At 34.4% G+C, this 129,395-nt stretch overlaps 1 protein-coding gene and 1 long non-coding RNA gene across 5 annotated transcripts; one reads left to right on the forward strand and one right to left on the reverse strand.

Annotated features, from left to right (window-relative positions):
* Positions 1–883: 883 nt before the first annotated feature.
* Positions 884–71,067, reverse strand: LOC143250685 (uncharacterized). Its single transcript, XR_013028306.1, has 4 exons — positions 70,651–71,067; positions 62,726–62,881; positions 9,523–9,647; positions 884–3,534 (listed from the first exon to the last, which is right to left on the reverse strand). It is a non-coding gene; the product is annotated as an uncharacterized LOC143250685 (long non-coding RNA).
* LOC143250684 (transcription cofactor vestigial-like protein 2) lies at positions 70,886–118,706 on the forward strand. Of its 4 annotated transcripts, none has more exons than XR_013028304.1 (5): positions 70,886–71,306; positions 71,780–72,095; positions 96,452–96,955; positions 98,283–98,383; positions 117,169–118,706. XR_013028304.1 is itself a non-coding variant. In XM_076501583.1 (5 exons), exons 1-4 carry the CDS (start codon positions 71,121–71,123, stop codon positions 98,354–98,356), a joined length of 1,062 nt encoding a protein of 353 aa, XP_076357698.1. In that variant the 3' UTR covers positions 98,357–98,383; positions 117,169–118,706. The 4 variants fall into 4 exon arrangements, 3 of the variants coding, with proteins under 3 accessions (XP_076357700.1, XP_076357698.1, XP_076357699.1); XM_076501583.1 differs by having other exon boundaries at positions 71,121–71,306; positions 96,452–96,937; XM_076501585.1 differs by lacking the exon at positions 98,283–98,383 and having other exon boundaries at positions 71,064–71,306.
* The last annotated feature ends 10,689 nt before the right edge of the window (positions 118,707–129,395 follow it).

Below are 129,395 nucleotides of genomic sequence, written 5' to 3' on the forward strand. Positions count from 1 at the left end.
TCGACAGCATCTAGAATGTTGAATAATTGCACTTGTTTCTCAGAAAGAAACACGTGACGTACAACGTGCGGTAATGATAGAGGTGGTGTAGAAAGGTGGGGCGCAGTAAGCTTTTGCACTTAATTTTTAATATCTGTAATGATTTGTAAGATGTGCTGTATTTATTCAGGAAAGCTATCTGTCAGTGTGTGTCGAAAAGAAGTTTTGACAGAATTTCATGGTAAATGCCAAGTTTTGAGCTTAAACCGTCTTCATATGAAAGTTGTCTTTAAGTTATTTCAATGAAAGATGCTTTCATAATATATTAACTAGAATTAGTTATGCCATTTTTGTACGGGGTTTCACAGTTTTAAGTTAACCCTGATTAGAACGAAAGTACAGTTTTTAAGATAATTCTGAGGAGGACAGAAGCACTACCTATTGTCCAACCCATTTCATGCAATCTATGGTCTGGTTTATTAATTTTAAAACGTAAAGTTTGAAAACTTGTAAAATAAGGAAAATAGCAATAATAATACCAAATCAAAATTTAACGCTAAACTGCAAGTGAAAAGTACTACTACCTTTAAATAGACAACTTTCGACTCAGCAAGGATAACATTTTGATTTCGTGGCATTGTACACAAAATCCATTGTCAATGATATCATTGTTAACAAAAACATATAAAATATTTAATCGAAATCTTTAAACACGTGTGTGAAGTTTCATCTCATGTTTGTTTGTTAAATACAATGTATTAAGTATATTCTGTACCTCTCGCAGGTATCGAAACCCTATATTTAGAGTTGTAAGTGCTCACACTTGCCGCTACATACCAATGATTCATGTCGTGTAGCTAGCCAAAACTAAAGTGTGAAAAGTAAGGACAACAAAGAGAGAAGAACCATTTTTCAACATTAATCACACAGATCCAGTTCAACATCAATCACACACATCCAGTTCAACATTAATCACACAGATCCAGTTCAACATCAATCACACACATCCAGTTCAACATTAATCACACACATCCAGCTTAATGCTTGGATTGCATATTTTCTTGACTGTATTATTCTGAGTTAATTTAAAGTATTTCTTTTTTAAAATCCTAAAAACATTGCGTTCCTTGATAAAAAAAAAACTGAAATAAATGACAGATTTGAACAAGGATAAGCTACGTCATTTTTACTGAAATATTTTAACAACATACAAGTTGAAAAATTACTCTTCGTAGTCAACAGAATGATACCCGCAACAAGTTAACAAACTTTTAAAATAACAGAAGTACACCCGTAGCATGTTAACAATCTACGAAAATAATAACAATGTACCTGGAACATGTTAATATTTTTCTAAAACATCAGAAGTACGCTCAGAACGTGTTAACAAACTTTTGAAACAATATAACTTCAATGAGTGGTAATGTCTTTAGAACAGTTTTATTATACCTGTTGTGGTTAGCATGTCAGTCTCTTGGAAGGTTCAAGATTTGGAGCATAACAACACTGGACCCATTTGGCACTTTCTGCTGTGAGTTCGTTATAAAAGACATCTAAGCCCCTTATTCGGTTTAAATAGTCGGACAAATTCCTTGCGGTAGGGGCGCTGCTAACTGGCTTATCTTCTTCTGGTCGGTATATGGTTACCGATCCTTTTGAAAATACCAATACCTGAAAATCCCTTTAAACAACATAACTTCAACCAGCAAGGAATACCTCGAAATGCTTAAAACTCATTCCAACAATGGAATTTTAGTAATTAAGGTATATATATATTTTTAAAAGCTCTTGCTATAATCTTAATCAATTATAACATATTTTCGAAAATCATGAGTTTTATCGGTAGTAGTACATCCAGAAAATATTTAGAGCCATTTCCAACAACGTCAGTTTAGTCAAATGACATATCTATTCGGAAACATAATAATGTTATTTTCCTCGCGTCATATATATTGCTATACACAACAATGTTCATTTATTCAAATAACATACATTCCTACACGCAAACAATGCTATTTTTTCACATGACACACATTCTTACACACAACAATGTTACTTTATTCAAGTAGTATATATTACTACAACAATAATGGTTCATTCAAGTGACATATATTGGAACAGATAACAATGTTATTTCACTTACCTAACACATACTCATACAAACAACAAGTTTAATTTATTATAGTAACGTATAATGTCACGTCAGTTTGAATTACATTCGAAACAACAATTGTTAAGGGGTGAACGCCCTCTATTTTTAAGCTTGCAAAACATGATTATAATTATTTCTAGTCTAAACATTTTAAAACTCCTTTCTACATTCTATCTGCACTTATTAGAAATAAACCTGTAATATTTACAAACATTATTTCAGACGGTAAAGTACGAGCAACAAACAGATGTTGAATAGTGTGTTTAAATATCAGATTATTTGTGAATGTTTTGTTATAATCCATTTCACTTACTGATTTTAATTGAACCGCATTCTTATAAAATACATCAAATCAAGGTTACAAGGCAGAATGCAAATTAATACAAAATTATAAAATGACCAAAATTAACATATTATGTGCAACATAATAAAATCTATCGTCAGATTAAATCCAGAGCGAATTTTACATAATAAATTAGAGACCTCTTACGGTGTTATCATTTTTTACAGTTTTTACATCAATATTTATTTTTCCAAAATTAAACGTTTTACTTATATTCTTGTTATCAATATTTTTTGTGCATTTTATATGATGTGGTTTTATCTATATCTATTTAATACCTATTTTTCCCCATACTAAGTTGTGTGTTACGCTGAACGCTTTACCCAGTTATAGATATCTAAAGGATCCGTTATATGTATATTACATTTGAACTACTTATTGTATCTGTGCCATTAGTGAAAATTAAAAGCTTAACGCGTATTCATGTGGGTTTTTTGTGCGCGTGTGAACGAGATTCTAACACAGTTTCTGAAGTAAGAATATTATTAGACCATTAAAACAATCTGAATCATAACAAAAAAACTCCTGTTTCCTTTAATATAATATATTATAATCCCCCTTTCAATAGCTGACCCTAATCCTAACCTATTAACTAATAACACGTGGTCTTGTGATACTAATGTTAAAAACAAACAACAAAACTTGAATTTAAACAGTAATTCATCAAAAGCGGTTCTTTTGACTACACACACACACTTCAGCCATCCTGACGCCTGTAGTTTGGCACGAAAAATATTTCACCACCAATTAAATCACAGTAGGTAGTAATCGCAACATCAAGTATCTGGTCGTTTTGTTTTTTATTTGCCGTCTATTTTTACCTGTACCCTGATGTCGAGGATAGTTTGCTTTCCTTTGCCCGATGAAGAAGCTGAACTTGACAATGACATTCTGCTCCGTAATCTTCTAATGGTTGATTTTATCTCGGATTCGAACCGGAGATTTCTAGGAGATGTCATCTCAATGCTAATACGGAACTCAAACTATTCACTCAACGACAGCCTTTTTAATCCTGTCCTGAGGCTGACTCTCTCGCATCTACTCTCGCGCCATCTGTTGGCTATAAATGGAAAGGGAAAATATTCAGAATTATCATGACTTTAGAGAGACAGTCTTATTGTGCGACTTAAAGAAAAGACCAAAATGAGGTTAAATAGAGCTAAGGTAAAGTTAACCAGTTCTGTATTTTATCCAACAGATTATTTAATTTTGGGTTTGAAATATCAAATGGGGATCACATGTTAGAAATTACATTGGTTAAAAATCTACATCCAATAAAAGTTATTTTAAATGTTTCATAGGGATTACAAAGTTAAAACGTTCAATGCCACAGAACTGCTTGCTTCGTTCTTTTTATTACATCACGAAGATACTTGACTATCAGTTTCTTTAAAGTATCAAATAGTTTTACATTGCAACATGTTTTCCGTGATTCAATCAAACCCTCAACGGTTTCTGACCACTAAATCTATCTTTGATCTGAATCACTTATCAAAAACTCAAGAATGTTACATTTATACTAAATTTGATAAAATAACTGGAGAAACGCTAGATATGAAGAGAGTTTTAGCAATGCTTGTTTGTTTGTTTTTGAATTTCGTACAAAACTACACGAGGGCTATCTGTGCTAGCCGTCCGTAATTTAGTGGTGTAAGACTAGAGGGAAGGCAGCTAGTCATCATCACCCACCGCCAACTCTTGGGCTACTCTTTTACCAACGAATAGTGGGATTGACCGTAACATTATAACGACCTTACGGCTGGGAGGGCAAACATACTTGGTGGGACCGGGATTCGAAGCCGCGCCCCTCGGATTACGAGTCGCACGCCTTAACACGCTTGGCCCTGCCGGGCCATTTTAGCAATGCAAAAAAATAAATAATGTTTCATAGACAACTGGTGATATGTTTCACCAAACACAATTAAATAGTCTGAAAAGAGGCTTAAATAATATGTAGTGACTTATACTGCAACATTCTGTTCGATTAATTGGAATTATTAGATAGAAATTAGCATGTAATGATGTAATATTCCAGGGTGTTTTTCCGAATAAAAACAACACATTTTTCTGTTAGTTATTACGATTTTTGAAACCCAAGCTCGTATAAACTATATGATATAAAGGAAACAAAAATTATGAAGCTAGTACATTTAATATGAACATGCTAGCCTTCAGGTTTGAACTTAAACCTTGAACTGTTTTTTATTGTACATGATTCACATGTTTGTTTATTTGTTTTCGAATTTCACGCAAAGCTATACGAGGGGCCATCTCCTCTAGACGTCCCTAATTTAGCAGTGTAAGGCTAAATGGAAGACAGCTAGTCATCATCACCCACTGTCAACTCTTAGGCTACTTTTTACTAACAAATAGTAAGACTGACCGTCACATTATAACGTCCCCACAGCTGAAATTACGAGTTTGATTAATGTGTTACAATTTATATCTCCCCCCGCTAGCACAGCGGTATGTCTCCGGATATACAACGCTAAAATCAGGGGTTCGATTCCCCTCGGTGGGCTGAGCAGATAGCCCGATGTGGCTTTGCTATAAGAAAAACACACATACAATTTATATCCATTGTTATCAAGTTCAATGACGAATTTCAAATTAACCCAAATACGTAAGTGAATAATTTTCACATATCCTTTTGTATTGACTGTTTTTGTTGCTTTTCTGATATCAAATTCATTGGACAAAAAGGTTTCCACATATTTTTTTTCGACTTTACTCCTATTCTATATTCAAGGTTGGTCAGTGCTTTTTTTCCTATATTTATTGTTCATCGACAACTTTGTTAAGAATCTGGAAATGTTTCATTTAAATAGGCGAGTGCATGTGATAGTAGGCACGTGATGTGTTGCTCGACTTTCTGTTACACGTTCCAAATACCGCCTATTTAATCGTCAAAGGTGCTACCACATACAGTCTTCCACGCAACAACGGCTTTATAACACGAACAAGGAAAAGTGTAAGTCACTTCCTGACATAAAAAAAAAATCGGCTATCGTTGTCCAAATTCCTTATAAAGGAAATGGCATACTTCATAGGGAAAAACAAAATTTTATTGGCAAAATGTGTGTTTATGCTCTTGAATGATTTTTCTAAATAAAGAAACAACAATAAACTTTAATACGATCACATACTACAAAGAGAGGATAAGCTGGTAAAATACACTTTGGTCAACGATTAGTTTTTTTTAATGTTACAGTCCATTGATGGATTGCTAAGTCTTACACAGAAGGCGTTTTTATTTGTTAGACCAAATGTCTCAAATATATGGATTGCTTAAGTCTTACATAAAAGGTGTTTCTGGTAGGCCGATTGTTTCAAGTATGAGCACTTTCAGTTACAATTTTGTTAATTATTTTAATTACATTGTTTAAAAAAATATTTCATCTGAATATAGAACTGATAACTAGTTTGACTTTACTAATTTTATTAAATATGCCAACTTTGAAAATTATGCTTTTGTGGCCGTCTTTGGTACTAACTCACTATGCAATAACGTTCCTCTTTAAGAAACCGTTGATTTAATTTGTGAAATTGTATGTACTTGTTTCTAAGGGTAAAGCTGCACGATACACTATCTAAGCCGTGCTGACCACGGGTATTGAAACCTGATTCTTGGTGTCATCTGGAAGAGTTTGGTTCTTATGAATTTGCCAATAGTATAAACATGTCTTAGGAAACTACTGCGCTTTGTAACCAAATAATCTTTGTTTTATCACTTCAGTAGTCACTTTTATAAACATACAAATTGTCTTGAATGGGGATTTCCCGCCCTTCAAACTTATCACATATTTTTATGTCACGTAATGAAACACTGGTTTCAAAACTGTCCACCAACTTTTAAGCTTTTATCTTATTATCGAGTCTCCTGAACAGGTACCATAAATGATTAATTACCTGATTAATAAACATAATTAAAAACATTTTTTGTTATGAATTCGAAAACGATTACAATCTTTGTCCTTTTCAAATTCTGGTTCTCAAGTTGAATGTTACTACAGATAAGTCTTTACTATATTTCAATTTCTAGACCTTGATTATTCATTATTTCGATATTTTTTCTATTGTTATATCCAAGGCTTATAATATATCTAGTTTTTCTAAACTGTTCCATTATTAAATATCAAATACCAGAGGTCAAATACCAGAGGTATTATTTGTGAAATACTGTTCTGGCTCTGTCATTGATTAAAAAACGTGAAGAAAATTAACATATCTTTAATTCAGCCTCTGCTACACAGCAAGCTTTAGCTCTGACTTTAAAACCTTGTTACATAACTTTAATAATGTCATTTTAAGACAAATTTTCAATACTTCACATGATAAGTTCGTTGTAGGTGGCGTTTTCGCCATATGGACTTGCACAAGTCAAACAACTAAAATATACAGACAATAAATGAGAATACATTTGAGATAGCTTGCTTTTAAATGTAAACAAACTTTTAATTTTTTAAATGGTTTGAAAACACTGCTTGTAGTGAAACTTTATGGCATCTTTAGGCCAAGCCTTTTTAATAAAAACCATGTGTTTATGAAAAACAAACAAAGAAAACTGTATTTGGAACAAGTAACACAAAACATCGCACATCTATTGGCTCATATATGGGATTCATCTGTTTGAATGGAAAAAATTCAAATTCTTAACAGATTTATAAATGGACATGAACTGCACACGAAATGAGTTCTCACATACTTGAACTTAGGCTTGAACTAAATTCAAAGATTAATATTATATAAAACTAATTGGACTTTGATAATGGACCTAAAAGAAAAAGAAGATGCAATGAAAGACAAAAAAAGAAGCCGCCTGGCATGGCCTAGCGCGTTAAGGCGTGCGCTTCGTAATCTGAGGGTCGCGGGTTCGCGCCCGAGTCGCGCCAAACATGCTCTCCCTCCCAGCTGTGGGGGCGTTATAATGTGGCGGTCAATCCCGTTATTCTTTGGTAAAAGAGTAGCCCAAGAGTTGGCGGTGGGTGGTGATGACTAGCTGCCTTCCCTCTAGTCTTACACTGCTAAATTAGGGAAGGCTAGTGCCCTCGTGTAGCTTTGAGCGAAATTCCAAAACAAACAAACAAACAAAACAATCAGCATCATAGATAATTAAATTTTCATAAATACTTATATTCTATGTCATTAACCTACACATTAACAACATGGTTTTGCAGAATAGTATGTTTGTTACAATTTACATATCCTACAGTTTCAGACATCTATTAAGTGCCTGTTAATATCTTAATACTAATTAATTTCATACTGTGTAATAACAATAAGCTGACGAATGTATTAATTCACACTTGGTTGTGAACTTGCTTGTCCCACAATCTTAGATTTAGCAGATCAAACTTGGCAGACGGACTTGGAGTGGCCTGAGGGGTGTCCTTATCTATACGATGTTCCCCTCCTACCAAGAAAATAACAAGCGGCTAAAACGTACCCAGAATCCACCAAAGCACAATAGGGGCATCTAAATTTATGTTCCTGGCCCTTTTGTCACCCAGAGAACTCTTTAAAACTGTGTTTATAACCACACTGAAGTGATAGTGCGAACGAAAGGTACTACTTACCAGTGCACTAACGGGACTTGTTTTCTGGTACTGGTACCTCTTAGGCTAGCTGTAGTAGTAATTAAAGAACGTGTAATAGTATTAATTAGTGATGGTGGCTCAGGAGATGAAATTTCAGTTTATTTGAACCAGAATTCTGATTGCAGTTAGCACTTTCAAGTTTCTAATATTGTATGTAAATCTATAGTAATTAAGACATCCCTTTTTAAGAAAGAAAACAACTATCACTTCAAAACTTCCAAATCCTACACTTGGTCTTTCAAGTTCAGCCGAACTGAGGATTTCCAATTCAACCTTACATCACACATTGTAAAAACAAAAAGAAACTTATCATATCAAAGATTTCGACCTATTTCAATAATAATCTTCCAATGCCGATTGTTCTAACAAAATTAACATGTTTTAGGGAGAGAAACAAGATGCACTTGGAAATTTTCGATTCCCTCTACCATGTCTTCTATGGTGAAGTGTGTTAAACATTCTGTAAAACTATAACTGTAAATTCTGTGATAAAACCGATAAAAAACTTATGGCATTTTCGCATTTTATTTGTTCTTAGAGCAAAACCACATTAGGATATCTACTGTGTTTATCGCGAGGAAACGAACTCCGGATTTAGTTAGAATTAGAAGTCTGTAGACCAATCGCTGTCCAACCAGAAAACAATGTCGTATTTGACACACAAAAATCAAGTGATAATTTCCTGTTCTGTTAAGAAAATAGGCTAGTATTATTTCTATAGATTTACGGATTTTTATTTTGTAGTAAAATTGTAATATTCATTAATCGAAATTTACTTATTTCCTATATAACTGCCCCCAGTGGCTCAGCGATATATCTGCGGACGTGCAACGCTAAAAACCGGGTTTCGATACCAGTGTTGGACAGAGCACAGGTAGCCCATTGTGTAGGTTTGTGCTTAATTCTAAAACAACAACCTATATAATTGTTCACTCCAGTATTATATTAGCATACTTTTTATTTTTTATTAATCCGTAATCAATAATAGTTTTTTTCTCATATTATCATTTCAAATGTACACAGTCTTCAAAATGTCAAAAGGAAAAAATGATTTTCTTGAATCTATCGCGATTTTAGAAAAATCTAAAGGGAACTCTGTAAAGAAATTTAGTTTTTGTGTTCAATTATAGTTGTTTCTATAACAACCATTGTATTTATATGACTTTGATAAATGATTTTTCCTCGCAATAGAACAAACAAATGAATAATAGTGATTTGATTTTCTTTTTAGAATTTCTTCTCATTCTCCTTGGTATTTTTCTACTAGAAAAGTTACGCATTAAATACTAACTTACGCATGCGAAACTTTAGCAAAATAAAGAAGCACTGTTCTGTTTCAAAGAAGGATTAAAAAGAACCGTTCAAAACGTGGCATAAAAGGAGAATAAAACATTTTATATTGACACGACGAAGGAAAACTGACTTTGGAATGAACAAAAACGCTGTGTTACCGTTTATAGAATTATCTGGTAAATCCACGATGTTAACCGGTAGAGGGCAGTAGAGACATTAACTTGCAATTCCCGACAGCTGGTCACCGCAGGGTCACAGACAGCGACGTTCCAGGCTATGGGTACTAATAAAAACGATTGTGTATTAGTTCTGAGTAGAACGAAAGAAAGATATGGGTAGTTGCTTAAATTATTTTTGTTGGCTTCTAACTTGTTTTGGATCAGAAAATTATACATTAAAAAAAACAACGTGTCTTTGCAAAATAACGACAGTGCTTAACATGTAACAGAACGTTTGTGAAGCATATGGTCTACTCAAAGAAATGCCAAAGTGAATCTTATTTTAGACATAGAGAGAAAGAGACATATTAAATGGCGCGAAGATTCATAAGCAAAAATTTAGGAGGATTAAGTAATAAATACTACGACAAAACGTTTTAGAGTTCATATAAAATAAAAAGTAGAGTTCACGATGTATAAATAAATTACCCAGACTTATTGGAAATGGTATATTTAGGAGACAAAACACAACATTCTGGCTTATCAAACTCGATATGTTTAAAATTTGAAACCGTTTACTCAACCTTATTGGACCTGATGTAATTAGAATACCAAACCATTACTCAGCCTTATTGAATCTGATGTAATTAGAATACCAAATCATAACTCAGCCTTATTGAATCTGATGTAATTAGAATACCAAACCATTACTCAGCCTTATTGAATCTGATGTAATTAGAATACCAAACCATAACTCAGCCTTATTGAATCTGATGTAATTAGAATACCAAACCATTACTCAGCCTTATTGAATCTGATGTAATTAGAATACCAAACCATAACTCAGCCTTATTAGACCTAATATAATTAGAATACGAAATCGTTTACCTAGCCTTATTAGTCCTGATATAATTAGAATACGAATCTATTTACTCAGTCTTATCAGACATGATATAATTCGAATGCGAAACCGTTTACTCAGCTTTATCAGGCATGATATAATTAGAATGCGAAACCGTTTGCTCAGCCTTATTGGGCCTACTATAATTAAAATACGAAACCGTTTACTCAGCCCTATCAAACTTGATATAATTAGAATGCGAAACCGTTTACTCAGCCTTATTGAACGCAATATGTTTAGATCATGTAGTAGAGAAGTATCCGGACTTATCAGACAGTTTATTTAAAACTTATATAATAAAATTCAGCAACACAGCTTTAAGTGAGTATATGAAAAGTTTTGTTTGCTTATAAGTCTGGTGGTTAGGGCGTTCGACTCGCAATCGGTGAGACGCAAGATTGAAATTCGACGCTGCCCGAAGATATCTGCCCTTTCATCCGTCGAGGAAGTTACAATGTGACAGTCAATCCACTAACTATTACTTGAGTTAACGGTGGGTGTTTTTAACCAGCTGTCTTCCTTCTAGTCTGTCATTTAAAAATTAGATAACTCCCGAGAAGTTTGGCATGAAATTCATAAAGCAAATAAAAATATATTTTTGTTATTATCATTCGTTTATTTAAAGTTAAAAACGAAGCAACACAACGGGCTACCAATGCTGTACCCGTCACGGGTATTTAAACACAGATTCTGACATCGTAGTTCGCAGACGTATTGCTATTCCGCTGGAAGGGGCTTTACATTTTTTTATATCTTACAAACAGTAACCAATTATGTTGCTTTGTATGGGAAGAAACAACATGGAACTCTTCCATCTATCCATAGGAAATTGCAAACCTCCAAAAATTATTTTATATAAATTAAGTACTCGAACTTATCAGGTACGAAATATATATTTATTTATGTAAACTTATTATTCGGACTTATCGGGTTATATAAACCAATTAATTACTCTGGCTTATAGAACACGAGATTTTGTTATATAAGTTAAGTACTTGGTCTTGTTATGCACGTATTATATTAATAATTTATATAAACTGTAAGAACTCTGACAGCTACAACTCTTTATATTTCTATGCAAACAAGCACTAATGCTCAATCGTATTGAAAACAATAAATTAAGAACATATACACTAAATATTCAGGTTTATCGGGTATGATAGATTTAAAACGTGTAAACTAACTATTCAGAATTATTCGTGTGTTTTTTTTAGAATTTCGCGCAAAGCTACACGAGAGCTATCTGTGCTAGCCGTCCCTCATTTAGTAGTATAAGACTATAGGGAGGCAGCTAGTCATCACCATCCACCGCCAACTCTTGGGCTACTCTTTTACTAACAAATAGTGGGATTGACCGTCACATTATAATGATCATGTTTGGTGCGACGGGGATCCGAACCCGCGACCCTCAGATTACGAGTTGAACGCCTTAACCCACCTGGCCATGCCGGGCCAGAGGTATTGGACAAAATATTTAAAATCACGTAAACCGCAATGTTCTGACTTATCGAACACGACATCTTTAGGACCTATAAGTTACTTAAATTACTATTTTAACTTAGTTTCGGTTACTATTTATTTCTTTTCGGTTTAACTTAATTTAGCTGTAATTCTAGATTAGAAAAATCAACGAAAACAGTTGAACACTTTTCCAATATTTATTCACGTATTTATATTTGTGTGCTTTTCCAATATTTATTCCCGTATTTATATTTGTGTGCTTTTCCAATATTTATTCCCGTATTTATATTTGTGTGCTTTGGTATCAATTATCCATTTAAAAGGCTTCGGAGCCTCTACCCAATTTGCAATGGTGAAAATTTGTGGTACAAAAAAAAACAAAAAAACGCTGCATTTATCTGTTGTTGTTGTTTACTGATTTTCCTAGTTTAAGCTGCTTCTCTGAATTTTAAATGCAAGTTAACAAACAACATGAAGGGAATGCCAATTTTGCACACTGATCTAATTGTAGACATCAATTACCCGGATGTAAGTAATACTACAAACATAATTACATTCTCGAACAGAAAGCGCCACAACCACATAACTTTGGCAAAAAAAAAAAGGATACCAGAATGATAAATATGCTGACTTCCTTAGCTATCTCTTCTCTTGCTCTTTGAAGACATAATTAGTTTTCATACGAGCAGCTTGAACTTCGGTTTAGTAAACTAACAAATGCTTGAGAAAGTACAGTAAAGCAACGAAGCCTACATTATGGCGTCGTACTAGTTTTCTAATTATTCGTTCATTCCCTTCGTCATTACTCAAGAGATGAGTGGCATTGCGGTAGAAATAGATGGCGAAGAGAACTTAATAAAGGACTGGAATTTGTGATGTCCTTCCGTAAAGGTTTCGTAGGTTACAGAAGGAAATCTGTCATTAAGGATTATTCAAATTAATAATAGCGCTTTCCTTAAGGCTACGATACCACATTAGACTTTGGAAATACGGAAAGGAATGACCTAGAAACTTGTAACAAGTAATCATTTACGAGTGAATGGTTTCTAAATTAATAACACGCGAAAATCACCATCATAAGAACAAATGTTTTAATGAAATTATTTTGTAAGAATCCATGAGGTCGATACCAGCTTTTAAATGGCGGTTTCCTTCTTAGTTCCAATTCAATTAACGCAGTTACAATAATATTTATTGTGTTTCTTTATTATTATTATTTATATAGGTAGGAAATACTCATATTTAGTAAATTTGCGCAATGTGGGTTAGTTTGTTTTGAATTTCGTTCAAAGCTACGCGAGGGCTATATGCGCTAGCCGTCCCTAATTTAGCAGTGTAAGACTAGAGGGAAGGAAGCTAGTCATCACCACCCACCGCCAACTCTTGAGCTATCCAATGAAGAGTGGGATTTACCGTCACATTATAACGCCCCCATGGCTGAAAGAGCGAGCATATTTGGTATGACGGGGATTCGAACCCGCGACTTTCGGATTACTAGTTGAGTGCCTCAACTACCTGGCCGTTTGCGCAATGTGAACCCATTTTCTAATTAAAAATTCAAATGGAAATATAAAAGGTTTTAATAAAAACTGGCTGTTGGATATATAAAGATAAACTTCTATATATATCGTTAGATTATATATAAATACAATAATAGTAATGTTGGCAAAAATACTAGAGTTACAAAAATTATGCAGATACCATTGCTGGCATAATGCTTCTTTTTATTTTTTAACCCTGAAAAGAAATAATAAAAGTCTTAAAGGCACTTAACAATCCAAGTTTCTTTCCAAAAGCCAACAATTATGTATTCAAGACAGTAAGCAATATCTTTCTATATGTACATAACCATAAAACTGCGCCGATGTAGGTGGTCCCTAAACACTAAGAGTTTGTTTTAATACTGCTATCTCTCCAATACGCATCACGGCAGAACATTCCGAGACACAAAAGGCCCCCTGGCGGCTGGATAAGCCACTACAACTTTAGAATACGCGATAGACTTGGCAACAATAGCAGTTGTGGTTGTGGTTCACTTGTTAACCCTGACGTCTAAACGTTAAACATTTAAACATCTTGTTAACGTTTCGTATATTTCTGATAATAGAAATACGAGTCACCTATTTTACAACTGACTCAGGATGTTTATTTTATATCTTAAAACGAAAAATCAACAAGCTACTAAATGTATTTCCATCCATTAACATTAGTTATTCAGTTTAATAAACACGTATTCACCTATTTATATCCGACAGCACCTAACCTGCTTTTACACAGTGAACGTAGTTTTAGCATATCTATAAATCTTTTGAAAGTCGAATAACCGAGTATTAAAACTTTATTTTATGTACATCAGAAATTTAATTTAAACAATAAGCAGATTCGACCTGCGGTTTATCTCAATAAAAGCAAATGATACTATGGTATCATAGTGAACTCGCATTTCACCACTTCTACATTTCAATATAGATTCAGAACCTTTGTACACGCCTTTTTTGAATAAAGATATATACATAAGAACGTATGTGTAAGTGTAGTTAGTATCGTGGTAAAAGTAATTCCTGGACGTTTTACGAATGTATCTATCTATGTACGTAAACATATACAAGTATATCCTCATGAAGGTGATTCTCGAAAAACATTTGTAAATTAACCCTGACCTACTTGCTTAAAAGCTCTTCTTATGACATGAACTCCACCATTAAACAATTGGATCTCTTAATTATGACCTCTTTTTACTTATCACACAAAACTGTCTTAAGTTTCAAACGCTTTCAGAGAAAGACATTCGTTTATTATTGAAGAAGTGGCATAGCTTTACCGTAAAAAAACAGAACGATTTATTCAAATTGAAAATACTTAATGTAATTTCTTTAACAAGGTAGACTGTGTACGATTAAAACAATAATAGCTGACATTCGAGTGTAAAATTTTCCATTACTGGTTGGAGTCAAAGCCAATCATCGAATGTGGTCATTCTTTCATTCGTGGAACGTTATAGTGTGTGGTAAATCCCATAATTTGTTGGTAACGGATAGCCCGGGTGTTGATAATGACTATCTGCAATCCCTCTGGTGTATCACTTCAAAATTAGCAACGGTCAGCGCAGATAACTCTCTACAAGAAATTCAGCAAAAACAAAACAAAATCATGACTGTCAAAAATTTCAGGACTTGTATAGAAATAATAACAGATCCAATAAAGGTCTTACGAACAAATGATTCGTTGACAGTACTATTGAGGTCAAAATTAAACGAGTTCTGTAATATACATATGAATATCATATTACTTTGTATACACATATAATAAAAATACAAAATCTTATATAATTTGTAACGAGCAGACAGCACTTTTCAGTTCATTCAATTTCTGTTGAAGTTTATTATGATAAATAAACTTTCTCTTATGTTTTTCATCTTCTCCATTTATCTTTATGGGGATTTTAAATCGTTTTCTACTGATATGATAATAACGTATTCAATTGGTATCAGCAATTATCAATTAAAAACACACACAAAAACGTCATTAAATTGAGTCTGAAGTTTACAATTAAAAGTCTGAGTAATCTGTACGCGACTAAACGTTTTTCTTCTCTTTCAGCTTTGCTAATTGAAGTGAATTTATTTGTTTCTTTAGAAACCATTGACTCCTTTTCTTGGGAATATAAATCTCGAAGTAACTGATGTATAGAAGCGTTCAAGGTTGTATAAATATTCTCAAAGAAATTATGCTAGAAGCAATAAGCATACTCGCCACCAATTCTGGAGATTTTTATGTAATTGGTTTCCTGATACCTTTATGAGAACAGCAATAGATATAAGTTTATAAAATAATGCACTACTTATTCTGGAGATCAACACCCATTGTTGTGGACGTTGTTATACGTATCTGGTAGAGCATTGTACACCAATAACTCAACAGCATAGGTTACTAATCCATCCACAATTAGATTAAGGATACGTTAATCGATAAACAACCCTATATTTGTTGCACACTCTTGTAATAATAATATACTGTTTGAAGCAACATTTACGTTGTGAAATATAAGCTTAATCTAAGTGTTTAAAGGTTCCTTCTCTACCAAAAAGCGTTTCATATCGTTACAAATAACCATCCACTGACGTTATTTAATAGATTTAGGTTGTATGGCACTTGCTTTCAACTGTGGCTCGTCTGGTATGTGAACTATGCACATTAATGAACGTCTTTAATTCAACAGTGTTTTAAAGGTGGTATTAAGTAGTTTTCTTTATCTTATGAACGTAAGATGTTCTTTATATGGAATCCTCTTATGTCAAGAGAACTCAGTTGATGGTCTAGAAGGAACGATGCTTAAAGCTAATTTTGGGGTGATGTGTATAGACTGTATGTAATAGAACGTTTGTGTTTTAGTACCTGCCTATTTAGAATCCAAATCATCGTGGGTGGTCCTGAAAGCTACGGGTGTTCATCTTCTAACGTGCTGTTCCTTCTCGATCTTGTGTCGAATCTCGCGACGTCCGACGTGTGAACCTCGCACGTGACACTCATAGAAACGATCTAATTGAAACGCAAGTCTCTAGTTGCTATGTGATTTCTTCTCTCGTCATGAAACTTTTGAGATATCTGACCACGACTTGAAGCTGATAACGTCACTACGAGAAAGGACGAAAACCTAGAAACCAGGAGACTGTTGCGACAGAAACCAGATCGTGTTTAATGGACGTCACAGAGATTTAGTGCAACAAAAGGACACCCCTGTTTGACTAATTGCCTATGCCACTGGAGAATACGCATGCTCAGTTATCCAAGATTCGATTACTGAATAGTTGGGCATGTATTTGTTCTAACATTAGACATTATCAAGAAAACTTTTCATCCAGGAATATCTCAAAAGTATTTCAAATCTATCAACCGCGGCTTCTTTGTTGTTACTTAGACTCTTATTTTTCTTTTGTCGAAATTTTAACATTTCATAAATTTACTTGACGTTAAAATAAATATTATTCTGAATCCATTAAGAAACAGTTTATCAAAACGCGAATATTTTGACAGCACATATTTTATTTACTTAGATTTCTTCCTGTACTTAAAAAAAAAAATAAAATGCAAAACTTATTAAAACAACAGAGAGGTCTTACGGAGTATAATATTTGTGATTAGTCACTGTTCTTCTGAACTGTTAACGTACAACAATATCTATATCACCACTGTTCTACTAAGCCAAAATAACTTGTGTATATTCACCATTTTTCTGAATTATAAACTCAAACAATGTGTTTGTATTCATCATTCTTCTGAACTATTAATTCACAGAAATGTTTATATGATCGATATTCTTTGAACTATAAACTCAAACAATGTGTTTGTATTCATCATTCTTTTGAACTATTAACTGAAACAACGTTCATATGATCGACATTTTTCTGATCCATTAACTCAAAGAAATGTGTATATGGTCATCATAATGCTAACCTTTGTATTGAATGTGAACGCTTTTGAGAAAAACAAACTTTGCTCACGTTTTAGCCTACCTACTCACTTCTTGTTGTAGTTTGTATATCGTTTATTTACCTGTGTAGGCTTTACAGTAAATATTAATAACATTATCCTGAAAAGAAAAGGATTAAACATGTAATTTTATATATAATGTGAGATATAATTTTGAACAAATATTCGCGTATTATTAACAGGAGAATAACAAAAAGACAGTTGACCCTTTTCCCAAGAAAGGCTACAGAGATTTTAAAAACAAGGTTTATAATAAACTATCTTAAAGGCTGTTTCTTGAGGTAGATTTCAAGAGCTAGATGTCAGTATTCACAAACACAGAGCTACTACCAAAACTACTTCAACGCCGTTCCAAGTTACAATAACGTAGAAGTTTAAATATCCTAAAGATATATTCTTTCTTTGTAATCAGATACCACGCACAGCAGCAATTGATTCAAGATCAACTCCAGAATACGTTCCAATACCATGTATATGTTTATTAGTAATAAAGTATTAGAGTAACCTTTTAAGGTTTCACTTTTATGGCGTTTAGTCCCATGTTTACTGACAACGGAATTCTTCAGAGTCAACGTTCTTGTTTCCCACCTCATGACCTCCAGGCGAATTTGGTTTTGTGTAAGGTCTGGGACTTAGTCTGACATCACTGTCGTTTGTTTACTTATATCATTGTTGTTTGTCTAGTTAACTTGATATCAGCGTTATATGTTTTCCAATTATTCATCGATCAGTGATTAATCATACTATAGCACCACTGTGTTGGTCGTACTTTTGTAGAGATCTGCAGTGTAGTCTATGTCTCAGTTTTGTTTTGCTGTTTTTTACGTGCTATTGTTTTTCGCTTTTGTAATAAAAGTGCTGTCTTTACACTCTAGTTTATTTAGAAGTTAAATTAATAAATTAAAATATTTATTTCAGGAAAGCTAAGAAGCAGAATAGAGCAACTGGTATATGATCAAGCTAATTCTAATTAGAACACTATCTTTAGAAAAAGTGTTATAGTGCATCACATGAAAGTTGTTAAAAATGACTTTCCAACTTTACATCAGATAAGTAGTTCCTCTTTAAATATCAAAAATCATAATCCTTAGAGTTCTGTTTCTCAAGCCCCACCCAGTGGCTCAGCGGTACGTCTGCGGACTTACAATACTAAAAACCGGGTTTCGATACCCATGGTGGGCAGAGCACAGATAGCCCATTGTGTAGCTTTGTGCTTAATTCAAAACAATAACAACTGTTTCTCAAAAAATAAAATAGTGATTTTAAATATAATGGAATGTAACTACCATGTATAGGAAAACACGACGAAGATGTTCTATTTTCTTTGTTTCTTTTTCTTTTATATGAAATGATTAGTGCAAAAAGAATGTTCATTAGTTGTTTCTTATATTGTTTCTAAAATGTTACGTCGGAATACAATAATAAAATGGTGCAATAAATGTTCGTATTCAGTTATGGCATTAACATCATTTGCGTTTTTAAATTGCTTAACTCTCCATATGTAAAATGTGAAATAGATTTATGTTTAGTAGAAGTATCGCAATGGGGGGAGCAGTCGATATTGAATCACCTCAAACTGTATGAACGCTATATCTTTATATTTTTAGCACACGTGTGAGAATGTGTGATAACTCGGAATAGTTCACGTTTCTTATGCAGAATAAACGTTAGAATTTAAACACTAAAAGCTTGAAGCGTACAAAGCACAAGAATGCGAATACGAGTTCATATCCTTTTATAACAGTACTCATAAAAATTTAATGAGAGTATCTGCAAATAAACTTTGCTTTGATGTCACAAAGTGAGATTAGAAAACAGTCAAAGTCCGGTCTTTGTCTGGTATGGAAAACTCAAGAAAAAACAACAAAAAAACATTATATCCTCTACCCAACGGCTTGAATTCCTTGAGTAAACCACTATTTCGTGGCTTTGTTTTGTCTACAAAATATTTCTTAATGAGCTATAAAGAGGTTTAAGGAGCCGTGTTCAAAAGATGTAGGTATACTTCATTCGTGGTTTATAGGAAATGCATTTGTCACGGACATAAAACAGTAAGGGTTGACGCGAAAAGGGTTTTAAAGACATAATCGGGAATTTTTGGGGTTAGACCTCCCACTATGTATAGTTGATAAAACGTCATGAAGTCTTTCCTATGTTTCATGTTTCGTACTATCACTGAAAATAACTTACGAAATTCGAAAGAGTTATGATGGCAATGATCAATAGCAGTGACTCCAAACTGTATTAGAAACTACTTAATTAATTAGGACAAAATCGTGCAAGTCCTACAATATACTCGAACTGGAAAAATAAAAAGAAAGAAACTTACCTTTGGTTCTCCTTGAATTCTTTAACATGACCCTTTAAGTTTTAAACAACTATTCGGTGTAATAATAATTCAGTGCAATTTACAGTGTTTCAGTGTGCTTAACCTTTCAACTTCATTGAATTGTCGTCAAGATATGGTCAATTACAACATATAACACTCCAAAGCAGTAGAAAAGAAAAGACAAACTAAATGGGCAAAATAACATATTCTTATATAAGCAAACGCAGTCGACAACGTGAATAGTAGATATATATATACATATATATATATATAGGTAGGTGTTAAACACAGGTAAATTACAATACTTTTTATACTACGCCTAATAATCAATCCATTTAACCATTGGACTTTTTTGACGTCTGTTTGAAACCGTAGTCAATATCGAATACACAATACTTCAACATTTCTGTAAATCCACCATCCATTGTGTTTTGTGTTTTTAGTTGTTTGTCTTTTGATGATGTATCGAAAAAGTGTTTATTCTTATAACAATGCTGAACGATTGACTATTTTCGCTGTACCCACAGCGGGTATCGAATCCTGTGGTTTACTGTTATAAGTCCACAGACTTACCGTTGAGCCACCATGTGGTTCAGCAATGAGGTTTATTAACCGTCTCTAACTCAGCTTTAAATAAAGCAGGTTTACTTTGTTCGGGGTATTTCCTTAAGTCTGAGTTTTATTATAACGCATGGACTTTATTATTTATTTATCTTGTTTAAAGGTTTGTTAGTGCTTGAAACAAAGTAATCATATGAATCAGCAGTCTTACGTTTCCTTTCCATTCATTCAACAACGTAGGCGTTCTTCTGAAAACAAAAGAAACCATTTTCACAATGGAAAGCGCTAATACTCATTCGTCCTCATGTCATACAATATAAAAGAGCCACAATTCAGGGAAGAAGCAATCTGCATGCAGATTGTTAAGTAATGAAGCACACTAGTAATAAAAACAAACTATAGCTAGAAGTAATCAGAGAATAAAATTGCTAATATTTCGATTTGGCACTCGGAAAAAAAGAAAGATGTCCGTTATTTTTACAAAATGGCGTATCATACTTTTTTAACCGACTGCTTCGTTCTGCTTTAATAGGAAAACCAAATCAATAAATGTATATTAATCAACTTTACGATATTTAGAAATTGAATAAAGTAAAAAAAAAAAAGGTTAATTATACAAAAGAAACCCGCTAACCAATGTGCTATTGAAAAGCCCACTTTCTGAAAGTTCTCGGATTATCGGGTTTCCTGTTTTCTGTGTTAATCGGATGTCAACACCCGTATGTGAAGAAAGCCGGCAGCGGAAACATTTGTTATTATGTGTTATTGTTTAGAGTTAATATATAAAAGCATATTCAAACAGAATAAATACAAGATGTTTATTCAATGTATGTATGTTTGAACAGTAATTTCGCGCAAAACATATGTATATGTTTTCTTAGGTGGTTAGCGCGCTCGACTCGCAATCTGCGAGTCGCGGATTCGAATCCACATCCTACCAAACGTGCTCGCCAGTTCAGTCGTGGGGGCGTTACTATTCACTAGTAAAAAGAAGCCCAACAGTAGGCGGAGGGTAGTGATGACTAGCTGCTTTTCCTCTCGTCTTTTACTGTTTCATTAGGGAAGGCTCTCACAGACAACCATCCTGTATCTTTGCGGAAAATTCAAACCAAATATAAGATTTTAACATATTGTTGAAACGTTCAACAATGTTTTCAAAGGAATGGTACTTTGAATAATAATGTATTTATCAATCTTCAAATAATAGATTTTGGCATCTAATAGACCGTATTCAGTGGCTTAAAACTGTTTTGTCTTACTTTTTTACACTTAAATGATACTTACGAAAAGCTACAATGATAAAAAAGCTGAAACTAAACGCTTGCCTTATATATACTTATTTAGGTATTTGTTTTCAGAGTGAAAGCTGTAATGGAAAATAAGTAATTAGTGTACGAAAAACTGCGAAAACAATAGAAGATTTCTCAACGATAATTTGACTATTTCTTAAACTTATTAACGTTATGTGTAGATAGGCCCGGCATGACCAGGTTGGTTAAGGCGTTCGATTCATAATCTGAGGGGGAATCGAATCCCCCTCGCATAAAACATGCTCGTCCTTTCAGCGGTGGCGGCGTTATAATGTGACGGTCAATCCCACTATTCGTTGGTAAAAAAGTAGCCCAAGAGTTGGCGGTGGGTGGTGATGACGAGCCGCTTTCCCTCTAGTCTTACACAGCTAAATTAGAGATGCCTCGCCAGATAGCCCTCCTGTGCGACAATCCAAAAGAAACAAACAATACGTGCAGATAAATTGATATTATTTTAAATAACGCGACTGATAATCAAAAATCACGATATTTTTGCTCCTAGATTAGCTATCACAAAAGTCGAGAAGTTCTAGGCTATGAGAAAGTTAATTGAAACTGCATACAGAAATAAGAACAGCGTATTTTGACTTTTTTATAACAAGGGTTAACTGGAATAAATCTTAGTTATTAAAATACAAAATTCTTCTTGTAAAGAAAAAAAATGTTGGCTATGGAAAAACAATAATATAGGGATATATTTGAAGAAACCAAATGAGATAATTGTTTGGCAATTGTAAAAAAATGGTCTGTATTTTTATATTCTGTTTGTCACGCTATCAGAAAATATTTTTTAATTCTTACATAAATGGGCGGAGCCAAAATATTGGCCACACCTCTATTATTATAAATGGTTCAGTCGACGATAAACTGAAAAAACAAGCCAATCGCGATGTCCGTCATAGGTGAAGAGAATACTTATATTCCAAAATAATGAAGTATAGTAGATTTAGAAACAGCAAGAAGTTTATAAACATGCTATGTAAAATCATAATACATGAGAAAAATAAATGCATATCCTATTTATATTAAAGTGTAAACATGATTTGTTCCCCCTTTTCTAAATAGCGAAGCATATTTGTAAAGGTTACAACTTCGTATTCTTATGCACTCGAACCTACGGGGAAATTTATGATTTATACTGCTAGTGTAGAGAATATAAAACCACCGCAGTGTTTTGCAATCACCTTTAAATGAGTTCAAGGAAGTGAAAACTGATTAAAATAAAACGTAAAGTTTTTAATTTGTGTTTTTACATTAGGGTCGGGGAACGATCTGTTATGTGTTAGAAATACTGACAGAACGCTGTGATGAGATATAAGTCATACTATTGCTACGTAACCAAATAATAAAATGTCTATTACTCACGAGTGAGACAGATCGACAAACTTAGTTTAATGGCATACAGTAATTTATAATATCAGAAGCTAACGTAGAAAAACCATCAAAAGCAAGCGAACACGAGAAACTTCTGATACTTTAAACATAACATGATTTTTCTATTATCTCAGATATTTCCACATGAATATGAGGTTTCAACTGTTTGAATATACTTTTAGGTCACAAAGATACACAAAATGAGGCTAAAGTTTATTCCTTTGTCTTCATGTACCGACGTATATCCTTCAGCATAAACGTGTTTTTAAACAGTCTACTTCGTTAAGACTGCTTTCGGACACTACTTTTATCAAGGCGTTCTTAAAAAAATCTAATGTTGTGTTGATTTTGTGAATTTGAATATCATAAGAAGCAGTTTCGGTGTACCCGATAACCCGGAATTTCTTCAGAATTTGTGTTGATATAGTAATTTAGAAAATCATGAGAATCGGTTTCGTTGTACCCAATAACCCGGAATTTCTTCAGAATTTGTGTTCATATAGTAACTTAGAAAAACATGAGAAGCGGTTTCGATAATACCCGGTATCCTATCCCGGAGTTTCTTCAGGTTTTATATAATAGCAAGAAACGTTTCAACAGTGAATAAAAATAAGATGTTATTCTAAAACCGGTCTCTCTTCTACAAAAAGACACTAAATTATAAAACTCACATTGCTATAAAGTAGATATAGTATGACACTAGGTTATCCATATGGGCTTCGACTTTCTCTTGCATTGATAGTGTGAAGGATGGCTGACATTTATGTGTCTAAGTTAGAGATGTAATGCATGCTTGGCAACGGTTGTACATCTGTCGCTGTGACAGGCGACGGTAGAGGATTGAAATGTTAACGGATGTAAACTGATCCTATCCATTCCTAAAATTGTGTCTATGATAAACTCGTATGTATCGTGTACCATATTTCAATGTGAGCGAATAAAGCCTAAACAAAAAATCCCGCCTTTCGGAGTTTCCTATCTTTACACGTTGTTTTAGATTAACGTTGCGACCTCTGCAAAATAAAACATGAAACAATCTTAATTTTTTTTCATTATAATTCGTTGGCTTAAATAATAAACTTCAGGTTATTCGTTAGTTAACAAGATAGTAAACAACAGGAACTTTTAGATAACCGAAACTATAATGATTATCGTGACATCGCATAAACTACTTTAAGATACACAAGGAAGAAAAAGAAAAATATTCTCAATCTTAAGTATGTATATCTAAACAAATGGATGAATAGATAGCCAGATAGACCACGTTTTGTTTTTAAGACTTAAATACACGTATAGACTTTAGCTGTTTAGCTGTGGTTTTCCGAGACAATCACACGTGCAACTATAGAATTTCAATGTTTGCTCTCAGAAACGAATGCTAATTGCTTTCATTTCCAGGGCTGATAAGTGGCGCTGGCAGAAGTTTACTGTTGCAACAGTTGCTTGGTAATGGTCCTCCGGTGATGGTGGCGACGGATCCAGAGAAAGAAAGAGGCAGTGCATCATTTTTATGAGAGTACTTAAAAAGAAACTCTTCTGGAGGAAAACCATTCAGTGAAGCCGAACGGATGAGCCACTGGAATACCATACGTTATTGCAGTACCACATTCTCCATAAATCCCATAAGACCGTGAGATTTCCCGTCATTTTAATTGCGCAAGCGACATTTTCAATGTTCTTATCATTCCTTCCTTTAGTTAGCTACATTCTCAAGCTGAGAGATCTAGAAATAGCCATTATTTGAAGTTTAGAAAGACACATTGCTGTAGGGTTGCTTATTTGGCTCGTGCACCGTCTTTTATCCGACACAAGCAAGACAAATATTTTGTTTCTCGTGAAGTTCTTTCATCTCGAGCGAAACCTACTAAAAGTTGTCATTGAAATGTTTTGTAGATGCAACATGTGCAGTAACTTTAGCAACGGTAGCCGGAGTGGTAGTTATCAAAATGTTTATGATATAACATTAACCATTTGGTAATATATACACGCACTAACTAAAAACAATGGGCTAAATAGTTCTTAAAAATTCTTTGGTTTAGTTTGAATTTTTAGCTTACAATAATGAAGGTACTTTAATTCTTAAACTTTACTCATTACTTATTCCAAGATGACTGCCGAGTGAGGGTAAATCGAGTAAACAATTGTAACTTTTAAAAATGTTTTAAACAGTTTTCTAATGAAGAGCAAAACGGATCACCACATTAAATTATGTTTTCAGATGTAATTTACGAACATTTTAAGAGGATTTATACGGGAACTGGGTTGACACTCTCTGACGTATCGTATTGTGGAGCTTACATCCTGTTACCGCTAGAAAAAAAAATCGTTGTCCAACATATGAGGCTGAGAACTTGTAATAAGAGTAACCATCAAATTCAACTATTCTGTCTGACAAGAGTTGTCTGAGTGGTGTTGACTAGTAGCTAGTTTCCTTCCCTCTAGTTTATTACTTCAAAATTAGAGAATGCTAGTGCAGATAACCCTCGTATAACTTTTCAAGACCCCATAAAAAACCGAAAAAAGACAAACAAGGCATAAAGATGTTAAACACAATAAACATTGCTTAGGCCAAGTAATGGGTTTTTTAATTACACCTATCAAAACAGGTAATAGTTCCTTATATATTTTCATTAAAAGTGAGAACGTGCATATTTGGAAAATGTGTAAAAACAAAATTCAAAATTAAAATTATTGGCTCAAAAACTGGAGAACTTAAGATGTTGTTCAGTTAACAGTGGATCTTGTGTTAGGTTATGAATCAGTTATAATTATCCATCTATCTATCTGTACTGAGAGTAGTGTTACGAAGCTGAAATTTGTGCTATGAATGTCGTATACAAAACTAACCTTGTAATACAAATGCTATCGCTGTTTAAACTGTCGTAAAAATTACAACTAATGTTTTAATACGAGACTAGTTATAAAATCAAAGGTTTTAGAATAATATACTACTATATAAGAACTCAGAAGGTAAGATAGACGCTGAAGATATGATGAAATATTAATCTTGAGATATAATAATTTATCGTTTGATGTAGAAACTAATCTGATAAAATAAAAGTTTTGTGTGATTGTAAATTAACTTTATAATACATATTTTATTAATGTCACATATAAACTAACTTTATGATATAAACATTAATAGTATCATTAACAACCTAACTTAATGCTATAGTTATCAGTGATATGGTGTAAAACTAACGTTATGACACAGGCATTAATAATATAGTGTATCAAACTTTATGATAAAGTAAACATTGATGCGGTTTCTAAATTAAGTTATCTTGTAGACGTAAGCGATATAGCATTTTAACTTGTTTTTGATAAACAATCAGCATAGAAAGGGTATTTAGTTTTGATAATGACACTAATGCTGAAATGTAGAAATTAACGGCACATTAAGAAACTATATTTCATGAACATATATTCAAGTATAAAACAATTATCTCTCTAAAGGAAAAATATTGCATACTAGAAAAATATATATCAACATCATAATACAGCAATGACACTGCAATAAGAACTTTGGATCATTAAAATTATGTTGTAACATTATGAATAATGTTATAGTATGAAACTTGTGATAAGGTTATAGTATGAAACTTGTGATAAGGTTATAGTATGAAACTTGTGTTACAACATCAAAATTGTACCAACGTATACATGATATAAACTGATAGTGAGTTTTTATTATTAAAACAGACACTGGGAACTCCCAATCCTTTCCATTCTTAACTGATGTGTAAGGTTCCATTTCTAAAAAATTCATCCATATTTCAACTTGAAATTAGAAATAATAATTGGAATGGACTTTTTCCTTCATTTATATTATTTGACTTTTAAAAAAATCGTGATTTCCTTAGATATTTTAATGTGATCCAAACAAATCTTTAAAGAAAATCAGTTTAGAAAAGCATTTCTTAAATTACGAAAAAATAAAACAAATCAACGATCTTTTTTAGTAATAAGGAAATCCATAATTGTTATATTTGTTAATTTTCGCCACGGATCCATAATGGACTACCTCTGAAAAAACGCTCAGAGCTGTCATAAGAAGAATGTAGTAGTTGAAATGAACCTTGGTTGCGATATTAGGCCCGGCTCGTAATTTGAGGATTGCGGGCTCGAAACCCGTCACACCAAAAATGCACGCCCTTTCAACCGTGTGGACGTTATAAAGTGACGGTCATTCCCACTATTTGCTGGTAAAAAAGTAGCCCAATATTTGGCGGTGAGTGGTGATGACTATCTGCTTTCCTTCTAATTTTTGCGCGAAATTAAAGAAAACAACAACAAACAAACTTGGATACATACCACATCCATTTCATGATGGCGTGTGTAAGCTCAACAGTCCATCACTTCAACAAAATAAAAAAATCCTAAAACATCATAAAATATAATTTATTAAACCACCGCACTGTTGTCTCTGTGTCATTTCATCTAAATATAGGTTTAGTACGACAAAAGGCCCAATATGCTATAAATTTATAGTAATCGGCCACGTGTTATAGCTTTTCCTGGATGCTTCAATAGTTCAGATTAACTGATTTATGGTAGTCGTCGACCAGCCACCAACTTTCGTCTTCTGCCTCAGTCTCTAACGCTCAGAGTCTTGTATTAGTACAGCCAGGAAATCTTTTGTATAGCAGAATCATCTTATGCATATATTAGGTGCTCATAGGCGAAAAGAGAGTGGGTAATACAAGTACGTAGGTGCAAAATGGGTTAGTTGGGAAATATCACTAACAACTTAACAACTTCAATCTCCCACTATCACAGTGCATATATATAGCGTGTGTGTGTGTTGAAAATATAAGTAATTAGTATTAAGAATATAACGTACTTTTTATAACTACAACTATGCTGATCTGAAAGGAAAGGAAATAGCGTGTCGCGATCTCTCTCATGTTTTCGTACTTTTTCAAAACCAAAATATAAAATAGTTTCGTCCTCAGGCAGTCTAAAGTTGATGTTTATTTTCATTTTAGCAACTGCGGTATTTTCGTCACGTCATTATCGCTTCTAACGAGCTGCGGAATAATGAAATACTGAAAAACAGGGGTGACAAGATAGACGTATGTAAATAAAAAGAAAAAAATACTTTTTCTATGATGGTGGGTTTGCTTTTGTTTGTTTTTGAATTTCGCGCAAAGCTACACGAGAGCTATCTTCGCTAGCCGTCCCTAATTTAGCAGTGTAAAACTAGAGGGAAGGCAGCTAGTCATCACCACCCACCGCCAACTCTTGGGCTACTCTTTTTACCCCGAATAGTGGGATTGATCGTCACATTATAACGCCCCCACGGCTGAAAGGGCGAACATGTTTAGTGCGACGGGGGATTCGAACCCATGACCCTCAGATTACGAGTCGAACGCCTTAACGCGCTTGGCCACGCCGGGCCGCTTTTTCAGTGAAAAATACTGTTTAGTTTAGCAAATACTGAATAATGTAATTTATATGCAAAAACGGCTCGTTTGGGCGCTTTCGACCTTCTTCGGTCATCGTCAGGTTCATGACCGAAGAAGGTCGAAACGTTGTTCGCTCTTTAATGTAAAGTGTTTTCTCAGCCCAAACGAGCCGTTTTTGCATATAAATTTCTCAACAAGTGGGTTTCTCGTCATCACTGATTATTGAATAATGTAATATTTTGTTTCCATGAAGAATATGTAAAACGTATCATATTATACAATTCTGAAATTAACCTTGTTTAATTGGAATGTGTGTGTTTTATTATAACAAACCCACTTCGGGGTATCTGCTGTGTTCACCGAGGAGAATCGAATCCCTGATTTTAATGTTGTAAATCCGAAGACTTAACGCTGTCCCAGCGGGGGAGATTATGGTGGGAAAACTACGCTATAACATATTTTAAAAAGTTATATTTTAACATTTGGCAGTTTCTAGGGGATCTGTGGCTTACCTGGCACGTAACACAAATACACACTTAAACAAATTCACCATAAGCATAGTAGCAAATTTGCATAAATACCAAATCACTAGGAAACATATATATGCATATGTTATTAACGAACAAAAGTTATTACAAAATAGACTCCCTGTTGAAGCTAAGCGAGCTTTCTAATTCTTGTGTACCGTTTTCTTTCATTTTTTTCAATTAACTTATTTACAAAAATCAAAATTAATTTTTCATCGACACCTGTAAATAAATTTTCTATTTTTACTGTTGGGTCATAAATGCGAGTTGTTAAATATATCGTAAAACCTTTATGACACATAAACATAACAAGTTTTACGTTTGTGTATATAATGTAATAAGCCTACATAAAACACGTAATCTTGTAAAATCAGCGTTTCGAAAACTGACAAGCGGATACACAATAATGATAAAAGCTAAAAAAGGATTCCTGACATTAAAAGGTGTCTAAGAACATTTTGTATAATTAACCTGTTAAACAATGCTGTTATATATATCAGGAATACGTATTTCAAAGATATGTTGCCTAGAATTACAACACTATCTAACAAGGATACCTAACACAATGTATTACTTACGTAATAATACTCCTGAAAGCTACAAGTATTAACTACTTGCTCACTTTTAAAAATATATCTTACAACGTTTCTTGTAATTACAAATTAACTTCATAACGGTCCATATAATACCAAGGTATATAATAAAGCTATTACATATTATATAGTATCCAAATATATGGGCTGTATTTTCAACAGTATTCAAGAACGTTGGTATTTATTACGACTGTAACTAAAATGTTCGTGGTATTTACTAACAACATTGTGTGTTACAAACTTACTTAACCATGTTGTCAATAGCTACAGGAGTATTTAACAACATTCCTGTGTATTATAAATGTATCTAACAATTTTGTACGCAATTACAAGAGTATTTAAGAACGTTACTGTACATTACATGTGTTTTCTGGAATTGCTAACTATTCAACAATTTTGTTGTGCGTCACAAAGGTATAGAATATTATTGCTGAGAATTAGAGTATTTCACAATGTTGCTAAGTGTCATATCTAACAATGTTGTTATGTGTCACACAGGTATTTAACAATGTTTCTGAAAATTACAAATGTATTTAGCAACGCATTACAAATATTTAATAGGGTTGCTAAGAATTGTGAAGAAATTCACCACTTTCAGTCTTAAATACAATAATGTCAAAATTTCTTGCTAGGAAACCTTTATCCTTTTCGAAAAAGGTTGCAAGGAAATATAAATGGATTTGTTCTGAAATGCTTCCGTGGTAAGAGGAATATTTTGTGTATTATTACGCATCATTTACTTCTGGTATATTATGAGCATGTTGTCGTAATCTTTCGTAACAAAGTTAAACCACATTTCTCATATTGTGCCTGTACAAATGAGGTTTGGAAAATGGATTTAACCTGTGTTTCATACATCACTTCTGTATAGATTTTCTAGCCGGTGGTGAGTTCTAGGGACTGTTTTAACAAATGTTATTTTAACTAAAAACCTGTGCTGCAAAAACAGTTGAACAACTTAATTTGTGAATACATTTAGTTTGTTTGTTTGTTTTGAATTTCGCACAAAGCTACTCAAGGGCTATCTGTGCTAGCCGTCCCTAATATAATATCCGTCCCCGGATATAAAAACTGAGTAACATTATAAAAATATATATATGTATGTACATTTATAAGGCTATCCTTACGTCATAAATTCAACGGTTATATTTGTATGATACACAAACTTGGATTTCCACAACAATAGTGACGTATCACATCTTCGCCTATCAGAGAATGGTTTAAAGGCCTTTTCCTAACCAGTTAATGACTTTAGGGTATTCATATTGTTCTCAATAAATATATAAAACGTTGTTACATTTCCAGTAACACTTTGAAAGAGACAACAAATTGGTTCAGGTTGTTCGCATGAGCAAAATTTCTTTACTGTATAGGTTGATGTCCAAAATCCCGAAAAACAAAACTTCAGTAATGAGCACGACTAATTTTCAGCTTCATATTTATAATAATACTCTCGACAGCAAGCAGTTCTATCATGAATTTAATCAGGTTCCCAAAGCTATTATTGTATGTATAAGAGCTACAGCTTCCTTGTATTTCTGTTACTGATGGTACAGCATAATGTCCTAAACCTTATATTTTTATTACTATAGGTATAGCATTGTAATCTAACATTACATTTTCCCCAAGGGTTTTGAAAGAGATTAAGGATTAGAAATGTGAGCTTTTACCTGGTAATAGTGAGCAGGTGCCAAAAGATTGGAAATTGGCTAATGTAACTCCTCTTTTCAAGGGAGATGATAAAACTATTGTCCCAGAAATTGTAGGCTTATTAGTCATACACTATTTGTAAGAAAAGGCTTTGAAAGTCTGATCAAATTTGCCACGCAAAGTCATTTATCAAAGTTTTGAATTTTATTAGCTAGTCCATAATTATTTTTTTTCTAAAACAAAATCTTCCCATACAAATCTTTTCGCATTACTTGAATAAGCTACTGCTTATGTTAAGGATAGAGGTTTGGTGTATCCGGATTCAACAATGTGCTGTATAAGATGCTTGTAAAGATTCATATCTGTGGGTGTGAAGGATAAATTAGCAAATTAGATAGAAGAATGGCTAAAAGGAAGAGAACAGAGGCTTGTTACAAATAGAGTTCAGTCAAACTGTATTAATGTTACAAGTGAGGTACCTCAGGGCTCAATCTTAGGACATTTGCCCTTTTTAATTTACATCAATGGCGTAGATGAAGAAATGATTAATAAATTAATTAAATGTTAAGATACTATTAAGGACTTGGATGTTGCTGGCTGTGAAGAAAATGCTGCCACTTTACAAAAGGATTTGAATCATTTAGTGAGTTGGGCAAATAAATGATAAATGAGTTTTAATTATGACAAATATAAGAAAATGCACGTGGGTTATTATAATTTTAATTATGAGTATAATTTGGATGGAAATAACCTTAACAATGTTATGAAATAAAGGGATCTTGGTATAATGGTTGATGATTTACTTAAGTCATCCAAACAGAGTGCTGTTGATAGTGGTAGTACAAATAGGAATTTAGGTTACAGAAATACTGAATATAAATCTAACGAGATTATAATTTCATTGTATAGGTCACTATTTAGGTCACATTTGGAACATTACCTTGAGTCTTACCTTAAGAAGAACATCGAATTATTGGAAAGGGTTCAGCAGAAGGCTACTAGAATGATATCTTACATGGAAAGGTTGTCATACGAGGAGATGGTTAAGATATTTAAACTTGTTTTATCTTGAAGGAAAAAAAGAGTTAGAGAGAATTTCATTGAGATGTTTAAAACTGTTGTAGAAATGGATAAAGTTCATGCATCATATTATTAACAGTGAGAAAAGTAGGACTGGGGTTTGACAGGGTAGGAATCATTTTCAACTAAGACAGTTTTATTTTTCTAAAGGGGAATGTGGATTTTGGAATGGGTTACCTTCAGAGGTTGTAGAGACAGTAAATAAGTGAATGAAAGATAAATCTTGATAATTATATGAATGATAAGGGCTGGCTTTAAGATTTTTTAAATTTATTTAACATTAGTTTTTGTTTTGTTTAGAGAATAGGACAGCCGAGATGGGCCAGCAGGTCCCATGTTGTCCGAAACGTTATATTGTGTAAATTGGTTTCTGATTTTGCTATCAGATACGAAACTATGTTTTCTCTAAACTTGAGGTTTTTAAAATATGCTTTAAACAGTAATATAGAGCGGAACCTGTAACAAAGAACACATGTGTATAATTTCAAACAAGAACAATTTCTTTTATTATAATTTTATAATTTTTGTGCTACCTAAATTCTATTGTTACATTAGCCTATATTATGGTTATTTTTATGTGTGCTCATTATGGAAATAATTGCTTCATCTATTTTTGTGATCTCGAAATATAAAGTTGATTCCTGTGGTTAATCATGTCAAATTTTAGCAAATAAATATTCACCAATGGTGTTGAAGATATGAGCAATAACATTTGACTTCTCAACGAGTTTAACGATGGGTATAATTACTCCTCAATCACTCCATATGTCTATCACTCCAGCCTGAGAAAATCGTATATGTTATTATGGATACAACAGCATATACGGTAAATTGTCAGAAAAGTGATGGAAGTCACATTGTGCTAGACTAGAACTAAGTGCAAATTGGGAAGGACTTTTATAGCTTCTGAATGAAAGTTGTCACACGACTAGTAATATATCTGGTATTAAAGTTTTATAATACATTTTGTATGTAGAAAGTATAAATAAGCGACGTAGTGCAATGTTGTAATGTATCTTTCGGCAGATAATTGGCGAGTACACAATGTTTCACTCTCAGTTGTCCCTTCCTTGTCGTTTTACTCGCTAATGTTATGCAAACGCCACAACTGTTGCCGCTAACAGCGAACAGATATTTATGTATCATTTTATTGCGGTTTTATGATAGCCATAATAAAAGAAAATATTTGGTTGTATTATCGATAAATGCAATGCTAAACAATGGGCTGCCTATGCTCTGACCACGACGAGTATCGAAACCCGAATATCAACATCTTAAGTCTTTATACTTACCACCGAGCCACTAAAGAGCTTTGAGAAAGAAATATACTTCTCTTTTCTTTCTTTTTTTTGCACTATGAGCTGTTTATAATTCCAGTCTGTGTACTGCAGTTATCCTGGCTTGAAAACTAAAGCTATTGACGAACTTATTATTGTGGTCATTACAGTTTCAAGCATTTGATAGTCATTGCTTTTCGTCAAAAGTAACTACAAAAGATATGTTATATTTGTAGATTCTATTTAAAAAAATATCCGATGTAATATCCTTATTATATCCTCTCTTACTAAAGACCAGGTAGTTAAGGCACTCAACTCGTAATCCGAGGGTCGTGGGTTCGAATCTCTGTCACACCAACCATGTTCGCCCTTTTAGCCGTAGGAACGTTGGCAGTGCGTGGTGATAACTAGCTGCCTCCCCTCTAGTTTTACATTGCTAAATTAAGGACGGCTAGCGCAGATAGCCCTCGTGTAGCTTTGCGCGAAATTCAAACCAAACTTATCAAAAAACCCTTTGTGGTTTTGCAATGTAAAAATGAACAATGAATCCTAAAGTATCACTCAACAAACACACACGTGTATATACCTTACAATCAGACAAAGACAACTGAAAATTGCAGGACAACTTCCAGCTGTTTTGGTTCTTCTCTTGTGGCAAGCAATCATACCCAGATGGAACTGTTTATGTCTTGTAGACAAAAGATGACAAATCGTCAGAGCTAGCTGTAAATGAAAGAGTGAAATCAGTCCTTTTAATTTACGACTTAAAACAGTTGGTTCATGGATTAAGAAAGCCTGAGATGTGATCCTATTAGACTTACATTTAGTTTTCTTCAATCATATATTCCAAGAGTTGTAAGAGATGGTTCTGGTATTTTGGAGGTTAGTAATATAATAATCTTGTAAAGTTGTTGTTGTTGTTTTGAAATTTCGCACAAAGCTACTCGAGGGCTATCTGTGCTAGCCGTCCCTAATTTTGCAGTGTAAGACCAGAGGGAAGGCAGCTAGTCATCACCACCCACCGCAAACTCCTGGGCTACTCTTTTACCAACGAATAGTAGGATTGACCGTAACATTATACACCCCCACGGCTGGGAGGGCGAGCATGTTTAGCGCGACGCGAGCGCGAACCCGCGACCCTCGGATTACGAGTCGCACGCCTTACGCGCTTGGCCATGCTAGGCCTTTCTTGTAAACCAATGAAGGTAACTTTACACTTAATTAAAGTTGTTTTATATATTAATAGATTGATTGTTAAGAATTAAACACAAGGCTACACAATAGGCTATCTGTGCCCTGCCCACCACTGGTATTAAAACCCAATTTCTAATCGTGAGGGTCCTCAGATATGCCGCTGTGCCACTGGGTGGCTTATATATATTAGTAACATTAGCGATCTGATAGATTTGTAGACGTAATTTTAATGCTTCATAAACTATTGACTTTATTAACCTAGAGAACTGATTATTAATTCCAAACTAGAAAATGAAAAATGTCATTATAGCCAGTCACTTAAAGCATGATAACTATCATACCAAATTTGAAAAAAAAATGTTTCTTAGCTTTATGAAAGCAAACAATAACACCGAAACCTTCACAAACCATAGATTATTAAAGTGAGTAATACAAAAGGAATTAACATTAACTTAATTAATTATTCAAATCAGTAAATTGGCTGAAATATAACGTTTTAAAATTTTCTACACTGGTTCAGCAGGTCAATAAAACAACCAATATATAAATTATCGACTCTAAACTCATTAACCTTATAGGTTAGTAAAGGCAGCGATTTATGAAATATTGAAGCCACATCTACAAATATGTGACGGCGCTAACGTTACTACTGTATAAAATATTAAAACTATCTTAATTAAGCCAACAGGCTGATAGATTAATATGTGATACATTAAAACAACTTATATCAATTGTATTAAATGCCAAAGTCGACTTCCTTGATTTGCAAGGTTAGTAATGTAGTAACTTATAAACTACTAAACAATTAACAATGTTTCTTTGCGATGTGTGTTTTGATAGCACTCTTAGAAATCGTATTTTCCCATTTCTTCAACATTTTTATTTCTCTGCTCTTTTCCATCTGGTAAAAATGAAACAAATAAACTCTCTAACCCAGTAATTAGTTTCAGATTTTCTCTCGTCTTTCTTTAATATTTTACTTAATCGAAATATGTAAACGGTGTTAACGCTCACAAACAAGTCGTGAAGAAACTACATCGCAGTCACTGAGATATAAGACATAAGGAATGTAAACTATTTCACAGTAACTTCTTGGAATATTACACGAATAACGGGCTGCGCTTGGATTTCTATGGTTATCTGTATAGCCTATTTTAATCTTGTATTAAAATCATATTTTGGTAAACTGCCCCTCAGTGGCACAGTGGTATGTCTGTGAACTCACACCGCTAGAAATCGGGCTTCGATACCCAGTGGTTAGGAGAGTACAGAAGCCTATTGTGTCGTTTTGTGCTTAATTCCAAGGAAGTCAAACGTAAGTAAACAATGACTGAAACTAATATAACTTTTTGAGTTATGTAGATGTACTGTAACTTTACAACGTTAAAATCAGGGGTTCGATTCCCCTCGGCGGACTCAGCAAATAGCCAGATGTGACTTTACTGTAAGATAACACACACACACGTATATTTGTAAACAGACAAACGTGTAAAGCTGGATTAGAACTAACAAGGTTATTTAGCGATTATAATCTTTGGATTTAAAGAAATACATAGCTGTAGACCCAAAACTGAGAATAAATGATTTACTTTCAAAATTTACCAAAGGACGAGTTTTCTAAAGGCAAATCACATGTTAAAAGGACAATATTTCGAAATATTACTTCCTCTATTCAACTCAGTTTTACCATAGCTACACACCGTTGCTCAACTTACAGTGATCAGATCAGTCTTATAACCACACATTTTAATGAATATTCTACATACCCTTCTGCATACGTAGATGTCGTCTTCGAAGACACTGCTTAAGCATACAAAAGAAACGAAAATTCATTGGAGCTATATCAAGTGACTTAACTATCTGTTAATCCAACTTTTAATGAAAACAACTATTTACTATAAAATACATTTGGAACTTTGTGAACTTATGAGCCTTCGTCTATTTCAACTACTTGTTTATTACCTGCACTAGAAGACAGGTATATTCATCTTCACGTCAATGATTTGTTGTGTGGGAAAGGCTTCTTTCTTTTTCTTCGAAATTCTTTCCTTCGTTGCTTCAAATTGATTCGTTGGTTTAAGGTGTTGTTTTAAAAACCCTTTGTTCTACTTAGATCTGCTATGCCAATAATTTCGCTTCTTTTAATATCACTGGTAACTTCCTTCTCTAAAGCATTGTGCACTTAGGACCTACTTTCTCTAATATTTTTACTATGCGAGTATTCTTCCGCTGAAAATTTCTGTGAAGTAATCCTTCAGTACTGCACTATCGAATGATCGGGAAATCGCATAAACGAAATATGTAGGTATTACACACATTGCCCGTGGCGCCACGTCTCCCAACTGTGACGACACACCATTAAGGACATGCAGAATAATTATCCTGAAATCCAATTAACCCTTCACTTATCCATCAGTGAAAATTAGATGCAAAATGAAAGAAAGACGTTATGGAACTCAGGTACTACTTTCAAGTTTTCTGAAAGTTTGTTGCTTTCAGTTTTAAATTTCTCTAACCTAATAGCCCATGTATCCAAACTTTATTTTCAAAACTGTTTCCCTTTCTTTTACAGAATTGCAAGTAATATAGAATAACGTGGAGGTGCGACAGCTTAGTGCTCGGAAAGATTCTTTTAAATTTTTTTCTATGCTGGCAAAAGCGACTGCAGTTACATTAGAAAAGTGTAGAAGATATTTAAACAACGTGGTGAACTGCTTTAAAATTATTTTTTTTATAAATATGAAAAATGTATGCAATCTAGAACATGTGGTGACTTGTCATTGTTAATCACATTTTTAGTGATTAATATATTTATATAAATCCTGTTATTAATGTATTAATTTTAATTGTACTATTACTAACTGCCTATAGGATCGTGCTTATAGGTTTCTGCTTTACTTTTTTTTCCTCCATGCTTAAAGTTTCATTCATTTGGTTTCAGTTTCAGTTATCAAGTATTCATCAGAAACACGGATAATAATATTTATTTTACGATGAACTCATATTACAATAAAAGTTTATACTTCCCACAAACTGATACTAATTGTTCAATATTCATTCCTACTTACGATCAATAATTTATTGTTATTATTTGGTTTGTTTTCACTTTTCACCGACCTTTCAGAGACTATACAATCCACCAACATGTCCAGGATTTAAAAAATATTAATCGAATTGTAAATTTAAAAGAACAGTAAATTAAGGCATAATACGCAAAGGTATGTTTCAATTACACATTACTTGTGGTATAGATTTAATAAATTATCTAACTGATATCACCTCATTTTAATTCAAAGTCACGTTAAAAAACACAAGAAAACGTTGAAATAATAAAATAATCAAGAGACCTAAGAAGTTAGACAGAAACTGATAGTGTACGAAACAAAATAATTAAGTAGCATTAAGATAGTACGATTCGCGTGTTTAATGGTACTTTAGGGTCATAAAAATCGAATAAATATATCTCGCACGGATAAGGTTATCTTTCACGTATAAGACATTGCAATAAAAGTAGAAATGGAATAAATTCGCGTGTTTAATGGTACTTTAGAGTAATATACAAAAAAATCGAATAAATATATCTCTCACGGATAAGGTTATCTTTCACATATAAGACGTTGCAATAAATGTAGAAACGGAATACTTAGAAGTAACAATACATAAAACTTTAAGCAAGAAGCAAGAAACATCAGAATTTTAATTTTTTTAACTTCTTTTATCCAAATCTTTCAGAATGTGTTTCTTTATTTTCCACGTTCACCTACCCTTGTCTCTGACTTCAAGCATATCAGTTGACCAGCTTGTTTGTTCTGAATTTCACGCAAAGGTACATGAAGGCTATCTCTGCCAGCCATCCCTAACTTAGCAGTGTGAGACGAGAGAGAAGGCGACTAATCATCATCACCCACCTACAGCACTTAGGATACTCTTTCACCACAGCGTAGTTGAAGTTTTAACACTCCCACAGTTAAAAGGGATGACCATGCTTGGTGTGACGGGGATTCGAACCGGCGACCACCAGGCCATCATAGGCCGACTAAGCAGTTGCTTTTATGAAAATTATATATTGCATATTCTACTACCAAAAGATTATCTCTTGCGCTTACTTAATATCTCTTCTAATTGGTTAAGGGTGCATAACGCTTCACCCATATAATTGACAGGACAGAATATTTGATACACAACTCCATCTAGCGTTACTGGAAGTATGGGTAATGGATAGTAAACAAGTAATGCTAAGTAGGACGTTATTGGTCCAAATACTAGCTTGATAATAATATTTGGTAAAGAACGTAATGACTGATTGAGGCAGCTCCTGCCAATATGCACGTGCAATTGTTATCATATAGTGTGTTAGCAAGCTTCTGACATGCTTTGTTTTAATTGTTATTACTAACTTTAATAGGTTTTTATTTAAGATAATGCTTCGGTAGAAGAAACTCTACTGGATTGGAACCTTGGAATAGATATCTGCCTTCTGAGGTGAAAACGATGTTTTGAACTGTTAGGGTGTAGGTCTTCAGTGATGACGGTTTTTCTTTTAGGCTGTGAGTTCACTCTATGTTTATCTGCAGCATTTTAAGAGATGTATTTAAACAAAGTCTGATTAATGGTGTGTTAAATCTTTATTATCCATAATTTCTAATCAAAGAAACTTACTTACATAAACAAGGGCTAAACATTAATGCAGTAGATAATGTAAAACACTTAATATACAGGTCTAACTAAAAGTATGCTATGCCATAAGCCAAAACTTGTAATGAGTAGAATTCATAGTTTCATCAGTTGAATACTCTTGGTATTGTTGACATGTTAGGACATAATCCCAATAATATTGCACTAGATTCTGCCAAGTTAGGCTATATTAGTTAGTTATAAATATATATATGACAAGCTAATAACGCAAAATCATCTCCCCAATAATACATTGAAAGAAAATAGATGATGGATTTTATAATCGCCAGATCTTTGTAAAATTTCTATCTAAACCTTTAGAGATAAAATTGAATAACTCTCAAAGAAATGTACAATCGACCGACAGTTACACAAATACGTTGAAATAAACTTTATAGGTTTATTTCAAATGGATGTTGCTTCAAATTTGTGTTTTATTAAGCAATGCTACCATCAACTTTCTCTACTGGCTTATATAACTATGCAACTTTAAAACAAGCTTTTATAGACCATGTTTGATCATTGTGTTTTGAAGCAAGGATTACATTAATTCTCTGTTACGGTCATGGCGTTTCATCACCTATATTGCACATAACAGATTCACCTATATGGATTTCATGCAAATATCACATTGGAGCTATTTACTACTATGGGTATACTTTGCAAATGAAAACATTTTGTGTAAACTAGGTTCGTTTGCCAATTTGTTATGAGATTTCTTGTTTCATGACACCCAATATTTCCTGTGTTTCCAGCTCTTACGATTATCAAACATAAAAGAGTAGAGGACTAAAACGAAGAAATACTGAATACCTGTACGTACGTGTTCGCAGACTATTTAAGCACACATATTAACATTTGTACAGTATCAGTACACATGTAGGCCTAACCTCATACTTTACTTATGTGTACGATCAGGAAACTGGTTATATCTCTCACTGCGAATATAATTCTTTCCAGACTACTGTCTGATATTTTCTTATCGAAAGAATATATATATATATCAACCTAAACATATGAAAAAATATAGAATAAATACCATAATTTCAAATGTGTTCATTTACGAGAGAAGAAGAATTTGGTTTGAATAATCAGATCAATTAATTAATTAATTAGATATTGTAGTTTGCATCGTAGTTTAATTCGATTGTTTCTCACATGCGACGGTTTTCGTTTTCATTCCATTTGTTTGTTTTAAATTTAAGAACAAAGATACACAATGGGCTATCTGTGCTCTGTCCACCACGGGTATCGAAACCCGGGATTTTTAGCTATGTGAGTCCGCAGACTTATCGCTGTGACACTGAATGGCCATTCCATTTGTCTGACCATCATTGGCGGCGTGTCGTATGTCTGTGTAATTGGGTGGAACACAGATAGCCCATTGTGTAGCTTTACATTTAATTCAACAACAACAGCAACAACCTATTTGTCTGAAGTTTTCTATATGCGAATAAATTTTTCGATTTATCTATTTAAATATAAATTTATTTATAATAATGTTTCGTAATACAGAATGCAGAACAGCATGACCAGGTGATTAAGCCGCACGACTCGTAAACTGAAGGTCGTAGGTTCGAATCCCCGTCACACCAAACATGCTCGCCCTTCCAGCCGTGGGGGCGTTATATTGTGACGATCAGGCTCGCTATTCGTTGGTAAGAAGAGTAGTCCTAGAGTTGGCGATGGGCGATATAACTAGATACCTTCCCTCTAGTCTTACGCGGATAAATTAGGTACGGCTAGCGCAGGTAGCTCTCGTGTAGCTCTACGCAAAATTAAGAAAATAAAAATTCAGAAAGCGTGAAGATATACCGCATTACAGTAGTAACGTGATAACACTAATACTGAACATTTCATATAGCAAGCATACAACTCAAGATCACCTTTCTTCAACTGTACCTTTTAAGGAGAGAACAATAAAGATTTAATTATACAAATAAATTGTTATTAGATATTAGGTTTTAAAATATATATAGTTCACTTAAAAAACAAACGTTTTACTTCGGAGGACACGTATTTCTCTTTATGGCAATTTATCAGGAAGTGATATAACTGGCATGGCCAGGTGGTTAAGGCACTTGACTCGTAATCCGAAGGTTTCGGGTTCGAATCCCCCGTCACACCAAACATGTTTGCCCTGTCAGCCGAGAGAAACGTTATAACGTGACGATCAGGCTCACTATTCGTGGTAAAAAGAGTAGCCCAAGAGTTGGCAGTGGGTGGTAATGACTAACTGCCTTCCTTTTAGTCTTACATTGCTAAATTAGGGACGGCTAGCGCAGATAGCTCTCGTGTATCTTTGCGCGAAATTCAAACTGATGTAACTATTTTTAACTTATTCGTCCATATAATTAAGTGTTTCTTTCCTACTCAACCCTTTTCTAACTGATAATACTGGCGAAGTTTGAAATTTAATGGTCATCACAAAAGAATAAATAAATGTAACAAACATTTTCTTGTTGTGTTAAGATGAGAAGTCAATGTCTTATTGTTCAATACTGAGTTTAGGAACAGCAAGTCTTTAAACTCTGAAGTTTTGATTGCCATTAAACCTAACAAAATTATTAGCAGGCAATATTTACAATCTTCTTAAAGCACAAAAATCGAAGAAACAACAACCACGTTTTACGTTTAATATTTATATAAAATAAACTGTTTGATAATTCATACCAGTTCACTTTTTTTTGTAGAAAAGAAAAAGTATTTTGCGAAATGTTTTGTTAGAATGATGGTATGATTAAACATCAATCTAAACACAAGACCGGCATGGCCAGGTGGTTAAGGCGCTTGACTAGTAATCTGAGAATCACAGGTTCGAATCCCTACCAAACTAAACATGCTATCCCTTTCATCTGTAGGGGTGTTATAATGTGATGGTTAATCCAACTATTTGTTGGTAAAAGAGTAGCCAAAGAGTTGGTAGTGGGTGGTAATGACTAGGTGCCTTGCCTCTGTTCTTACACTGCCAAATTAGGGACGGCGAGCGCAGATAACGCTCGTGTACCTTTGCGCGAAATTAAAAAATCAAACAGTACGAACACTTTCCAAGTAGCATTCCAGTAATATGCTTTATTTTTGAATAAATAATTAATTAATAAATCAGAATTGATTTAACTCTTGCAGGATAATCGCACAAAGTCTGGAAAATTCACATTTACGATATTACTACGAGTTAGGGAAACTAATTTACATCTCTTATTCAAGATTTTGAAAACTGACACTGTTTCTAATTCTTCAGTATTTTGAAGTAATTATCAACTGTTTGTTTCCAATGTAAATTAAAAACAAAGTAAAACGACAAATAATTACTTAAAAGTCATTGCTTATGTAAATATCAGATATTTCGCTAGCCTTTTCTATCAGGCTAACAAAGACGCTTGTATTAATACAAAAATCACGTGCGTTATTCTCTACAGATAATCAGGGTGTACAGAACTACCTGGCATAGTCTCTCTTTCTCCGACGAATATGTCTCTTTTCAACTATTCAGAGCGTAACACAGTCGAAAACTGGCGAATAACTAGAACTGAAATTTCTTATATTCGTTCGTCATCATCTTTCTTCATCAGGCTTAGCGCCGACCTAGTCCTAGCTAAAACTGTAATTTTATTATCATTTCATAGTGGAAAATATTTTTCACGATCTTTGACTACCTATTTTATTATTATTCTATGCAAAATGTATAAAGCTTTCGAATATTTCATGACTTAGTTACCCGCTTATCCCACCTTATAAAAAAATAAACAAACAAGTATTAAGAATATAATATCGCTATATAAAAAACTATTATGTACGGCTGGCTACCGAACTTGAAAAAAGGATTGATTTGGTTTGTTTTGAATTTCGCGCAAAGCTACACAAGAGCCATCTGCGCTAGCCGTTCTCAATTAGCAGTGTAAGGCTAGAGGGAAGGCAGCTAGTTATTACCACCCGCCGCCAAATCTTGGGCTACTCTTGTACTAACGAACAGTGGGATGGACGGTAACATTATAACGCTTCCACGGCTGAAAGATTGAGCATGTTTAGTGTGACGGGAATTTGAACCCGCGATCCTCGAATTACGAGTCGAGTGCCTAAACCATTTGGTCATGTCGGGCCTGAAAAAAAGAAACCAAACAAGATTGGGATAGAAGTGGACATGTCACTTGATTGGCTAATGATCACAAAACAGATAAGTTCACTAGACTTTATATGCAGAATGAAATCCCAACAGCACTGAGTTCCTCAGAGTTTCCAATCACAATATGTTACCCTATACTAAAATAGTCGTAAAAGTAGCATTCTAAAGTTAACTAAGGGAAAAAAATATAACAATGAAACTTGAGGTTCTGTGTAAGTGTTTTCCTTATAGCCACGTCAGGCTATCTGCTGAGTCCGCCGAAGGGAATTGAACCCATGATTTTAGGGTTGAATCCGTAGACTTACCGCTGTACCAGCGGGGGGCCCAAAGGTTCTCTTCAAACACCAACTTTCGATACACAAATTGAGGAAGTCATTACTGGAGAGATTTTATTCTACATTTAAAAGTTGCGACGGCCTAATCTGCTGTGTGATTATTAGCCGGACCAAGTGATATCTCAACTTCTATCTCTGTTTCTTTGGTTCTTTTTTTCAAGTTCAATAACCTACTCTACATTATTTGTTTATTAGTTTTAGCTTTTCCTTATACATTTAAATTATAGGTATGGTTAAAAAAGACAAAAAGTGGCTATTAAAACACAAGAAAACAACACAGTTAATAATAAAAAATCATTATTTCGTATAACAAGCAATGACGTCAAACAAGTGACTACACATAAACATACACAATCGGGCTATCTGCTGAGTCTACTACATCTGTTGGAAGGGAAAGAACAACATTGAGCTTTGGTATCTAAGAAATAACTCCAGCTTGACAGAATAGCAAATATTGCAAGACGAGCGCTACTAACATAATAAATTAAGAAATAAAAAGATCTTCCCTAAAGAAATGTGGCAACAACAGTGCTATGAAATAACGCTGCTTTTGTGATAAAGTACAAAATCCAACAAAGCACTCTGAATACTAACAACAACAACACTTTAAAATGAAGCAATAATGCCTACAACAAAAAAACAAACAAACATAGTTTTGTTTAATAAGTTAATGCGTTAACTTGTATTATCACATAGAACAGTTATTGTATTACTAGCTCTAATATTACTATAGTTTAATAAATTAATAAGTTAACGCATTTTTAGCAGCGGGGAACAGCTCATAAAACGCTCTGAGATTTTCTTTTTTATGTGTGTGTGTGAAGTACAATTTTTTAGCTCATAGCTTTGTCATCTCTTAACCGATTTGAAATATGATTACAGCTTTGGGCCCAGAAGGTCAAACCCATTAGATTGATGTATTCGATCACGTCCAAGGTCTCATATATTAATTTAGTATAATCCTGTCTAAAAGAATTTTAATTTCAGATTAGACTGGTAGAGATTCCGAAGAGTATACGCGTGTCCCACTCTTGGTATTACTGGCACACAAAATATAGCTAATAAGAAGGAAAATCAAGTCTCATAGAAAAATTAATTCTGAACATGTCTCAAAAATTTCAAGTGGCGCGGCTATTGAGGATTCCATCTTCTTTCGCACGAAACAATTATTGTACTATTAACTCTCAGATAAAATGAGATACTAGGCTGAGATAAAAAAAGTTTTTATTATGATCTGATGATTACAGATTTTATTTTCAGTCTATATCGTTAAAGCTTATGCTAATTATACGACAGATCGTGATATACAACAATCCGCAACTAGGAAAACACATCTTTAGAACGTAAACATAATCACCGTAAAATCTATTAAATCAACAAATAATTTTGAAATAAAACGTTACAACAACAGACAATCGAACTACCCACTTTAACCAAATAGAAAAGCAACACTTCGAAACCAAACAGTATTCAACAGTTCTATGAATTTTAACAAAAAAACAGGATAGTATCGCTGCTAGATAGATCTTAAAACTTACGTAACAAACTACGAAATACAAAAAACAGTGGGAGGACACAGTGTAAAATAAATATAAGGATTGGTTTCTATTGAAACGAACTTCGCGCAAAGCGACACGAGAGTTATCTGCGCTAGCCGTCCCTAATTTAGCAGTGTAATACCAGAGGGAAGGCATCTAGTTATTATCACCCATCGCCAACTCTTGGGCTATTCTTTTACCAAAAAATAGTGGGATTGAACGTTTTATTATAACACTCCCACGGCTTAAAGGGCGAGTATGTTTGGTATGGGGGGCATTCGAACCGCCGACCGTCAGCTTAGAAGTAGAGTGCCTTAACCACCTAGACAAGCCGAGCCAGATACGAGAACTGAACATTACTTCTTTAAGAAATCAGGAGATCCAAGAAATGTTTATTATAAAGTGAAAAGTCACACAAATACTAGAAAGGAAACATTAAACATATATATATATATTTAATAATAAAATACAGCCAACTACTTTGATATTGAAGATAATCAATTATAATATGTAGGGTGTATGTGTTTTTCTTATAGCAAAGCCACAGCGGGCTATGTGCTGAGCCCACTGCGGGGAATCGAATCCCTGATGTTAGCGTTGTAAATCCGGACACTTACCCCTGTACTAGCGGGGGGCATACTATGTAAAAAAAACTATATGTTTACAAGTACTATGAAACTATAAAACACAAAAGTGTACTTTGTTTGCAAACGTCAAACAACAATAAAACACATTCAGCTATTTTAATTATTTACAATAATAATTATATAAAATGAAACTTATCTACATTCCATGTCAACTAACTTAGGTAATGTACAACAGATTTTTCTAGAATAATATTAATATTTAGTGCGGTATTGGTAGCCACGACTTTAACGAGATATACCATAACTATTTTCTATTATTAAAACTTTAGTTAGTTTAATGATGAACTTGTACACTCCATAACTATCATTATAATTTTTTACCCTTGTTTCTGTTTGCAACAAGAACAAATAAACTATTTGAAGCCATAACGCGAACGTAAACAGAAAAACAAAAACAAAAAATAACGAACACAAGTAAAATTTAAAGAAGGCCTAACATGACATATTTAGCAGAGCGTTATTCCCGCCGTGCTTAGATTTGAACTAAATTAAGATAATTTTTTCAACCATTCAAGTTTCCTCACGTTCTTTCGCTGAAACAGTTTTGTTCTGTTCAAGTTCACTCTGATTGTGAATGTTAAGGTACATTTGTTGGAGAGATAAATACACTTGTTATTTTATTATTCTCAAGATTAAATTTATGAAGATGATACGCTCCAAATGTATGTTTTGTTTGATTTACTCAACAATTAGGAGCTAGCGGCACAGGGTTAAGACTACAAGTCTAGCTAGGCTCACGTGACTTCAGCGCTGACTTTACAGAAACTATTAGGCTTCGTTAGCTCATCGCGCCGATCATCTCGTGCTTATTTGAAACATGTCAGGGGGAAAAGCACAAGTTATACTTGTAGACTGTGCCAAAAAATCATTCACCGCTTGTTCAACACGAGTAAACACTCCAGATAGCCCGCCATCGGCGAGAAATCCACTAATTGGAAGCCTTCTTCTGTGTAGTCGAGCTGCTGGAGTACTAGATGTTAAAATACATATAAGTCGCCCCGTGGTGATGCTTACGTCAGTGGCACCGGTTAGAAGACGAGGCCTTTACGGCGACACTAGCATTTTAGACTCGCTAGTTAAGTTTGGCCTAAGTATACGTGATAACGATCGGTGACATTGTAACTTGAAGTGAACGTCCAAGTTTAGAAGTTATTGTGGAGAAATAATTTGTCTTTAGGCAGCGAAATAGCTGGGAAGGAAGAACAATTGTGTCGGTGTTCAAAGAATCAACACTGTCTTAATTCACATGCCGCTCAGTTGCGTGTTTCGTGTCTGTTTCTCACAGAACACATGGAAAGATGTGTACTGTATATTCTTGGTTATCAGTTTCTTTTTGAAAATCGAGACTGTTGCAAGATGCACTTTGAAATAATGATACATACCCGATTCATTGCTAGTATCACATGTTGTAGAAGGAAATGAACAAAGGCGAGACGGTATCTGTTGACCAGCATGAGAGATGTCTTCAGTGGTAAAGACATTCTCTAATTTAGGGACACTTGTTCCTTTGAGTTAGTGTTGTATTGTGAACTTACTGTGACCATCGGATTAATATTCACCACCACGTATATACACACAATACTAATCAATTCACTGTTCTGTCCACTAGCTCATTTATCCACTTATTATTTCGTTCAATCCTATCTTCTATCTTTTGCTCTTTTTGTTCTCTCTGCTCGTGTAATAAAAGTTATTCTCTAGCACACACATATATATAAATGTTTGTGCTATTTATGTCGTCTCTCTCCATCTTTTCTCTCTTTGCTTATCGATGATGCACAAATTATATTTGAGATATAACTTTTCACGTTATCTTAATATTACAATATAGCAAGTAACTATATCAATAACTTGCTGAGGATTTTCGTTCTACGTACAAATAAAATTGACGTTATTTTCTCTAAATCTATTGAAGTTATTGAACTTTCGTTGTGCATTAATAGCTACTAAGCCTAATATTGATTAACAGTAATACCCTAATTTCTAATAGCCAGTTACTGATTAAATTATACTAAAATACAAAACTCATACAGGGTATGAAAGGGTAGATTAAGTCTCTAACGGCGAGGACATAAATTACAGATATAATAATAAATTAAGGGCTAGCATGGTTGAATTACACGTACCAGATTCCTTTCATAAAGATATGAAGTACAAGTAGAAGCGCATAAAGGTAAAAATCCTTGTTTGTAACTGAGACAATTATACGAGTCTAACAAATGAGATACTGAGTATATAAAGAGAACGATTCCAGTTTAATATTTCTGAACAATTTTAACCACGCCCACACATTCCTGTTTTCTCTTTCTCTTATATCTTTATAAAAAAGGACATCAGTATCTATAATAGAGTGTAGAACGAAAACAAAAGCTTTGGTATGTCATTGTCAACACAATACTCTATTTGGTAAAATTAACGAGGGTTACGTAAAGAATTCCAGAACAGTTAAGTCTGACAAAAATCTCGTAATTTTCCGAAACACCGAAAAATATGTTGAATATAATGCACAATATTATTAAACTAGAACATCTAGTTATCATCTGTTCACTTATCTACATACATCTATTTAAACAACTATTTTTAAATATGTATATATTTAACAACTCAATGTTTATTTTAGTTTATACAAGACTTGCATTACTTTTTAATTATTTTTCTATAAACTTGTTATTTTTGTGACATGGATTTGTTTGCAATCAAGCCATTTGTGTTCTGCCATAACGGGTTTCGATATCCGATTTCTACCACCGTATGTCCTAAGACATACCGTCGTGCCACTGTGTAGGGAGGATAGTGACATAGATTAAAGCGACTTGAGAAAGTGTTCGTGTGTGCGTGCGTCTGTTTTTTTTTTTTTTTTATACTATTTCAAGTAATTTTGGAAATACGTTTGAAAGCATTCATTATAAATAATTCCCAAAAGAAATACTGAGACCTAACGAAAACCCCTTTCTGTCTGCTTAGTGAAGGCACGGTTCTCATTTAGAATACATTGAAAACACTTGGCTTGGATAATCCATCTTGTTTGTTTTACCCCAGACTGACATTCCGACGATGTTGTTAAATAATAAAACAGGATAATAATAAAAGCCTGGCAGATTGTCCGAAAGACAGTCTTAAGCTGCCACGAAAGATAAAGAATGACTGGCCAGGATTAAAATAACTTCCTGACTGCCTTTTTCTTCTAGCATCTTGCGCTAACTTTGAATGGTCTCTCCATCAAATGTGATCCTACGAGAAAGTCGATTTACTGACAGCACCGTGAAGAATGGTTACTTTCTAGCTACTTCCAGTTGTTGATAGTCCAATACCGCACAGAATATCCTTTTGATAATCAGCGCCATTTTGCGATTACCTCAAGAACACCCATTTCACAATTTTGCGTTCTCCATAAGAGGCATAGTTGAAAATGACAATCATAATAAAGAATTTAAAAATATCTCCTTTCTTTTCTAGGCTCAGAAGTAATAAAAGAAGGTTTATACACCAAAACAATAGATCGTAGAATCGTTAGGAAAAATGCACACGACTAGTTTATTTTCTCACAATGTTATACAGTCATGTGAAGAACAAGTAGCTGAAAATTATCAAAATGATTAAACTTTATTGCCTTTTATACGATAGATAGATAGATAGATAGATAGATAGATAGATAGATAGATAAAATTAATCTTAGCCAAACTTATCATTTTCAACAGTCTTATTATTCTAGATTAAACAACTTTCAACAAACTTATTTGCCTAGATTAAATCTATTTCAACAATCTACCTATTCCAGATTAAATCCATCTAAGCCAAACTTAGTTTCCTGGACTGAGCCAATTTCAACTAAACTTACTATCATGTGTGGATTAAACCGACCTTCAGCCAAATTTCCTGTACGATATTGAATTAAATCAATTTCAACCGTGCATCAAAAAGACCCCAGCCACACTCACAATCCTGAATCAAATCGACTTCACACAAACATATTGTTGTGAATGGAACTAACTTCAACCAAACTCGATTTATACCAGTTTCATCAAGATGTTTATCACAGGCATCTACTCGCATCATTTTTCTTCGTTTTAACAAAGTAGCTCACGTTAATCAACAACAAATAACAAGAACAGTTTAAACAACAAAACCTTTCTCAGTAACAATCAGATCGTTTGAATAGAGCATTTGTTATGATGCTATTTAGCCACAGCAATATTCATTTATGTTTTTGTTTTTTTGAATTTCGCACAAATCTACATGAAGGCTATCTGCGTAAGCCGTCTCTAATTTAGCAGTTATCACTATCTCCCGCCAACTCTTGGACTACTCTTTAACCAACAATTAGTGGAATTGACCGTCACATTATAACGCCCCTCACGGCTGAAAGAGCGAGAATGTTTGATGTGACAGGGATTCGAACCCGCGACCCTCAGATTACGAGTCGAACGCCTTAACACACCTGGCCTATTCATTTATGTCAAATATATTAGAAAAAACAACTTTACGGAATTCTTTAGTTACGTTAGACATTGTTCATTTTTTAAAGTAATTTCTAAATACCAAAATTTTGTACTTGGTCAATTAAATTATATGATGTAAACTATGAGCTTCAAAAAGTAGAAATCAAAGAATTTTGTTACCTTTATTGAGGGGGGGTCATCTTAAAACCTTTTTATAAAGACTAACCGCTCCTGCTTTTCTGGTTTTTACTTACATAATTAAAATAAGAATAAAAATAGTCAGGATATCAGAAAGCTTAAGTCATCTTTCTCGCATCTCTAACACCAAGTCATATTTCGACTTTTCTAGTTTGATAATAAGTAAGTTTTAATGGGTAGGTTATATACTTAAGAAAACTCCTCTTTTCCATTGTCTTGTCAACTTATCCTGTTTTCAATTGACAAGCTTTTTAGAGAGCCTACAGCTGTCACGCATCATTTTCATGCAGCTGCATGCGTTGTCAACAGACACACACACAAACAGGAGACAGTTCTTTACCAATAGGGGAGTAAATTACCCAACTGATACAAAACGATCTGCTTGTTAGCAGAGCTGCTACGTGTCCGTTCTTCGGGGCACAAGGAGCCCTGTGACGTAATTTATTGAAGGTACCACAATTTTATGGAAGGTAAGAAACATCAAACTACATAATTACATGACAAGATACTTCATATAAATCTACTTTCACTAGACCAAGGAGAACTAAACACGATTTAGAATGCGTTATGTGCCTGATACCAGGTTTAAGTATGTCTGTCTATCTAGCCCTCTATCTGTAACTTTATTTATTATATATTGTTTTGTTTCCTTGAGTTGACCAAATCATAATTTTTTTTTTGCCTTATGGTTTTCTTATTACATTCTTCACATACACGATTTACTATATTTTAGTTATGGATTTCGGAGACGGTGAACCGAGCTCGAATCCGTACATTACCACAAAATGTTCCCTGCACTTTAACTTTTGGGTGCGTTATAAGTGTGACAATTAATTCCTTAATATAGTGGGTGGTAGGATGTAGCTAACAGGCTGCCTTTACTCTTATCTGTAGTTTAACATTAGAAACAGACACCGGTATCTTTAGTAGCTTAGCCATAATTACAAAATACAAATGTTATATTTAACAACTAAATGACTTAACAGTCATTTGGAAATTTTCCTGATTTGTTATTTTTCAATACCATGTTATTTTGAAATTAAGTAGTTTGCTTTATTTTACAAATCGTTTGAGGTAAAACGATGACATGTCAATATATATTCTTGATTTATTTTACAATTTATGTTACTTCAAGTGAATAGTAAAATCGTGACAAGCTTCGTCAAGTCATGTAACATAAACTTTTATTTCCAGTGAACATCATCCCATATAAATGTCATAGTTACGTGGTTTACTTCCCAGTTTTGTGATCTTATATGATTTCATCCATATAAATATAACGGTACTGTCTGTTGCATGTCCAGGTAACTTCTTCGCATGGTTTGCCTGGATCTTTATAACAAAATTTGTATGGAGGTTCATTACGCTTATAGAAAAATATGTACACATTTTTAGTTTTGTATTTTGCGATTTCTATAAGCGTTTTATGCCATTATTTCGCCCCACCCCTTCGTTGATAGCTCTTCACCAAATTTGGCAAGATAGCTTGGTGGGTCCAAGTGAAGATACATGCAAAGGTGGGGTTTCACATTTTGGGTTTTTCAGTTTCTATGGGCGTTCCTTTTACAATTACGCATAAGGGATAGAACTTTTCGCGTTCTAAAATTACTTTTTCGTTAATTATAATACACATAAATTCAGTCTAAGGGACGGGTACTCCAGCTGGTAGTTAATATTGTTCTATGCTCTAATAATTAAAGCAGTCCTACTTACATATTATTAGTTTGTTTTTGAATTTCGCGCAAAGCTACACGAGGGCTATCTGCGCTAGCCGTCCCTAATTTGGCAGTGTAAGATTAGAGGGAAGTCAACTAGTCATCACCCAGCTCCAACTCTAGGGCTACTCTTTTACCAACGAATAGTGGGATTAACCGTCACCTTATAACGCCCCCACGACTGAAAGGGCGAGCATGTTTGGTGCGACCGGGATTCGAACCCGTGGTCCTCGGATTACGAGTCGAACGCCTTAACATACTTGGCTATGCCAGGTCATTATTAGTATTAAAACAGACTGTATGTTAAGTATGTGAACGAAGTGCTTCTCTGTAGAATCACATTTATTTCTTTCCAGCCCGATAACATACACTGTCCAGGAATTTCACTGGAATGTCAACTTTCCTATGACTCTACAAGAACGTCAAGAGAGGCCAATATCGTTCACATTTTGAAAATATAGATGCCAAATGCTTTGTGACTTCGGCAGGCGTGAAATTAAACATCTTCCATGCGCGCTTTAGGTTCATTTCTTAAACAAGTTTTCATATGACCAAGCATGCATTTCATTGCATTTATATGTTCATTTTTCCGACCGTAACTGTCGATTGTATGTGGAATGGTGTGTGTTATGACTATACTTATTGGAAATAATGACAGTGTTGAAATGCATGTTTCTAAATTTCTAAAAAGTTTCAACTGCTGTGAGTGATGCCATACATTTACCAGTCTAATTCTTTCAATTATATCGTTGGTCATAAATAAACAATCGAGTGAGAGAGAAATAGTTTCGGTTGTTAGAAATGGTCTTTTTATTTTACAGGCGCGCGTGTGCACACCCTTTCAGAATGAAGTTCAAGTATTTAAACGCATTAAGTAAACAAAACGAGAACAATAGAACATTAGTTCTAGCTAGCTATTACCTAGTTTGATTGCGTTGAAAACATAATTTCAATATTCAATATTCAAGTTCTCAAACTCTTACCCTCCAGGAGTTCAGCGGTAAGATTGAGTAACTACACACCAAAAACCGTGGCTCAATTCACGATGGTGGGCACATCTCAGATAGCCCATTGCGCTTAAATACAAACAAACAACGAGGAAACAGTAATAATTTCCATGAACATATGTTGCCACAAGGAAAGTGTTAACAGGCACAAATGACTAACAACACTATCAAAAATCGAAATTATTTACAACAACCAGTAGCACACAAAAATAGCTTTATTATTTACATACGCTCAAACTCGTGATCTGAAGATGTTACAAGAATTAGTCATAGTGGCCAAAAAAAACACACCTCACAAATATGTTACGATAGAAAATAGTTTTACTTCCAAGAAGCAATTCATCTAACTACCAATCGTAACCATGACGTAGTTTCAATATTATTTAATCACATCATAAAATGTTACTAAAGAGTAACACAGCGGATGGAAACAGTGAATCCTTCAAACGATCAGCACTAGAAAATAGGTTAAGTAGCTATTAAATAATCGACGATATAAAACATATAATCGTTAGAAAATAGTTTCATTAACCAGAAATAATCAACAGTGCAATCAGCCAATGCCGGGAAATAGTTTCATTAACCAGAAATAATCAACAGTACGATCAGCCAATGACGGGAAATAGTTTCATTAACCAGAAATAATCAACAGTACGATCAGCTAATGCCGGGAAATAGTTTCATTAACCAGAAATAATCAACAGTACGATCAGCCAATACCGGGAAATAGTTTCATTAACTAGAAATAATCAACAGTACGATCAGCTAATGCCGGGAAATAGTTTCATTAACCAGAAATAATCAACAGTACGATCAGCCAATACCGGGAAATAGTTTCATTAACTAGAAATAATCAACAGTACGATCAGCCAATGACGGGAAATAGTTTCATTAACCAGAAATAATCAACAGTACGATCAGCTAATGCCGGGAAATAGTTTCATTAACCAGAAATAATCAACAGTACGATCAGCCAATGACGGAAATAGTTTCATTAACCAGAAATAATCAACAGTACGATCAGCTAATGCCGGGAAATAGTTTCATTAACCAGAAATAATCAACAGTACGATCAGCCAATACCGGGAAATAGTTTCATTAACTAGAAATAATCAACAGTACGATCAGCTAATGCCGGGAAATAGTTTCATTAACCAGAAATAATCAACAGTACGATCAGCCAATACCGGAAATAGTTTCATTAACTAGAAATAATCAACAGTACGATCAGCCAATGACGGGAAATAGTTTCATTAACCAGAAATAATCAACAGTACGATCAGCTAATGCCGGGAAATAGTTTCATTAACCAGAAATAATCAACAGTACGATCAGCCAATGACGGGAAATAGTTTCATTAACCAGAAATAATCAACAGTACGATCAGCTAATGCCGGGAAATAGTTTCATTAACCAGAAATAATCAACAGTACGATCAGCCAATACCGGGAAATAGTTTCATTAACCAGAAATAATCAACAGTACGATCAGCCAATGCCGGGAAATAGTTTCATTAGTCAGAATTAATGACCGGTACAATCACTTCATACAAGGAAATAGTTTCATTAATCAGAATTAATAACTGGTACAATCACTTCATACAAGGAAACAGTTTCATTAATCAGAATTAATAACTGGTACAATCACTTTATACCAGGAAACAGTTTCATTAATAAGCATTAATGACCGGTACGATCACTTCAGACCAGGAAATAGTTTTATTAACCAGAAATAATCAACGACATAGAAATCTAAACCAGAATATAATTTAAGTAACCAAAAGTAATCAAAGGCATGATCAGACCATGCCATAAAGTAGTTTCAATAGCTAGAAAAAATTCAGTGGTACGACCAATTCCTGCCAGAAAATAATTTCGGTAGCGAGACATAATCAATGACACGATCAATCCGCGCAGAAAAGTAGCAGTATCCATAGTCAAAAATAATCAATTTCATGATCTGTCTGTGCCATAAAATAAGTTTTAGTAGGCTGAAATATTCAATTGCAAGATCAAATAGTAGTCAGAAATCAGTTTTAAGTGCACGTAATAATCAGTAACATAATCAGAAAGTAAAAGAATGTATATAGTTTTTGTAGTTACAAATAATTGTACAATCCGGTGGCGCCTGTTTTATCTCATTATAAACCAGTAAAAAAAAGATTTAAAAAATATCTTGGTTCAGAGGAATGACTCGTAAGTCTTACATGCCATCACTTTCAGATCTACGCGATTTCTATGCAGTGCATGTCGAAATCTGATAAAGAATGCTATAAAAGGACTTTGGAAAATTTTCTGAAACGAAACAAACGATTCACTTTCGTGATTGGAACACTGACTTACTTATATTGAACTTGTTCATCTCTTTAAAGTTCTACAATGATTCAGTTTAGTACTCCTGATTGGCATATATTGTTCTGTATACAAGTGAAAGAATGAGGCTCATATATATACAGATATTATTTCTTACTTCACCAAAGAAGCACATTATGCTAATATAATAATAAGTTGACTATTTGGTTTGGTTTGAATTTAGCGCAAAGCTACTCGAGGGCTATCTGCGCTAGCCGTCCCTAATTTAGCAGTGTAAGACTAGAGGGAAGGCAGCTAGTCATCACCACCCACCGTCAACTATTGGGCTATTCTCTTAACAACGAATAGTGGGATTGACTGTAACATTACAACGTCCCCACGGCTGAAACGGCGAGCATATTTGGTGTGACGGGGATTCGAACCCGCGATCCTCGTATTACGAGTCGAGTGCCTTAACAACCTGGCCATGTCAGGCCAAAGTTGACAAAAAGTGATGTATTGAAATAACAAAGTGATTTATTTTGGGGGGAATGTGCCACATGTTTCGACAGAAGGTTTTGTGTAAATGCGTACTATGTCCCCCTCTAAAAATGACTTTATTATTGTTATAAATTGTTTCTTGTCATTTGTTCTTTCTTCCTTACAATTTTTTCAATTGACCAGAAACTATTTTCCGCCTTTACTTTTTCACTCTTCTCTCCGCCTTGTGCATTGTTGCGTTGTTCATTAAAAAATTCATTGCTTACTGCTATTCAGTAAGAGCTACGAAACAGGTTTTTTACACGGCCAGTAGGCCCGATGTGGCCACGTGGTTAAAGCGCTCGAGTCGTTGCCTGAGAGTCGCGGCTCCGAATCCTAGTCGTACCAAACGTGCTTGCCCCTTCAGCCGTGGAGCCGTTCTAATGTTACGATCAATCCCACTATCCTTTGTTAAAAGAATAGCCCAAGAGTTGGCGGTGGGCTGTGATGAGTAGCTGCCTATTCTATTGTCTTTCAATGTTAAATTATGGACGGCTAGTGCAAATAGCGTTCATGTAGCTTTGCGCAAAATTCAAGCTATTGTAATTCTGAATAACTGTAAATGTTTAAAGGGAAAATTAAACATGTTGAAAGTTTCATCAGTGAATATTCTTATTTTTCAAAGCTTAAACTTGAAAATCACAATGACTTTAGTACTGATACTATATACATATATTATGTATATTATCTGGAGTAAATATTGCTTAGATTTTTCGTCGAAGTTTTTCATTTGTTTTTACGATTGTGAACAATCTTCAGAAAAAATTAAATTTCTTAACATCTTCTCGTGATAAGTGTATATATATAAATGTATATATAATGACTTATTCCGTTAACCATGCATACAATATTAAAAAAAATCAATATTAGGCTACATTATGATCCAAATAATATTTACGAAAGAAGAATTTACTCCCAAATATAATGTAACACACGCTTAAAATACGAATAACACTGGGCTGTGTTATTAATGAATTGCTAACAAACAATAATGAACTCTACCACGATCAAACAAAGAATATCCGACAACAATGCAATCTAAAAAAAACACTTAAAATACAAAAAGTCTCTATCGAAAGTTAACAGTTACTTACTGATATAACACTTGATTCAATCGAACAAACACATTCAAACAAGGAACGTTAAACCTCATTGCAGTCAAAGAATATCACACAATGTCCCATCTTCCCACATAGGCCTGGCATGGCTAGGTGAGTTAAGGCGTTTGACTCGTAATCTTAGGGTCGCGGGTTCGAATCCCCGTCGCATCAAACATGCTCGCCCTTTCAGCCGTGGGGGTGTTATAATCTGACGACCAATCCCACTATTCGTTGGTAAAAGAGTAGCCAAAGAGTTGGCGGTGGGTGGTGATGACTAGCTGCTTTCCCTCTTGTCTTGCACTGCAAAATTAGGGACGGCTAGCGCAGATATCCCTTGTATAGCTTTGCGCGAAATTCAAAAACAAACAAACAAACAAAGAAATGTTGATCAATTTGGGACACCGGGACTATCCAAAAAGAGACCTGTAAGAAATTTAACCCTAACAGACCTAAGCAAAGTGAAGTGTCTAGTAACATGTGAGAATTCAAGAACACAAAGACCACTGGCAAAAGCCATAAACGTGTCTCAGTCAACAAATGCAAATGAAAAAGAATCCCACCTGGTAAAGAGAACAATATGGTATGAGGTTACCAAGATAAGACTTCCATCACACATACCGTTCAATTTTTGCAAATCTCAAACAGCCAAAGAAAGAAGTTGGTATAGATTTCTTTACGAAGACATACCAAGTTTCTAGGTAACTGCCCGTTGAGATGAGCCCTAAAAAATTCGTCTTTTCGCGCACTAGATGTATTATGGGAACTGAAGAGAATTGTGATGTGCTTTAATCGTGCATGGTTGTCTTACGACGGAGCTTTCTGATATGGAAACTCCTCTGCTGGGCTATTATAAGACGGTTATCAGATAGAACACGACTGTACGTAGCAATATAAACTGCAACAAGGTGGTGAGATTTCAAAATCGTTTTAATGTAAAACAGAAATGAACTGGTAATGTAGAAATCTCAACATGCTTAGATTCGTCAAGCAGTTTTCTTTGGAGCTATAGAAATGTTTCAAATATCGTGAGTAACATGTTCATTGGGTAATCTCTAAAATATTATACAAAAATAAATGATATCTCAAGTATCTAAAAACGTGAAAGTACAAACACAAAGAGAAATGTTTGTATCCATTGAAAATCTATCGTTTTTCTTTCTTTACTTGGCAAACTTAATTTAATACATATCTTAAAAACAGTGTTCTGTATTATGTATTCTGTAATAGCTAAGTAAAAAGAATGCAACAACTAAAAAGTGTATGTAGATAGAATATCATGCGAAACTTGTAAAGAACAATTATAAATGTTTTCATGGCTGTAATTCAGGTAAAACAAGTATGTGCTCTTCAGGTGACTACTTGTGGCTCTTGAACTTACCAGATCTGACGTGAATAAATTTCCACGTTTTCAAAGGTAAATCTTCACAAATCTGTTTCACATTCTGAATCTTTATCAAAAAAGTATTTGAAGTTTAAAGTAGTTTTACCCTGCGAATGTAGTTACAAATATAAGTAACCTATAAAACAAAACAGTACCATGCAATATTCGTTTATTACGTTGGAAACGTGCCAGCAACAGGTATAACATTTATGTTTATCCTTGTTATAAATTTTAAACTTCAAATGTTTACTATTGATAATGAAAGGAAATAATTCTATGTTTAGATCCTTTCTACCTTTAGAATTTTCCGCTCGGAATTCGCTCTTTTACATTTGTTGTTGTTAGATCTGAATAACGTAGAGTATATTATTAGTATAATTACTTTAGCATACTTTCTGTAATGTTTACACTTTTCATTGTACTCCTGATCTTTTACGAAATTAAAATTTCAGATATAATATGGAGTGTAAGTCATTACTTAAATGCTTTCTCGTTTAACACTTCTGTGAATGCAGAAACATCTGAAAGTCTGTTGCCATATTATATTGAATATATTCAGACAGCTCGACTGACAGAAACGATACTCGTGTATATATATATATATTTAAAAACATGTAGGTTTCAATATAACACACAGTTAACTTTTTCATCATTATTTACCACTTGACTAAAAATTCCATTTATAAAATTCGTATAACATACAAACCAGTTGTCCACAAAGTGAAAGTGTTACTATTCGAAGTTTTTTTTTTTTTTTTTACAAATGATCACGTTTAACTTATACAAGCTCTGTAACTTTGTGTGTTTCACTTTGTGGTTGTATAGATTGAAATAAATAACAAAAACATTTATTTTTCACGATGTATGCGACACATCATACTGACCGTTTATGAGACTGCTTTTCATGATAGGACATACCCTACATATGAATAGCCGAAGAAAAATACGGATTTATGAAATATACATATAAATCGAATATGCTCCACGCCTAATGCCATTCAAGCAGCCCAAAAAGACATTTAAACATCACTATTACAAAACGGATACCAACGATAACATACCGATAATATTTTAAAATCACATAAAAAAGACACAACAACGAATCGAGAAACAACTCTTGAGCCGTTAAACAATATTAACTGACAATCAACACAACACAAAACAAAAACCACAAAAACATTGAAAAAATAATTAGTTTACTTTTCATAATGAAAAAAATGTGGTAGAAAACATAGTAAGACAAAAAAAGCCACATCAAAAATTTAAGCTATTAAATCGTGTACAATACATGTAGAGACACACACAAGCATGCATGTTTATCTGTCTATCTATATATATATACATAGATATAAACAACACAAAGTCGCCAAACACAAACACAGGACATCAAACACGGATAACCAGAAGGTATTCACATTCTCCAACCCTCCACATACACACACACACACACAAAAGCATTTTAAAAAAGGAAAACATATCGAAGCTATACTCATTAACGAAAAACACCTACAAAAATAAACAGAGACAAAGGATAGCACACATAATTAAACACAGAGACAAAGGATAGCACACATAATTAAACACAGAGACAAAGGATAGCACACATAATTAAACACAGAGACAAAGGATAGCACACATAATTAAACACAGAGACAAAGGATAGCACACATAATTAAACACAGAGACGAAGGATAGCACACATAATTAAACACAGAGACGAAGGATAGCACACATAATTAAACACAGAGACGAAGGATAGCACACATAATTAAACACAGAGACAAAGGATAGCACACATAATTAAACACAGAGACGAAGGATAGCACACATAATTAAACACAGAGACGAAGGATAGCACACATAATTAAACACAGAGACGAAGGATAGCACACATAATTAAACACAGAGACGAAGGATAGCACACATAATTAAACACAGAGACAAAGGATAGCACACATAATTAAACACAGAGACGAAGGATAGCACACATAATTAAACACAGAGACAAAGGATAGCACACATAATTAAACACAGAGACGAAGGATAGCACACATAATTAAACACCCATTCGAACACACACATCACACCCAACATTCTTAATATTATGAACTGTATATCAACGCTAGTCTATCACACAGTCTCACAAGCACTTTTCCCTTTCAGTATTCTAGAATATCTTATCGATTTGCATTCTCATTCGCAAAGTACGTAACTGTAGTGTTTCTTTTACGTATATTTCAATTGGGCCTGGCATGGCCAGATGGGTTAAGACACTCGAATCATAACCTGAGGGTCGTGGGTTCGAATCCCCGTCGCACCAAACATGCTCGCCCTTTCAGCTCTGGGGGCGTTATAATTTGACGGTCAATCCCACTATTCGTTGGTAAAAGAGTAGCCCAAAAGTTGGCGGTGGGTGGTGATGACTAGCTGCATTCCCTCTAGTTTTACACTGTTAAATGAGAAATGTTTATGGCAGATAGCCCTCTTGTAGCTTTGCTCGAAATTCAAAAAAACAAACAAAAACAATATACTTTAATTCCATAAATAAACGTTGTACGTTTTCAAATCAAACTTTTGTTTTCTAACCGCCTAAATTTGTATTTATTTTTTAGCAAAATATAACATTTAAAAACTGTCTTTAATTTAATATTTAATACAAGTAGAATATGTGAAACTGTATTAGATAGTAAAATAATATCACTTGTATCGTAATAATGCTATAAAAACTACTATGAAACAATAATATTGTTGAAAAATTGTTATAAGCGTGTTACGAAAGTGTCAAGCAATATAACAAAACACCAAAAACGGTTTGAGAAGTTAATACATATTTTCATATCAAAACATTTTTGTGCAGCGAGCCCCCAGTGGCTTAGAGGCAACTATGAAGGCTTATAACTCTGAAAATTAGGTTAAGATAATTGTTATAAGAACATCACATATAACTCATTGTAAAAAAACTGTACTACTAGCCTGATGAAGCCGTAATTTCGAAACGTTATCTGGCGAATATTGCCAACAGGTTTATAATGAGCTATCATTCACAGTATTCATCTCGAATGTTATCACTTAACACATTATGTGAAGTAAATATTGCTTATCGGGTAAACTTTACATACAATTAGCAGGAGCAGGAGATAGGCTTATCAAACATACACACACACACACTGAACTTGAATCTTTTAAACCATTAGTAGCTGTGTAACACGGTACGGTAGCAGGCCACATGTGGAGAAAACTTTCGTCAACCTAAACCTCATATCAGCTCCCTCTGGGACCTCTTACAGCAATGGAACAGGGTTGTCTATCAAAAGGGCAAGTGTCACTATTTCTGTTTCACATATGGTCTCATTAGTTTCCTTGCACTCTTATAACGCCGGCTTACTAGAAAGCGCGTGGAGCTGTTCCTGACGATTCCCATGGAGACGAGCACGCGTACACAGGAAGTGTCCCCTGACCTGACACTTAGCTTATTAGACATATAGAGCACCTCTCACCAAGTGACCGTAAGTCTTTAGCGAATAGGCAAGTATCCTAACTGGAAGAGGTCATTCTTTACACCACCCCACTCATTAAATAAAATGTTCCTTGCTGAGGAGGAGGGGGTAACCTAGCCATTGGTAATGTTTGAAAGCACGCTCTTTTACTGACCATTGAACTTTTTCGAACGTGAAGGCAAATATCTGCAACAGTGTTGAAACAATGTATAAAGAGAATAACAGTGCACTACATCAAAAATAGAAAGTTCAATTTCCTTAAGCTTATAATAAAAATGTTTAAATGAAAAAAACAGCAGTAAAAATTAAAAAAAATAAACGTTTAGCTTTCATAGACCTATAATTAGGTGCATGCCAGTTATATTAACGATAGCGCTGCATGCGTAGGCTCTTTTCAGGGTCTACACGGTTATTAAAGAATTTGAGCTTTGTTCACAAGTGTAACTGCGCCTTTAAAAATTTATTCAAAAATCATCCATCCAATTAAACTACCTCCGTACAAATAAGTAAAAAAATTTACGGTAACATATCACACATATTCAGCCAAATAGTCGTATAATTACCTTTTTAGATCCTGCTCTGTATATCCATGCCCGCCGCCTCTGTACAGTCACGTCTGGTTGTAGAATCCATGTTTGGAACTTCGAAGCACACCCACACATGAGGTCAACAGGAATTTTAGTTGCTTTGTATTGTACAACACAGTACTATTTTCTGTTCTGAAAACAATAACAGTAGAATTCTTATCACCAACTAGAGTGTTCTACAATTAGTAAGTCCAAATGTATTCTCGTCTGTACAAATCAATTCATTGAAGAGAAAAATATATTAAAATATTTTGTCATTTCTTTACGTCTGTGCTTCGTTAACGTGATACGATTTTTTTCATTCTGTGCTCTGCTTGCCTCAGAAATATAAGTTATAATTTTAATTTTGTCTAGTTATTTTGGTTGAGATAAATTGAAATTTCATTACTGTATTTATACAGATGAACATTCCCAAACAGGACGAGTATCACTGATGTACATTTGAGGGTCAAGGTGATTATCGTTAATTTCATAGTTGTATTTATACTTTGGTGAACAATACAAAGGTCATTGAATATTTGTTGTACTCGTGCTATTATGTACAAGACAGCTGAGATAAATCACATCAGTTTCATTGTTGTTTCAGTATTCAACGAATGGCGTCACTTTCAATGTTGTACTTATTTCTGTGATGAAACAGCCTGCCATTATTTGTTCCATTTTGAACCTGCTTGTTTGTCAGTGTTTGTCAGTCACACTAAAGATAAAATACTTTAAAACTTGTACAGAATACAAGTAACCACTACCACCGGCACAGCTGGTATGTCTGCAGACTTACGACGCTAGAAACCGGGTTTCGATATTCTTGGTGTAGCTTTGTGCTTAATTACAAAAAAAGCAATCAAGAATAAAACTGATTTTAAACATAAGTTCTTAAAAATAAACTAAAGTACCCTATCCGAGTTTTCTCTAACTATAAATCTCGAAGTGTTCTTAAATAATCGGTGAGCAGAATGTAAAAACTAAAACATATTAAATTATTTTAAAATATTTACATAGACTGAGTAAAAGCTCCTGATTTTTCGTCGAATTTTCAGTTTACTAAATCAAGTTAACTCAAGTTAAGTATTAGAATTTCAATTTTTATTTATTAAACCACGACATATAAGATATAATCATATAGTATTAGAAACATAATACAGCGCGTACATTATCATAAATAGAGAAATACTCTATGATCGAAAGGGTTCATTACTTTAAGGACTATGCTATAAACGATGAAAAAAAAATCAAAGCTCTAGATGAATTCATAATTAAATCATCTGTTAAAAATTGATATAAAACACGTAGTTATTCTGATAAAGAATTTGTATATCTGTTAATTACTGTCTCGTCTGAATTTTAGCTATAGGATAACGTTTTCTTGTATTCGTCTTATAACTTCAGCTCATTCTATAAAACCATTAACAAAAGTACAGGTAAACATGTTATAATAACCTCACTATACCTGCTATATCCATTACCGAAAAGACCTTTCATCTAATATCAGGATTAATCAGGCTGGTTAGATTACAATGTAAGTAGTAGTGGAGTAGTAGTTATACCTACATAAATATAATAATGCTATATGTTTTCTGTTCTATATCCATATAACTACTTCGAGTAGTGTAAAGGGATCTTCACCAACATTGGTATGAAGATTCATTACGTCAATGAAGGGGAGGATAAATACAAATATTCAGTTTTGAATTTTTATGGGAGTTGTTTACTTTTACTTCGTACAATTTTGATGGGTATTCACTCAATTTTGTATGAATATTTCTTAGGTCCATGCGAACACACTTGCAGTTTCATATTTTGTTTTCTAATTTGTATGGAAAATTTTTATAATTACATATAAGAAGAGCAACTTTTCGTGTTCTAAGATAACCTTTTATTAATCACAAATTTATATATACGTATGTATGTCAATTGTTATGAACAACTAATTTTCTCGAGCAAACCAAGTTAAGAAAGTTTTTAGTAATTATTATCACTTTTATTCGGCTCGGCATAGCCAGGTGGTTAAGACACTCGAATCATAACCTGAGGGTCGCGGGTTTGAATTCCTGAAACATCAAACATGTTCGCCCTTTCAGCCGTGTGGGCGTTATAAAGTAACGGTCACTCCCACTATTCGTTGGTAAACGAGTTGCTCAAGAGTTGGCGGTTGGTGGTGATCACTAACTACCTTTCCTCTAGTCTTACACTACTAAATTAGGGATAGCTAGCGCAGATAGCCCTCATGTAGAAATTCAAAGCAAACAATCAATGTTATTAAAGTCATTTACAAAAAATATTTTAGAACAATAACTGATGACAATAAATTATCTTTTTTATTTATATTTGAACACTGGTCGTTTATTTGAATTAATTTTACTATCACTCTCAATAACTGGAGAACCAACAACCTTGTGTTCTTGTTTGTGAAGCAGGTTTTGTAATTAAGCGTCAACGACAGAAAACTTCATCAGTAATTCTAAGAACCCATGAATGAAATAAAAGGAAAACACGTTATAATATGTCGACCACACTACATCTGGTAGATCCAGTGCCGACGAAGCCTTTCATATAATACCAGGGCTCATGAAAAATACAGTAGAAATATTAGCGTTTCACATATGATCAATTTTAATGAACTATTATGGTATAAAACCAAACTCAGCAAGTGAGCTGTTATGTTATCTTCTACGCATGTCTGAAATTACAAGTATGGAATAGCTTGAAAAACTGCTTAACGTAGTTAAAATAAGTTTGTTTATTTCTGCAGAAGTAATAGAAACTAGCCAATTAACTGAGATGTGCGAAGTATATTAAGCTAATGCCTAACGATTTCTCAAATGTCCATGTTATCTATTATCTTCTGAAACAATGACCAGTAATGAAAGTTTTTGATTAAAAAAACAACTTTCAGTGGAAAGGCGCTAAATTATCCTTTCTGTTAAATCGGATTCCTCGCACAATGACTGGTTACAGTTTGTGTGAATTGAATTTTTGCACTTATTCACATAAAAGGCTGCCTACACAAACTTGTTTTTAATTATGAATCGATAGAGTATAAGAAAGAAAACTAGTTAATCACACCACTAAACTCTTGGACTATTTTTTTTTCTGATCGAATAGTGAAATTTGACTGTCGCTCTCTCAAAATACGGAGCGTGTTTTTTGGTTTGTTTTTTTTTGCGTCAACTAGGTGCCAGTCATGGGTGGATCTTCGTCTTACGGTCCAAAAACACTGACTCTCAGGCCACTCCTATCACATTCACATCATAACGTAAACGAGATCATGTTTCCGGCATGCGACGGAAAGAAAAATCCAGTACAACAAATGTCCAGTAGCTGCCACTGATGAAATGAACTGACCAGTGGTCCATATTTGGTACCAATAAAATGAAATAGATTTGGTTCGCCTTCTACTTTGTCTAAACTCATAGATTATCTCATTTTATATACATTACACAAATAGAATAATATGTTATCCCCAAATTTAATCAACCTTAACACATGCTTTTATCTAGACGGTGTCTCGGAAAACGTAATGTACTTTTAGTTTATTGTTTATCCATCTGTCTACGTACAGCTACAGTAGTTTATATGTGATCCATTTAATCTTATTTTTATCTTAATTTATCGTGTGTTTTTTTAAACTTATATAACTTTAGAATTTCAACTAACTTTAGAAAATTTATATATCAAACAAAGTCATTCATCTGATTTAACGTATTCACTCTCTTTATCTAAGATGTAGTCTTACAAACTGATAAACAATTATTTTGTCTTATTTTCAGGCACTGAAAATTATTAGTCCTGTGAACATTATAAGCGAACAAATAACTAACTTTTCGTTGACTCATGGTAATTTAAGCCTAACCTTCCACAGAACTTTATTCTCTTTTGGACACACTCTAATTGAAATGTACATTTATAGAGAACTTTTTATCTTTTTTTTAAACCCACTGTAACTTTACCGATAAGGATAGCTATGTAAGCGGCCTCGTGATACTGATTGATTACCTTATACCTGCTAAGCAAACAATATTACGAATGATTATTTATCTGAGCCTTGAAGTTTCTAACCAATCCAGTCGTTTGTTTGTTTGAAATTAAGCACAAAGCTACACAGTGGGATGTCTGTGCTCTGTCCACCGCGGGTATCGAAGCCCAGTTTCTAACGGTGTGAGTCCACAGATATACCGCTGAGCCACTGGAGGGTAAATATAAAGTAAAATTACACCCAACAGTGATTCGAACCCGCGACCCTCAGATTACAAATCGAACGCCTTAACCCACCTGGCTATGCCGGTGTAACGATTTCAAATTACCACCGTTTTCAAGTTACCCCCCAGTAATATGAACTCGTTTTCAGAGTACCGGGGAGTAACATGAAATCGATTTTAAATTACCCCTTGATTTCAAATTACCCCTTCTTCTAACGCCAAAATGACAAACATAATGATTGCTTTTAATATTTGTAGTGCATGTCGAGTACGTATCTAAGTACATAATAATAGGCAAAAGGCCTGTTATTTCTTTTATTAAAATTGATGATTTATATAATATAAAAGGTATTTTAAGGGCTCGTCCTCGCCAGACCACAAGGTCTATATACTGTCTTCATTCAATATATTGTAATTTATACATTTTAATTTTTTTATATTTTTTTATGCGCTCTGAAATAAAAATGAGTGACTGATAGAATGAGATATAGAACATGATAAATATTCGAATTTTTACATTATTATTAATGTGTTAATTTCATTTACACACACTGAGTGCGATAAAAACTTCTAGCATCTTAACAAACCGTTAAAACGAGTCTATCGGGAAGGGGGTAGTTTGAAATCAAGGGGAGTATGATGAAATCGATTTTGTACTACCCCCGGTAATATGAAAACGAATTCAAATTACCGGGGTAACATTTACAGGGTGTAATTTGAAATCGTTACACCGGGCCTCATGAGCAGACATGACAATGTAGATTGTATGTTTGTTGTTTTGAATTTCTTACAAATCTACAAGAGGGCTATCTGCGCTAGCTATTCATAATTTAACAATGTAAGACTAGAGGGAAGGCAGCTAGTCATCGTCACCCACCGTCAACTAATGGGCTATTCTTTTACCAACGAACAGTGGGATGGACCGTAAGTCTCGATACGCTGCTCTTTGCTTACTAAAACGGGGTACAGTTTTTCAAGTCTGTCTCTTGAAGCTCCTAGTACCCTAACTTGATACATATTTTAATGTTTTTAACTACAATGGATACCCCCCGTCTTGACACTTATAAATCCAGTATCTGTACACATCTCTATGATGTAAGCGTGTGAATATATTGTTCCGGAAAGGTCTGCTACATATTAGCTCATAATTTACAGTGGTGTCACACTACCTGCGCAATGATAATCACCGTAAAAATGTTGTTTTAATACGTAGTGTTCCACCATTATTTCACATCGGCCGTGGTTGTCACATAGCTTGCATATTAAAACTCGTGTATATATAACGTAATCAACCCTTTGTATATAGCGTTATGCGTTTTGAAGGGTTCGTCAGCCTATATCTATTTTCGGACATAATATTTCTGATTTATTTTCTTGATCATGCAAATTTGCGTGAGAGGAAGTGCTGTTTTGTTTCCGTAAGAAAAGACGCCCAGTTTTATTACACATAGACAGTTCTTTTAAAAACGCTGTCAAGTCATATCGAGTAAGTAATATAAAAAAGTTATTCAAACATTTGTGCTTAATATGATTTGACAAATGTGACATGAAAACACATAAAGTCCAACATGAAAACATGTTCACGTAAACAAACCTAAATTCATAACATTTCTACAAGCTATACAAGAGAGCACTTTAATAAAATCACATCAGCTGTAGAACCATACTGTATGACACGTGTCGTAAGTCTAGTCATTAGGGCCCCCCGCTAGTACAGCGGTATGTCTCCGGATTTACAACGCTAAAATCTGGGGTTAGATTCCCCTCGGTGGGCTGAGGAGATAGCCCTTTGTGGCTTTGCTATAAGAAAAACACACAAAAACACACTAGTCATTAGGACGACACCTAGGTAACTTGGCAATCAATCGTCTACTCGCTAAACCGACACTGTTGTGATTGAATCCAATGAATATCCCATTTACAAGTAAACGTTAATAGAACTCTTATCAGTAATTTACTTGATAAGGTATTGTTTGTGAACAAACAGTAAATTGTAAAACTACTAAAGCGACACCTATCGGACTGTATCAGTTGACCAGTTATTAAAGTATGGAGTGGACAACCATAACGATCGTGGAGTTACTAAACCAACATATAAAATACATACGTTGCGGTTATTTGTTTACATGGTTTTGTTTGAAATATGTTATAAAACGTTTATGATGTTACTCCGTAATTCGAAATAAAACCTTGCCCGACACTCTCTACAAAAAAGTTAATTTCATACTATACATTATATTAAAAGCGATTCATACTGCTCAAACATAACAATCGAGATGAATTTTTGTTCAATCTAAAATGTAAATTATATAAATGCTCAAACAAGATTTAAACCAAGTAGTCCAGATAATTATTAAATGTATTTTAAAATTCACTCCCCCTAACGTCCAGACTTAAGTAAAATATTTTGAAACATGCACTGTGTTATTAATAATCCCTTTAGATGATAAATGGTGTTGCATATCATTCATTTATTTACTTGTTCAACTGAAAGTGACAACTTCGGGGAACAAACTTTATGTAGAGAAGCAGGCGAACTGACATTAGTTGTTTGAAATTTCTGAGTCTAAAATAAGGTTTCTCTTTAAACGTTTTGCTACAAATAATACAACTTAATTAAACCCTGTAGGTCAACTGTTCTTCATTTAAAAAAGAAAGAAGGTTATTTAAGAGGATTATTGTATGAGAAGTATCCTAATATGTATATTCATCAAACAGGGTGACAGATTAAGGGCAGCTCAACAGGTCTTGTAATTGTGCAATTTTGGCAGGATAGGATGATCAATTTATCAGTAGCGATCGATTTAAATCTAACGGAAGAAATTGAGAAAGATATGTGTAAACTGTGCCTAGTTCACCCGATTAAGGATATTATACATATACAAACACCACGTGCATACTATGTATACAGAACACGATCACCTTTTTCAGTACATGAGGCCTGACTAATCCAGATAAGTGAAAGACCTCATCGGCACTGACAAATACAGTGTATTTTATATATTATAACATATTTCTTCTTTAATTTCTCCTTTAAGCTGTTAGCGTATACAGAGAAAGCACACAAACCTTGTCCATATCATACACATAGCAAATGAACAGCTTATCTATATACATAACGAAGGTTTGTTAATCGCATTTCAGTATTCCATTCAATAACTTATTCATTATTTAGAATTAATAATTTATAATGTGATCGATTATTCGACGTCAGACGTGAAACAGGTAACACCATTAATGGATTACAGTGTGTTATATACACTTCCGACTTGGCAAGTTCCTATTTTCAATCACAAAACACGTTTTAACTTTTACTAAAAACCAGAACATAAATAAACAATAAACAGACACATGGTTAAATGTTTTATTTGAATTGTGCGTTTCACGTAAATAAAAGCTACGAGTAGACCAGCAAAGAAACAAACGTACTCAGTTTCGTAATCCTTATATATAGCACATGTCACATGCAGACTGTAAGATTTCTATTTAAGCCTAATAATGAATTTATATTAAAGAATTGTACCACTACCTACCTTATAACTGATTCTAGAATAAATGAATCAGAGTTAGTAGCATGTTTAAATGTAATGTCTCACTTCCATCAGAAAGTTTTTCGAAATCTTCAAGGATATCACACAAACTTTACAAGTGTAAACTAAAAAGTCCTAAAGTCCTAGTTCTTTCGAAACCACCTATCTTTCTTACCTTTTTCACAAATGTTGGTGATGGATGATAACCGAAAAATATCTTCAACAGGCAGAATTTGGTTGATTGTGCTCAGACTTCACAGGTGTCGTTTACAACTCTTTTACGTGATGAAAGAGGCTCATCTCTATTCTGTTAAACACATCTTCATTAAAGTATGGAAAAAAATAAACATTCGCAACATCTAGTAAAGCGTAATCCGGATATTGGTGTTATGTTGTTTCAGGCTTCCGTAGTGCGCTCAGATCATGCCCAATGTAACGGTAACGGGGATTGGCTAACATTTATGACGTCAACAGTAGGCGTATCTTCTACCGTCCTTGTCTGCATCACTGATGGCGACAGGCGTGCATCACGAGTCCCGCCCCTTGGGGGTGAACTTGGGGTACATCGATCAAGTTGGGAGCAGGGTAAAAGTGAAGAAGAAGACAGTAGGAGAAAACTTCGCGTCCGCAGACAGCGTTTGCACAATGAGTTGCATAGACGTAATGTACCAGCCTTACACACCTTACTTCCCGTACCCCCAGCGACCTGCCCCTGCAGCAGCGGCTGGAGCGGCTCCAACAGCTGGGCCCACTACCCCTATGTTGGGCACTGGACCTTTTGCCATGACTGGACCAGCACCCCAACCGGCTCATCCGATGGCCGAGCAAAAGGTGAGTGAAAAGTCGTCTCAGTAAAGGCGTGTCCAATTATCGTGGCACGCGCTCGTATCCAGCGTATAAACGCGAAGCAAATCCTGCGGTATTATTTAGTTGTAATTTTCGTTCAGTAGGATGGAATGTCAAGTATGTTCTTCAACTTTCACCCGTTGTCTCATTCACGAGTCTGCTAGGATTCTCGGCTTCATTCAAAAAATTCATTATTTGCCATGCCGACTTCTTGTGACCGTTGCATGCCAACAGCGCGAGCACGCAGACTTGAAGTCCGGCTCGCGCCACTAGCATACTTAACATGCTTTCGGTTGCTGTTGGACTACACGTGGCTGCTGGTAAATTATTCAGCAAAGCATTTTTTAAGAGCTACAGAAACCAATTGGAATGGGGACTTTTTTACGCATGATAATTCTTTGTCATGTTTCCATTATCCTTTTTTTCCTCTCTTTCAAATAAGGTGATTTTTTTTTCAGAAATTCCTACAGCACAAAATGCTTGAGCCAATAGAACATCCCAGTCCTGAATATCACAGAAACAGAGGTATCGACTGTTCGACACACTCTCCGGCCGTGTCCGTGACGTGCACAACAACCTCGAAAGACGACGACAAAAACAGTGAAGAACTTCCACAAAGTGCAGCTGACGCCCATTATATCTCCGCTAACTGTGTTCTCCTTACCTATTTCAACGGGGACACGTCAGCCGCAGTTGACGAGCATTTTTCCAGGGCCTTAAGCCAACCAAGTAGTTACGGACCAGACTCCGGGCTGAAGACGTTAGCACTTAAAGGTAGGCCCTGTCTAATGTTGTAAGGCGACTATCCCTACTGTAACCCTGTTTCGTGTCAGTATGTCTGCAGCATCAGCTGTTGCTATGGGTCTGTTCAGATTTCACACGAGTTCTAAATAGTTAACTGTATATATAAAAAATGTAGTGTTTATTTATTCTTGCTTTCTTACTGTGATATATTTATGAGAGTCTGTTCACGAGCATGAAACACGTGCTATAATAAAGCATTCATGTATCTGACTTCCTCATTTCTGTTGAAAAATAATACAACTCTAATAAGGCCTACATGACTTATACAGATATAATTCTGGCATGGACATATGTAATATGCGTGTGTGTTTTTCTTATAGCAAAGCCACAAAGGGCTATCTGCTCAGCCCACCGAGGGGAATCGAACCCCTGATTTTAGCGTTGTAAACCCGGAGACATACCGCTGTACTAGCGGGGGGCATGTAATATGCAACTCACGGATACAACCAGTTGCGCAAGGGAGATGTTGTTTACATACGAGTGTTTAGTTTACAGAAGCTATGTATTTCTCAAAATGTACGTATTTATTAAAGACAGTATCATAAGCAAAAATAATGTATAGTTATGGAGGTCGGTTTGGATATATTTTTAAAATAGTTTCTATATAACTAACTTACAAAAGTAGTTAAAAACAAAGAATAAATCCCACTTTTAAGTACATACGATTTTGAAGCCATGCATGAATGATTACGAAATTAGCTACTTTACAAAACAATAACATAACAAAATGTTCATTTCTGAATATTTGCCAGCAGGTCAGGCACTATTAACAAGTTCGTAAAGAGAGTGAAATTGACAACCAATCCAACTGAATTATAATTTCAGACTTTATAAATTACTGCACGTCTTGTTATATCAGAGCCACATCCGGCTGTCTGCTATGTCCCCCGAGGGGAATCGAACCGTTGATTTCATCCTTGTAAATCCGAAGACCTACCGCTGTCCTTAGGTGGCCAGGTGGTTAAGGTACTCCACTCGTAATCCGAGGGTCACGGGTTCGAATCCCCATCACACCAAACATGGTCGCTCTTTCAGCCGTGCGGGCGTTATAATGTGAGGGCTAATCCCACTATTCGCTGGTAAAAGAGTAGCCCAAGAGTTGGCGGTGAGTGGTGATGACTAGCTGCCTTCCCTCTAATCCGACACTGTTAAATTAGGGACGGTTAGCGCAAATAGCCCTCGTGTAGCTTCGCACGAAATTGAAAACAAATCAAAACCACTATTCCACCACTTATAAATTACTATATGCTCGCTAAAGATCTAAGCAAAATGGGCGAAATTTATACGTAAGAAACAACACCTGTTTTTGTTTTTTGCTTTGATTAATAATCTTCTGAAAAAAAATCCTTTGGATGGATGAAATGTTAACCTGAAATACCGTTAGGAAGAGTAAATATTAGAACTGTAAATACTGGATTTGTTTTCCAACAGCTGGATACTTATTACCATGCAACGTATCTTTTAGGTTTTATTTCATCTTGTCTTCACATGCAAGGACAGATAGATACTGAATAGTTGAATCCAAGAGGGTTTCTCGTTTAATTAATTAACTGGTTCACAGAAACGGGAAGTTACTAAATAGCCGGTTCCAAGAGGGTTTCTCGTTTAATTAATTAACTGGTTCACAGAAATCCCGTATGTCACATGTGCTTAATTATAGTGTTTTTGAGTCTGTTCAGTTGACAAACGTTTTACTGACGTGTATGCTAGACAAGACTTAAGCTTGAATTATTTTCCCGTCTTTTTCCACGTTTCCCTATGCATTAGTGTGGAAAAACCACAACAGATAGTTCTGAGATTTTGTCAAGGATATGTCAGTGAATTGATGGGAATTTTTCCCAAGATAAGTTATGGTAACTGCTCAACGCCCGGTCTGTCTTTAATCACTCGCTCTCTAAGCCTAGATAAGACTGGTTTTTAAAGACTAAATACCCAGCACGATTTACTTTACCACAGAATAATATCTGTAAGAGCTTGCATGCACGATTACGCATAACAAGCCACGAGACTCTTAAGAGTAATACAAGTTTAACAAATAGACTGTTTTTTTTTTTTTTGTGTTTAGTCTTAGCTTCGCGCTGTGTAGTCTTGACAGTATTTTATTTATTTAAACATATGTTTCTACACTCTCAACACAAATATTTTGCTTCCGCCGTGCGTCAGTTGCATGACTTCGAGGCCGTGACGCTCCATGGTGAGGCTGGCAGCGACTTGGCGCTTTAGGCGTAGGAAACGTCCTTCGAGAGCTTCGAGTTGTTGATACGTAGTATTGGCATTTAGTTATTTTGTTCTACAAAAATAAATATAAATGTAGTTAAATTGAATGACTTAGCAGTTTTAAAACCAATAGCGTATAAAAACTAGGTTTTTAGCATTATAAGTTTTCCGACTTACCGTTAAGAGCCAGTGCGGGGAGTAAAGTGCAGTCATTAGACTGGTTTTGTGTGGCTTATATAAAGGGAATATTAAATATCACAATTAGAATGCTGTTAAAAGCTGTTTATCTGTTAAATGTATTGTAATTATTTGTTAAACTGATACGAGAACCTATTAAATTTAATAGCTACATATTCATAATGTATTACGTATATTTTAAAACTGCTTACTTGATGTATTCTTTTTTTTTCAATCATTATCAGTTGAACTGAATGAGCACTTATTGGAGAAGTAACATTGATCGTAATTCTGAATTTGCCAAGTTTATCTTCACGAAATGTGGCGTGCTTTTATTTAACAGTACAAGTTTGTTGTACACAAAAAATCAGATGTGTTACTATAGGTTTTGTGTTTGCGAATTGTTGAAGTCAACTTGTCTCAGACTCTGACAGACTGGAATGCAAATATATGTTTATGTAAAGTATAACAATATTTCTGTTCAGCGTATGGTTTCCAAGTTCTATTTGTTTATTCTCTACAATCTCCTAAACGTGAGCATAACGTTTTTCGGCATCTCTATGAATTGTATCAGGTGTTCTCTCCACTCTAACACGAACTGTTGCAAATTCAGTATTTTCGTCTAGCATGTTTCTATAACTCTGCTAGCAAATTTATAATTCCATGTTGGATAACGCTATGTTCAAAGTCGATAATGACCTTTGACCTCCATCCATCCTAGGATTAAAGCTATTATTGGGAAAGAGAATGTAAGTTTGCGGACGTAAGAGATTTGCTGATGTACATAAGAACCCTGTGCATGTGTTGTTTTTCTTTACGTGAACTTCAAGCTGGCATTACATAATATTATATATGTTTTTGTGATAATGCTAAAACATCTTATAAATTCATGTACTTGTCATTCGTGTGTGGTTAGGTATCGGTCCACGGGTGATTCAGCTAACGGCGCGAACATTCGGGACACGGTCCACAAGGACGCAAATAGTATAGAGTGTGTGTGTTTTTCGTATAGCAAAGCCACAAAGGGCTATCTGCTCAGCCCACCGAGGGGAATCGAACCCCTGATTTTATCGTTGTAAATCCGGAGACATACCGCTGTACTAGCGGGGGCCAAATAGTATAGATAACCTATTGCTTTGTACTGGAACAAAACAAACTGGTTTTCAAGTTGCTAACTTTATACATTTTCAGAACATAAACTGTTAAACATTAGCTAAATCCATAACTATAACACACATGTATTTTGAAGCAATGATAAAGTGTATTATTATGTACGATTCGTATGGTATTATTTTCTTTCTTTCTTCTTGTATTAATATGTATAGTATCATATGTTTTGATGCATGAATACTTTATTGTTTTGATCTTATGTTTAAAATACGGATATGTTATCGAAACTCTGTTGCTACATTTTTATCACTCGTACAGTTTTTGTTTGTTTTGTTATTGTACACCTTTCTTTTTCAGTTGTGATTGGGGTGGAAAGACGAGGGGCTATTCCTGTTGAATCCCTTCTCTGAGGTGTATTTTTGCTTTCTTATTCCATCATATGTAAAATATTTCCACACATCCATACAGTGCACGTAAAAAATGTATGACAACAGAACCATGGCGTTACACATTTTGAACTTCACGTTTGTTTTAACGCTCATGTAGCATGGTGACTTCACCTTTTAACAAATTTGTAAAGCCACTACCATTAGAAACATTTTGCGTCGAGAAATTTGGCATCCACTAAAACAGGAGAGAAAAAAAAGGAATTGTAATGAAATAGTAAAAATAAGGTGAATATGCTAAGCCTACTTCATTGTTAGGCTTAACAGAGTAAATTTTATAATTTCGTCCTAGTGGTGTGTGTTTTGTTGAATGCTTGCTGACTCTCTACACCTAACACGGCGTTATCAATTTTTGCTGTCACAACAACACAGTATCACCCTTACCCTGCAGCTCCTAAGTAACTCTAGGTTGTCTAAGGTCAGTAACAATCTCCTCCCCAACTTCCGCCGGGAAAGGGGCAGTCTTCTCATTGGAATTAAAGCGAAACCCTGACGTTTTTTTTTTTTTTGTAAGAGGTTGTATACAACAAACTTTGGTGGGAATATGGAGTCAAATATTTGTAGAAAGTAAATCGGTAAATAATATGAAAAGTTTTTGAAATTCGTTTTAAAGGTATTTTAGTTACTACCGTTTAAATAAAGTATAAACATATGTATTTAAGATATTTCAAAGGAAAAGAAAAGATAAACAAAACATTAAGCCAATAGATGTAGAATAAATAGTTACAATGTACACTTTTCTTCTTTTAACTAACATTACTGCTTTCCAAAAAAATATAAAAATACCACACATCATGGAAAACGACATGTTATTTTGATTTTTCAACAAAACATGCAAGACTCCCTGGAAGAACTAAATAATTAATTGTTGCTGCATATTAATATCAAATTAGCAGAGAAACTCACAGGAGTATTAGGAAGCCAATAATCGTACGTTTTCCGATATAGCAGATCTCTTCGCATAATTTTAAGTTACCTTTAAACGTGTAAAAACAGTACTCATGTGTTTACTTTTATTACATTCGGCTTGTTTCATGTGATTAAAAATTCGTTTCTTTACGTATCAGTAAAAATATACTGACAGGTAGAAGAATAGAGGTAAAATGTATGGAAAATAAATAGACAGTAAATAACCTTTATCTTATAGATTTAGAATAGAAACCCAGGCCTAACTATATGTTAATTCAAATATCAAATATTTTTACCACTTCAGACACCACTGATACGAATACGTCATTTATTGTTGGGTCAGCGATCAGTTTCCGCACTTACCTTTTCTGCCGTGGACAGGTCACAGGTTGCATATTGTGTAGTTTGCATTAGAAACAAACAAAACAACTAACAAATGAATAAGTTTATTACATCTCAGGAAATCGAAAGGAATTTAAAATGACTGCAGGTGCTTTCAGTTTCCTCACATTTGTAGTTTTACATGTACAGAATAAAATTTCGTCTGATTCACATGAAAGATTCCCTTTCATATAAACATGAAACTGCAAAGTAAGACGCTCTTAATGTATATGTTAAATTACACAGCAAAAGGCCCTTAGTATAGATGTGAAACTACAAAGCAAGTTGCCATTAATAGTGTCAAAGTTCTCACGGGAGGTATGAAAGGAAAAACACAATAATATTTCTAGTGTGTGAGTTTGACTAAAAAATAATGTATTCAAATTGTCATGATAATTCGTTTAGACCAGTGGTTCCCAACCTTTATTATGCCTTGCACCCCTAAAAAATTTTAATATGTTTTCGCACCCCTCACAGTATTTATTTATTTTAGAATAAAGGTGAAGGTGGCTAAAACAAATGTTATTTTGCACCCCTGGAACGCTATCTCGCACCCCTGGTTGGGAACCACTGGTTTAGACAAACAAACGTAGATAGACATATACACAGACAGAGTAGTAGGTAGACATATAGACAGATATGGGTATATATATATATAGATAGATAGATTGTTAGATAGACATAGATAATTACGTAGCGAGATAGACATACACAGACAGACTGACATGTACACATATAGATAAATAGGTACGTAGACGAATATACATACACACGCAGATATGTTGGTAGAATTATAAATATATTTACGTAAGTAGGCATACATATATATATACAAACAAATAAGTCGGTAAACATATAGACAGGTTGATTTCGCTGAGGCAAAGAACGCGTCCAGAATCTTCGACCCCATTCTACTTTCTTAGAAGTGGTGGTCAGAAGAAGCGCTGTCAGAACATACTCGAGGTTGCACTAAAGGAGTGCAACATCAGCCCTGGGAAACTCTTGCCCAAAACCGCCCAGCCTGGAGGAGTGCTACCACATATGAACAAAATTACATCTCGCAACAAGCGTGCAGCACGTGAAGCAATTGGAAGCAACCATTAAAACCCACTAGCAGTGCATCCTGTCTTACCCTCACCACGCCAGACATTTCCAAGCCAAGATAGGGCTAATCAGTCACTTCCGAACACACATAATCAATGGATGATGAAGAAGATGGTCTTCTTCAATCATGAAGAATTAACCATAAATCTTACACAAATGCTTTTTAGTCAATCAATGCTTGACCTTTAGTCATTTGGATTTTTAGAACTCTTGTCAAGAAAAACCAATGTCATCTGTGTCATACAGGTGTACGCCACTATCCATTGAAAACTTCTAGTTAGGAAATGAATAGTGTTCTCTCATATTAAGACTTAACAACTTCCTATCAGCTCTAGTACTCCGTCTATTTATCTATTTGCAAAATTGCTCAGAAGTTACTGTAGTGTTTAGTCTAACCCGAACAATAAAGAGATTTATGGTATGTTCTGCTCTAATTTTTCTATAAAAAGTTTTAACATATATTGGTCTGCCAGCATTTGTGGACTATAATTCTTAAGTCAGAAATCTGAAATGTTTTATATGAAAAATAATTAGAAACATGGAATTTTCTTTCACTTTTTAATGATTAGTATTTTAGCCACAAGTTTGTTTCTGTCACAAAGAACTTATCTATATAGGCATACTGAAAAAAACACGTTTTTTTTATCAGTGTTGTCAGGGGTTATTATTAGTGTTGACAGGGCTCTCCGTCACTGTGTATATGGTTTTCCTTCAATTTTGGCAGAACGTACCGCCACTACTGGCAAAGCTTTTGGTATGTATTGGCAAGGCTTACTTTATGAGCTGGTAAGAAGTTTAAAGTCACATCAAACAAGCTTTTCTGTGGCTGTTACCAAAGTTTATGTTAATACTAAGGCCCTTTGTCTTTGCGTATACATATTTGCACATAAGCAAAAGCGTGCATTTATGACCGAGTGTATGTGTATTATTGTACGTGTGGAACAACAACAGTATTACAATCTCTTTACAACAGGATTGATTAGAGTCAATTTGCTAGTGCTTGTTGTTTGATACATTTTCATTTCATAATGCTTTCTGGCCGTAGGTTGGTTTGTGTAAGCTGGTGTTTGAACCAACTATTCGTTAATCGAGTAGTTTGATAAAATATAAAGTGATATCACCAGTTGTCTTCGATAGCTTCTTGCGGCTTCTACAATAAAGGTATTACGTTTGTGTAAGATATGTAAATACGAGTGGATCATAAGATTAGTTGAAAGAACAAGTAATTATATATTGGTCTACTGTTGGATCTTACACAGTCACTTTACGAATCCCTTAAACGCTTATATCTTTTATACATTCACTGTAGGAGTCCCTCAATGCTTAGATCCTATATACAGTCATCAAGGAGTTCTTCAAACGCTTAGATCCTATATACAGTCATTATATGAGTTTCCTAACACTTACATCCTATAGCATTTATATTCTATGAAGTCACTTTACGAGTCCTTTAAGCACTTATACATTCACTGTAGGAGTCTCCTAACACTTAGATCATATATACAGTCACTATAAGAGTCCCTTAAATAGTTCAACTATAAGTGTCCCTTAAATAGTTCAATTCTATATAGAGTAATTATAGGACTCCCTTAACACTTAATTTCCATGTACAGTCACTAAATGGGTCCCTTAACACTTAAAAGTTATGTACAGTCACTTTAGGAGTCGCTTAACGCTTAGATCTAATATACAGTCATTGTATATAAATATTTATAAATATATATATAAACATTCCGTTAATACTCTTGTCTTTCTGTTTAGGTAATCCATACTGAAATTTAATAGTATAAATTCAAAGAGAAAGAAACAAATAGAGAAATTAACACAGAATGAACACAGAGAGAGAGAGAGATGGTAGGAGATACAGGAACAAAAAAAACACACCAGAAAGTAAGAGATAGAGCTAGATAGATAGAAAAAGAATCAGACAAAGAGAAAAAGATGGCGAAAGAAAGTAATGCACCCCCACCCACCCCAACCCCCCACACACACATATATAGATAGATAACGTGTGCTTAAATTTAATGTCACATTTATCTTGAATAGTGTGACCTGAACAGTAACAGTAACTTTAACGGTTTCTTTGCAATTCAGTTGAAACACGCTTGAACGAACTTCTATAGAAATACATTGGAAATGTCAAAGTGAAAGGCTGTCAGCCTCATTATGCGTGTATACACACATATCGTGTTGTTACCTGATAAAGCTGCACAGCTGAACACTCTCTTGGTATTTATCTTATAATTTAAATTCAAGATTTAACCATTGTTTGCTTTCCCGCTACAATATCACAAGATATGTGTTGCACGAGCGTGTGTGCCATGTTAACGTCGGTGTCTGAAACCCATTTTAATAAGAGTTCGCCTCGTTGCCGAATAGAACAGAAACGCTAGTTTTTGAATAGTTCGTAACGTGTCCTGCATTTCATTTGTCAGGTGTTTATGATCAATTCAGTACAACGTGAAAAATGAAAATTATGAGCCACAGGAAACAATGGTGTCATTAATGTTTTACCACAAAAAAAATTATGGTAAACTAAAGCATATATCATATTATGAGCTATTTATTATATCTAAACTTACGCACGTGCAAAGATTTTTAATGTGTAACAATACACGTGGGTTTAGAAATTACGCACTATGCATATAGTCAGATTTCTTCTCATCCATATGTTACATTCATCTATCTATCCGCCTACACATTAACTAAAAGATTTAATTTGTTTCATTTAATTAGCTGAATAAATGATAAGTGCAAATTCCTCATTGCCAACATATTCCTAAACATCTTCATGTCGAACTAATAAATATTACATATGACACGATTTGTTTGTTTTTGAATTTCGCACAAAGCTACTCGAGGGCTATATGTGCTACCCGTCCCTAATTTAGCAGTGTAAGACTAGAGGGAAGGCAGCTAGTCATCACCACCCACCGATAACTCTTGGGTAACTCTTTTACCGAGAAATAATAGGATTGACCGTCACATATAACGCCTCCATAGCTGAAAGGGCGAGCATGTTTGGCGCGACGGGGATGCGAACCCGCGACCCTCAGATTACGAGTCGCACGCCTTAACACGCTTGACCATGGCGGGCTACATGGCACAAAGGACATCAATTTGTTATGTAGTATCCTTAAGAGGTTTCTAACGTGCTCTTGTGAAATAATATCCTTCAATTGTTGTTATGGTAAATCTGCAATGTAGTATTCTCACATGGTTTCTAAGATACATTTGCCACGTAGTATAACTAGGGGACTTCTGATGCGCATAGCATCCTTAAGTGGTTGCTGAGGTACATTTTTCATGATGTATCCCGCACCTACTACATAGTTTCCTTGTGTATTTGCCAAGGTAAAACAATAATCGAGTATTCTCAAGTGATTTCTAAGGCACATTTGTCATCGAGTATCTTTAAGGGCTTTCTAATGTTCACTTCCTTAACAGTATTCTAATGTGGTTGCAATGGTACCTCTTTAACATAGTTCTTCCAGGTGGTTTATAAGGTGCTGTATTTGCTATGCAGTCTTTTCTCTTTTCGTATATCTGCCAGTTTTGCACAGAATGTTTTAATGCACATGATAGGAGTAACATTTTAATTTTATGTAAGTGTTCTCACACCTAGTCTTCATTTTCTACTTAACTTGAATAAGCAATAAACTATCGATTAGCAGAATTCTTCTATTGATTCACCGGATGATGATAAAATATTGGTTTCTCACAATTAAGTGAAAACTCATTTTTCGGTCAGCGATAAAAATCATTCAATAAATTGTTGTTGTCGTTGTTGTTGTTTTGAATTAAGCACAAAGCTACACATGTGCTTTGCCCACCACGGGTATTGAAACCCGGTTTTTAGCGTTGTAAGTCAGCAGACATGCCGCTGAGCCACTTGGGGCCATTCAATCAGTGAGGAAAGAATTGCAATTATAAAAACAATAATCCAGTGATTTTTACAACCACAATGAAACACATTCGTTAGAAACCACGCTTTCACCTTTAAATAAGCCTAATTACCTTGTGACTGAAAAAAAAAAAGTTGTCCATGATGAAATAGAAACAACGTGGAAAGCAAACCCGTAATGTAAGCGAAGGTCCTACCATTCAGCAGTGCGTGATCCAGATTCCGTCCAACTGAGATTTCAAGTCGAGATGGAGAAATACTGTTAGGTGACTTTGAGACAGAAGACGTGTCATTTATTTAGTTGAACATCATAGGAGGACTTGACTGTCTGCCGCCTGGAAAGACAGTTCTATGTGTGTCTGTTGCCCCATCTAGCCAAACAGGACATCTTTCGTCTCTTTCAGACTGAAACAGAAACTCAAAACTTAAAGTTTTTCGCTAAGTTTGCAGGCATTAAAGATATCGTTGTCAGGCTGTCTATCCTTGGTAATACAGAAGTAAAGGTAAGATAGACACGTTTCTTTGTAAAAATTATCTACGCCTTTCCACCAACACACATGCACTGACAGATTATATTCAAGCCTAATAAGGCTGCTTTTTACCATTTCCTTTCAACCGAATGAGCACGTGACTCATTGAGATAAAGATAAGCCCCTGTAAACGTGCTCAGTTCAAAAACGATAAACGAATTCTAACATGATATAAATTTTAAATGAAGAGAAAGAATTAGCGTTATGCCAATATTACCAAATGCTTTTTTTGTCATTGTTTTGACATTAAAATAGACTTATGATAAACTTTATGAGTATGATTTCTCAGAAGGAAAAGCAGTCTCGGTTAAACAGTGTTTAATAACCCACCATTATTTTAAACTTAGATATAGGGTCAAGTGTATAACTGCGACTGTACTATATAGCAATTTAAAACTACCGTACATGATATATATACATACATACATATACAATTTGAGAATATATATATCAAAACCATTTTAAAATATATTGCACAAAACGTTGTGAAGTCAGTGTTGTTCTCTCTTTCTCTTCAATGGCGCTGGAGCTTTTTGAGTCGATCCAGTATAAAAGTTTGAACGAACAGGGAACCCTTAACATCATATCATATCTTACTTCGTAAATCTCGCTGAGAAACAAAACTAACACAAAACAGCCAGTCAATTTGCATGCCAACTGGAGCATAACAAACATACACTTTAGCTTCAGAATGTCATTCACACACTAGAGAAAGTTCAGATGTATTTCCCACAAAGTACACGGTACAGCGATACGTTTATTACTCTTATGCCTTTAACATATAGCTTTATGTAAATACTGAAGTACATTCCTGAGTTAATGCTTGAAACGTTTTATTGTTAAGAGGCGAGTTGTAGTTTTTATAATACGTTTATTATTCTCATGTATTAGCGCTACAAATAACTTTTAAAAATAGCTATTTGATTTTCATTTTACACCATTTATATATCTCCTTTAATGACCTTATAGAGTTTCCCTATAGCGTCTATGAAAAAGAATTATTGCAATCTGGTGTTTATTGCAATTTATACACGTATACGATTCAGTACACTTACTGAATACATAACGTGAGAATGTTCGCTACATACGGTAAATTCTGGGCGTTGTGGAAAGTTTTCTCATTAGTTAAAGCTACAAAATATAATGATTTTCAAAACACCAGTTTTTCATATATACAAATATAAAGGATTTTTGTTTACTTTTTGTGTAAAAATACGATGCATCCGAGTATTTATGAAACATAGGTTACGTTGTTTAAAAATCTTCATTACGAAAGTAAACGCGTGCATTCAACATATTTTATGCTTTTAGAAACAAGAAGATTATTTTTGTTGAAACGTTATGTCATTAGGAACATATATTCTATATTATCTATGAATATATTTTTGTATCATTACAACACGTTTTTTTATATGTGTGTGTGTATAAAAAATTATCTGAATTTGTTATAGAAATACAGAACTCAGAATTCGTGATATAAACAGTGACATAGTAACTCTTTTATCAGGAAGGCAGTTTCAAATGTATGTTACTCTCGTTGAGATACAAATAGGTGGATCAATTAAAAAAAAATAGAGATGGATGAAGGATGGATGAACAGAGAAAGGTGGAAGGTGTTAGATAGATGAATAAAGAACCAACAGATAATTGTGTGGATAAATCTTAGATGAACGGGTAAGAAGAGAAATAATAGGATAAAGATGTATAGAAAGAAAGAGTTAGATTGGTTGGTAAATAACAAGAGAGATGGATAGTTAAATGTATCGATAGACTATAAGCGGATAGATATATAGTGAGTTTCAACAATATTTATATATAAAGTGAGGCGTTGGACAGTTGAATAAATAAAAAAAAATCATAAACTGATCTATGTACTTTCGCTTTATCTGTTTGTCTCTGGCACTTTCCTGTCTTATTTTTCATTAATACTTATAAATAAAAACAGACGGATAGAGATGATTGAATGCATAGAAAATAACGAGAAAACTGAATAGCTAAGTAGAGCGAAAGATGAATGATTAGCTACATAAAGGAAGGAGAGATGGATGGATGAATAGATCTGAAATGGAAACGTTGTGAATAAATACATGAATAAAAACGATGCAGCGAAATATTACTGTTAATAGTTTAAATATATCTCAGTCAACGAATTGTTTACGAGTACAAACTGTAAAAATAAATACGCAACAGAAAATTTAATTGGGGGCAAGATTTGTTAATGTAATCAGTGATTCGCACTGTTGCTACTATATTCATACAGAGGTGACAGTCTATTAGATTTTCAGCACTGAGAAGTGATAGGGAAGGTCGGCCATTACTACATGAGCGGTCATCAGCACAAGTTCCTGCTTAGGTTTATTAGCACATGCTTAAGGCACCGCCTGATAATAGTGGGGTGAGGACGTAGGTTATCGGTAGCGCAGTGAAACGAGGCGACCAGCGCTAGTCCTGGTAAGCGGCTCCGCCCTTTGCACGCAGACCAAGCACCGCCTTCTCATTGAATTCATCCTTCATCGGCAGCTTTATCTGTTCGTCTCTGCTACCCCGTCTTATTTTTCATAAATGCCTCCTCACATCGAAGTAATTTCGTACTGTCTACGGAATATGTTACTACATGTTATTCAAAGTAGTTTAATGAAATCGGAAAAATATCAAAGTGATATATACTTTGATGATTTGATAGTTGGTCGGCGTTCTGTTCGAAGTTAACACAACGAAAAATTGTATTCTCTCAATACATAGCCGTCTTTCAGGTTTCGAAAATGCCTTCGGTTTCTTTCTGGATGAGCAAAAATAAGTCATAAGTCCATCGACTTCTTAACGAATTCGAGAAGATTTTTCATATTCGTTAAGCTGGTCACCAAACATGCACAATTTTGTTGTTTTCTGGCGTTTATTGATGTTACTTTTCTGTTGTTATAACGACAAAGAAGTTTAAATCAAGCCTCGAAAAATCTGATCAGAAATGTTGACGTTGCAAAGAAACATTGGTGTAGCATCATGCGTTGTTGATTAGTTCTGGGACGAGATCAAATTAATCCTGCGTTTGTCGTGTTCAAGTGCATCAGCTAATAATTTTCACGTTTTACCAAGATGTGTTCAAGTTCTTGTTCGATGCTTGAATTTGAACGTAAAATACAAGGGAAGTCAAGACGGTGAAACTGGTAAAATGTAAAGTATTTCCTAAAGAACTGTGTCGTTAGATCAGTCATAAAAATGGCCCGAAATGGCCAGCTGGTTAAGGCACTCGACTCGTAATCCGAGGACCACGGTTTCGAATCCCCGTCACACCAAACGTGTTCGCTTTTTCAGCCGTGGGGGCGTTATAATGTGACGATCAATCCCATTATTCTTTGGTAAAAGAGTAGCCCAAGAGTTGGCGGTGGGTGATGATGACTAGCTGCCTTTCCTCTAATCTTGCACTGCTAAATTAGGGACGGCTAGCGCAGATAGCCCTCGAGTAGCTTTGCCGGAAATTCAAAACAACCAAGTTATAAAAGGTAGTTTGAAAACTTTGTTTATTTGTCGTTAAGCATAAAGCTACACGATAGGCTACTTGTCCTTTGCCCACCACAGGTATCGAAATCTGATTTTTCATGTCATATACATGTGTACTTACTACTGTGCCATTGGAGAGAGAGAATATCACAAACATTTTGAATGATAAACACAAAAGTGTTAAGGATAGCTAGACAACAAATAATCCCACAGTTAAATTGGATTTGCGCCTATAACTGGTACACCAAAAATTTATTTATCACTGTACGTAAATGTTTCTCTAAAATTAAGTTATTTAAACTTCTACATAGAACACTTTTATATTTATTTGCTTATTTTGAATTTCGCATAAACGTACTCGAGAGCTTTATTCGCTGACCGTTCTTAACTATGAAGTAAAATACTAAAGAAACACCACCAACCGTCCACTCTTGTGATACTCTTTACCAACAAATACTGGGATTGACCGTAACATTATAACGCACGCACGGCTGAAAGTAGGAGGATGTTCTTTGATGGGTTACGAAACTACGACCTACAAGAGTCCCTAACTAACTGACCGTATTTATGTCTATATCCTAAGTCTGTATAACTTAACATATTTGAAATACCTGAAATATAATTATTCAGTTTATTTCGTTGAGTATACAGTAACTGTTTCTAAATAGACAGTGATATGTGCTGATAATTGTAAACTAATCTATGTATCTTGGTTTCGGATATACGTTTAAACGGGACGTAGCATTTCCTTTCTTAGCGCGTGCGCGTGTTTTCTGCGTAACAGCGGGTAGAAACGCCATTAATAAGTCAGAAATAAACGTCTGAGGATTTCCTCTTCTCCTAGATATTGAAAATTATAACGTCTTCTTTATTTTCTAATAATCTCCTTTTTATCTATAAAATTAAAATATTTAATACTTATATTGTAGATATAGTAAATAATTTGTTTTCCTCAATCATTATTAAACAGCTGTTTATAAATATATAATAACAAATACACTGTTAATTCCTTTCTGTAATGTAGAATGTAAAACTATTTCTTGTTCTTTAATTTTTCTAAATTTCTTAACTTTTACATATATTATACAAAACAAATGCGTTTAGTAATAAAAGTTTTTTAACGTAAGTAAAAGCACTGTTTACATGTGGATACTTGTGTTTTAGTCAGGGCAGACTAGAATCCCGTTGAATAAGAATAACACCCTCTCTGAATGGTACTCATTCCTCTCAACCGTTGCCTCTGCGATGAAGGGCCGTGATCCTCGGGTACTGGCTGTAGTCTGTCAGCCCTGCTGCCTGCTGGCCCATGCCGTCACCTGCGGCAGGAAGTGTGGGAGCTACGTTTCTTTGAGATGAGCTATAAGATGGCGCCGGTGTCATCGGAGCGAAGCGCCGTTCTGAGGTGCACGTAAACGCAAATAAAAATCCATTGTTAAAGAGCTATCTTCAGTCTTCATTCTTTATAATGAGATTGGAAAAAAGAGATTGTTATACCTAAAGTCGGCAACGTCAGATGCTAAGTGAAAGAGTAACTCATTAGCATTAAGCTTTGAATTAGGTTCCCAGTGACACAGATGGTTTAACTCACGAGACTCTAATGGCTTTTCTCACAAGAATATTTTATGTTTTAATGTGTATAACAGCATAATAGTTCATGATAATTTAATGTTAAAAGGTCAAACCTTCCCAACTGTAAGATGAATATAATATTATGCTAGCAACATCAGACCTGAATTATGACTTTAACTCACGAATCAGCGAGTTTGAGCATGCGTGTGGAAAATACATTCTTTATACCAGCCTGTTTAATCTATTACGTCTCAACAGAGGTATAGAGCAGTGCTTTGTTAATGTGAGTACGAGTGATGTGCAATTTCGTTTTTGTTTTTATTAAAATAATATTATTTTTATTGAACGGATGCATTGTTTGTTTCTTTTTTTAATTTTACGCAAAGCTACACGAGAGCTGTCTGCAGTAGACGTCCCTAATTTAGCATTAAAAGACTAGAGGGACGACAGCTAATCATCGCCACCTACCGCCAACTCTTGGGGTACTCTTTTACCAACGAAATGTGGGATTGACCGCATAATATAACGCTCCCGGCTGAAAGGGCGAGCATGCGTGGACGCATACATTGTGTGTTTGGTTTAAACACAGAATGAATAAGTGTGCATTCTGTTTCTACTTTAGAAGAATCTTTAAGAAAGTTTTTGTTGATACCACATGCGATTTCCTCTCATAAACAAGAATGGACTCAGGTGTAGTTCAGCAATAAGTTTAAATACTTTGCACTTCTCTCTATTCCTCGAGTTGGACAGAGTGAAGCCAGCTAATTGTTGAACTTTTCGTAAAATTAGAAAAGAAAAAAAAAAGGAAACAAAATTAACCAAGATTTGAACTTCTCGGGACAATTAGAATTCAAATTAGCACGAGAGAACGAAAGCATTTACTTAAGGAATTCGTAAGTAATTTAATTGGGAAAGTTCAAGAAATATGAAAAATATTAAATTGCATGTTTCTTTCGAATCTAGTAAAATAAAAAAACTTATGTTCTTGCTTTCAGACAAAAAAGTCTTCTCATTAAAGGCCGTGGACAATTAAAATAATTAATTTATTACCAGTTCTTTCTTATATAACTACGTAAGCACTAAAGTTTCATTCATGCAGTATTGTAACTCGTATTTAATTAAGTCGTTGATTACTGACTGCTTCATCAAATACAGGTTTATCTTCAGAAGGCACTTGAATAACGTGTTGCACATTAACTTGTTTCAGTGTACTGTTCCATTTAACCAATATCTTCAAATTTACTGGCGAAAAACTTAAGCAGTATTACCAGGGGTAATCAAGCTGGCTGTTTATCAGTTTGTTATCAGTTTGTTATTAAGCAAAAAAAGAGCAAAATGGACTATCTGTGCTATGCCCATCATGGATATAGAAACCACGTAAGTCCTTAAAAATTACCAATGGGGCATTACCAGTGAGCCACTAGAGGCAAGTTACACGAGATAGAACAGAGGTTTGGCACTACTTAATATATTAAGTTTCATAGTTTAATGGTGGGAAGTATATTCAGTGAAGTGTAATTATTTCACAAATCAGAATCATAGTAAGCATTAATAACACAATATTATTTATGTATTATGACTGCTATTGGAATTTCATTTTCAATGATTCAGATGAGATATGAAACAAGCGAGCTGGACTTCATGTTTTCTGAGTGAATTAAGCAATCATAATGTTTGTATAAGAAATCTAGATCAGTAATTCTAATAGCTTATGAGTGGAAGCAAGAAAGAATATTTAACATGTCAACCACATTATATCTGCAATACTGAGTGCCGACGAGGCCTTTCGCACAATTCCACGGCTCATAAGTTCGGCTGAAATTTGTATCAACAACTTCATTAGCTAGCAGAAACTGTTATAATATGAATTAGATCAATTGAGTGAGTGAAACGTAAATATTAACAGTTAGATGTAAGTCACTTAAAGAAAAACACACTAATTTGCAATTGTGTAGTATTTGTTACTCGAATGAACTTTATTATCATTCAGAAGAACTGGCCAATTACGAAATGGTCTTTCTTCCAAAGCGAATCATGTTCGTTTTTTGTTTTTGTTTTACTCTCTTATTCAAGTAAGTTTTAGTGAATGCCACGTATACGTAAATCAGTTGCAACATAATAACATCAGTGACAATCTAAATTGTATGATACAAATGTAAGAGTGACAATCAATGTAACGGGATTTAAATTACCAAACTATTGCTTCCCCTCACACCAAACATGCTCGCCCTCCCAGCTGTGGGGGCGTTATAATGTATCTGTCAATCCCACTGTTCGTTAGTAAAAGAGTAGCCCAATAGTTGGCAGTGGGTGGTGATGACTAGCTGCCTTCCCTCTAGTCTTACACTGCTAAATAAGGGACAGCTAGCACAGATAGCCCTCGAGTAGCTTTGTGCGAAATTTTAAAAAAAAAAAACAAACTTTATAATTAAAATCAGTGTGAGCTATTCTTACTGGGGCCAGTCTCATTTATTAATCTTATTTTTATAGGGTCTAATGTTTATTAACATAATTATCCGAATTAAAGAAACATTAGAAGAAATAAACATAAAGTATATAATTAATATCGAGTGAGTTAAAGAGTAACTATTAACAAAGTCATTATTGGTAACTCTACTTTTAAGGTCATCATGAATAATTCTTATAAGTAGAGTTTGTTTGTAGTTAAGAGCAAAGGTACACAATGGGCTATCTGTGGTCTGCCCACCACGGGTATCGAAACCCAATTCCGAAGGGTGTAAGTCCACAGACATTTCGCGTGCCGCTAGGGGTCTATTAGTAGGAGTCAACATAACCAACATAAAAACATATTATGTAAAAGATGAAAAGAAACGTGATACGAAAAGGGTCAACACAGTAACATACCACAAGAATGGGCCCCAGAAAAGTATTAAGTATTAGGATTAACAATTTTTAGGGAATTTACACAACTTTTGTCAGTGCGATTACGCGTATGGTTTTTAAGGTAATTTGAAAAAAAGAATTATAAATTGAAATATAATAAAGAAATACGTAAATTTGCAGTGACAATTAGTTCAAAGATAATGTTACGTTTTCTGTGTATGTTTCTTTCTATGAATCAAAGACTTATGTGTTTCGTTTCTTATTAATTTCTATTTTGTAAATGGCAAACACATAGTTTAGTAATAATAAAATAAAGCCAATTATACACCTGAAACTATCAGTTTACTTTTCGATTATGTTAACTTTCAGGTAAAACCAAGGATAACATATTATTCAAATAATAACTATTTTTAAGTCCATAGCTATCAAGTTTCTTCTGTAATGTGTTAGAACATGTGTAACATATAATTCATAACCGTTAAATATGTTTAACAATGTGTAATACATTTGTCTAAGAAGTATAGTACATAATCAAGTTGGCCCGACAAGGCCAGGTGGGTTAAGGCGATCGACTCGTAATATGAAGGCCGCGGGTTCGAATCCAGGGTCGCACCAAACATGCTCGCCCTTTCAGCCGTGGGGGCGTTATAAAGTGACAGTCAATCCCACTATTCTTTGGTAAAACAGTAGCCCAAGAGTTGGCGGTGGGTGGTGATGACTAGCTGCCTTTCCTTTAGCCTTATGCCGCTAAATTAGGGACGGCTAGCGCAGATAGCCCTCTTGTAGCTTTGCGCGAAATGCAAAAACAGACAGACAGATCAAACTATTGCTTTTACACTTTGTGGCTTGGAGGAAGTCCCCCAGTGTCAAACTATAGCTATATTTAACTTTCCCACAGTCAAACTATTGCGATATTATAAGCGAGTATTATTTTTCAATGCTCGGTTTTTCACGTGTCTCTTTCACTTCCTTGTGGATCAGTTACAGAAGTTCAAAGAGATACATTTAACTTATTTCGACATAATTTCTGCTTGTTGTAGAAACTCGTTGGTTCCATATATGTCACCAGAGTTATAAGAATGACGGTTGCTAATATCAACTGCTATAAACATATCGAGTCGACGATCATTACGTTGAAAGGTTCCTTTGGGTTTACACTAGTTTAATTACTTTGGTTAAAATTATCTTTGTCTCCGTCTCTCTGGGCTAAATAAGACGTTGCATACGTAGTGTTTCGCCTCATTGCCAAACAACTTAAATCTAATTCCTGTAGTCTCTTTAGAAATTCACCTTGATTTATGCTCTCTATCTCCCATAGAAGGACAAGATGCTTTAGATGTCGTCTTGTCACTACCGTGGTCATGCTTCATTTCTTACGTCGCTGTGCGCTCAAACAATACGTCCTCCTTATACCAGGACTCTTGACAATTAACGGTGGTTACGTTCGTTTCAAAAATAAAAACGGCTACATACTCAGTTCCAAAATTAGGATCGGTAACGGCCACAACCAGGATAACATTAGCGTCTTGATTGTACTAATACTTTTAGCTTAGGGTTAAGTGTTCTTAGAAGAAAGAAAGGCAAATCACAAATATTTCTGGTAAATTTTTCCATTTCTACCTGAAATATGTTGCAAGTGCAATGTACTTAAAATTAACTGCTTTTTAGTCAAAGGAACAACTGTATGAGAAACTTGAGAGCACTGCAAATAGTTCGTTTCGGATATTCCTGCAAAGCCACACAATTAGCCATCCCTAATTTTGGGATAATAGACTAGAGAGAAGGAAAATACTTAACAGCATCCATTGCCACTCATCCAATAGCCATCCCCGTCGCGCCAAATATGCTCGCCCTTTCAGCCGTGGGGCGTTATAATGTTTCAGTCAATCCCACTATTCGTTGGTAAAAGAGTAGCCCAAGAGTTGGCGGTCGGTGGTGATGACTAGCTGCCTTCCCTCTACTCTTACACTACTAAATTAGGGACGGCTAGCACAAATAGCCCTCGAGTAGCGTTGTGCAAAATTAAAAAACAAACAAAACAAAACAAACATCCAATAGTACGATTTCACAGTTTCTGTAACATGGATGTTCAGATTAAATTTTTAAAAACACCCACTACTCAGCCATGCCTGACCCCATTAAAAATAAAAATAATTGCTAAAAACGTATAGTATAAACGCTCTTGTTTTGGTTTACCAGTTTCCCAGATGCCACATTTTACCACTAAATATTCAAATAATATTTTTTTTACAATTAGTCATGTATTTCTAAGTGTGTGGTAAAATTTGCTCTTTACTTACAATGGTCCGGCATGACCAAGCGTGTTAAGGCGTGCGTCTTGTCATCTGAGGGTCGCGGGTTCGCATCCCCATCGCGTCAAACATGCTCGCCCTTTCAGCCGTGTGGGCATTATAATGATACGGTCAATGCCACCATTCGTTAGTAAAAAGTAGCTCAAGAGTTGGCGGTGGGTGGTGATAACTAGTTGCCTTCCCTCTAGTCTTACACTGCTAAATTAGGGACGGCTAGCACAGATAGCCCTCGAGAAGCTTTGTGCAAAATTCCAAAACAAACAAACAAATCTTTATTTACGGACTAAAATACTTAAAATGGTATAAGTGAAAATCGCAGCCTCGTGTCCATACAAAATAACAGTAGTGTATTAAGATTTTTAATTATAAAGTCCCGAGGTGAATGAGAGGATTACTTGAAGTAGCAACATAATTACTAACAGAATAAACTATTCAATTTTTCTTGTTTGTTGTTATTTAAAATGAAATTCTCATAGACGACACAAGTGTTTATTGAAGCACAATCTCATCAAATTAATATTTAAGGGAATGCCTCAGTAGAGGTTTTTGGTGTGTTTTTTTGGGTAGTAAGGATAAACATACACCAAGCCAATAGGTAAAGATGTTACCAATAGTACGAATTTATATAAAATATAAGTACCTCCTTATCTGTATGCTCATAGGTTTGTGTCAGAATTGTTTGATTTTGAATTTCGCGCAAAGCTACCCGAGGGCTATCTGTGCTAGCCGTCCCTAATTTAGCAGTGTTAGACTAGAGGGAAGGCAGCTAGTCATCACCACCCATCGCCAACTGTTAGGCTATTCTTTTACCAACGAACAGTGGGATGTACCGTAAAATTATAACGCAGCCATTGCTGAAAGGACGAGCATGTTTGGTGTGACGGGGATTCGAACTCGCGAATTACGAGTCGAGTACCTTAACCACCTGGCCATTCTGGGCCTACTTCAGTAAAGAAACTGGCACATTATTAGTTTCAGAGGATTTGGAACTGCACGTAGATAACAATATTGTTAACACTGCTTTCAGTCACAGTCACTAGTTTACTAGTGAATTTGTTATTCTTTTGCCATCTTTATTTGCCATCCTTCTTAGAAAGACAAATACAAAATTACTTTTCTAGAGAAGTATAAATCCAGAGATGTTAAACTTGTTAAAATATTAGTGTATCTAATCCGTAGTGTAATACTAGTTAATATTTTACATAAAGTTCTAATATTACTTGAATTCAGAAATATAATAAACTAGCTTGTAGCCCGTTAAAAACAACAGGGTAAGTATTACCACCCCCATCCCATAGTATACCGTAATATCACATTTCATAACTAAAGAGAGTAAATAAATTTTGCAAAATGAAGCTTCACCAATAATGAGGCAGAAAAGTGCTAGAAGAGGCAATCAAACATGAACTTTTCTGAACCAATCAAAATTGTTTGTTCGTTTTTTGAATTTCGCCCAAAGCTACACGAGGACTATCTACGCTAGCCTTCCATAATTTAGCAGGGTAAGACTAGAAGAAAGGCAGCTAGTCATCATCACCCACCGTCAACTCTTGCGTTATTCTTTTACCAACGAATAGTGGGATTGATCGTAACTTTATAACGTCCCCACGGCTGAAAGGGCGAACATGTTTGATGTGACGGGGATTCGAACCCGCGACCCTGATATTAGGAGTCGAGTGTCTTAACCGCCTGACCATGTCGGGCCCCAGTCAAAATTAAAATAATTTATAAAATGAATTAGTGGCGTTTTCATAGAATAATTATTGGTAAAAATCAGTTAGATTAACAACTTCTAATATATAGAAAAGCCAGTGCATATTATTAACAGTACGTTCCAGCAATGGGGTTTATGTCATGGTGGTAAGTAACAAAATTATAACATAATATTGTTGTTAGTTATGTACTGAAAGTACAAAACTATAGAAAAATTAGCAGATTTTTTAATTTAGAATCTCCTTTGATTAAAGAGGTTTGTTTTTATTTGAAAACTTTGTGATATAGCAGAATATAGCTCAATTCAGAAACGATTTAAGTTTAAAAACTGAATCGATATTTTTATTCATGATAAAGTGTATACAATTGGCTTTAGGTTAGGTGATCCTACACGACGAATTTATTTTAGGTTTATTATACCAACACTCTCTACAGTTATAAGGTTTCACTGTCCCCTTTCACCCCATCACTAAAATCATAATGGGGAGACAGTAATCGAATTATTCTATCTGCAGAAATGCATTTTGGCTTTTATGACTCCTCCTATTTCAAAAAATCAAGCTTGATGTAACATAAGCTGTCCCTCATGTAGGTTAGATGCTGATGGTTATAATCGACAGTGGACGAATACAAAAAATGGAACAACAAATTATGTTGATTAAGATGGGCCACATGCATAAAATACTTTAGCTTTTACAGATAGCGAGATTAAAGAACCATAGATTATTAAACAAAAAATAAGTATGTAGCTAAAAAAAAGATTTAGGAATATTTTTGTTCTAAATCTGCTATTATGACTGAATTTTGTATTATATAGCTTTGAAACAGATAATGATGAATACCCAATAATCATTCCCATTGGTCTGCTTTTATCATGTGGTACTGTAAAATCTCTCTTAATACCGTTATGAGTTTTCACATGCTGACACGCACATATCAGAAAGAGAAGTTTGTTATTTTCAAGAATACATTGAGCACGCACTAATATCTAGCATGGCGTTACTGCAATCTACAAGCCATTTCGTACATTTCACGAGCAAGTCGCGTGGCAGTTGACATCTGACATTAGATTTAATAACAAAAGAAAGTGGATATCGGATAAGGTATTAATATTTCAGTTTAGAATCAAAATGTTAAGTCCATTGAATATAATGTATCTTACGTGACTAGCTACTGTAAACCTTCAGGTAATAAAGTTTAACAAGTGCTGTATCTGTGCTAGTCATGTTCCGCGTTCATCATACAAGGTTCGATTTCAGCCAGTTGTGTACATCGATAGATTTAGCCAATTCCACACTAGCGAACACGCTGCATGCACTATTGGTTGTAAATGAAAGTGAACATTAATCCATGCTCTCCGCTTTGATATATTTTAAACAGAAAACGAAGCGCAAAAATTTAAAGCGAAAGTAATTTATAGAGGATACCTGATAAAAAAAACACGAACAAACAGACCTTTCTCGCTATAATAAATAGAAAAAATAAATCTTATAATGGAGGCTTTAATCGGATATGAAATTATTTTTATTTCACGATGGTTTAATTTGTGTCTGTGTTTTTAATTCTTACTATACTGATTTTTATTTTTCGTTTATTTTATTTCTATTTTCAGACGGTCCACCGATGTCTCAGCGTAACTTTCCACCTTCCTTTTGGAATAGCAACTATCAACCACCACATCCAATACCTGCACCTGCAACCATGACTCCTGCTAATCATCACGAATTTTCTTATGCCACAGATCCTTACCATTCAGGGGCGCTTCATCCAGGTATCCACCAAAACGACCCTTGGCACTATACTTTGTCTTCACATGCTCAAGCAGCTAACCCCTATTCTCACCGACCGATGCACGAACTGGCTTATTCAGGGATGTCTTCTGTTCCCACAGGTAACATGTTTAATCAGTATGGATCACTTCTACTTCAGCCTTCAATGAGGTCTTCTCGCCTGACCCATGGGTCAACACCTTGCGCTAGTCTTGACAAACCAACTGACACTTGGGGTACGCCGAGGTACCACGAACCGCTCACGCATAATCTTGGGCACATGGAATCAAACTACGGCACCACCTATGGTACTATGGGAACAATGCCAGGTGTGTTTCGCTTTTAGGGTGAGCTATTAGTAATTTTGTAATCTTTATTTTTTTCTTTTTGGTCACAAGATGTGACTTAGAAACGTTAAACGAATTTTTTTTGTATTATTTTTTTCAAGCTGGAAACAAACAAAGAATGGGAGAAAAATTACTGTATGTTTTTCCTTTTGAAGTCATAAAATTCTACAACATTGACAGTTCAGAAATTCAAGATAGTTTAAAGTTAATTTTCCACTTTCATTTTATTGTCCTAGAAATTAAGTTTATTAAGCGATTGTTGATTTAGTTTTAGTAAAGTTTCCAACATTTCTTCGTTATTTAGCCAACTTTGCTAAAGATCACGTGCTTAAAAATCGTGTGCTCAAAAGTCACTTGTTTGAAGTTCACTGTATCAGGTTTATATTTTGAGGAGTTACAAACTTTAAAATCAAGTCATATGTAATTTTCATATTCTCAAAAGTTCCATAAGAAAGTTTATTGGTGTAAAGGTCGCGTGATTTACTTAGAAAAACAGCAAATCAAATAAATTATTTGACATAGTGAAACTTCAGAGTAGTATTCAATGTTAAAGAATTTGTTTTATATCGCAAACGTGTTCAAAATCAGGTCCTCTCAGAGTTTTGGAGATGCCTGGGGATCTTATATCTTTTGACGCATGTGGCTATTATAAAAGTAAACAATGATAACACGTTAAAACGAAATAAAACAAACCAAAAGAAAAATGAAACATAATTTGAATATTTAATTTATATATATAATTTGCAGCTCTAAGCGGAGATTAGACTTTGTCATATTTTGGTTTGACTGGGAGGCACATAAAAACAAGTCGTGAAACTTAACAAGTGAAAAAAAAGTGTCTAAGTTCGAGTTCTCTTTTGAGATCGAGGCCCGGGGCGAATGGCTCTCTGGATTCTTTCTAATTAGCCCTATTAAAATCTATGGCTTTTTTATTTTTTCTGAAAGTGAGAATTTCTTTTTAATTGTGATAATTATTAGTTTTTACACTTGTATACCCCATTTCGTTTTAATTTCCAAATTGCAATATTTTTTAAATACATGGTCTCTTTACCGGAATTACTATTTATTTCTTATTCGTCCAGAGTAATTACTTCTTTTTTCAAATTTTTAATAAAGCAGAATTTCACGTGAAACCGCCATCTATCAAGTTTTAGTCAATTTTCTCGAGACGTTCAGTGAATATAAAGAATCCACGTGATCTTTCGCAATGTTGCTAAATATTGTAGTATCTAAGTCTTGATGGTGTTGAAATATATTGTTCTATGCCCTGCTCTTATTCTATGGGAGTTACAGCTCTGAGTGTTTTCCTTATTTTATACTGACGTAGATCCTGGGAACGGCGGCTACATGTATGAACTGTACAAGTTACAAGCAATGCACGCGCCTCGTTCGTACCGTTGAGACGTGCACGTGATGGCAACCTACACAGTACGTGTTGCATTGTTATTGTTTGTTTCCATGGAGACTTACGGTGATGGGCTGGTTACTAACACGCATGCGCTTTAAAATGGTGGTGGTGGTGGTGGTGGTATTTAAAATATTTGAATCTTAAGCCTTTGTTGTTTGTTTAGTTGAAAGGTTTATCTTAACTATTTTTTCATGATCTACCTTTTGCTAACCCTTATTAATGGCGTGTTCTTTTTGTTCCCGGTTTACGCTTAGAATAGAATAATTTATTGTATTGCTGTTCCATTGACTGTATGATGGTAATTATGCAAATTACAAAGTATTTATTATTCTGCTTGCTAACTGACTTTAACGAAAAGAAACAGTCTGGGTAAAACTGTAATTAGCCGTGGTAATGAGAGTGCTCAGATTACACTACATAGCAGTATAAGTTACTCCATTACTCGAGTACTTGAGTTTTGATAACGGAAAACCGACAATACCTCTTCGTTTAAAAACAAAACAAAGCACATTTTACGAAACAATTTCGACAAGATATTGCAAACATTCCATGTATTTAAAACAATGTACGATCACATAAAAATCCACGTCATCAACAATTAAGTTATAGTAATAATAATAAAAAAAACAAATTGAAAAACATTGTTTAGTTAAGATGTTTTGCTTATATTCGACATCACAGTATTAAAATTATGAATTAATTTTTAAACACGATTACTTGTTATTTACAAGAGTATAATCTGCTATTTCTTTTCATTTATGATCTCTTAAATTTATTTTCGATTAACGTCACCAAGTTCCGACTGAATTAGTAGTGAAACCTTATGGTCTCTTAACTTTTCTGTTATCAGTTTTTTTTTTCATTGTACTTGGATATGACTTGTATCACGCAAATTTAAAAATGCAAAGACCAGTCCAGTTGAATATCTGTAACTGGGTATCGCAGCTGGACAAGGAAGATGTCGTACTGGTTCTTCTTCATGGTACAGAAGAAACACGGTAGTTGTCTTTAATCATCCAGATTTGCTTAAAGGTCTCATGGTCAGTCTCCATACAAGACTCTCCCAGATTTCTGCAGTCTCTCTCTTTCTCTCCCAATTTCTGTGACCGTTTTGTCAAGGTTGAAAGCTTGATCATAATCATACGTAAAATATTATAACTTCTTTTTTGTTTTACTTCACGTTTCTGCAACGTTTCCATTTAGTTCATTTTTTTTATTTGTCTCAGGTTTAACGAATTTGAATTTTTATTAAAGTATCGGATTATGTTAATAATTTACTGATATTTCGCCGTAGTACAGCAGCTTATAGAATAGCTCCGAGTTTTTAAGTTACAAATTTTTATCTCATAGCTCGGTTATCTCTTGACCAGTTTGAGATGTAATTATAGTTTTAGACTCGGGAGGTCAGTCCCTTTCGATTGATGTATTTAACCCCACTCAAGGTCTCGTAGACTAATTTACTCTAATCCTGCCTAAAATAATTTTAGTTTGAGGGTAGGCTTATAGAGATCCTGATAAGTAGTAAAATCTAATCAGGTACACGCGCGCCCTACAGCTAGTATTGCTGGCGCACAAAAATATGCCTAATAAAAATAGTCTTATAGAATAATTTACTCTAATCCTGTCTTAAAGAATTTCAAGTACTGCGGCTACTGAGGATTCCCGATTGCTTACTGTTCAACACTCAATTGAAATACGTTGGTGATTTAAAGTAGAAGTCAAACACAGATGCATTATTGCTAAAACGTGTCAGTGTATAAATCTCATAATCCACGTTTAATGGTACCTAGTTCGCGAAACACAAATAAGTCGTGATAGCGACACGAAGTTAATAACTGATTTTGCTTACACAATAAATACGTGGATGTAATACAAGGAGACAGAAGAGCTAAGAGACAACATTAATGTTTTGCAAACAATAGTTCTCGTTCTTTGAATATTTTGAGGAAAATTAGGTTTTTATTGTTTGTTTTCTATTGCTTGTGACTGCCGCTGAACAACTGAAAGAACTAGGTCAAACTGACAGCATCGCACTGCAGAACACACTATTAAAATAACAATGTGCCCTGGTGAGAGAAAGGTGGAAATAAACAACCGTAGGAAATAGAAAAAAAAATCTCATATTTGTGAATCTGGAACAGTAATCCAAAACTACTATTTGTACTCGTTGTGGTAAGACATGGCTGCACCAATAACATAGAAAAGCAAGGCATAGTATTTATTGACCTAAACGAATTTGGCTTAATTGTGCTGGTCACTATGCGTATACTGTTATGAAAACTAAATAGTATGCAACTTCAGAAGATAAAATTGACTTAACTATAAGACATGCCATGGTAAGGTGGTTAGGGCGTTTGACTTAATCTGAGAGTTGCTGGTTTGAATTTTCGTTCCACCAAATATGCTCACCCTTTCAATCATAGGGGTGTTATAATGTGACGATCAATATCACCATTTCTTGGTAAAAGAGTAGCCCAAGAATTGGTAGTGGTGGTGATGACTAGCTACGAAATTCATAGAAACAAACAAAACTCAACTCTAGTTTTATTTGTACAACAGTTTTGTTAATGTTTTGTTATTTCGTTTATTTTCTAAATTCAGTGAATGCTTATATTTTTTCCGTGAATTTCTTGGTACTCACCCAATATATTCATGTTTTAATCATTTATTTTAAGGCTAATATTTTTATGTGTTTAGTTGTATTCAACTGATATACATACGAGGTCTGTTCAAAAAATACGCGGACAGACGTCATAAAACAAAATGTACTGTATTCAGAAGTTACAGGTCTGGGACCCCTTCAAAGTACTCTCCTCCCCAACGCACACACTTATCCCAACGGTGTTTCAACTTGTTGAAACAGCCCTGGTACGCTTCTTTTGTAATGTCCTCCAGCTCCTTCGTCGCATTTGCCTTAATCTCGGGAATCGTCTCAAATCTTCTTCCTTTCAAGGATTTTTTGAGTTTGGGGAACAAGAAAAAATCGCAAGGAGCAAGGTCAGGTGAGTAGGGGTGGGGTGGGGAAGAACAGTGATCGAGTGTTTGGCCAAAAACTCACGAGTTCTGAGGCACAAATTTTGCAGCAACGCGGTGCATCTTCAATTTTTCGGTCAAAATCTCGTAACAAGATCCAACTGATATCCCAAACTCTTCAGCAAGCTCCCTGACAGTCAGACGTCGATTTGCCCGCACCAGGGTGTTGATTTTGTCGACGTGTGGGTCGTCAGTTGACGTGGAAGGACGTCCAGGACGCTCATCATCTTCAATGGACTGTCGACCATCCTTAAAACGTTCATGCCACTTGAAACATGCCGTAAGTTTCATAGCAACATCACCGTAAGCCGTGTTAAGCATAGCAAAAGTTTCAGTCGCAGATTTTCCAAGTTTAACACAAAATTTCACAGCAAGTCGTTGCTCCTTCAGGTCATTCATTCTGAAATCCGCCAAACGATAAAATCGCACTTCACTTAAAACCGCGTAGCTAATACAAAAATAAAGATATCTGCAATCGGGAAATGGCGTCGTAATCAGCTGATTTGTGCAAACCTAGCGACATCAAGCGGATTCCCCTGGAACCAACTGGAGCCGCGCAATTCAAACAGTCCGCGTATTTTTTTAACAGACCTCGTATACAATGAGAAACTGCGAATATACCCATACGTATATACATTGATGAAAATAGTACACGTATAGAAACAAAAGCACTCGAGAGAACAAACACGAGGAAATACATAAAGCTAACATAAATATTTGTAAAGAATGCCCACTTTATATTTCTGTTTTACAAACTCAAGAAGTTTTCACCGAACAATTGAAACATTTTGATTCTAGTACCTTTTCTGTTACCGTAAAGAAGTCTACGTTTTCCAGACACTCTCTGGTGGTTCCATCTTTTAATATAACTGAATACCTCTGGTTTCTGTGAACATTTTAAAGTAAAAAGTCAAGAAATATATTCTATTTTATTTCGTTTCATGCACAAGTTTAATTCATTGCTCATGTAAAAGAAATATGTTGAAAAGAAAACATTCCTACCACTGGGCATGCGTGGTGTTACGTAAAAACAAAAATCACGCTCAGAGAAGTTTAATCAGTGTTTTTGAGAGCGGAATATAAACAGTAAACTTCACTACATTCTGACTATACGAAATAATGAGCACGAAGTTTATTGTAATAACTGACCTATAGAAGAAAAATGAACGTTTTATTTGTGCCTCGTAAGATATTCATAGATAATGAATTATGCTTTTATTTCAACATGCTGAGTATGAAAGGAGAAATCTAACCACTTTGGTTAAACATAACAAAGGACGTATGTGCATATTAATATAATGTGACAGCTGGATAGATAACAAACTACATTTCTAAAGTAATAACTAGAGAACAAAAATGGTAATATAATTTTACTGATTATATCTAATAAAATTGATAATAATTACAGATCACTTGCTTAATCTGATTCACACCATACCAGATATTCATTAAAATTAATCAATTACATATAGCCTCTAGCCTACTACTACGTCTGTCGTACCCATCCAGCGATATGAAAACTAATATACGAAAGGACTCATAGGCACTGTGATATGGTGTGGTTGACTTATTATTAAATTTTCTTTTCGGTTCATGGGTTCTTAGAATTATGGGATATACTTGTATTTTGTATAGTAACAAGATGAATGTGGATGGAAAATTTAGCGATATTTTTGAAATCAATAGAAAATAGAAAGTTAGAAATAGAATGACTCCATGACAAATAAGGATGTTCATACAAATAACGTAATGTTGTATCCGATTCAATACAATGGTCCCCTCCACTCCGTTAAGGATAATTTTCTCATCTGTTACAACACGTGGTTTAAACTGCCAAAAATTCGAAGCAATGAAACTTGAAGAAAATATAATTGAATGTCATGATAACAGCAATATTAGGTTATTACGACAGCCGTAAGGCAAACATTCGTTTCAACGTTATTGGTACTAAAATGTTAATTAAATTGCAATAATTTTCAATTAATTGTTAATGGAGTCTAATACTTCGTCGCTGTAAATTGGTTATTCGGTTTTTTAAATATCGCGCAAAGCTACACGAGGGCTATCTGAGCTAGCTGTCCTCAATTGAGCAGTGTAAGAGTAGAGGTTAAGCAGCTAGCCATCACCAACCACTGCCAACTCTTGGGATACTCTCTTACCACGAATAGTGGAATTGACCGTTATGTTATAATGCCCCACAGCTGAAAAAGCGAACATCTTTGGGGACATGGGGGATTCGAACCCATGACCCCAAGCCTACGAGTCAAGTGTACCTAACCAGTTGGCCATACAGGGTCAGTTGTAACTTAACAAAAGAAAAACGATTTGTAAGCACAAAGACATACCAACATATTGTAAAAACGTGTAGTGTATTTTTATAGAAAATATACTTGTGGTTATAAATAGTTCTTTGCTAATTTACTATTGTATGAGCATAACATGCTTTTCTGCACAACTGCCAATACTTCATAAACATGCACCACTGTTTATTTATGGGATCTTTATGGGAAATATGGATCTTTATGATCTTTATGGGAAATATAATTATATAATGAATTAGAAACCACAGCCTTGTTCGTTTAATTCGTGCATAGGTTAGTAGTTAGCGTGTGAAGACTGTAAATTGGAGGATTTATGGTTTGCGAACCGTTACCGCAAAAACATACTCCGCATTTTGAGATCGTTAATGCAATACAAGAACGACAGTAAAATCCAATTATTCGATAAGCGAAGAATAGGCTGAGAGCCGACGATAACTGATGTTGACTGATTCCTTTACTCCATTCTATAAGTCTTAACTTGTACTGCTTTATGCACAGACAGCTCATATGTAGTTTTACGCGAAATTCTAAAACAGACAAACAAAGAAATAAACTTAATTTGAGTCACATTTTAACCCAATAATATCCTGAGTGATGCTGTTCCTTAAAACCTGTCTTCTGACTCTTTGCAATTTTAAAGTAGCAGAAAAAAAATAAAAACTGAAAATAATAAGTTTTAGATAATACGAACCTATAAAAACTTTCCCTGACATAAAACTGGGTAGAATTTATATGAAAATTAACAGAGGGTGGAGGGGGGAAATACCATTTTGGTTTATAAGTGAAAGAAAATAAAGATAATTTTAATTTAATTACACTCGCATGAATAAGTACACAACATATAATTTATTGAGAAACAATTAATACAAGGAACAAGTGTAAAAAATAGAAGCTCCTAATGCAGACGTGGTAGTTAGTTGCGTTTCACTTTACCACAGTGAAATATTCATATAATTTAAGTGTCAATAGATCTCGTTATTCGTTCGGTGCCATATATTGTTTTGCTTTTCGCACTTTGTGAAATTATACTGATATAAAAATATTACGGGAATCTCAAATGTATATAAATTTTAAAACTCTAAGTATTTTATTGTATTGGATTATATGATTAAGCGATACAGAATAGGGGATAAAGTCCAGTAGATTTACTTTTCTCGAATTCAAACATGTAAATGCGAAAGTTTACTCATTGGGTTTGTTATAGCCGTTTATACAGGGGTTATTCTTTCGAATATACTAAAATCATTGCTTTAGTTTTTAAAGAGCTTTTTTCCAATAATTTAAAAAAAGTGAACTTACTAAAGAAAAATTAAGAACGCCCCGCATGGTCAGGTGGTTAGGGCGTTCGACTCGTAATCTGAGGGTTGCGGGTTCCAATCCCGGTCGCACCAAGCATTCTCGCCCTTTCAGCCGTGGGGGCGTTATAATGTGACGGTCAATCCCACTATTCGTTGGCAAAAGAGTAGACCAAGCGTTGGCGGTGGGTAGTGATGACTAGTTGCCTTCCATCTAGTCTTACATTGCTAAATTAGGAATTGCTAACACTGATAGCCTTCATGTAGCTTTGCGCGAAAAAAATCAAACAATTAAGATTTTTTAACCTCACAAATTTCCTTGAAATACTCTAAAGCGTAGCAGAAAGCATAGACACGTTGCTATTTTTAAGTTGAGAAATTAGGTACAAAATAAATATCTTCTTTACTTTTGAAATATTCTAAAGCGTAGCAGAAAGCACAGAAACTTTACTATTTCTAAGTTGAGAAATTATGCACCAAATAAACATCTTCTTTACTTTTGAAATATTCTAAAGCGTAGCAGAAAGCATAGAAACGTTACTATTTCTAAGTTGAGAAATCATGCACCGAATAAATATCTTCTTTACTTTTGATGTTCCGAAAAACTATTTAAAATCGAGTAATAATTTCGGAGTCGCATAACAGCAAGTTTGAAAGACACGAATAAACAAAAGTGTATAAATACACCTATATAAAGTTTAGTTCACATTTCAACAACTTAAACAAAAATAGAATTAACTTCTTCATATCGTCAAGTCGTCGAATAGTTTTTCTTCTTCTTCTTCCTTTCTCCCCTACTCGAATTCAACATCCAGAAACCTTATACTGCACGCTGAGCCTATCCTACTCTTATACCGTATTATAAGTGTCAGAGCACAGCTTAACGTCAAGCTTGTTCAAAGCAACGGCTTCTGATCCAATTTGCTGCCATTTATCCCGAAATTGCTTGCAAACGGCTGCAAAAGCTTTCTTATTATTTTGTTTTAGGTTTGGCTCGTGAAGCGGAGTCGTTCTTTAATCGAAGTGGTACGGCTATAGTGTGATCCCCGTCATTATTGATCGGCAGTGACGGATGTGAACTCTGGGGCTCCGCCGAGTGGAGCCGTTACTGACAAACAAATAGGTTTTAGAAGCTGACTACATCAATAACTCCGCGCAACGGGCGCGTGTCGCTTTTATTAAATATCTTTAGGTTAAGCGCTGTTTTGTCATTAGTCTCTGTGCTTGAATGTCCTAAGTACAAAAAGCTCATGTCTCGAGGTATGTCAATTTCACAAGTAATACACAGCAGCCAAGTACTACTTTGCGAATTATTATTTAGTAATAGTTGAAACTTGCACTAATATACCTGTGTTTCCATAAAGTTTAAAGGATGTAATTAAAAATACAATAATTTTATCAAGTGAGAACTAAATCTAGTATTGATTTTTTGTTTTAGGTAAATAAGAACATAATTAATTCTATGAAACGGGAAACAATATAATAATTATACTGTTTATTATTATAATATTTTAATTCAATAAATCTAAAGACAAAATATATATATTTTCATATATAATACACGTAAAATAAGTTTAGCGAATATGAAGACATAAAGAACAATGAATAGAATAAAATGCGAATAGTTTTCATTCAGTTATGAAATGCGCAGGTTTCTTGAATTTTAAATTATGTGTAATTATTATTTCATAACAACTGCTTTAAGGACACCACTAAATACGATAATTTATGCAACAAATATAAGACGAGAGACTTCAAAAATAGTCAAAAGAGAAACAAAAATGTATGAGCGTGTAATGGGTTGGGTGTGACCTAGTGGTTAGCATAACAGAATGTGAATCTTGGGATCCACGGTTTGCGTCGTATTCCGCAAGTTTCTCTCTTTATAACCATGAGTGCGTCATAAAAATGGAGGCCAACTTTCACAATCTAATTAAAGTAGCTCACAGTTGTCGTTGGTTACTGTTGCTTAGCTGTTTCCCTGACCCTATTTTAGTCTATCGGTTCCAATGTAGGGTTAGCTGATGCAGATAACCCTTGAGTAGCTTTGGGCAAGTATATTTCAGAAAGATGACTTTTTGTGCTACTGGGTATTTCTGAAATATACTAATTTAGGCTGCTTTCGATACACTAGCGAATTGAACTAAGTAGAACATATCCAGTAGCACAAAAAATCATGTACACACAGGTTTTGCTCTTGTTTTGTGGACATACTAAACAGTAAGTTTATATGTATTTACGTAATTTACAGTGCTAAGTTTAATTAATTCAATAAGTATTTGAGTTATTTATAGTATTAATAGATTTAATATACATAGCCTCAAATTTCTTAAATAGTAACAGACATGATACACGTAGTTTTACATACGAAAATTTTGCCTCCTGCTTAGAAATTCGTTAAGCAGGTCCAAGCTTGTTAGGTACTCTTGGGATAAGGGCCGAAAACCCCGCTAATGAGGGGGATACCTAATTGATGACCTAAGACAGAGTAGTCACAAAGATATCTTGTGGTTTGCCAGTCAGTTATAATTAAGACTAATTATTATTAATTTTTCTTTTCATTGAATATTTTAGCAACTCCTTTTGCCAACATTTATTGCAATTTTTTTTCAAAGAAGGTAGCACAGAATTCTTCTGCTAATGTTATCTTTCAGGTTTAAATTCAGTGAAATTAAACAAGAAATATTTTTCTTTGTTTTTAAAGTTTAACGTGAAACGTATCTAAAAGTATATTTGTTGATAAACACCAAGTTATACAATGGGCTATCTGTGTTGTGTCCACAGCAGGTATCGAAATCTAGTCTTTATCGTTATAAATCCCTAGACTTACCGCTGTGCGCCGGAAATGGATCACCAAAATCCTGAAATATATAAAATTATAGATTTTATGTTCGTTTTATTATTTCGCTTTTTTTTTCTTAGAATTTTTATTTTATTAAATGGAAATTTACCACACATGTGGAAGCTAATTACAGCAGATTCAGGAGAAAAATGTTTGCATTTATATATAAAATATGATATGTTACTTTGGGGGATATAGTTCAAATTGAGCTATATTGAAAAATGAAATGAACTATATAAGCCAAGCTTTTTTGTGAAGTTGCCAGGAATGGCGTGATGGTTAGGATACTCGACTCACGATTTGTGGGTTGCGGGCTCGAATCCTATCAACAAACATGCTTGCACTTGCAGCGGCCGGGGCGTTATTAAGTTATGGTCAACTTCCCTTTTCATTGGTTAGAAAGTAACTCAAGAGTTCACGGAGATTTGTGTTGATTAGCTGCTTTCACTCTAATCCTCGAGTACTTTTAGGTGAAATCCAGTAAAGAAATAAATGTTCCACTGAACAGGAGCAGGAAAACGTTTAAATTTAAGGCTTAACAATTTCTGGAATAATGATCAACATAATACTTTGATTCATACTGTTATCGCAACCTGGAAAGCACACGTTGTACAAACATTTTGATTCTCAAATTGATATTCTACAAATCAAATAAATTAGAAAATAATAATAATAATTATCATATTAAGTATATGTTATATCTGTTAATGCACGACTTCACAAACTGGTAAAATACCAGTTCAAATTTATACGTCATCTTCTAGACATGTAAATATTAATTCATATATAGACTTAAAATGTAATTTATTTTAACCTAAACATGTCTTATATTCAATGTTAAGATTACATCAATTATACCGAATTCATATATGTTTAAACATTAGCTGTTAGTGCCAAGAATAAGATACTGTACTTCAATAACAAAACTTTACTAAAACGTTTTGGAAAGGAAAGTATCTTACAGCACTCTTCGCCATCTCTTGCTGCTTTACTTAAATACCAGGATTTGAGTGTCATTCTTGTAAGGTATAGATGACCCCAAAGTATGGAGTGCGATTTTTTAGTAAATATCTCGAATGTTAGTGCTGTAAGTGTACGTACTTACCGCTGACTCCCACCGGGGAAAAGCTATAATGGCACGCGAATCATGGACAATCATATTTGACGGTCTGACGCCTTGAATCGTTAGACCTTGTCTATTCAGCATCGAAAGTGATGGAAAACTAATACTTGATAGCAAAGCGTAGACGTTAGTTTATATATATTTCATTCATTGACTTTGTTATAAATCAATTACAAACAATGTGAGGATGAAGCTTATTCTATTTACACTTGTGTCAACCTAGAAACCGAAATTTCAAGGCATCACTTATCTATCTATCTATCTATAGGGGCCCGGCAGGGCCAAGCGTGTTAAGGCGTTCGACTCGTAATCCGAGGGTCGCGGGTTCGAATCCCAGTTGCACCAAACATGTTCGCCCTTTCAGCCGTGGAGACGTTATAATGTGACGGTCAATCCCACAATTCGTTGGTAAAAGAGTAGCCCAACAGCTAGCGGTGGGTGGTGATGACTAGCTGCCGCTCCTCTAGTCTTACACTGCTAAATTAGGAACGGCTAGCGCAGATAGCCCTTGAGTAGCTTTGCGCGAAATTCAAAACAAACAAACAAAAAAACAAGTATATTTATAACAACATACGTGTATGCATAAGTATATACGTTCTATCACTATTTGTTTTCTCATATCAAAATTATGCTTTTATAAGTAATATTAACTATGAATATGAATGGGTAATTTTATGGAATGTGTTTACTTTGGTGTTCCGTGGTGAGCTTGAAGGCTGGAAATGCGAAAAAGAAGACTTTGATATTCATATGGGGAACAGCGCAAATAAATTAATGTGTCACTTTGTACCTGAGAAAAAACAACAACAAAGAAATTATCGTAATAATAATCACATCCACAGTTCGATAACAAATTATTTTCAACATTGTATTTTTGTTTAAAACGATTTTAATCGGTTGAACTTGCGTGTGTGTGAAATATTAATTGGAGCCTACAAATGCCGACTATAATATATTATTTACAGAAACGATTGTATTTAAGGTTAAAGCAGGTCACAGAGGAGTAAATATTACAATTATGATTTATTACTATGGGATACTTGTATCACTTAAGGCTAAAAAAAGATACTAATAGCTAAAGATTTAGACAAAATTAATATTAATACCTACTACATCATTTCTGATTGTAACATGTTTTCGTCTACTTCAAATTATTAGCGGTAAAGCTACATCTTTTACTTTTATATTAGGAACAACTGCTACTTTTCAGATGTATCTGGCTAGAGTTTGTTTTGAGGAATTGTAAGATATACATCGTTATTAGGCTGATGTAATCATATTGGTTGTAATTTAGTCTTAAGTTATTGTATGTATTGTTTCATATTTTTAAACCTACATGTACAGATAGGATTGTTATTAGCATTAAGAAATTAAACTATTTAGACTCCAAGTTGAGTATTTTCCCATAACTTTGTTGATTACGTGTTTATTAATCAAATACAAGTCACACAGAGAGACGGAAATGCCAACAATATTACAATGAACTACAATGGTTATTTGCTGGAGTTACTTATTCATTTTACATAGTGGACTTTGTTTTTGGCCAATTCTTTGCAATGAATGTCTTATCAGGCAAAAACAGAAAAAACCTACTCTGTATTATACAATACGTGGATCCTATAGGTCGTGAACCGTGAGTCGGTAATTTGAAAAAAAATTGTATTTTTTTGTTCGCTTAGAATATGTTAATTCGTAATTGTATACACCATCGGTTTCAATAATGTGTTCTTCAATTCACAATTTTGTAACACAATCGGTTTCAATAATGTGTTCTTCAATTCACAATTTTGTAACACAATCGGTTTCAATAATGTGTTCTTCAATTCACAATTTTGTAACACAATCGGTTTCAATAATGTGTTCTTTAATTCATAATTTTGTACACCATCGCTATCGATGGTTTGCTCTCAATAATTGTGTTAAATTCTAAATAAAACAAAAACGTAATTTCTTATATCGACGTCAGTGGTAAACTATTTCAACATTAAGCAAACTTCTGTATTTGTTTATAGTTATGAATTTGAGAAAAAGGCACAGCGCAACTCTGTGCAATGTTTAACGGGGATGGGAACGTGGTTCTAGCAAACACCCGTTATAATCTAACCATTCGTCACGGTCATTGTGGAATGCCAGACAATAAAATCTGCCCTTCCACACACACATACACTCCCTCTGATTATTAATTACAATGTCTTTCCCAGCCTCTCGCTCGGCGTGCGCGGACCTTCATCTCTCTTCACCCGCCATTTAGTCATGATAACGTACGCTGCTGTATATATTACGTATTAAAAAGCGAACTAGTCCACTGATGAGTAATAAAACATTTATGAGGTTTAATAAGGGCATATACTTGTAAGCCCTCATTCATTTTAAGAGTTAATGGATATTACAGTATAAACGACCTACTCTAACTTTCATACCTTATCCGACCTCTCTCGAGTAAGTATTTGAGCGAGAAATTCGATTTCGAAGATACATCTAGGAATATAATTTAATATATTATATTTGCTACAGAGAAATAAAGAGGAATGAAGGCTATTTTGTAAACATTTTTATTAAACTCTTCTGTCAAATATTTGTAACATGAAGCTAATTAATAATAACCCAGAGACAAAACATGAGGCCTGTTTTGCAGCACAATATTTGTATTTTAAGTCTAAGGTAATTTTGCATGATTTTCTAATTTTTCATAAGTCGTGTGAATTCATCCACATGGTATATCTGCGGACTTATACTGCTAGAAACTGGGTTTCGATACTCGTGGTGGGCAGAGCACAGATAGTTTATTGTATAACTTAGTGTTGAATAACATACAACAACAGATCATCGCGAAGAATCGAATCAAAGATGTTAGTTTTAATATTCTTCAAGATCCAGCTGGAGAACCCTTCCAATCTACTAGGTAGATTTATACTTTTTAGATGTGAAAATTCCGTAGATAAATAGTTGTATCTTAATGACAAAGAATACCCAAATGAAGAATATTCTTATAATCTATAGAAATAAATATCTTACATAAGAAAATGGTTTATTAGAAATATTGTACTATCAAAATATATATAATTTTATATATACGCTGATGAAAATGATAAAACAGTACATAATTTTGAACTGTTGTTTTCACGTTCTGTAATCAAGCAGAAATAATTATTCATATGCAAGTTTCCATTGCTCATTTGGATATTTTATTCGTGTTTATAAAGGTAGACAGTGAAAACTTGGATGGAAAAGTAAATGAGTAGACCTGGATATAGCTTTCGGCTAATGAAGAATTCTCTTTCAGAGAAATATATATCTGGTTTTAAGTATTTGTGTGTGTGTGTTTCTGTATGTCTCTGCAGGGTTGGCGTCAGCTTTTACTATAGTGGCTTTGGAAAACAAAAAAGTAGAATGAACGATCTGTTTATTAGTTTGTAATTAAGCACAAAGCTACACAATGAACTTTCTGTGTCCTGCCCACAAGGTGTATTGAAACCCAGTGTGTAGCGTTATAAGCCCCTAGATATACTGCTGTGCTGCTGAAAGCCCTCAGATCGAAATTTGAAATGAAATTCTTGAAATCATTAAACGCATCGTCAAGACCTAAAACAATAACAATAAATAATATATCATTACACAATATTAAGCGTGTTTAAGAGATCTAAAACAATAACAATAAATGACACTTCCTTACAAAATATCAAGTGTGTTTAAGAGATCTAAAACCATAACAATAAATGACAAATCATTACACAATATCAAGTGCGTTTTAGGGCAAAGCTACATTGAACTATATGCGTTGTAAGTCCGTAGATTTACCATTACAATAGTAAGTAAAATATTATTGCATATATACAATAACAAACAAAATCAAACTTCATAACAATTTAAGAAAAACATGTACTTTTGATTCTACCAATAAAAAATTACGTCCATACATGCAAATTGTACTTTTAGTTAGACGTGTTTTAATATGTGAAATCTGAACATTACGGAGATCTTGATGTGTCATTAAAGAGACAGTTGGAATCCAAAAACGCTCTTATTTTGCAGTTGACCTTAAGCAATCATTGAACACTTCCATTTGAAGGGAAAAAAAAAGTCTGGAATGTTAGTAAAGGTATATATATATTATATTAGATGTTTCAATACATATGTAGTTAGACCAGGTGGTTAAGGCTCGCCCTTTTAGCCATGTGGGCGTTATAATGTTACGGTCATTCTCACTATTCGTTGTTAAGAGTAGTACAAGAGCTTGCGGTGAGTAGTGATGACTAGCTGTCTTCCTTCTAGTTTTACACTGCTAAATGAGGAATGTTTAGGGCAGATAGCTTTGCTCGAAATTCAAAAAACAAACGACACATGTAGTTCATTATAATTATTTTTTTCTCGTAAAGGAAAGAACCGGAGTTTTTTTCATTTGAAATTCTTCGCATAATTTCACCCCATTTACCCGTCTGATGGTGACTCAATAGTAAGGCTGAGTGTATATAACGCTAAAAATTGCTCTTTAATACCCGAGATGGCACAGCATATCCTGTGTACTTTGCACTTAACAACAAAACAAGTATATAACGCCATCTACGTTAAAAGCATTTCCACCTTGAAATAGAAGTTGAAGGTCTTAGTACCTTTTAATTGGGTAATTTTTTCCATGTCCTTAAATCTCTACTACCATAAGCAACCAAATGTTTTAATTGTTATACAGGTAAAAGTCAAATACTTTGTCAGCATTACTGAAGACATTGGCTTGTAAATTATAATTAAGACGTATATATAGTCCTAATAAATCTATAATACCATAAAATGTTTTTTCTGACAGTTCTTTCACTGATACTACAGCAGGTGTGAATCCACTTCTTGCATTATCCTTTTAAAAATGGGGCACTGTTTAATTTTACCTGCGTCAACTTGCATCTCAGAACTCTGTATACATTTTCTTGTTTTATTTAATAAACTGACCACAAACTCCAACAGAACGAAATTCAACCCTTTCAAGTAAAGGTGCCTCATAATATTTGGATGCGATCATTTTTTGTATCAAGTGATTGGTTGAATGGTTTCAGTGATGGCAAACCAGAAAATAGCTGATATCAGGAGTACAATCCTAAAGATAGTTTTTCCATTACTTGGTATGGGTAATTTTCTCTGTAGTTTTTAAACATAACTAGTGTTAGTCATTCTCTTGTTGTGTGCTTTAAATAATGAGCATAAATTATTTTAGAAACATGCTCTTGGAATACTGGTTCGAACCTCCCTAATGAATTTTGTTCTACAGAATACCATAGTATAGACTATAATGTGATTTAAAGTTTCTCGAAAATGGAAAGTATGTTTAGCCAAGTATTATATTGTTGGCCCGGCATGGCCAAGCATGCTAAGGCGTGCGCTTCGTAATCTGAGGGTCGTGGGTTCGCGCCCCGTCGCGCCAAACATGCTCGCCCTTTCAGCCGTGGGGGCGTTATAATGTGACGGTCAATCCCACTATTCGTTGGTAAAAGAGTAGTTGGTGGTGGGTAGTGATGGCTAGCTGCCTTCCCTCTAGTCTTACACTGCTAAATTAGGGACGGCTGGCACAGATAGCCCTCGAGTATCTTTGTGCGAAATTCAAAACAAACAAAAGCTTTGCGCGAAATTCAAAATAACAAATAACTTTCTTTTGTACCCCCAGATGAATGTTTTGAAGCGTCTCTATCTCTTTTTCACTTACTTTGTTAGCACTGTTTTGTAATGTCTACATCTATTCTATTTTCGAAGTCAAGCTTAATTGTTACAAATTATTGTCCGTACGATTACCATCTTTCTTAAAAGAAGTCAGTTCCTAATAAGCAAGCGTTTTCAACACAAAATGTCCAGTTGAAGTAAATTCGGCTGTCCACATTCGATGTATATGACCCTACAAATGTCTAGTATGTCAGATCTTAAACAACTGAACTCGTTTGATGCAACAATTACATCATTTCAAACAAGAATGTTTATATGTCATGGGGTTCTATAATGTTCGAGATCTGGAAAAATCGCTCCCGACATGGGATCGCTAGTGGTAAAACCGTAATGTTTCTAATTTTGTAAGAGTATATAGCTAACCAGTCAAAGAAATAGAGGGGAGGGGGAGTTGTTTAAGGTGATTTATTTGCCTGAATTTACATCCAGCAGAGAAGAAGATATCTGTTAATTATCTACTTCTATTATTTCAAATCTTGCACATTAGGCTGTGACGACATTAATTTTATATTACAGTAAGATTATTACAAATTCCCAGTGTTTTTATTTTTAACAGCTAACCTCTTTGTTTATGCAGCGGTGACATGTGACTAACACTGACGAATGACAAAGAAACTTCTAAAAGACAACTTCATTGAGCAGGTGATTAAAAAAAATGAAGTTTATTAACAACCATGTTCTTTATCAAAGAGCTATCTCTCCAGGGAAAATATTGCTATTTGCACATTAGGATAGGATTTTAGAACTGATTTAATGGGTTAAATAACATTGGTTTATTGATAGGACTTTTAAAGTATTGTTCGAGAGTTATGATATTTACGAGAGACTTTCCTTTGCTTTAGTTTTACGAAATATTTTGCCATTAGTTTGATTTTAGCTCTGCCGAGAGATAGTTCCAAAACGGCTTTACGTAAATTCAAAGACATTTAACGTCGTAAAGTAGGCTTTGTGGCTTAGTTATTAAAGATCAAACGATATGTTATGATGAGTTTAATCAACGACACTTGGTGAACGGATGCTTTTGTATGATACGATTTTTCAGCACAAGTGAACCACCTCTATCGAAGGTTCGTTTATTTTAATTGTTTATTAAAGTATAGTTATGAGAGATTAGTGAGAGAAGCATATCATTTTATTTAGTTGTTCAATGATGAGTCAACTGTAAGTCTACGGACTTACAATGCTAACATCCGAGGATAACCGAAATGGGGTAGAAGCGCAATCCTTATTTAATATTCCACTGATGGGACAGCGGTAAGTCTGTGGACTTGCACCTCTAAAATCCGAGGATCGATTCATGCTGTGGACACAGTAGAAAACAGAATGTAATCTAAAACAAAACAAACCTTTGTTGGTAATGTTTCTGTTTGAAATAAAAATTAAACCACAAAATTAATTCTATCCTTGAATTTGTACAAATGAATAAAAAAATTTTTTATTTCAGAAACAAAACAAAGACTATCAAATGTTTCCTACCTGTTTAAACAACCATGTAATATTTTAAAAACTTAAAACCAGTTATCATGAGATGCATCGAATAACCTTTCGCTGTTCTCATATGCTATTTTTTTATATGAAGCTTGATTATTTTGGTGCTTTTGTTTTCTTACTTTTACACACTTAAGTTTTTGTAAGTCACTGAACAAGGTCTTCTTAAAAAACATTTCATTACACTATGTGACAAAAAAGTTTTTACCTTTTGTTGTCCCTTGGCAGAAAGTGTTATTTCCCAATTGCTTATGTATGGAAAAGACCTATTTTTCTCTTCAAACTTTGCTTTTAACGAAAACATAATGGGAGACTATATTTGGGGGTTGATACGTGAACGGGATTTACATTACAGTCGCAAATCTTGAAAAACAACTCACTTCTAAACATTTTTGTATAACTTTAGTATAAATACATGTAAATCTTGATTCATATGTTGTTTTATTCAGACCTTATGCAAATGAAAATGTGCAAATTTGCCCGTTTTCACAAAGAAAATGGGTTAATTTCTAAATTTCATTATCCAGGTCACAAAAGCAACGTATGAAGGGGATAATGTCCACTTTCTGTACTTTTACAACATAAGCAATTAAGAAATAACACATACTATCCAGGAACAAAATTTTTGTTACATAGTGTTATTGGTTATAGGATAATTATACTGTTCTAACAGTCGCACTAATTGAGCATCCCAGTGGCACAGCGGCATATCTTCGGACTTACAACGATAGAAACCGGGTTTCAGTACTTTTGGTGGGCCAAGCACACGGTCCATTGTTCAGCTTTGTGCTTCACTTTAAACAAACGCACTGATAAAGCACGCTACTTATGCAATTTATCAAGCTTTGTTAAGGTAAAAGCTGGCTTTGTCGAATGTTCTTGTAATGACTGCGCAATATGAATTAATAAGCACGTGTTCCATATATTGATACTTGTTTATTTTTACTAGTAAAATTAGTACTGCCACTCCTAATATTTCTGTGTCTTCTTGTCTTCATAGGTTTCGAAAGCCAAATACAGGAGGCTGGTAAGGACCTCTACTGGTTTTAGCTCCCTCTAACTTTCCCAGAAGATGAAACTTTTCTTCCATTAATGCATGTTAATGCATACCTGACCCACAAGGCTTGAGGTCAAAGGTCAAAGGATGTCAGATGTTGGTTCGATACTGCTTTCAGTAATCCAAGGACCAACACTCCTTCTTGAGGAAGCCATTTGGTGATGATGTTGTACATAATAACCTGCAGAGTTACATAGTACCTTATTACACCACTAGGAAGTATCATGAACCCTGAAACGTTCCCTGAAGAAGCGAATAGTCCGTAGGCATTTGTTACGAAGGTAACTTTATAACTGACTAGTCGCCTGTAAATATGCAATTCCGAAGTTTTCCGTATTGTTACGGCTATTGATGAGTTTACGAACGAATCTGCGATCCCGAACTTTGCTGTTAAGCTCGATCAATCTACCAAATTCGGACTGTGTGTAATCACTACATGATAATTAAATGTGTTGTTGATTTGTTTTGTTGTACCCTGCTAACGCTAGTACGTTGTATGTCCAAGCTATGCAGGGCCTTGCTGTAAAGAACTGATAAAACATAGTTGTAATGTAAATGTATTTATTCATATAGCCTATAGTTAAAGCAAGTTTACGTGTGCATATAATACACACCGTAGGAACAAAATTAGCCATTTAATTGCAAGTGTCGTATAAGTAGGCTTAGAGACGTGGCTCATTCCGAGTCTATTTATAATTTTTCAAAGCAGAATCTTTACTGAGAAATAAAATAGATACTATTTCCATACAAACTCATCTCTGGCCTCTGTATCACGTGTTAGTCTTTCCAGATGAACAGATCTGGTTGTGCGACCAAAATTAAAGACTTGGAGTTGTCAGCGGCCCTTGCAAAAGAGTGCACCACAAGAAATGATTGATATAACAAGCATGACATGAGCTGTAAAGGTCTGTTTCTCAAGCAGCTCGCATATGGATGCCGTAAAGTTAAAAATGATCATAGCTTCCGTTTTCCAATGAGGAGGCCCTCTACGCCGGTTAAAGGATACCAAAAGTCATAAACAACGACCCATGGTCTCACGATCACCTCATCGGAACGGCCGCGTCTTGTTCTGAGCATAAATTACTACTGTCTAAAAGAGAATAATTTGTCCAGAAAAAGAAACCGAAAACCACATATTAACACATTTTTCATCAAATAAAAAAATGTTTAAAGTTCGACTAAGATGTACCGTACCGTTTTGCAGACCTAGTATTGCAGTTGTGAGACTCCGTTATAACAGTGCTGTCTTTCTTAGCAAGTCCTGGATATTATTAAGAGAAAACATAATTTAACTGAATTAAAGACTGTTCTCGTAAGCTGTAAATGTTATTTTAAAGAGCGTCTTTTAATAATTACATGTCATCAAGTCACTTTGGTATTTACGAGAAAAAGTTTTCGCTGTGGTCTTTTCAACGGATTGTTTATCTAAAACTGAAATTGCAGAAATATGAAATGGAAAATAAATATAATTTTTATATTCATCTCTTTGTCTTTCTAACTTTCTCTCTCTCCCTATAAATATGTGTATGTACTTACAGTTTAGTTTCTGAAACTAATCAACTGTTTGTTCCTCCAAAACGTAGCCAAGATCATTTTGAATTTTCTATTTAAAGCAGCATAGATGAAAATAACAACAATATTAATAAACAATTTTAATGTTTTTATTCGGGAAAGTTAAATATAAAATATCCAACAGCATGTATAAAAATAGTTTTAAGGTTTAAGGCAAATATAATACTGATTTGCGTTTTCTTTCACTTTTACGAGGTTTGTCTAAAAACGTGGAGCCATGTTACAAATATTATAAATACTTTGTGTCAAACACGACAACTTCTTTCTCCAATAAAGAAATGATTGCACTCCTTGCACAGTTGTAACTCGATAGCACACCAAATTTAAATGTTTCATATTAGTCTTCCGAATGTCACTGATATAGATTTTCATATAACACCAGATTTAAAAAATTGAGATTAGCCTTCTGTAGGCCACCGATACAGATTTTCATAAACAACCACATGATACAAAAAATATTTACAAAAACGTAAAGGACTGTTTCATTGTTATTAGTAGACTCAACAGAGAGCCGATGTGACTTTGCTATAAGAGAACACACGTACACCTACTATTTTTATTAAAATCTTTAAAACGAAATCATATCTTAACTTCCACTATACAGTATAAGGTTGTACGAAAACAGCATCGAAACAGTAATAACTCCCTTTGTTTTTAAGATAATCATTTTTCAGAAATATTTCATGACTTAAAGTGTAATATTCAGTTATTCTGATAGTATGGTAAAACACATGTTTTAGGCCTTATACTATCATGAGAACAAGCATTCCAGCTTAATATACAGTTTAAACCCTCAAATATTATGTATTTTACTGACATACCTGAAATACCCTGAAACAAATTTTCCGTACTATAACTTCAAATACTAATTTGAACCATTCTCATAAAAGAACTTACAACACTTTAGAGTTTATATAAAAGAACGACAAAAATCCCGAATAGAAAAGTATTGTTATATTATGAAAATGTAAGGGGAATGGTAATAACACGTATTTATCGTTTCACATGAGTGTAGTGTCTGTGTAAAAAGCGTGGCTAATCCACTTTAACACGTGTTTATGAGCATATATTTCTATATGTGGCAAGATGGAAATAGATTTATTCTCACATGTATAATAAAAAAACAGTTAGTATTAACAGTGTGATTTTATAATTACTTCCCTTTGTTATCACCAATATATCACTATTCATATTGTACATACTACCAAATATTTTTTTCATATACAGTAATATCGGAAATATCTGTCTTTATATTTCCTGAAACTACAACTGAAACTGCTACTGAAACCTTGTTTACCATGAGTACCAGACTTATTTCATTTCTCACTTTATTTAATGCATTATTAGACAGACGTCTATCATTATATTCTGTACATTACCAGACATATGTATATCATTATATTCTGTACATTACCAGACATATGTATATCATTATATTCTGTACATTACCAGACATATGTATATCGTTATATTCTGTATATTACCAGACATATGTATATCGTTATATTCTATACATCACTAGACATATGTATATCGTTATGCTCTATACATTACCAGATATATGTATATCGTTGTATTATATACATTACCAGACCCATGTCTATCGTTATATTCTATACATTACCAGACCCATGTCTATCGTTATAATTTGTACATTACGAGACCCATGTCTATCGTTATAATCTATACATTACGAGACCCATGTCTATCGTTATATTCTATACATTACGAGACCCATGTCTATCGTTATAATTTTTACATTACGAGACCCATGTCTATCGTTATAATCTATACATTACGAGACCCATGTCTATCGTTATAATTTTTACATTACGAGACCCATGTCTATCGTTATATTCTATACATTACGAGACCCATGTCTATCATTATAATCTGTACATTACCGAACATTTATGTATCGTTACTTACGTTCACTTAGTGATATACTTTCAATTGTGTTGCTTGTTTTATAATTTACGAACAAAGCTTCGCAAACATTATCTCCATATAATCGTATAATTTTAATTTATAGACTTGAAGTATAGGAGCTAGTTTGTCAACATCATCCACTGCCATTTCTAGGGTTCGTATTAATGGATTTCTATAGAAAATAATACCTTTTTCATCGTGATAATGCATTATGGTACTTTGAGCTGTATCAAACAGAATACCCTTGAGATAACGCCTGAAAAACGGATCACAAAATAATGAGGCGCTAAACCATAAGCAAATCAAGCGCAAATATATATGCAGTAGGTGGTATCAGCACAGGACAGTTGAACACACTTATATAAAGACGTAAAACCACCTATACAGCGTCCAATCACACGCAGGATTGGTACTCAACTGTCAAATTATGCAACTTTTGTCAACACATCCCAAAACCCTCTCACAAAGGGAATTACACGTATTCCAACAAACTATGCACAAGTTGATATAGCCAGTTCTTATTTTGTAAGGAACTTCAACGACTCTGAAAAGACAAAGAGTGATTTTCTACTGACCACAAGATGACAAAATCTCTTTCCAACATGGTACAAGATAATTTTCTTTGGTGTTTATAGTTATTGCAGGTATCTCATATAAAGGAAAATTTACATGTCACAAGTTCTTGGATAATACAGCAACAATGAACTCGTAAGCTCTAGCTACTTGCAGAATTACGGTGAAAGTGTAATTTGATTACTGTTAGCAGTACAGCAAAACCGAACCCTGGCTAGTATTAACAGCATAAGGAAAGTGAACTCTAGTTGCTGATGGCAGTACAGTAAATTGAACTTTGGTTACGATTAGCAGTATAACAAATGTGAATTTTGGTTACTATTAGCAATACAGTATGAGTGAATTATGACTACTCAGGATAACGCGTCATATCACACTTCTACGAGAGGCTCGGCATGGCCAGATGGTTAAGGCACTCGACTCGTAATCCAACGGTCGCGGATTCGAATCCCCGTCATACCAAACTCCTTCAGATGTGGGTCGTTATAATGTCACGATCAGTCACACTATTTGTTGATAAAAGAGTAGCCCAAGAGTTGGTGATGGGTGATGATGACTAGTTACGTTCCCTCTAGTCTTACACTGCTAAATTATGGACGGCTAGTACACGTAGCTTTCTGTAGCTTTGCGCGAAATAAAAAAAACAAACGCTTCTACGACTATATCAGGACATATAACGCTTCCAAGACTGCATCAGAATAACGTGTCATGTCACACCTTTAAGACTACATCAGGATACGTGTCAAAGTCACACGTTTGAGACTATAACAGTGTTTCTACAAAACACATGGATTAAACCGATGTTCATGTTATTCCAATATCCAACACACCTGTAATGTAGTTTAATTGCCGCCTGAAAGGTAATTTATTGCTTACTCATGAACATCTTTGTGTTTAGTTAATTGAAGTCTAGTTTTTGATGCGACATCTAGGTACTATGAAGGATCTCTAGAACATTTTTCAAAGAAAAAATTGTGATAAAAGAAATTGTTTTGAAATTCCCGCAAAGCTACACGAGGGCTATCTGCCGTAGCCGTCCTTAATTTAGTAGTGTAAGACTAGAGGGGAAGGCACCAATCATCACCACCCACCGCCAACTCTTGGGCTACTCTTTTACCAACGAATAGTGGGAATGACCATTACATTGCAACGCCCCTACGGCTGAAAGAGCGAGCATGTTTGGTGCGACCGAAATTCGAACCCCCGACCCTCAGATTACGAGTAGAACTCCTTAATCCACCTGGACATACCGGGCAATATAAGAAATAGCAAGTTTCCTTAGTTACCAGAAATAGTACGATTAACAACGGAGGAAAAAGTTCCAAATATAGCACGTGACATCGTTCTGATAAAGTATGGCTGACTCACTATACAGACATCCTAAGTTCGAAAAGTATGTTTTATTTGTTTTTTTTTAATAAAGAGTAGGTACCATACCACCATACCAATCCATCGACAGGTAAAAATGGTGTAAGTATATTTTCTGTGATCGTTGGAAACACTTTAATGTAAAGACATAATGTTTAAAAGAACAATATTTACATAGGACGATGAACGTGCTTTGAAATAAATAACAAAAAAGTGAGTTCCTGTTTAATTACTTCTGACTACGTTTAGTCCATTTCTATAATTACTGTAACTATTGATAATATCAATTGATTTCTTTTTTTGTTTAAGCCTAGTTTACTGCTACTTAAATCCAAGTGTTATTTGTTTAACTTCATTTGACTCGTATGTATTTGCTATTTGCTTGATTTAAGTTCATTTAAGTTTTTTACTGCTTGTTTATTAGTCCAATCTGGTACAAGATGGTAAGGCAATTGTTGTACTTTAGCCCCATGAGATTATTTACTACCTGTTCTACCATGAAACAGTTTGTTGATCCTGAGCACAAGTTACCACCGTCAGTTCAACCTTCTCTGATCTGTAGAATGACAAACAAAATACACATTGACACTCAATAGGAGTATACACGAATTATTCAGCTCATTTATTCAAAAATAAAGCTGGAAAATAAGCAGAAATAAAGTATGTCAGTTTGAGAAAATGGAAATTGAGTTAGCTCAGACTCAATATATTTATATATATATAAATATTTCGTTTTGTCTTATAGATAGACATTATATTATCTTTGACATAGCTCCCTCTAAACCATACATATTGAAAGTTTATTTTTAGTTTTAACATTTCATTCTCGATTAGTTAATTCGTTCCCCACGTGTGTCTTTCTTAGCTTTTATACACACAAATAACATCATACTCAAGGTCATAGCACAAGGTCGAACAGTCTTTATGAATGACGATGACTGTCACGAGGAGACTTCAGCATCATAATAATTAGTCATAAAACGAGAAATAGATTTCGGTACCAGTCGTTCAGCACGTGAGAATGTATTCCACCTCATTAGGACTTATTTTATTTCATTTTGAAATACTCTTTCTCTTAGTTGTACCTGAGCTGACTGGGGACACAAGATACCGGAAGGTTGAAAACTATTAATAAAAAATATAAAAAAAGAATGTTTTATTTTTACTGGCGTACATCATAATTTATTGAACTTGTGGGAATACTGTTCTTTGTTGTAGGATTAAAGTTAAATTGTGTGTTAAGACTTACCACATAAATCTTTCTTCAACAGGTACACACAGAAAGGGTAACTATCTAAATATTAATCTATGTTTTTACACACACACGTACACATTGTTATCTAAATCTTTTATTTTCAAATTCTTTCGTGTTTCTTAGTTGAACAAACATTATATTTGTACGGCTGGCTCATTCCAACTTTTACTATTGTCGTCCTTTCGTTCTTGACACAATAACGTTTATGACGAAAACCTACAGGAATAAACACGAGATTATTGCAGGTATAAATTTATTTTCGTAGATTTTGAAATCATAGATATTTTTTTTTGTAAATTAATAAGATTTAGAAAAAAGGAAAGTAAAACCTTTTTATGTGCTTTGGAAACAAAACAAACGTAAGTAAAATCGAATGTAGAACATATCACTTCTTCACATTGTTGATTGTGAGTATTTTCAAAGAACATGCGATTATTTACTTAGTTTGGTTGTATTGTTTTCAGCACTGATAGAACAAACACTTGCCCTCATGTAGCTTTGCGCGAAATTAAAAAAACCAAAAAACCAACCTATGGAATAGTAAATATGATGATCATTCATGTAAAAACCGTGTGCCAAAGTTAACCTGTTTAGACGAAATTCTATTGCTGTATTAAATGTAAACTCGACCATAAATGTAAACATCTCAACACAGATGACAACCTAGAGCACCTGAATAAGAGAATTAACAAAATATTGTATGAAACTACCATTTCAAACTGTTCCAGTAAATGCTGAGCTTTATTAACACTGGAATCAATATATTCAAGATCCAAGAAACAACGTTTTTAGCAGCGCCATATTGGCTCACAGAATCGTTCTGATTTTTTCAAGTATAAAAGGTTTCAGTTCATAGCTCTGTCATCTCTTGGCCGATTTGAGATCTAATTGTAGTTTTGAACTCAAGAGGTTAAACTTTTTTGAGTGATGTGTTTGACCACATCCGAAGTCTCAGAGATTAATTTACTTTAATTCCACCTAAAAACATTCAAGTGTCGTTGGTATTAAGAATTTCTTCTTATTTTGTTTCCAAGAGAAAAAAGTAAAAAAAAGTTTACTTCTTTTTACTTGAAATCTCTCTTTACCTCTCTTCATCTTGACCAATTTTTTTTAATGGTAAATCCATAGTTATCACATCTATGCATCGACTGCATTTACCACATTTGAAACATTTTTACTGTGCGTTTTGAAGTAATAGGATACATGAGATATATTTTAACTTTCTACATGTGTTTCATACTTCTTAAAACAGGAAATGACACAAGCAAAACTGATCGACTTTTGTCCAGAAAATAAAAATATAAGTCAAAAGTCAGAATATAGACAAAGAACTTCTAATACCTCCTCTGTGAAAACTGTTTACAATTTTATCTTCACAAAATGGAAGCCCTAAACTACAACTATCGTTCTCGCTACTTTTCGGTACATCTAAAAAGAAAAAATCGGATATTGCATATTCAAATTTCTCACCAATCTGGAACTGGTTAAATTACGAATTTACGGTTAAAAATAAGTAATTGTACTTTCATGTTATTTCTGACTATACACGCTGATGAAAAAACACACACACCCATTGTTATTAATATTTTGTTATTTTTAAATATCTTATTTATTGCAAGGTTTCAGATATACTATACTGTTACCGGTAAATAATCTTGAAAGTGTTTTCTGTCAAGTTTAATATTTTATTCATTAAATGTATTACAAAACACACACAAAGTTATCAACTTGATTTCTATTTCACTTCATTTCTATAATAAAAACTCTTTTAGAAACCTCAACAACAACGAGAAAGTTAAAGCAGTACATTTAAGTGTTAAATGTTGGTAATATGTACTCGGCCTTCTCTACCGCTAGGGAACAAGATCAAATTTCTAAAGAAACAAATAGACGTAGAGTTATGTATCTGCATTTTACATGAATTGTCTGTTTAAAATAATGATGTAATTAATGGGTGTGCAAATCACCAGAAATACATCTGTTTGTATGTGTGCAGGAATAACGAAGTTTCGTTAAAGATATTTTAGTCTATTTTTATTTCTAAAATACATACACGTAACATCGACTTCAAACGACAGTTCTATCGCGCGTGGTTTAAAAACACCAGTCTAGTAACAGTAACGATATGTTCATCACGCAATTCATAAGAATATCTTTCGATCATTTCCCGTAAAATCTTATCTTGTTTATTAACAGTAATTATAAGTTAATCATGCAATTCACAAGAATATATTTAGATCAGTTTCTGTAAAATCTTTTGTTATGCTCCTGTAAAAATGATCCCAACCTTGTCCAGCAAGATTTTTTCTATCACTGTGCATACCGTATAAAACTGTCGATCGGATCCACTTTCTATACTTATATTATTCAGAGAAGTCCATTTGTAAGGAAGAGATTTCACAATAACAACATAACCTCAAGAGAAGAAAAAGTAAAAAAATCCTGCAACATTTCAGAGATGCTTGGAATTTTGCGTGAAATAGCCTAATGGAATGCTATCTATGGGATAACAAACATGCGACAAGTTTCTGTGTTTCAAGAGGAAAGCCTTCTTCAGATTCCCAGTAAGGTCTGTGGCATATTGAGCACGTTGTCTCCTAGGCTCTAGAACGGTTTCTGACTTTCAGGTATGATGAGAGAGGCTAATGTTGCCATCCCTGGAATTTCTCTCGGTTTTCTTTATTGTCTCGATACGTGTAGTCTATTAAAGACTCGACAAACAACTAGATGTTTCAGTGCTCCATCTCGCATAAGCTTAATGAACTTCGTGCTTTAAACTAGAGACAAATGTGTATGTTGATAATTTCAGCTTTTCTTTCACATCTTATATTTTAGCCAGGTGAGAGAAGGTGGCTAAATTGTTAGTAACGATTCTGTTTAACAGTCAACAATGAATATACAGAAAATCATAAACTAATGACTCATCCATCTGTGTAACACATAATGAACGCTGACAGTTGCTAATTGTTGTTTATTTTATGAGAAATGAGCAAAACATTACCTACTAGTTTCTTCGAAATAACAACTTACCACTTCTTTCTAACATTCGCTTTATAGTAAAAATTGACCACAAACAAAAACAGTCATCGCCTATTCATTACTTTGTAGGATAAACCAGCCTATAATGTTAATTGTTTACGTTTACATGATGGCATAAATTGGCCTTCAGAAAATATTCCCTAATGACTTTGTAAAATAAACGTACTGCGTTATTTATTGTTTTTAGATGGTGGTAGGAATTGGCCTATACAATTCGTTATTTATAACTTATAGCATAAGTTAACCCATAGCGTTTATTTATATATATATGTATTCTTATTAATAAACCTGGACTATAATATTTATTGCCTTTTTTTTTTTTAATTTCTTCGAAAGAAAAATTGTCCATAGAACAATTACAATCTATAGTGTTTTTTTTTTGTGAAACAGGAACTGATCAACAATATTAATTTCTTATGTTTACAAGATAATAGAAACTGATTTGTGGATTGCATTCGTTATAATACAAATAACCCATTGCATTTAGTTACTACGTTCAGTTTGAAAAGAAAGAAAATAACAATGCAAACCGGCTAGTAGCATTCGTTATTTGTTTTATAAATGAAGAAAAATACTTAACAGTTGCAGAATTTCCAATAAAAATTCTATTCCCACAAAATTAGCGGAACGGTAGAAAGCGTCTTGTTTGGAAAGCAGCTGCAGGAGCGAAACTCGCGCACTAGTGAGTGCACACTCTTCATCAGATTTAACCTTCACTCATAAGTTTCACATGTGGAATTAATTTAAAATTAAAATTAGGAGCAGATGCGAGGATATACCATCCCACGACGACCCACACCTAAACTATCATTCATTGTCTCAAGCTTGTTGGTGGTGGCGAAGGGAGAGCAAAGGATAATTTATCCTAATGAAACTGGGAAATTGAAGTTAAATAGTTTATTAAAACCGGTCCACTGTGGGTTAAGAATTGTGCTTTTTTTCCTTTAAGTGGAGATTTCAGACGCCATATGGTGAAAAGCTTTTGTCAACAATGAGTAACACCACATTAGAACAATAGCAAAATCCTGCTAATTAAAAGTACATAAGCTGGAATTCTCCCACTTGTTTCCAAAAAAAACATCTCACTTACACTATGTGCTCACCTTATATATGTGGGTTCGCCTGTGAGAAATTACAAATATTGTTACACCAGAACTTTAATTTCAGATTCTGGATGCAACCAGTTCTCTAGTTCGTGAGTAGGTATCAGAGTTACGAGATTTCAAGTAACGTGTTTACGACTTGATGTGCTTCTATGTAATGATACGTTTGAAAACCTAGACTCATGAACAGATGAATAATACCAGTGTGTCTGGTTAACATCGTTTTTTATAACTGTGTCCTAACGACCTAATGTAAACTTCTCAACCGAAACGGAACTCGTCTTTCCAAATCACTTATTATATATATTTATATATACTGAATTTTCGCTTTCTGTTTTCGAATCTGGCCTGATTGAAAAGAGTATCTCACTGATCCTGAGATTACGAGTCGAGCACCTTGACCATCTGGCCATGCCGGACCAAGATAAAAATGAACCCTAGAAAAACATAGATGAGTAACTCATCAGCAGTAGATGACCGATTGCCCATTCAAAACTGTATCTTAGTAGAAACTTAAAATATACAAGACTTATTTTACTATTCAAAAACATGTGTTAGTGTATGAAACTGGTAACTACAGAAGCATAAGACCTATTTTGACATTCAAGATTGTATCTTTATAGTAGGATACCCGTTTACAGGAATGTATGGCCCATTCACCCATTAAAAACTGTATCCTAGTAACAAAACTATCTATGGATGTATAACACCCATTTCTCTACTTCTACATACTCATTAGTTTCCTAATTATAGAGAAATGGGTATTATACATCCGCAGATAGTTTTGTTACAAGGATACAGTTTTGAATGGGTGAATGGGCCATACATTCCCGTAAACGGGTATCCTACTATAAAGATACAATCTTGAATGTCATAATAGGTCTTATGCTTCTGTAGTTACCAGTTTCATACACTAACACATGTTTTTGAATAGTAAAATAAGTCTTGTATATTTTAAGTTTCTACTAAGATACAGTTTTGAATGGGCAAGTCGGTCATCTACTGCTGATGATTTGCTCATCTGTCTTTTTCTAGGGTTCATTTTTTACCTTGGTCCGGCATGGCCAAGTGGTTAAGTTGCTCGACTCGTAATCTCAGGATCGCTGGTTCGAATCCCCGTCACACCAAAGATGCTTGCTCTTTCAGCCGTGGAGGCTATATATAATGTGACGGTCAATCCCTCTATTTGTTGGTAGAAGAGTAGCCCAAGAATTAGTAGTGATGAGTAACTGCCTTCCCTCCAGTTTTACATTAGGAATGTCTAACGCAGATAGCCCTCGAGTGGACCAAAATGTTGTGTTTGTTTTCTATTTTAGTAACTTTTACAACTA

The sequence above is a fragment of the Tachypleus tridentatus genome, chromosome 5 (genome assembly GCF_004210375.1).
Source record: "Tachypleus tridentatus isolate NWPU-2018 chromosome 5, ASM421037v1, whole genome shotgun sequence".
Lineage (NCBI taxonomy): Eukaryota > Metazoa > Arthropoda > Merostomata > Xiphosura > Limulidae > Tachypleus > Tachypleus tridentatus.

Coding starts and splice junctions, on each gene's coding strand:
- LOC143250684 (XM_076501583.1), top strand. CDS start 71,121: ATGAGTTGCATAGACGTAATGTACCAGCCTTACACACCTTACTTCCCG. Junction 72,096..96,451: donor GAAGACGTTAGCACTTAAAG/GTAGGCCCTGTC, acceptor TTCTATTTTCAG/ACGGTCCACCGATGTCTCAG. Junction 96,938..98,282: donor TACTATGGGAACAATGCCAG/GTGTGTTTCGCT, acceptor ATACTGACGTAG/ATCCTGGGAACGGCGGCTAC.